The sequence below is a fragment of the Adiantum capillus-veneris genome, chromosome 30 (genome assembly GCF_014529385.1).
Source record: "Adiantum capillus-veneris isolate H3 chromosome 30, ASM1452938v2, whole genome shotgun sequence".
NCBI classification, from domain to species: domain Eukaryota; kingdom Viridiplantae; phylum Streptophyta; class Polypodiopsida; order Polypodiales; family Pteridaceae; genus Adiantum; species Adiantum capillus-veneris.
The window spans coordinates 52368313-52512491 of record NC_140960.1 but is presented as its reverse complement, the minus strand read 5'-3'; the positions used below and the strand labels follow the sequence as shown (position 1 = coordinate 52512491).

Sequence of the window (144179 nt, the reverse complement as noted above, 5' to 3'; positions counted from 1 at the left end):
CTTGTCCTGGAGTAGCTTCTTTGCTTTCTCCTTGATTTCAACCCGTTGTTTTTGTTTTCTCATTACATATATTTTGCTTCTGCTCCTTTTGATTCTTTGAGAAGAAACTTTCGTATTTTCCAAATCATCAGAGGAGTTGTGTTTCTTTTTCTTTGCCTGGGCTCTAGTGATTACCTTGATTGGAACAATCGGTTCACTCTCTAATGAGCTACTAGGCATCACATGGACTACGTTTACTACAGTTTTACCCTTGTTCAAAGGAATTTTAGTCCTCCCTTTTTGCAACATTGTATGCAATAGGCTTCAATTGGTTTGAGGTTTTTGTCAGGCTCTCGGCATTCATTTTTCCAATGATCATCAGCACCATAGTTATGACAGTTTCCTGTTCTTGGCTTCGTCATGGGTCTTCCCATGGGAGGTCTGACACTTTGATTAGCTACATAATAGATTGGTGCTAGCTCTGGTGGAGCATAAGTCACGATTTCTTCCATTGGTGGTGGATGTGGAATATACCAATCTCCCTCTAGCATTACTGTAGATGGACTAGGCTCTTCACAGGGTGTAACATGTACTAATGCTTGTTCATATATGACTCCTTCAGAATGCATGTACTTTACAGGCACTGCATTATGTCCTGGATACGGAGGTTGTTGTCCCAACATAGGTTGGGGTCTTTCCATACCCATTGGTGGTCTTTGAGCTTGGGCCATATTACGCTGATATTTGTACATGGGCTGTCCTTGTGGCCTCATGGGCACGTACTGAACATTCCCATCATACTTTGGTCTGAAGTAGCACTCATGGGTCTCATGGTTGGTCCATTTATCCTCGATTGCACACCATTTTTGTGGCCTAATTGGTTGTCCCTGTGGAGGTATCCCTTGTCCTGGTCCGCTCATAGGTACTTTTTGCATGTTGTTCATCATGTCGTACATCCTTTTTAGCATATCTTCTATGGCTTAGAGTGGTGCCGCAGCAGCCGTTCCCACTTGTGCTAGTTTAGTGGATGATTTTTTCTCGCTTTGGTTATCCTTAGGGACATCTTCTTCGTTGAAAATCTCGCAATTGTCTCCTAGGTCAATAACATCTGATACACATGCTTCTAGGGTTGTATGCTTTTTACTATAGAGTATAGCATGAAGTTCTTTGTTTAGCAGTCCCTCCATAAACAAAGATACAAGTCGTTCTTCTGCAGGTATCTCCATCTCTGGGCATCTGGCAATGTATTGTTTCATTCGAGTTGCACAATCCCTAACAGACTCACCATGTTTCTGTTTAAAGCTATAGATTTGAGCTACCATATTATGTTTGATCCCCGTTTTGGAACAAGCAACTACAAATCCTTGAGCTAACGTGTTCAAGTCCATGATTGACCTTGGTGGAATGTTTTGGAACCATGTCAATGCTTTACCTTCTAATGTCATTCCAAACCCTTCGAATTGAGTATGGAAATCGAATATACGCTCTTCTCTTAGCACTTGCTTAAAGCTTGCTAAGTGGTCGTATGGATCCCCTGATCCACTGTATTTTTTGACCCATTTTTGAAAATTAGATTGTCTGGCGCGTCTGTTTGGTTTAACTCCAGGTCTTCTTGGAGTTGGTCTTGTTCCGAGTCCTTCAAACCAGTCTATTGGAAATAGTGACTCATGTAGCCCTGGACTGGCCTTAGTGTCACCCGATTTTCTACGTGATGAGGTGGTTTTTGGTTTCTTCACATTACTCTCTGATGATCTCTTATGGTGTTCATCTCTTGGAATTGTTTCTGGTCCTTGCCCCAATATCCAATCGCGTATGGAATACCCTTGGTATTTGGTTTGTTCTACCTCATCAAGAGTCATCATAACAAAGTTGTTGTTATAACAATCCCTAAACAGGTAGGTTGGTAGGTCCGCTGATCCTTTATTTTTAATCTTAAAGATATAGATTATCTTCATGGTCGTTAATTGTCCTCGTTTGGCATGAGAAGTCCACATACGATCTTTTATGTTTCTATCTTCCCAACAATAGACTCCAATCCGAGGATTATCCGTACTAAGCCATTTCAAAGGCTTCAAGTCTACTTGATCGTATCCCTCTAATTCTAAAGTTGATGGTCCTTCTTTTGCTGACATATCTAGGATTATGGTGTTTACTTCTAACCCCCATATGTCTATCACGTCAGGGTTTTCCACTTGTAAATACTAAGTTCCGTTTCGATCCATGTACAATTTTCCTTGTTTGTTTGCCCTAACCTCTTCTTCGAACTCAATACCATGGTCATCAATGCGAATAGCATACTCCTCATTAGGGTCTAAGTAAACCTGGGCTCCATAACGGTTAGTCTTGTAAAAGGATAGTATATGCTTATAGCGTACTGTCATTCCGATTTCCGAGTGAGTCGAGTAAGAAGACATTTCAGATGTCGAATCTGAAAAAGTGTCCGAGATTGTGTGCAAGGAATTACCTTGATTCATGCTTTCTTTGGTAGATACTCTACTGGAGGTTTCTATGAGTATGCCCTGATTTCCTAGTACACGACCAAATCTAAGGTTCATATAGACTTATGAAGCCCTGGATAGAGTACTCACCTTTCGATTGACTTGTCATCAATTTCCACCTGATTCAATTGCAACTTTCTGTCGAGCCACTGATTCCTCGTCTGCAACCTGATTCCTGTACAGATTTGATCAAGTTAGCTATTCTTCTATAAAGACAGTAGATTTTTTGCTACTCTCGTGATTGGTCTCTGTGTATCACTTCAAATCAAGCTATGAGAGTCAAATTTTGACTTTCAAATTTGACTTTAGCATAAAATCAAAGGTCTAATCTGCAACCTTTAAACTGAGTGTACATGTATCAATTTTGATCCGATTGAACCCAAAATTTCCCTGTGGCTTTATATTATGATGTTCTATCACTGTATAAGTTCAAAAGTCAAAATTGATGTCTCTGGATAGCAGAAGTAAATAATCGCGATTATTTACTTTTCTTAGTTTTTTGCCTTTTTTTATTAGTTTAGCAATTATACAACTTGTTAAATTCCCTGGACAAGTTTCAACGAGTTTGGACAAAATCTGATCAAGTTTATCAATTGTTTGATGTCCACAGACTCTGATTTTGAGAATCTGGCTTAAGTCTCACTTTTGGGATTCAAATTTCATCAAAATGGATTTGTGAGGTCTACTTGATGTGCTTGACCTTGTGGTATACTCAGTTTTCCAAAATCATCAAGTTTTGAAGCAGATGTGTCTCACAAGGAGGCTTCCTAGGTACTCTCTCTTCTTGGTAGGGAGTTTGAAGAATCCCATGAGCACATAGCTGCCGTTGCACTTCACTTTGGAGAGATGGATTGCCCATGGCTTGTTGAAGCCTAGTAACAAGGTAATTGACAAGCATAGGGGCATCATTAGTAGCCTATTCATTAGCAAAATCAAAGTTATCAACATTAATTTCACTCCCTTTACTATTAATAGTCAGCCATTCTAGCAACTTTTAGGTGTAAAGGTTTTTAAGTGTACTTTGGCACTTCAAGCCCTAGTTGCTACTCCGCTTAACACCTTTAGAAAAGCACTCAAGCTCCTGTACCCGTGGCTCGAATATCATTAATTGCAAGGAATAGAAGAGAGGGTCCTTCACCACCAAAACAATACCAGCTCCTCTCAATCTTCTAATAGCTCAATAATGGTTAAGCCATAGGCAAGCCCCGTAGGACTCCACTATTAAGACCATAGCTCTCGATGGTGATGCCTCATTATCTGCATGAAGCAGGTGCATTGCAAGGCTAAAAAATCCCTATTCTACTTACTCAATTCCAATTAATAATACCAACCATTTATAGTTAGCTTGAGGACCTCTCTTCTTGAGCAAGAAAAGAGAAACCTTGTGCAATGATACCAATGTAACATTTAATGGTCTAGTAACTTGTGTGTAGCAGAAAATAACATAGACATAGTGAGAATTTCATTAAGAATGGATTCCTAATGAGCATAGCAAGAGTTCTTGGGGAAAGGGAGAAGCCGGGAGCACAACGGAAGAGGAATACGCTCGCACACACACCACCATAGCCACACACATAGGTTGGAGGGGGAGACCCAACATGTACTGTGTGCCCCCTTTATTTCTTCTGTATCTTATGCACTAAGGCACAATACACATTGTACTTAGTGTTAGTGGCTCACACAGGTGTATAGCTGTATACTGAGAGCTAGTAGCAGTTAGTGTGTAAAGAAAGAGGATGCAAGAGAGCTACACAAGACAAGCACAAACCACACAGAGATGGAAAGCTTCTTCTTCTTCTCACAGAAAAGAGAGTACAAAATGACTAAGTGCTAAAGCTGAAAAGTAGCACATATGTACATGCGGTCACTAAGTGTGAACACGCTAGAAGCGTACTAGGCTGGCACTATAAGTGTAGTCCAGCTGTAGAATCACTGGCAGAGATACTCCGTGTCGATCACCTAACGCGCCAGTGAGTAAATGCCGTAAGCGGCCAAGACTCGTAGTGGATGCCAACTCAAGATGTAGAGCTCGACATCTCAACATAGTGATGGGTGGTCGGCCACATGGCCATTAAACCTAACGTTCTCCCACTTGATGGCCAAATTTGGGAGACCATAAGAATGGAAGAGAACCACTCTTTACCCAATGCCCATCAACTCACAACAGTCCTAAATGTCATAAAAACTAATATCTAACCAACCCAAATGATTTTCTCATATTAAACTGATCACTTAATGTGGGAGAATAAACGAGAACAAGGGTTAAGATATTGAGATGTTCTTATAGATCACGGGGCCAATAGAAAAGGGGCCCAAATGAGAGATGGTCTATCAAAGAGCAAGGCTAACCAATGGAGCATAAGACCTTAGGGTTAGCTTCATTGAAGACCTAGTACTTTGACCTTGGGTAAGCTAGGGCTGAGGGGAGCCGGCCCAGCTCGAGGTGCTTGTCCTTCTTGTCATGCTTGATGACTAAGGTGCTTGATGATTGAGGTGCTTGACATGCTTGAGGTGCTTGATGATCGAGATGCTTGCAAGAGCTCCATCTCCTTCTCCAAGCTCCTTGAGAAGTTGAGAGCTTACACCAACACTCTTGGCTATGGAATGCAAATCCAACCAAGATCGGCTATGCTTCAATGATTAAGCTTGCCATATTCTCCATCTTCATTACTATGCTATTATGTATGCTAAGAAAAAAGAGTGATGATAAGTGAGGAACTATTTCTTTCTCCTATGGAGTAATTTTTCTTCCTGTTTCCTACCTTCATTCCCTACTAGCTCTCTCCACCTTCAAAGCTTTCCACAAGTTTATGTTATGCTTATTTCAAGAATGCTAATGGTTTATTGCAAGTAGATTAATTACTTCATGCAAGTAGATTAATTGTATTTCAAGGTAGATTAACGGTTGCTTTAAACACAAGTTGATGCATAAAAGTTCACATCTTCACGTACCCAAATGATTTAGGGAACACAAGGATTGATAATGCTCACAAGTTCTTGATTGTTTTCAAGCTATGATTGATTTTTGCTATTAAGCAAAAGCTTGGTGTATGAAGCTTCCATCTTCATACTGCCAAAGAGGTCTCAAGGAACACAAAGATTGTATTGTACCAAGTCTCTCTTAATGAGAGAATCTATAATACAAATGCCTTTTGGAGGGGGGACCGGCTCCACATAAATTTGGTCCTCAACTGTTGTCATATTCCCTAAACTCTCTCTCTCTCTCTCTCTCTCTCTCTCTCTCTCTCTCTCTCTCTCTCTCGCAAAAGTATTGCTCATGCCTAGTTAATTAAGTTCTATGATTAAGTTGCTACTACCAATTAAGTTTACCCTCTATGCTCTCAAATTTGCTCACCCTAATTCTCTTAAACCCGCTATTCTCTAAGTTCATAGGCCATTTCCATTACATTGGTATCAAAGCTTTTCTTGCTTAAGAATAGAGATCCTTAAGTAGCCTATAAATGGTTGATGTTGTTAATTATATTAGGGATAGTGGAACTAAGATCTATTATCGGCTTTGTTGAGCCCACTATGTGGGATATGGTGCACACCTCGGGAGCTTTGGACTTAATAATGGAGTCTTTTTAGACTTGCCTATGGCTTTACCATTATTAAGCCATAAGAAGTCCGAAAGGAGCTAGCCCTCAGCAACTCTGCTATGTTAGACCTAGTCCTCTACTCTCTGTAATTAACCACTGTGATCAGTGGGGTGTATATACTTAAGAGCCGGTTTTCAAAGGCTAAGAGGAGTGGCAACTAAGGTTTTGAATTGCCAAAGCATACACGAAGTACATACATAAATTTTGTTAACATGGCTGACAATAATCAAGAGAGTTGGATGAACATTGATAACTTTGATTTTGCACATGAAGGTGCTAATGATGATGCTCCCATGTTTATCAATTGTCTTGTTTCTAAGTTGCAACAAGCTATGGGAAACCCATCCCTACAACGTGAAGTTTTCCAACAACTTCATAGTTATGGGATTCTCTAAACCTCCCCCAAAAGAGAGAGCACTTGAGAAGTCTCTTCAAGAGATTTCTAAGAGAGGGCTCTCTACAGTGAGAGAAGAGGAGAACCCATACAAAGCACTTAAACGTTTACTAGCGGGCTTACCTCCATCCAAGAAGAGAGGTGAAGTCTCTGCTATAGAGCCTTCACCAAGGGAAGGAGAAATAAGTGTGTCTCCCAATACTTCCAAAGATGTGGCTCCAAGAAGACGGCGGCCTCAACGATATCCAACTCCCCCCAAGAGGGAAAGATCGTCGCAAATTCCTCCTCCTCGTTATCACAAAAAGGAAGAGAGGTACCAAAAGAAGGAAAAGGAGAGAAAGAGGTCACCCTCTTCTCCATCTTCATCACCTTCCTCATATTCCAATGAAGGTAGTGGCTCTTCTCTCAAAGAGCCCAAGAGGAAAGGCCATCGCAAGTCCTATCCAGTATGGAGAAGGTCCAAGAAGTTGAAGAAGTTCAAGGAGGGAGGAAAGAATACCACCCTCCTTACCTATGATGGCACCTTTGGTGCTACGAACAAGATCTTTGCCTCCATCCAATAGTTTGATGTGGCCTTTGGTAATGAGGGCTTCACGAAGCCCTCTAAACTGCGTCAGGTATCTATGCATTTCCAGATCTCCACTCGTCAATGGTGGGCTAGCATACGAGCCCAAAGAAAAGCTCCAAGGACATGGAAGGCTTTCAGAGCCTCCATCATGAAACAATTTTTGGCAAGAAACACTAAAGACAATGTCCTCATGGAATGGCAAATCTTGAAACTCTCTCCCTACGAGTCTATCCAAAAGTATGTAGATAAGTTTTGGGATTTTTTTACTTCTCAAAGCCATTGTCTACAAAAAGGTAGACTTTGGAGAGCAAAAGCAACAATTTTGTGCGGGTCTTTCTAAAGAGATGGCCGAGTATATTAACTTGCAAAGGCCTAGTACCATATCAGCGGTCATACACCATACTATGGTCGCCTCTCAAATCAATTTCCAACAAGGGGTTAAGAGAAACTCTAAGCCCATGGAAGTGAAGGATCAAAATGAGCCTAGAGGGAGGAATAATGCTCAAACCTCCTCCAAAGGCAACTCTAGCAACAATGATAACAAAGCTAAGGAGAAAGGAGTCTACAAAGGTAAGAATAGACTCTCTCCAGCAGAGCTAAAGTGTTATCGTAAGGATAACAAATTCTACAAGTGTGTACAACAAGGGCATGTCTATCGTGCTTGTCGCCAAAGAAATGCACACAACGAGCCGCCTTGAGTTTCTATGTTGGAAACTCCAAAAGAGGATGCTCATAGCAAAAGGCTTTCATTTTTCCTATGCTAGGAGATATGTACATACATGCTTATGAGTCGGGTAGCATCCTATCCCTTGAAAATATGCATGCTTTTCACAAGTTAATGAAAATCTAAATTTTCATATACATGATTTATGTTCAAAAGTCTGTAAATGAATTTAATGTTTCAACCAGTAACAATAAAAAATACGGGAATCAAGAGGAATTAGATTTGTCTAAATTCCTCAATGGATTCCAAAATGTTTTTATTGATGATACCCCCGTGAGCTATCTCCACAATGAGGGGACAATGGCCATGCAGCAATGGAACTTCTACCACAAAGCTCACTGCCTAATAAACCTCCTTATTGAGCTTTATAAGCTCCACAAGAGGAGTTCAAAAGGAAATAGCATGAACCGGTAAGTTTTGAGAGAGATTTGGATTTCTTCTAACCAAAAGAAAAGTGAATTTTTCAAGATATTCAATAATTAGGTCACATTAGCTCTAAAGGTGGTATCTGTATGGATCCACAAATGGTAGAGGTAATAAAAAGATGGCCTAATCCAAGGAGTCTACATGAGTTGCGAAGCTCTAAAGCTAAGAGTGCATACTAGAGATGCTTCATAGGAAAAATCCATGCTTATAGCAGGTCCAATACATGACTTAACAAAAAAGAACGTTAAGTATACATGGACTGCAAAGAGAGAAAAATACTTTTGAAAAGTTCAAAGAGAAACTTTTCTCTCAACTTATGCTTACACTACGGGATCTCTCAAAGCTATTTGAGGTCCAATGTAGTGCCTGGATGATTGCCTTTGAGCAAAGCTTTGCTTCAAGAAGGGAATACCATAGCATAAGAGATTCAAAGACTCAAATCCAATGAGCGAATGTTGGACATATACAAAAGGAGCTACGAGCTGTTTTACATGCCATAGACACATGGAAGTACTTCTTGAGGACTCCATCCATGATACAAACCAATCTATCTGACAAACAAATGAGGTGGGAGAGTTTCTTTTTGCAATATAATTTTTACATTGATCACATTGTGGGCAAGCACAATCATGTATTTGATGCACTTTCACGAGGGCCAAGGGTAGATAGGGTATCAATAGCAACTTATAATGAACTATCTTTATGCTAGTTAAATATGCTTCTAGCCTCGACTTTAGGGATATGATAATAGCCTTTACAAATGGAAGAAAAAAAAACCACTCACGTTAGAGGATGGTTATCTTCCATACCTCAATAGGCTATATCTTCCTCACTTCCCATGATCATCCCATATGCAGGGAAAAGAAGAATTTGAATTTACTCTGCTAGGAGTAAAAGCATACTTGTATTGGCTTACCAAGAAACAAGAGCATACAAGAGTAAGTTTCAAAATGTATGGTATACCAAAAGATGAAGTATGATAGAGGGACCATGGCTTGACAACATCTAATTACGGATGGCCAAAAGTAAAATCACAAAACTAATGATCCTTGATCTACTAAAAGCCTGTGATTCGAAGTAGATCAATGCTCAAAATGGGAGAAGTACTTACCCTAACAACAATATGTCTCTAATAACGTGAACATACTTCTAAGGGGAAAATACCTTTCGAGGCTAAAGATGAAAGATCCAAAATTCCCTTGTAGCTTAAGGTACCTGGGAAGATCTTCATTGCAAAGGAGTATAGCCGAGATCAAAACAAATCTTTTTAGAAGATTAAACAGGCTATATCCATCTATTAGCTAGGCAAAAGAGGCTCCTACCATTAGGCACAAAAGAGCCTTATCCTTTAAAGAAAAAGAAAAAAATTTGGGTCTTACCAAAATTCCCCAAGGCTAATCTAAGGCAAATTACACACAAGAATCCTACGGGCCATTAAAGGTATTATGCTAGCTCAGCACAAAGATACTATGGCCCCTCCTAAATTTTCAAGCCCATCCATAAGATGGCTTATCAATTAAAGTTACCCAACTAATGGCTCAAATATATCATTTTTCATGAGAGCCTATTCAAGGCTTATTAAGGAGATCCACCAATAAAGGCCATAAATGAAGACCCACTAGAGATCGAGGATGAAGAAAACGAGCTCCAACCCAAGTTCATCCTTCGAAAAGAACACAAGGTATTAAGAAATGGTAAGATTAGTGACAATATCTTATTTAAGTTAAGAATTATCCTTTCAAAGATGCTAAATTCATGCAAAGAACCTAGCTTAACACTAGAATGGTAACAGGACACTTTTATGTCCTTGGACACTTTTGTGTCCTGTTCAGTGACCATTTTGCTTGAATTATTTGAAGAGTATGAGAATGGATTTCTAGGTGCTATATATCCACAAATTTGCCTTATGAGCTGAAAAAAACTTAGCTTTTTTTTTGGAGTATCGATCTCACCATTAACCTTACTCTTGCACAACATTTTTGAACCTAAACTGTGTTAAAAAACAGGTCCTGTTTTTGGCTTTTTTTCAATTTTTGGCAACTATACCACTCTAAACTTCATGTTTGTGAGGTTTAGATGGCTAGAGGTTAGGCCTTCATAGTTCTCAACATGTTTTGATGCTTGTAGGGATAGCTAAGTGTTAAAATTGAAAGTTATGACCAATTTACAAGAATTGCATAATCCTGTTTTTTGGCCAAAATTAGCACTTTTATGATTTTTTTGGGGGCTTTCTTGATATCCAAATTCAATTTTGATTGTGTAAGTGTAATATATAACATAAAGATAATCTTTCTTGAGTTTTGGGGGACCTAATATGCTATATAGCATAGTATATGATGATGGTTGAGTTTTTTGATTGCTGAAGAATACGATACATTTTAGAGTAGCAAGTATAACTTTCTCAATATTGCTAGTTTCTTAGGCCAATTGTGTGTATTTTGTAGGTAGTAAGCATATCTAATCATAGACTACAAACTTGGCTAGATATTGAGTAGTTTCTATGGGTTTCTAGAGGTCATAATGTTAAACCCAGTTTTTTCAATATGTTTGCTGTATTTAGCACTTTATCATTGCCCCCAAGGTTCCAATTGTAAGAGATCCATTATCCTTTTGACATGATCCATGGCTCCTTATGAATCCAAAGGCCCAAAGGGAACTAAGAAAACATGTATATAGTATTTGTATTGAGCGTGACTATAGAAACTTTGATGATAGGTCCGCAGAATGGCAAAAAATGCAACTTTTTTGTACCTATTTTTTTTGCCCAAAAAAAAAATAGTGAGGTAAAAGCAACCATATGTTTTGGTCACCAACCCATTGAAGTTAACGGGGCATTTTATCTCATGTCCTACAAAAATCCCCACTCTTATTTATATGCAATCAACCATAAGAAATTGTTGTTTTGGGCAAAATGCACTGGTCCATCAACTTTGGAGGCTTGTAGTGACCAAGGGATGAGAAAAATTACAATTTTCTCATTTTTTCCATATGTAGTAGTTATTGAACTATAAGCTCATGAAAGGATTTTTCAAAATGAGTGGATCTAATATGGTTTTGGAATTTTTTCCCAAAACTCTGAAAGGACACTTTTATGTCCTGTTAGGTTACCATTCTAGTGTTAAGGATAATATGAACCTTGTTAATGATGCTTACAATGACACAAAAGAGTAAGCAAATGTAATAAAAATGAATTTTAAATGATCAATGTTTTTCTTTTATAAGACTCTCTTTTTATGTTTTGTGCAGAAATTTTAAGAAATATGCATACTTAGGATCATGTTTGTGGTGACTACTTCTCCCAAACACCGAGTAGAACTTGTCACTCTACTTTGGAAGTATGATATGGACTAAAGAGCAGACATGCGTGCGGCAGACAATGTCTCTCACGCACCAAGTGGATTAGTCATCCACTCTGGAATGATTTCGTAGGGTAAAAATGGATCCTCTACCCGCTAAGACCAATAGACTAATGGGTGAGACTTTACCATCTCTACCTCATAGTCGAGGATGACTATGATTTCAATAGAGAGGTAATCTCATAAAAAGTAATATCTAACCAATCCACATGATTTTCTTATAATAAACTGATCACTTAATGTGGGAGAATAAACGGGAACAAGGGTTAAGATATTGAGATGTGCTTATAGATCTATCTCACCCCTCCCTTATTTTTAAGCTTGGGATATAAATTATTTGGGGCATGCCCCTAACTTATACTCTTATGTAACTTGTAAAAAATCCCCCCTCCCCTGCACTTACGTGGTGCGGTAAGTTTTCCATGGTGAATCCCTTGGGCGGTAAGCCCGCCGGGCTTTTTCATTTTCCCAACGGGCTCCTCCAGGATATAGGGTTTTCTCAGCAGGCCTGCCGAGAAAATGAAAAATCCCGGTGGACCCGACTGTATATAGTAAACCTCTTCTTACTTTGGCATTTTAACTAGGCAAATCCTAGGGGAGTGTATCCAAGCGTCGGGTATAGTCATCTCCTTGTGAATTGACCTAAGGTTACAGAGTCACAGGTTCTATTTTTTGGGCGGAATGTGATTCTTAATTCGATAACCACTTCTAAAAACATATAAACCCTTCACCGAACATAAAAGTACGAAACCAAAACACTTGATAATTTGGAGAGTCATGCTCATTGTGACAAAGCCATTGGTCCATAAAAGGGTTGTAGTTGGTTTTAGAAGATGAGCATATTTAAATAACGAGTTGATAGTCAAGGGTCGGATGCCCTATACTAGTGTATTGGGTATATAAAGATCCTTGAAGTCTTGTATTTTTCACCATCATAGATTTGAATTGATATACATTTCCACTGCACAATATGAGAGCTATAATCCTTAATTGGGTGAAATTAGCTTTATATATTGAATTGGATGCATAAGGGGGCTACAATCCTTGGTTGGTTACAAGTAGTCCTTAATTGTGTAATTGTATTGAAGATTTCATTGCCTTGTTTTATGCATTGGTTTATATAGGGAGTGAATTATGTATTATAATTAAAAGATTGTTAGTGCATGAGATGGTCAATCATCGACATTATTTCTTTAATGTGTGTTTTGCAAATAATTATCATCATTTCAATGTAAATGTTGATGATTCTTTGTAGCATGTAAAAATAGTTGTGTCTTATTGTTTTTAGATCGCAAAGGATATGTAAATTTATAATTGCATTGGCAATTTCATATTATTTTTGTATCCATAATGCCATGCAGAGAGTGCATTGCAATGTGTATGTTCTCTCAGAACATATGTGGTCAATATGTGGAATTGACTAGAGTGCATTGCAAATCTCATATTGTGTAGATTTGATTGATTTCTTAGTGATTGTTTTTCTAATATATATTGAAAAGTTTTCTTATTTATTTTAACTGAACATCTAGTTCTTATGTCTACAGTATTAAATTGAAAGAAATGCAGAAAAATGTTGGCACAAGTGATACGAAGAAGGCAAAGAATTAAAAAGCCCCTAGAAAACATGGGTTTTGAATCTCAAATCAAAAAAATTATCTACAAGATTTGGCCTGACAAACAGACTTAGTATTGGAGTATAACTTGGCCTAAACAAGTAGAAGGTTTAGCTAGACAATTTCTTCATAATCCTTACAAAGTTGTCATTGGTTCATAAGCTCTAAAAGACAATCATTCAATTCTACAGATTGTAGAAGTTGTTTTTGAAAATGAGAAGTACTCAAAATTGTCATATTTACTGAAGCGAATGATGGATGGAAGTAAAGTGATCATATTTATGGAAACAAAAAGAGGTTGTGATCAAGTTACTAGACAACTTCCAATGGATGAATTTGCAGCTTTATCTATCCATGCTGATAAGAGTCAAGCTGAACGAGATTGGCTTCTTTCTAAATTTAGATCTAGCAATATCCCTATAATGACAACAACAGATGTTGCAACTCGGGGTTTGGATGTGAAGGACATAAAGCACAAGAAAGCAAAACAACAACAAAGACCGCACCGACATTGAAAATGAGGTCATGTCAGGGATGACAAATTCGGAGGGGGGGAGTGTTGACCCATGGGTCAACAACATGACATAAGTCAATTTCCATATCAAAGTCTCATTTTTTGATAGTTATGAAATGACGCGGATTATGGTTAAAAACATCATTTATAATGAGTAGTTATTCTAGTTGTAGAGGCCGGGGTGCAATGGTTGTAAAGACAAAGCCATTTGACCCCTTGAACTCTATTTTGATTTAACCTATGGTAGCCTTAGTATATAAGGTACCTAGGTCATTTTGTAAAGAGAACTTAATCATAATCAAAGTTTTAAGTTGTCATTGACCGTGTGTGAGAGAGAGAAAGAGAGAGAGTGTGAGCTTCATCCTAACTCTACTTCTTGCTTGCTCATTGCATTGGAGATTCAACTACACCATCACGATTGGCTCAGAGAGAGCTACACAACAATGCCAAGCATTCCTTGCAAACTGAAGCACACATGCTAATGCATCTACGAGCTATTTGTGGTTATAAGTGTATCAAATGATGTTTGTTTTTTGCGTGCAAGTAGTCATTATAATTGTGACAACACTAGGTAGCTCCCACAACAAAGATAGTCATTGATCTCTCTCTCTCTCTCTCTCTCTCTCTCTCTCTCTCTCTCTCTCTCTCTCTCTCTCTCTCTGTGTGTGTGTGTGTGTGTGTGTGTGTGGCTCAACAAAAAACACCCAACGTGCTTGATTAGGGTCCTCTATGATATTAAGATGTAGCCCGCCGGGCTTTAGGGTTTTCTCGGCGGGCCCATAGGGAAAATGCAAAAGCCCAACGGGGCTCATAGGGAAAATTAATAAGCTCGACGAGGCCCGACGGGAAAACGCAAAAGCCTGGCGGCGCTTTTTGTGGGTTTCCAGGTTGCTCTGAACCGGCTTGTTTGTGATCATGTTAACTGTGATTATGTAAATATGTCAACAAGACCTTGTGATCACACAAATTTTTTGGTAATTACGTAAATATTAAATCCCTGCATGAGACTACCACAAGCTGAAGCATAAGGAACCTTAACCATTGCAGCTTTTTTCTCATCAAATTTGGGACAGTCGTTCTTGCTAAGTTTCAAATATGCAGGCAATGGAGTGCTCAAAGCAGCTTGCCTTTCAAGTCAGGAATGTCCTTCTTGGAATGACCTGTAATAAGCATGTCATCTACATAAAGGATAAGCATGATAAGTTGTCCATTTGGTTGTCTTTTCATGTAAATACATGGATCTTCATTACTGCGCTTATAGCCTAGGGAACGCATAAATGCATCGAACTTTTGATACATTGTCTGGATGATTTATTCAAGCCATAGAGACTTTTCAGAAGCTTACAGACCAAATTTTCCTTGCCCTTTAGTACAAACCCTTCAAGTTGCTGCATATAAATCTCTTCCTCGACATCACCATGTAAGAAAGTTATAATGACATCCATTGGATCAAGCTCCATATCTTCAGTGGCAACCAAAGCAAGCAACATTCTCAGTGTGGTCATCCTGAACACTGGAGAAAATATTTCTTGGAAATCGACACCATATTCTTGTTTGAAATCTTTGGCCACTAAACGAGCTTTGTAATTGTCAATCTTCTTCTTGTAAACCCATTTACAAGGCAATGTTTCCTACCTTTTCGCAATGGAACAAGTTTCCATGTTTTGTTCTTTGTAATATTAGACATATCCCTCTTCATAGCATGCTCCCACTGAACCTTATCATTGGCTAGCATAGCCTCTTTGTAACAAGAAGGCTCACCATTATCTATCAGCAAAACAAAATCCACACCTGGAACAAAATGTTCTGGCGGATGTGAGACTCTTTGAGATCTCCGGGGCTGATTAGAACTTGTACTAGCCTGTGTAGTAATTGGCTTGGGAGTTGTCTGGACAGGAGGTGATACATCAGAAAACGTCACTTTTGGGAATTCAAACTCTTTCACTGGCTGTCTATGCTTCTTAGTCTCATTAAAGACAACATCACTGCTACAGATGACTGATCGACTTTTCGGATCCCATAAACGATAGCCAAATTGACCATCTACACCATAGCCAATGAAGATGCATTTCCAGAACTTGGGATCTAACTTAGCATGCAACTCCTTGGGTACATGTGTATAAGCTTCACAACCAAATGTGCAGAGTTTTTCATAAGACAATTTATGTCCTGACCATAACTCCAAAGGTACACAAAACTGTAATGAACCATGTGGTGATCTATTGATCAAGTACATGGCTGTGTATAATGCTTCAGCCCAAAACGCTTGCGGTAAATTGGCATGTGATAGCATAGACATAATCCGCTCTTGGATGGTCATATTCATTCGTTCCGCAATACCATTTTGTGCAGGGGTATAAGGAGGCGTTGTAAACTCACGCTTAATTCCCCTACTTCAGCAAAAGTCTGTAAACTCTCTTTGGAGACATATTCTCCACCATTGTCTGAGCGCAAGGCTTTCAACTTATGTTCAGACTGAGTTTCAACACTAGATAAGAACTTCTTGAAGCAATAAAAGGTCTCATCTTTAGACTTCATGGTGTAGACCCAAACATGCCATGTTGCATCGTCAATGAATGTAACATAATCGGACGCACCACCATGGGATTTAGAAGGCATAGGCCCACATAAATCACTGTGCACAAGCTCTAAGAGCTTTCTTTCTTTGTCAAAAGAATCTGCACGATGTGTCCATGTTTGCTTTCCATATTGACAATCCTCAAAAAAGGAAAAATCAAAAAATAACAAAGACTGTAAGTAGCCCAAACGAGAGAGTGTCTCCATTCCCTTCTTTGACATAACCTAACCGACTATGCCACAAAGCAACGGTTGATAGCTCAGTTATATAAAGAACACTGTTTTTATCAGATACATAAAGAGGATAAAGTGAACCAAATTTAGAACCATGGGCTATAATAAGATGACCCTTCGCAACACGCTGGTGCACCCCATTTTTGTCGACACAAGGAGAAGCCAGCAGCAGCAGGTGTACGACATTAGGCTGGATGATGATATCGGACTTTGGCAGGACTTATATGCATATTGGAGCAGGTACGATGGAGATATGTATGTCAAATGCGGCAATTTACAGGTTGATGATGGTTTTTTGGAGCTCTACTAGCCGAAATCTTAACGGTGTGTGTGCTAATTCTGTCGACAAGTTCACCGGAATCAAAAAATTTGATGGTCGTGGCGGTCATCGCTTTAATCAAGGGAAATCTCGGCATCCGAAGTTGTCTATGTGTAGCCGCTTATGCTATTTTGCGGCCATGATGGCCTTGGCATAGGAGCATGAGTTCTTGTGTTAAGGTATGCAGAGCTATGCATGAATGATCGGCCGCGGGTTGGTCTCGTGGGAAGGGGGTTCAAGTAGAGAGGATAATATAAAAAAAGGAATTTTTTAATGAAACTAGAGGCATGGAGTGACGAGAAAAAGTTGCGCCACTGGTTGTGCTCGCATGGAGAGGATGGCCAAGCCTTGCATGGGAAAGGCCAGGTCTGCAAGCCAGGTGGGTGGCCATCTGTCCAGATAGCGCTGCATGAGAGAGCAGGTGACGGGAACCAGGAGTTGCATGGGGAAAGGAAAGGACGGCATGCAGAGCACTGGAGGAAAAAAGCAGAAGCCCAGCCAGTACGGGGGGGCAGAAGTGGTCGTGACCAAGTGGATCCCAGGGCCACCACGAGCAAAAAAACGAGGGCGAGCAGCCTAGGGGGTGACCAGCAAGACAGAGCAGGGCCAAGAGGTTGTCGCAAGGGGAAGGGGAGTGCGCCACAGGAGGGGCAGTAGCCCGTTGGATAGGGGAATAGGTGATGCTATGTTGGGGATGGTCGCCAGGGCTTGAGAAGGTGAGCGCTGCTGAGGAGCAGCCTGTGGTGATCATGGGGGGCTGCCAAAGAGCAAGACGCAAGTCGCTAGGACAATATAGTCAGGCATGGGCGGCCAGTAGAGAGCGTTGCCTGCACAGTAAAAGGGCAGGGAGATGCCGCCAAGTGGGTGCACCATTGGTTGGGGCTGCAGACCAATCCGAGAAGGATCACAAAAAGCAGCCCACGAAGAAGAGAAACTGCCAACGAGGGTGGCCGGTTACGAGGAGGAAAGGAGAGTCGCCATGGTGGCAAATGAAAAGCACGGATTGTAGTGGCCATTAACGCCATCATTGTACCTACATATATGTGTTGATGCATGATTTTTTTATGGTTTATGCGAGTGCTCGACTCGGTTCACTTTTGGTCCTTCGTCTTGTCTTGTGCTAGTCCGTGGTAGTGTCGACTCCGGACCACACGGGTGTGTGCACAGAGAGAGAGAGAGAGAGAGAGAGAGAGAGAGAGAGAGAGAGAGAGAGAGAGAGAGATTGTGGTTGCAGATTGGGTGTGGATTAGTGGTGCTGAGGTGTTTATGTGTGAGTGTGTGCAGCCAGTGGTGTTCAAAGGCAAGTGTGTGCAATTGCAATTTGCAGATTGTGTATCACTGTGTGTGATTCTGTGTGGTTAGGGGTGCGGGTTAATCCCTAGGCTATAGAGAGGCAAGCTTGGAGTGTGCTAGGGTTCTCTCCCCCTTCCCCCTTTCTATCAGTGGTGCCCCCACTAAGGACCTACTGATTGTTCCTCTGTGAAGTTTTAAAGCTTGAAGATGATGCATGATATCGACTTGGTGCTTGCTGGAGATGAAGAGGCTACAGATTGGTTTTCTGATCTAGAGCTATACCTATTACATTTGAGAATTCGTGGACATGAAGCTAAATTGAAGGCACTACCATTGGTTCTGCAAGGACAAGCCAAAGCTTGGTTTGAAGAATTGAAGGTTACAAATTGGCAATCGATGCACGAGATTCGAAAGCAATTTGTTGAAGCTTTTTAGAAGCGGGATTCTCCATCGGACTTGGGTGACCAATTGAGCAAGATGAAGCAAGATGTAAGTGAAGATTTTGCTTTGTTTTTGGAGAAATTTGAGTCTATTTGGGAGAGACTAGCTGTTGTTACATGTGTCGAGAGCAGTTTCTAGCCTGTTTGCATCCGCGAATCAAGGAGAAGGTCGAGTGTGGTGCTGCAAAGGACTATGCGCGAACGGTTTGCTTGGCGAAGGTAAAGAGCAGGAAAGCAAACAGAAAGCTGGAGAGGGCTTGTTGACGCCTGCAGTTTATGGGTATTGTAACATTTAATGGCCTAGTAACTTGTGTGTAGCGGAAAATAGCATGAACATAGTGAGCATTTCATTAGAATAGCTTCCTAATGAGAATAACAAGAGTGCTTGGGTGGAGAGAGCAACAAAAAGCATAACACCTAGTTAGATAGCATGAACAATACTTCAAAAGAGAGAAATTATGCAATTGACAATAATTGACAACCGGATTTTCATGGAGCCGGTCCCCCCTCCAAAAGGCTTTGTATTATGGTTTCTCGCATCAAGAGAGACATTTTACAATACAGTTCTTTGTGTTCCTTCAATACTAGCTAGTGCAATGAAGATGGAAACTTCATGCACTAAGCAAAACACTTATCAAACACAACATCAATTCCCTCACGGTCTCAGACCCAAGACCTCACACACCTTTGAAGATGGTGAGAGCTAGCGGGGTACAAGAGTAGATTGAGAGGAAGGAGTATTCTTACGAGAAAGATGTACATCTCCTCACATAATCACTCATATTAGCATAGCTTAGGTTAGTAATTAGCATGGTAGAGGAGATGAGCATGCATTGAATCTTGGCTCTTGGTTGGATTTGTATCACAAAGCCAAGAGTTGTTGGTATATATCTCCCTTCTCACAAGCTTGGAGTAGGTGGTAAGCTTTCCATTAATGCTTGAGAAGGAGATAGAGTCTTCTTTGCTTCACACATGAGATTTTATGTGTGTGTGTGTGTCTGACAATGTCTTGCAAAAATCAGTCCCCTCTCTCTCTTGGTCGACCCCCCTTGCTAATTACTCATGCTACATCCCTATTGGACCTCCCCAACCTTAGCCAATGGAAATTAAGCAGCATAAGTGATAGCCTTCTGACATGTGTCCCCCTTTCCCCTTTTCTGAGAGATTTAGGTATTTATTTAATCCAACTAAACTCTCATTGGACCCCTTTGCCTCCTGGCCAATAGGAATCAGGCAAGCCATTGGGCTGCTAAATGCTCATTGGTTCCCTTGGGAGACTGTCCAATAGTCTTCTAGAGAGCTTAATTCTTATTGGTTCTTTTACTAAGTGTTTTTAAATTAATTAAACTAGATTTACTCTAGCCTAATTGTCATTGGTCCACCTCCATGTCCATCCAATAGGATTTGAGTACACCTTGTGGGCATCTAGCCTAGGGAGCTGACATGTGTCCCTCTTTCCCCTTGTGTACAAAGGGATCTTGTGTGTGTGTCTAAGAGTTTCTCTCTCATACCCTACTTCTTGGGCTCGCCCCTTCCTTTGTAGGCCTTGATAAAGAATTTTGGGACACACACAAAGCATCCAATTCCCCTAATGTTTGACCTTTGGACACAACCTTTGAATTTTGGAATCTTAGCATTTTGGAAGTCTTAATGGGCTGAACCTTAGGGTCTATTAAGCCCATTGTTGCACATTGCTATTCTGCAGATGGCCCCCCTTTTGAATCCCTATTTTTCCTGCTTTGGATCCGTATTGTGGCCAGTCTGCTAGCTTAACCAATATTCTAGCTTTTTCTCCCCTGGCACTTTCCCATATTAAATGATTAGTTTAACATGAGAAAATAATTTATAAGAATTAGATATTGATTATTATGACATTACCTCTCTCTTGAAATCATAGTCGTCCTCGACTATGGGGTACAGAAGATAAAGCATATTCATTAGTCCTTTTCTTAGTGGGTAGAGGGTCCCTATGTTACCCTACGACATCGTTCCAGAATGGATGACTAGTCCATTTGGCGCTTGAGAGCCTAAGCTAGCGCAAGCATGTCTGAACATTAGTCCTATTAGTCTTCCATAGTAGAGTGACAAGCTCTACTTGGTGTTCGAGAGACGTCGTCTCCACAAACTTGATCTGCATGCATACTACTTCATTTTTGTGCACAATAAAGAAAAAGAGAGTCTTTAAGACAAAAACTTTGTTCATTTTTAACATTTGTACATTTTCTTACTCTTGGAAAGCATTGTACGCATTGACAAAGTTTAGGTTATACTTTAATTGTATGCCTTGTATCCATCTAGCATCTTCAAAAGGATAAGTCTTAAACTTAATAAGATATCGTCGGATAGTCTTACCGCCTCTTAGTACCTTGTCTTCATGTCGGAGAATCGACTCGGGCTACAACACCTCTTCTTGGTCCTCGATCAATAGTTGGTTCTTGAGGTAGCTCTCTTTTGTAAGGCTTTAATAGGCTCACATGGAAAGCATTGTGTATGAGCCAGTGATTGGGTAACTTGAGTTGATAGGCCATCTCATTGAATGGCTTAAGAATCTGGAAGGGACCATAGTACCTTTTTGCTAGCTTGGCATAGTCTTTTGGTGTCCCGTAGGATTCTTGTATGTCGTGTGTCTTAATTGAGCCTTGGGAAATTTGAGTAAGACCCAATTATTTTCTTTAAAGGCTTTGGCTCTTTTGTGCTTATCAACAGTAGCCTTTTGCCTTTGCTGCGAGATAGAGACAGCCTTATCATCCAATTTTCTGCGATGTGTTTGTGGCACCAAAGCATATGCCAAACAGCCAAAAACACGCATGTGCTCAATAGAAGGCTTTCTATCATGCCATGCTTCATATGGAGTAATAGATTGCAAAGCTTTCGTAGGACACCTGTTAAGTACATAAGTGGCACACATGATGGCCTCAAGCCAAAAAGAATGTGGCAAAGCTTGACTTTTGACCATACATTGTGCCATTTCTGTTAGTGACATGTTTTTCCTCTTAGCAACACCATTTTGCTGAGGTGTATAAGGTATTGTACAGTGGTGTTTTATCCCACGACTAGCCAGAAATGCATTAAATTCATGAGACATATACTCCCCCCTCGATCGGAACGGAGGGTGCCCATAGTACATTTCGAGACATTTGCAGCCATAGCCAGAAATTGTTTGAAGCACATAAAAACTTTGGACTTAGCTTTAAGCAAAAATACCCATGCATGCCTGGAGTAATCATCAATGAAAGTCACGAAGTACAGGTAATTGCCTAAGGATGGAGTTTGCATGGGCCCACAAACATCACTATGCACAAGCTGCAACCTGCATGTGGTCCGAACTGAACCATCCTTTGGAAACTTAGAACGTTGCATCTTACCCAAAATATAGCCTTCACAAACATGTTTGACAGGCAGGGATTTCAAAATGACGTGATCACACTATAATTTCCGGTTAATAACAATAGAAATGCAAAATAACAAATATTATGTTGATTGACATTCATCTTTTTCGACCTCCAGGGAGACCTGGAGACCGGCTCGTAGCCCGCCGGGCAAGTTAGTTGGCCCGTCGGGTAAAGCGATTTCCCCGTCGGGCCCGCCGTGGCTATATAAAGGCGACGCCGGTGCTTGTCTTTTTCACAAAAGAGGTACATTGAAAAGTCTTCACCAAACTTTCTGGCAGCTTTCCACATTCTCAAAGCAGTGTAGCAATAGTTTTTTAAACCCTTCCTTATTTTATTGATGTTTTTTTGAGTTTTTTGCGTTAAAACTTAAAGGTATAAAATTTCTTTTATCAAATCATCGTACGTGGATGCACTAGCACATGGTTGCAATTGTGGCTAGGTGTGTCATTGCAAAAGCGTACAATGATTATGTTTTATATTGCTCCCAGTCATTCATGCTTCGGCACATGGTTGCAATTGCGACTAGGTGTGTTGCTGCTAGAATGACAGGAGCATCTGTTTGAAAGAAGTCACTGTGCATGGATGCACTAGCACATGGTTGCAATTGCGGCTAGGTGTGTCATTGAAAAAGCGTAGGGTGACTATGTTTTATGTTGCTCCCAGTCATGCATGCTTCGGCACATGGTTGCAATTGCGACTAGGTGTGTTGCTGCTAGAATGACAGGAGCATCTGTTTGAAAGAAGTCAACGTGCGTGGATGCACTGGCACATGGATGCAATTGCGGCTAGGTGTGTCATTGCAAAAGCGTAGGGTGACTATGTTTTATGTTGCTCCCAGTCATTCATGCTTCGGCACATGGTTGCAATTGCGACTAGGTGTGTTGCTGCTAGAAGGACAGAGCATCTGTTTGTAAGTTGTCGTACGGTGAGGCATTGGCAAATGGTTGCAATTGCGATTAGGTATGTCACTGCAAAAGCGTACGAGATCTATGGTCTATACTGTACTTTTTCTTTCACGTAGAAAAGATCCAAATGTAGTGGCACATAGTTATATTTCACAATGTGTTGTTTGCAATAATACCATTGCAGGAAAAATGGATCCTTCTGCTACTTCAATGATAGAGTTCAAAAATAAAATTAGACAATTGTTGATTATCTCCACCCTCCCCAACCCCTCTCTCTTGCTCTCTCTCTCTCTCTCTCTCTCTCTCTCTCTCTCTCTCTCTCTCTCTCTACATCATGTGTGTGTGTGTGTAGGAAAGAGAGAGAGAGAGAGAGAGAGAGAGAGAGAGAGAGAACGGTGTGTGTGTGTAGGAAAGAGAGAGAGAGAGAGAGAGAGAGAGAGAGAGAGAGAACGGTGTGTGTGTGTAGGAAAGAGAGAGAGAGAGAGAGAGAGAGAGAGAGAGAGAGAGAGAGAGCAGTGTGTGTGTGTGTGTGTGTGTATCTCTACATCATGTGTGTGTGTGTGTGTAGGAGAGAGAGAGAGAGAGAGAGAGAGAGAGAGAGAGAGAACGGTGTGTGTGTGTGTAGGAAAGAGAGAGAGAGAGAGAGAGAGAGAGAGAGAGAGCAGTGTGTGTGTGTGTGTGTGTGTAGGAAAGAGAGAGAGAGAGAGAGAGAGAGAGAGAGAGAGAGCGGTGTGTGTGTGTGTAGGAAAGAGAGAGAGAGAGAGGTGTGTGTGTGTAGGAAAGAGAGAGAGAGAGAGAGAGAGAGAGAGAGAGAGAGAGAGAGAGAGAGAAATGTGTGTGTGTGTGTGTGTGTGTGTGTGTAGGAAAGAGAGAGAGAGAGAGAGAGAGAGAGAGAGAGAGAGAGAGAGAGAGATAAATGTGTGTGTGTGTGTGTGTGTGTGTAGAAAAGAGAGAGAGAGAGAGAGAGAGAGAGAGAGAGAGAGAGAGAAATGTGTGTGTGTGTGTGTGTAGGTAATCAAAATCGTCAGTGTACTAGATCCCGACGATATAGCGTAGATTGTTGCAGATGAGTCTAGATTGCAATCATTATACAGTGAGATTGCCCGCAAAATGTTGTTGTTATATCCAGACAAAACAACCGAATCAATAATCTCATTACTGAGCAGTTGGGTGGGCAATTTGCCCAAGGTGGCCTCTGATTTGAAAGAGGAATGCCCTCAAGAAGTAGACAAGGGTAAGCTAGAGCATTGGAACACTAGATGGAGAGCTGAAAAGGAGAGGTCAAGGAGAGCATCCCACATAGACACACAGTTTGGCCTAAGCAAGAAAATGCGAATGGCTATCACCAGAGTTATGGGGAGCAGCCAAGTTGGAGAACCCTTTATTGAGGAGGCTGCCATTGAGGGAACATCGAGTTCTACTGCTTCTGCCAGTCACCTGGAGAGCAGTATATACAATTCTGAATGTAGTATGACTCTGGGCATTCCAAATAAGTCCATTAAGAAGATCAAGAAACTTGGGTCAGGGGCTTATGGCACAGGGTGGCAAGTTCAAATCAAAGGGATCAGTTTCCTTCCTGCAACGAATACTTATTGTGCCAAGGAGTTCAAAGGACAAGCCAAGCATCAGTGGAAAAGCTTTGCATCAGAAAGTGGGGTAGATCTCAACCATAGAGGGATTGTGAGGAGTATTGCCCACTCTGTAACATTGCCATGGTTTCTGATATTCCCCTAATTCAATGGGGGAACTTTAGGTGATCTTATGGAGACAGTGCCCCTTCCACATGGCTCTTTCACGACGCTTGTAGCGCATCAAGAGGGGAAGGGAAAGATCCCTGAAGACTTTAAATGGGAGCAGCCCTCTGAAGACCAGAAAACACGTATCAAGAGCCTGTGCAATCATGCTCCCTCGTTGATCCATGCCTTGGTGAAGGCATTGCGATTCGCACATGACGAGGGAGTGATCCACAATGATCTCCGTCCATGGAACATCATGTTGGACTTTACCAAGGATCCCACTCCCCGTATTGGAATAATTGATTGGGGATTGGCTCTGCGTGTTGGCTTAGAGACACAAAAGACCAACAATACCGATGAAAACTGGAAAAAGCTTCATCCTTGGCGAGCTCCTGAGTTACTAGATGGCAATCACCCGTGCCCATGGACCAAGGCCACAGATGTGTACGCCATAGGATTGGTGATATGGCAATTTTGTAAGTTTTGTGGAGAGTTCTCTGACTACTACAGCACAGATTGGTTCAAACATAAGGTTTCAGTGGAGGTACAAGCCATATCTAGGATTGTTGTGGAAAGTTGGGTGAGGAAGAAATCCATAGACAGAAAGACCTTGGCACTTTTGGACGAAGAATTAGAAAGATTTGAAGCCCAGCCAGAACGATGCTTACGTCCTCCCTCTGAAATGAGTGTAGCCTTTTTTTGATGGATATATGATGTACTTTATGAAGCATGGTTTTCTGAGACTTTTGACTTATAAAAGCACTTTTAAAAATTGGGTTTTATGCGCCATGGATGATGTTTGAGTAATAAAAACACTTTGTTATATCTCAATAGACAACAAATTTTCTATGAGTTTTGTTTTTTCTCTTAATTTTCAAGCAATAAGCCACGTGGAATCACTGATTGTCATTCATTGATTTAAAAAATGGTGGTTACTCTTATATCAATTGATTGTCGTAAGATGGTGGTTATTATAATATCAATTGATTGTCGTAAAATGGTGGTTAAAATTATAGCAATTGATTGTTGTAAAATGGTGGTTACTCTTATAGAAATTGATTATCATTAAGTTCGTACGCCGTAACTGAAGTATAGTGTTTAATCAGGATATGGATAATGATAATCAAAGGGCTAAGCGCGCTTTTGAGCGTCTCAGATCTATGTGTCAAGGCGGTGGAGTGAACGACACCGCTCGAATTGCAGCTCGTTGCTCCCAGTGGGTACACAATGGAAAGAGGTGAACATTAGGATTGACTGAGAAATGGTCAAATCCATATGGCCAGGCGTTGCAAATGACAACATCCAGAAAGACCGACTCAAGCTATCACAATGCATTAATGCAGACATACGAGACAATGGAGAGAACATATATCTCGATGTTATGGGTCATCCTATGCATCATATGGATTGTCCATTGTGGTTTGCCAAGATGTTATACATGCATTATGTCTTGGGTGAAGCAGTGGACTTCAGCTCAAGGACACCTCACATGACGATTGAGGACATTCGCAGTAGTGCAATCACCGTCACACGGCAAGAGATGTCATTGACACTAGAAGGTGCCAATCGAAGTGCACCAAGGAGGAGCTTCAAACTTAACTCAGGCAAGCATCACAAGCTACACAAGTCTCTCATACAGAAGAAACCCTAAATAGAGACTTGCAAAGGGAGGTGAAGGTGCTATCTCGCCACGTAAAAGAGTTAGAGGCGACTATAAAAAAACAAAATCCTGCCACATTGATTGAGCACCCAACATCTATTGAGGCCCCTCCAGCTTCTGGTGAGCACGGTGGTCCTTGCCCCATTTGTAGATCATTCTTTCATGAGTGGTGTGGTCACTTCAGCTTGCCATGCGGACATATGTACCATATATCATGCTTGATGCAAAGCATGATGAATAACTTTCATTGTGCTATATGTGAGTATGAGATATCCAAAAATCTATATGCAACGTTCAAAATGTCTGAAGACTATAAGCTTAAAGGTCAGCGTGAACAGGAGAATGAAGATATTCTCACAAATATGTCACTATCACTTGGATAGTTTTTGTAACATTTGAAAACATTTACTCGTTGTCTTGCAAGAATTTATTAGTGAATTGTGAATTGTCTTCACTTCAGCTTCAATTATGATATGTGATAATGCAAAGATTTGTTAGGGCTTTGTATATTATGAAGCTTTAATAGTGATTTGTGGCCTTGTAAAGGTTTTTAAGGGCTTCGTTTATTATTAAGCAAATGTCTAAACCTTAAACTAAATATAAAAAAAAGCTTATAAGATAAACAGTTTCTGAACTAAAACAGAAGTCACTCAATGGATTCAATAATCTATTAATTAAACCACCGTCACTTGCTGCGACGGGTCAAAGTTGGTTCAATTTCCAAATTCTCTTCAATCTCTTCTAAAGTACATGTAGTTTCTACTTCATGAGATTCCCCTTGCAGCTCACTGTCTTCGTCCACCTCATCATTGGTTACATCATAAGTCGAGCGCGGCATCTCCTCTTTGTAGTTCTCAGCTTGCACTCTTGCCAATATATAGCCGATGGTTGCAGTACATATACACCAATTTTTCAGCTCTTGAATTTAGAAGGCGGTTTCTGATGGTGGAATGTACATATTTATATGTACTCCAGTTTCTCTCAGAACTTGAATTGGATGCACATTAGGCTAGGATTCTAACAGCTAGGCGTTTAAGGGTGGGTGCACTACCACCATTCATCATCCACCACTTCCACGCTGGTTGCTCCGTGGCAAGTTTTTGCACAAATTCTGTACCAAACTTACCCTCTTTGAGTTTAAACTTTGTAAGATCAATAACAGCTGATGCATGCTCATCAGGATCATCATAAAACCTGCCTATCACATCATAAAATTCTTCTAGCACCTCCTCATCAAGTTTGTCTATTTCCATTGCCCAATACTCTGGATCCAATAAGAAAGCTACGTTGTGTAGTGGACTATGTGCTCCAACCCATCGACCATGCACATACTTTCTCAAAATTTCTCTCCTCTTTTGAGTGAGTGGTGTCTTCCAAGGCTTCACAATTGGCTCCTGGGGCTCCTCTCAATTTGCAAGGCTTTCTTCAACAGTCCACCAAGCCATCCACACCTTACCTATGTTAGGCAAGGCAGAATCCAGTTGGCGTAATGCGAGCATAATTGGCATCATGACATTGTGCACATCCACCACATCATCCCAGAAGTGGCGATCAGCTAGTAGATCTTTGATCACCCCTATTTTGCTTTTTATCCTCTCCCTTTGACCGGCCTCCCATTCTGAAAAAGTGGCACAAACAAATGTCTCCATCACAGCATTCTTATTTTTTATTAGTGATTCTACCGTATAGTAGTTGGTGCAAAATCTAGTTTCGCATGGCAGTTTTAACATAGAAGACATCCTCTGACGGTACATGTCAAGAACCCTCTGCGCTTCAAAACAAACTTGACTATTAAGCGAGCATTGTCTACTATCCATTTGAACCACTCTGTGTCCTCCCTCTTGTACCAATCTTGCAATACCAAGTTCAAGCTGTGTGTACTGCAACCAGCACTATATAGGTGAGAGAAGCGACTTTCAAGTATCCTTCCTGCAGCCTGCAATTTTTGGCATTGTCCATGATTACTTGGACAACATTTTCTTTTCCAAGTTTCTCAACTGCGTCGCCAATGATGTCAGCTATAAAACTACCAGACTTTATTTGACCAGAGCTATCCACAACTTTGATAAAACATTCACCATGAGGACATACAAGCATGATGTTGATCGATGGCCGCCTTTGAACGTTGGACCAACCATCACTAACTATGGTGTATCCAGATTGTTCTGTTGCATTTAATATTACCCTTTGAATATCTTGTTGTGTGCTTGTGTAAATTTATCCAATAGTTGGTTTCTCATATGGTGATATGTTGGAGGGGTAAATCCAGCACCATACTCCCCAATGCGTTTCCAAGCTGACTTCCATGCATCACGGGTGACAATGGCCAATGATCCCCCAGTGAAATAGACGGCTTTAGCTAGTGCAAGTTGTGCTTCTTCTAAAGCAAGCGTTTTGAAGCTCGTCTGTAAGCTAACCTGTCTACTTTTTGACGATCCTACCTGAAAGTCAGGAGATCCATGGTTTGGAGGTGTAGTTCCATCGATATGAAAAGTTGGTTCCCTGCTTTAAGTGCTTCCATTGGTGGGGCGTTACACCCAATGATCCATCATACTGGTTTGATCTTATCGATACCAGGGTGTGATGGTCAAAAGTAGAGAGTTTTGATATTTTGCTCATGGAAATTAGCTTACCAATTAAAGCTTTTAAGCGCATAGCTTCTTCTTCTGCACCTAAGCCCTTGCACTTTCCTCCTTGGATTCTGGTATTGCCACCTAGCAAATGATCCCTTATTCTTGGTGCTCCTCCAGATTTCTCTTTGCCACAAAAGTTACATTTACAATCTTGATACTTATTTAAATTTGTGGCAAAATTCCACTTGGGTCCTGGACTTTTTCCACCTACCTTTCGCTTGCCCTGCGAAGTGGTGCCCTACGAAGCAGGACCTGGCATCGAGGTAGGAGGTCTCCTCAAGGAAGCCAGGCTTGAGACACCAGCATCACCGCTCACATTCCCGGTGGAAGACATACTTATTGGATGCCTGCAATACCAATAAACATAGCTCAGTATGCTACCTCTTCTTTCAAGTATTATTCAAACCAAACATCAGTGTTATAATCAATATCACACACAAGCGTAGTAGTGAAGCCTGAAGGGAATAAACCTCAATCTACTCAAACATGAGCAAGCAAATACAACGGTGAATCAAATAGGTGATCAGTCCATCCCAAAAGTAGAGATATTAACCCAAAGATTCACCTTCCTACCCCTTTCATGAATCAGTCCAGTCCAAAAAAGAACTAATGACCCATGATTGGAGCTCTAATTGAAATAGCAAGAAAATACAGCGGTGAATCAAACATGTGATCAGTCCATCCCAAAAGTAGAGATATCAACCCAAAGATTCACCTTCCTACCTCCTTTCATGAATCAGTCTAGTCCAAAAAAGAACTAATGACCCATGATTGGAGCTCTAATCGGAATAGCAAGCAAATACGGTGGTGAATCAAACATGTGATCAGTCCATCCCAAAAGTAGAGATATCGACCCAAAGATTCACCTTTCTACCTCCTTTCAAGAATCAGTCCAGTCCAAAAAAGAACTAATGACCCATGATTGGAGCTCTAATGGGAATAGCAAGCAAATACAACGGTGAATCAAACATGTGATCAATCCATCCCAAAAGTAAAGATATCGACCCAAAGATTCACCTTTCTATCTCTTTTCAAGAATCAGTTTAGTCCAAAAAAGAACTAATGACCCATGATAGAAGTTCTAATCAATATAGCAATCAATTTAGCAAATATAACGGTGAACCAAACATGAGATTAGTCCATCCCAAATGTAGAGATACCGACCCAAAGATTCACCTTTCTACCTCCTTTCAAGAATCAATTCAGTCCCAAAAAGAACTAATGATCCATGATCAGAGTTACATTAAGTTTTATTTTTTTTTAAAGACTATTCATTTTTTTACCTTTAGTTTTTCTTCTAAATTTTAAAGGATGACCAAATTTAGAGTAAGAGGTGATGTGATGTGATGTCTACTATAGGGTTATATAGAGCCGCCAAATATGGAGGGGGAACATGACGGGTCCGGCGGGATTCTTGCTTGTCCCGCCGGGCCCGCCGGGATTGTTGGTTGTCCTGCCGGTTCTACGTTCTCTACCGGTTTTCGTAGGTCATGACATTAGATATGTTATTAACATGAAAAAAAATAGTGATAATAACAACAATAATTAACATTTAACAAAATGCGTCATCGCGTAATTAAAATCCTTGTTGACAGGTGCTTCAAGAGGCGGCAAAGAAGCAACCATATCAGATTTCTGCAAACGTAGCAAACTGGCAAAATTCAGATGACCAAAACGTGCATGCCAAAGTTTTGCATCTGAAATAGCCCTTGAATCTGCAACAGCATTTGAAAAATTTTGTCCACACTTGTCATACAAAGTGATCTTATACAACCCACGACACAAAAGGCCAGATGTAACAATTTCATCACCAAAACTGAGATCATGAACTGTACATCTGTCATCCACAAATTTGACACAAGTCCAAGTCCAGCAAGTGTGGATACAGACAAGAGATTCTTCTTGATCCCAGGTACATAAAGTGCATCAGCAAGTGTGAATGAACTACCATTAGAAGCAGTAAGTAACAATCTTTCCAACTCCCTGAACTGGATAAGAAGCATTGTTGGCACAAGTGACAAAATTCCCATGAGGGACAGACTTGAGAGAGGTGAACAATTCACGATGTGAGGTAATGTGCTTTGTAGCACCACTGTCAAAATACCACACATGTGAATCTGCAACAACTGACAAGCATGCATCATGGACAGCAAGATTGTAAGTGCACTCTGCGCTAAAAGCCCATTCTGCATCAACATCAACAACACAGTCGCCTTTCACAGAAGACTCAACAATGGTTGCATTTGTAGTGGAACCAACATTTGTAGTGGAACCACCCTCTTTCTTCTTAGCCTCTTTGGCCTTCAATTTAGGACACGACTTGATCAAGGGATCATTAGCTTTACAATAATGGCAACGCTTCTTCTTTTTGCCCTTATCACCAGAATTGCTAGACGAAGTGCTGCCAGCAGAAGCATTGGGAACAGAAGTTTTGCCACTCATATCAGAACCATAAGAAGTGGTTGCATTGCTGTTACCACCCTTTCTTTATGAAGCAATAAAAGCCTGTTCAACTACACGCTGTCTAGTCCTGTTTTTTTTGGAAAGTAACTCTTGCAACAGCAATGTGCATAATGCATCAAACTTGACAACTTCTGGATTTCCTTGGGTCATAAGTCTCCAAGTACTAGCAAAAGTCTGGTAAGAATCTGGTAAGGCATCAAGAACAGTCTGCACAAAAGAACTGTCTGAAATGACTTCACCTACAGAAATAAGCTGCTCATTGATATCCTTGACACTAGCAAGTAAAGTGTCCATATCATCTTCCTCATGCATAATCTTCGACTCCAGCTCTTTACGCAGCAAAGCAATTTTAGCCTCATTGCGGCTTGCATAAAGACCAGCCAAAATATCCCAAGCCTGTTTTGCAGATTTTGTTGAACGGATGTGAGGAACAATGGTGTGCTTCATAGAAAATGCAATCAATGCATGAGCCTGCGCATCCTTTACATCCCAACGAGATTGTTCTGCCGTAGGCAAAACAACTCTAATAGCAGCAAGACCTGCAACATCCTCAACATCGCCTACATCCTCAAAACCAGGACGTACATCAATGCCCTGCACAATGTTCCAAACACCCTTTGACACAAGAACGTGTTGCATCATATAAGCCCACATAGGGTAATTGTCCCCATCCAACCTATCCTTAGCAGCAAACATCTTGAACACATCTGTGTTGTTGTTGTCAGCCATTGTAAATGTTGCACTTGATCTGAAAACTGTCCGAAAATAGGAGAAACGGAGTGGGAACAATACGTGCTATATAGCACAAACCGTGGAAGACTATAAGGCACTTGTTATGCAAAAAATGGCACTGACAGAAACTCTGCACAAAATGACGAAATAGCATGTGCAGTACTGCTTGTAGTGGAAACAGAGGCCGAAATAAGCCCGAATCAAAAATCTGAGCAGACTGGGATCTACGAGCTTACCCCGAATATTTGTCAACCTGCGAACGATCGCCAAACCTCACTGAAATCGGAGAAAGTGAGCAGGTGTCTGCTGGAGCAGTTGGCAACTAAGCCCGGGAGGACGCAACCTGCTCTGATACCAATTGTTGGAATTAGGGTTGCAGAGAAACGCACACAGCTTGGAGAAGACGAAGGAATCTCAAGGCACACAATAGAGAGTGTGCTACTTAGTGTGCAATGGAAAGATAGATAGCCCTAGAGTGATGGGCGTATATACAATGCACGGGGGGAAAAACCTCCTAAAGAGGGAAAAAATGCCCCGGCGGTCCTAGTGTGTTCACACACATCACTACCACATGTATATGGTAAGAGTTTTGCATGCGTGCAGTTATCAATCTCAATCTCATTCACATTCACATTCTCATTCTCATTTGCAATCTCATTCACAATCTCAACACCATACAGGATGTCAAATTGATGATCTCAATCATGGCACGAATAAAGTATGTAAAGCTTCCATCTTGATCTTGGAGAAGAGGCATCCATAGAAGCATCACATAACAATCAAGAGGCTTAGTCTTCATGGCAAGAAGAAATTGGAAGAAGCATCCATGGTGATCTTGAAAATGAGGAATCCACAACAACAACACATAATCTCCACAGCTTTAGTAATCTGGCCATAACTCACTCTTCCGGAATCCAAATTGTGAACTTTTATATACAAAAGTTACTCAAATGATAGTTTTCTGTGCGGTAGCGTGGGTGCTTTTCCTGAAATTGCAATCGTTTAGGAGTTATTTTAAAAACTTGACGTACAACTTTGTTTTTCTTCAATTTCTCTAAAATTAGAGAGTTTTGACTTGCTTTAATCAAAAGCATGCATACTAAAAATACACCATAAATAAATATAGGCTACCAATAGATTCTATCAAAATGATTATCTCCAAATAAGATTAAAATGGTCTGTTACATTCTCTCCAACTTTTAAAAACTTTGTCCTCAAAGTTGGAAAGTAAAAAATTTGGACTATAAAATATCAAGATCAATCCAAGTGGCATCTTTGCAGAATAATTTTCCCACTTAACCGAAACTTCTACAATGATTGTAGACCTAAGATACTTAACTCGCCTATCCAAAATGAGATCGGGTTCAACTCTCAAAGTTCCATCATTCTTCAACTTAGATTTATGTTGTAAAACATGAAAAACATTAGGAATATATCTTTTCAATAAGCTTCCATAAAAAATAGGATGAACCTTGACATGTGAAGGCAACTCAAGTCTATATGCCAATGAATCTATTATCTGAAGAATCTTAAATGGTCTAGCAAAATGGGGAGATAGTCTCTTATCCTTTCCAAGGTTTAAATTGGACTTTTCTGGATTCACCCTCAAAAAAACCATATCCCCCTCTTTCAATGTTATGGGTCTTTTGGACTTATCATAATAGCACCATATTAGAGAATTTGAGACTTTGGAGCTAATTAGGAAATCACCAATGTTTTAAATATCTGGCCATATGGACAAATCTCAACCTGTTTTTGAAAATCAAAGCCTTCCACAAGGTAGTAATTGAAATGGTCTTTCGAGACATGCTCTCAAAACATTGGCTAAGATTTGGCCATGTGGTCAAATCTTAAGCTTATTTTGAAAGTGGGAATTGAGAAATTCACTAATATGGTGTTTAATACTTCTTTTGTCTCTTTTGGGCTTCCCGAATGTGTTCTCGTATCCTAGACAATTCTTCTTGCCTTTTATCAAGCATTTGACGTGAAACTTCAACATTGTTATTAGCATTACTGAAGTTAATAGGACACGCACAGTTATAACCATACATTGCGTCAAATGGAGTCATACAAATCGATGCATGATAAGAACTATTGTATGCAAATTCAACCAAAGGTAAGTATTCATTCCAATTACTTTGGTTAGTATTCACATACATACAAAGAAGCATGTCCTCTAAAACCATGTTCACCCTTTCAGTTTCCCCAGCTGTTTGTGGATGAAATGTAATAGACATTCTTAATTCTGTGCCAATAGCAAAAAATGTTTCTCTCGAAACGTGTGAAGTGAATTTGGTATCCCTATCAGACACAATGCTTTTAGGCATACCATGTAAACGAAAGATCTTTTTCACAAAAAAACGTGAAACAATCAAAGCAGTGTCGATTATCTTCATGGGAAAGAAATGTGCAAGATTAGTTAATCTATCAACCACCACATAGAGTGTATCATATCCTCCCCGTGTAGTAGGAAGTTTACTGATAAAATCCATGGATATAGACTCCCATTTCTGAAGAGGAATATCAAGTGGTTGTAAATCACCATGCATATGCTTATGTTCTACTTTCACTTGCCGCCGACATTGCAAACATTCACGCACGTACAATTTGACATCTTCTTTCATTTTAGGCCAAAAGAATGAATTTTTCACCTTTTCATATGTCTTATTTAAACCAAGATGTCCTCATAAAGGAGTATTATGACATTCCCACAAAATTTAAGACTTCAACAAAGAATTTGAGAGACACATAAACGATTGAAAGCATACAAGTGACCCTTATACAAATGAAATCTATTCTCATAGATCTCTACCGGATTTTCATGCAGAAAAGACAAAATAAAAGCATAATATGGACCTTTCTCAACTTCAGCATGAATGTCATCAATCAAATGATAATGTACAATAGTCACAAGATTACACAATGGTCTCCTACTTAATGCATCAGCAACCTTATTTTCTTTTCCGGCAAGATACTTAAATTCAAAATCATATTCAGCCAAAGTTTCAATCCATCTTCTTTGTCTATTATTAAGTTGTGGTTGAGTGAAAATGTACTTTAGACTTTGATGATCCGTATGCAATTCAAATTTCACACCAAGCAAAAGATGTCTCCAATGCTTCAATGCATGCACAACAGCCAAAAGTTCTAAGTCGTGGGTTGCATAATTCATTTCATGTCGTCTTAACTTCCTAGATTCATATGCAACTACTCTTCCCTCTTGTGTAAGAACACAACCCAATTGATCACCACTAGCATCACAGGAAACAACAAAGGGTTTACCCATCTCAGGCACTTTCAAAATACAATTCTCAGTAGCTTTAGTTTTTTTAGTATCAAAGGCATTTTGACAATCTAGAGACCAAACAAAACCTGTATCCTTTTTTGTCAATTCAGTCAATGGACTTGCAATTTTGGAGAAACCTCTGATATGAGCTCTCTTATACTATGCTAACCTCATGAAACTCCTATCCCTCACAACTTAGGTGTAGGTCACTCAATTATAGCTTTAACCTTATCAGGGTCAATGTGTATCCCATCCTTAGAAATCACTCTCCCCAAATAAACAATCTTATCTTTTGCAAAGAAACATTTTCTCATCTTGGTATACAACTTATGTTCACGAAGAATCTCAAGAGTTTTCCTTAAATTTGCAGCATGTTCTTGCTCATGCTTAGAATAAACAAATATATCATCCAAGAAGACAAGAATTAAGACATCAAGGTATGGATAAAATATAATGTTCATCAAACACATAAACGTTGCAGGAGCATTAGTAAGACCAAAAGCAAGTACAATAAACTCATAATGCCCATATCAAGTACGAAATGCAGTCTTGGGGATGTCTTCAGGTTTTATTTTGATTTGTTCATAGCTTGAACGATGGTCAATTTTGGAAAAGACTTTAGCACCACTCAATTGACTCAACAACTCATCAATGTGAGGAAGAGGATACTTGTTCTTTGTGATCGCTTTGTTCAACCCCCTATATTCAATACACAGTCTGTACTTGTACCATCTTTCTTTTTTTGAAACAAGACAGGACTACCCCAAGGAGAAACACTAGGTTTAATGAATCCCTTTTTCAAGAGATCATCTAATTGCACTTTCAGTTCCTACAATTCGTCTATATTGAACCTATATGGTGCTCTTGAATAAGATTCGGTTCCCGGATAAATATCTATGGCATGATCAACCACTCGTGATGGAGGCATCCCAAGTAAATCCTCCAAAAACACATCCTTAAATTCATCAAGAAGCTTTTCCACATACTTCGGACTGGACTCTCGTTCTTTCTTCCTCACTTGATCACTAATCTCATTGGCAAATACAAGAAAGTATCACACCCTTGTCTAATACCCCTCATAAGTTTCATAGCTGAGATCAAAAGAGATTTAAAATTTCGCTCTTCAGCTTTAATTTTCTGGCTTTTACCCTCTTGATCCTTAAAAATTAATTTCCCTTGCTCATAATCAATCAAAGCATGATGAGAAGACAACCAATCCATTCCCAAAATAATATCACGTTTCCCCATGTCAATGACATAAAAATTTCCAGAGTGTTGTTGTGTATTCAAATAAAGAGAAAGGTTCTCTAAATGACCTTCAGTGTAGTTTTTCTTCCCATTAGCTAATTCAATAGGTCTTTTATAATGAGAATGAAGTTTCAAGTTCAACTTGTGTGCAAGCTTGGGTGAGAGAAAACAATGTGTACTACCCGAATCAATCAAAAAATTAACCTTTTCAGTGCCTATCTTTCCCAATATTCTTATGATATATGCTTTCAAATGTTGAGTAGATGATGTCATGCATTCAAAGGAGGATACCTTTCTTGCTAGCCTGTTCAATTGTTGTATTCAATCGATTAATCTTTGCTTGCACCGATTCTGCAATGTGCTTGTTGGGACACTCAAAAGTACGATACCCTTGATCTCCACATTGGAAGCATAATCCAAGTCTCCTCGCTCTTGCAATAAACGTAGCATCTTGTTGCCATCTTACAGGTTGTTGTCTTCTACCACCATTATTTTGATTTGTGTTTTGGTTCCCAATTCTATTGATATTTTGATTTTCAATCAAGAGGAGGCTTAGTCTTCATGGCAAGAAGAAATTGGAAGAAGCATCCATGGCACTAATAAAGTAGGTAAAGCTTCCATCTTGATCTTGGAGAAGAGACATCCATAGAAGCATCACATAACAATCAAGAGGCTTAGTCTTCATGGCAAGAAGAAATTGGAAGAAGCATCCACAGCACTAATAAAGTAGGTGAAGCTTCCATCTTGATCTTGGAGAAGAGACATCCATAGAAGCATCACATAACAATCAAGAGGCTTAGTCTTCATGGAAAGAAGAAATTGGAAGAAGCATCCATGGAGGAATGCATAGCAACAACACGTCAAGGTCGGGCGTCAGGGGGCACCGTATCTTGCCCCTTTGTTTACTGTCAATTCCATGGCAGAATATACGTCTGCAGCCGTTGGATGGGCAACACGTCAGCATGAAGAATGGTAAGCCATGCGAGCGTATATTTTTCACCAACTCAGCACACGGAACCTACGCCACATCAGCACACGGAATCTGTGTTTCTTTCTTGTTGCAATGCTACAGTCCACACGCAGATTGCTACCCTACTGCATTGTTGCAGTCCCTACTGTACTGCCTGCTCTGTAGAGCTCCTCAAACCCACTGTAACTATGTTGGCCCCCCTCCGCCCAAATCTTGATGGTTGGGAATGGTCCTTCAGTGCCCATTCCGACGAAATAATTGCTCCCACCATGGCTCTCAGCCTCCCCGCCACTCGCCATGCGGTCACAATTATATTGGGGAATGGTCACTGAAGGACCATTCCCTACACCATAATCTCCAAAGCTTTAGTAATCCGGCCATAACTCGCTCTTCCGAAATCCAAATTGTGAACTTTTATATACAAAAGTTGCTCAGATGAAAATTTTCTATGTGGCTACGTGAGTGTTTTTCCTGAAATCGCGATCGTTTAGGAGTTATTTTTAAAACTTGACGTAAAACTTTGCTTTTCTTCAATTTCTCTAAAATTAGAGAGTTTTGGCTTGCTTTAATCAAAAGCATGCATACTAAAAATACACCATAAATAAAATAGGATACCAATAGCTTCTATCAAAATGATTATCTCCAAATAAGATTTAAATGGTCTACTACATGTTCTTTTATTACCTTGTGTACTGCTAGCATGTCATAGTGATAATAAATAGGTAATATTTCTTGAGATATGGGGCCTATTCTTGGGATATACTTGGGTGAGGGCATACCTAGAGATAAGTTGGATCAGATAGTAGTCGATGCATGCCTTGCCCCACTCAATATGAAGATGTGGAAGTAAACATGAGGTAGAATAGATATTCTAGATATACCCTATACAGGTAACTCTATCTTGTGCTCATTACCTTATGTATGCATAGCCCATAGATAATGATAGCATATATATAATGGTAGACATGGGCAGTAGATTACATGCTCTAAAGGATAAGATCTCTAGGTTAATAACATAGAATTGAGGTCCACAACTCATATCACCACAAGACTATCAAAAAGCGCAATATAATATGAGGGCATGCCATGATTATTCTAGACATATGCCTCATGCAAGTATTCTATCATGTGCTTTTACTACCTTGTGCACTGCTAGCATGTTATATAATAATAACTAGATAATTTTTCTTGAGGTATGGAGCCTATTCTTGGGCTATACTTGGGTGAGGACGTACCTAGAGATAAGTTGGATTAGATAGTGGTGGATGCATGCCTTGGTCCACTCAATATGAAGATGTGAAAGTAAAGATGAGGTAGAATAGATATTCTGCATATACCTTATACAAGTAACTCTATCTTGCAATGATTACCTTATGCATACATAGCCCACCTGTGATGATAGCATGTATATGATGGTAGACAGGGGGACCAGATTATAGGCTCTTAAGGAAAAGAGTTCCGGGTTAAGGACTTGGAACTATGGTCCACAACTCATATCACCACAAGACTATCAAAAAGCGCAAGATAATATGAGGGCATGTCGTGATTAGTCTAGGTATGCCTCATGCAAGTTATGTATCTACCATGTGCTTATTACCTTTTGAATTGCTAGTATGGCATAGTGATAATAACTAGATTATATTTCTTGAGATGTGGATACTAGTTTTGGGATATACTACCATGAGGGGCCACCATAGTGATAAGCTGTCTTAGATCGTATTAGATACATGTCTCATCCCACTCAGTATCAATATGTGGAATAAAATATGAGGGTATGATAGATATCCTAGATATACCTCATACAACTCAAGGTGAATGACGTGGAACTAAGTTCCACAACACATATAAACACAAGACTATCAAGACTATCAAAAAGCGCAAGATAATATGAGGGCATGCCATGATTAGTCTAGGTATGCCTCATGCAAGTATATCTATCATGTCCTTATTACCGTATGTACTGCTAGCATGCCATAGTGATAATAACTAGATAATATTGCTTGGGATATGGAGTCTATTCTTGGGATATACTTGCATGAGGGAATACATAGAGATAAGTTGAATTAGATCATAGTCGATGCATGCCTTGCTCCACTCAATATGAAGATGTGAAAGTAAGCATGAGGTATAATATATATTCTGCATATACCCTATACAAGTAACCCTATCTTGTGTTAATTACCTTTCGTACGCATAGCCCATTGGTGATAATAGCATATATATCATGGTAGACATGGGTAGCGGATAACAGTCTCTCAAGGATAAGATCTCTAGTTGAATGATGTGGAACTAAGTTCCGCAACTCATCACCACAAGACTATCAAAAATTGCATGGTAATATGAGGGAATTCCATGATTTCTCTCTATATATGCCTCATGCAAGTATATTTATCATGTGCTTATTACGTTGTATACTGCTAGCATGCCATAGTGATAATAACTAGATAATATATATTGCTTGAGATATGAAGCCTATTCTTAGGATATACTTGAATGAGGGCATACCTAAAGATAAGTTGGATTAGATAGTAGTCGATGCATACCTTGGTTCACTCAATATGAAGAGGTGAAATTAAACATGACGTAGAATAGATATTCTACATATACCCTATACAAGTAACTCTATCTTGCACTCATTACCTTATGTATGCATAGCCCATAGGTGATGATAGCATATATATGATGGTATACATGGGGACCGGCGGATTACACGCTCTTTAGGATACGAGTTCTAGGTTAATGACATGGAACTCACGTTTGCAGCATATATCACCAAAAGACTATCAACAAGTGCAAGATAATACGAGGGCATGCCATGATTAGTCTAGGTATGCCTCATGCAAGTATATCTATCATGTTCTTATTACCTTATGTAATGCTAGCATGCCATAGTCATTTTCATTAGTAGTTGCCATGTGATATGCTTCACTACATCCACAAGGGAGACATGCATTTTCAAAGAGACTAGCCTGCTTTGAGGTGATTTCAAAAGAGGCGAACCACTTTTACCAAGTGACAAAGGAAGTTGCAGACTCCTTCAAGAAGCAAAAAATTGGGCAATCTTTCTTTTCCAACATTTCCACTCTCTTCTTCCTTGTCAATGAGGAGCCCTCCTTGGAGAAGACGGAGATCACGTATCTGGCAGTGGGTGGGGTGCTGCCGGATCGTAAAGATCCCAAGCCCGTCCCTATAGATGTCGTTCAGAGTGAGAGAAGACTGCAACCCGACGAATATTTCCACGGCTTAGAAGGGATAGTTGTAGTGAAAGAGTAGATTGTTGGCACCTCAGAGGTGGCCAACCGTGACAATTGTCACCCTGTTGCAATTTGTGAAGTGAAGATTAAGATTAGTCATCTCAGCAACATAATTATAGAAGATGAAGAGTATTTATTCTTGCACGATCTGGAAAAGGATTTTGATGTCCAGTTAGATGAGTGTCTTAGCCTCATATGCACCAAGATGGAGTTCCCCCTTGATCCTACACCAAAAGCTACAAATGACAAGCTGCTTCCATTGGGGGACTTTGTTGCTGACACAATTGCACTATTGTCAACAAATATTCTTGTTGCATTGTAGAGTCGAGTCACAGACGAGGAGTTGGTGCAACATAGGCCAAGGTTGTTGCCAACAAAAATCCTATCTGCCTTGACTCGCCGGGTTTGCAGAGCCACCACAAAGTTGATAAGAGCAAATCCTCTATCAACCTTAAAGCCACCCCAACTATGGATGATGAGGATAAGCAACAAGACGTAATACTAAGCATCTTGTACGTTGATAATTCTACCTTTCTTCTTTGCTTTTGGTTAATTCCATTTTTGCAAGATGTTTTGGACATGGATCTGTGGGCTAGCCGGGGGGGGAGGGGGGCATGGTGTTTGGGCCTCAAGCATCCCTTGCACACTACATTAGAAAACTACCAATGTAGGATGTGTGCATCATACACAAGGATTTCTCCCCCACCAACCATTTTGTTTTCTGGGTGCTTAAGGCAGCAAGTATACTCCTATGCTTAGCCACCATCCCTCAAATAGTCCATGTAATCATTCTGGTGAAAAAATCACTTTCAATTGCCACTTTTGGCATTGGTTTTTGCGGCAAGGTCATGATACACATAGCACTTAGTCAAGCTCTAGGGGTTGACAGTGCCCAAGCTATAGCTACCTCTATGCTTACATCCATCCTACCTAATGCTACAGAACATCGTAGAGAGATCGGAAAGTGCCTCCTATCAAAAGATAGCTAAGCCGGATGTACAAGCTTTTTAAATGAAAATTATCTCTCTTGTCCATGATCTTTTGGAAATTTCAATTTACTGATTTGATCATGTTCACTGACCATGCAATTTGTGAAAACTTTATCATTTGTGATCTGTATTAACTATTTGAATGTTAAATTTGACAAGATCAATACTTGTGTGTGCACACTTAAAAATTTGTAAAAAAAAGTCTATTATTAGTGTGTGTGTGTGTGTGTGTGTGTGTGTGTGTGTGTGTGTGTGTGTGTGTGTGTGTGTGTGTGTGTGTGTGTGTGTGTGTGTGTGTGTGCGCGCGCGCGCGCGTGCGTGTGTGTGTGTGTGTGTGTGTGTTCATAAAAGTTGAGCAATGTGCTTGCATAATTAGATATGTGAGTGCAAATTTGATGAGTGTAATGATTCATTGATGTGTTTTTCGCTCAAAACACGGATTACACACTCTAATCGCATTATTTCTTTACCTAATTTTGACAATTTTAATTGTCTAGTTTTGATTTTCATTGGTAAAATTAATTGGCAATTAAATCAAGGTTCTAATTGAGATTTGATTTGATTGCACATTTCATTTATGTTTTCGGACTTGCAAACAAATTTCCGATATTTTTTGGATACTTTTGACAAAATTTTGCCTAATTTTTTGTTGATTTTTGCACTAATAATTTATAAATACTTCTGTAAAATTTTGATAATTTATGATCTTGATGAGATCTTTTAAGTGTGTAATAGGCATGATTTGGAACGCATTTATGCCCTCATTGGTTGACTTTTGTTTGTTTTGCTATTGGGGATTGATTTGGTGATTTTATCATGATTGGTATTTTAGGTAAAATTTGCTACTTTTGGCTTACTTGTGCATGTGGAAGTATTTGAATGCAAATTACAATGATTTTATAATGTATATGGAATTTCCAAGATTATTTTAGATTTTTTTGGGTAATTTTTTGGAATTTTTGAATGATTTTTTATTTTTCTCAAGCGCATGAAACGCCAAGAGTACACGTGTTGAACAATGGCCACTGTGCCATTGACTCTATGGTTCTTGAAACCAAGAAGTCTCCCCTTCTTCGTCGAGGTTGTCATCACGGTTTCGAACTCGATGAGGCGTGATAGCTGCAAGTTGCATGAAGACCCAAAATCCTTTAGAAAACACATGCGGCACGCATTCCCCATCATAATCCCTAGTGTCTTGAAACCAAGAAGTCTCCCCTTCTTCGTCGAGGTTGTCATCACGGTTTCGAACTCGATGAGGCGTGATAGCTGCAAGTTGCATGAAGACCCAAAATCCTTTAGAAAACACATGCGGCACGCATTCCCCATCATAATCCCTAGTGTCATGCAAGCAAACCGCCTCTATCTCATCATTTGGCTTCCTTGAAGTGGAGGGGGTTGACATGGTAGCACCAAAAGAAGAAGAGTTGTGGTGTTAGAGAGAGAGGCATGTTGCTTCAGGAATGAAGTGAGGAGGAGAAGTGATTGAATGAGGAACAAGGGGAGAAGAAGTAGTTTAAATGGATGGGGTGGATGAAAGGGGGAGACAGGTGGTGCAGTTATGAAAAGCTTCCATTTGTGTTGCAGCAATGGAAAGCTTCGAGGGAGGGAAAGAAGTGGTTCAATGGGGAGCACGGGGAGAAAAAGTAGTTCAAAGGGATGGTGTGGATGAAAGAGGGAGACAGGTGGTGCAACTATGGAAAGATTCTATATGTGTTGCAGTTATGGAAAGCTTGGAGGGAGGGGAAGAAGGGGAGAGAGAAGAGGGAAGAGGTAGAATAGAGGGTATTGTTGATAAATGTTCATTTTGGTCAAAGAAAATGGTTTTTTGACCATGTATTTGGTTAGGAGAGCTTTTGGGGAGTGAAAAGTGAGATTTAGAGATTTTTTTTATATAAAAAGAATCGGGTTATTTTATTGACGCCCAGCCTCCTCCTCCCCCTTCCCCCTTTCTTTTCCCCCTTCTCTCTCTTTCTAGGGGACAAAGCTATAATGAGGGCAACAAATAGGCCCCCTACTACCCTATCTTTTAGAGGGTATAGTTGTGGCCACCACCCTCTTCCTATTGGTCCATGCTTAATCACCCCTTAAGCTAAAGGGCCATTTTGGGGTTCATTAATGGATTGTTACACTTTGGCTATGTCTAGAATCTATGATAAGGAAAAGCCTTTATCATTTTATGAAACACAAAATTCAAAAAAATGGTTGGTTGCAATGCAATTTGATTATGATGCTATCATGAAGAAGGGCACATGATCATTATGTGATTTGCATCCTAGTAGAAAATCCATTCTTGGTAAGTGGGTTTTCAAGTTGAAAATTAAGCTTGGTGGTAGTGTTGATTGTTACAAGGCTAGACCTGTGGAAAAACGGTATGCTCAAAAGAAGGGAATTGGTCCCACTTGCCGTACGACTTACATTCATAATATTTGTTCATTGGTAGCTCAAAATGTTTGGTATGTACATCAATTGGACATAAAGACTGCATTTTTTGTTATTTTCATGAGGAAGTGTATGTATTGCCATCATGGTTTTGTTCAAAAAGGGTAGAAAAACAAGGTGTGCACACTTTTGAAGGTGTTTTATGGTTTGAAACAAGCCCCACATGCTTGGTATGGAAAGATTCATGTTTACTTGCATGAACATGGTTTTCAAAATAGTCCAACTAAGAGAAAATTGTCTGTCAAGATGATGTATTTTGAATCATTGTCCTTAATGAAGATTATATTTTCTCACTACACCAAATGAGGACATATTGCTAATTTTAAGGCTTATTTGAATGCCTCTTTTTTTATGCTAGATTTGGGGTTTTTGCATCATTATTTGGGCATACAATTTAAGCAGGTTGATGGAGGTATTTCTTTATGCCAAGCATAGTATATTGAGACATTGTTACGTAGATTTACCCTTGGATGATCGAATCATTATGGCAGGCAACCCTTGATGGGATCAAAGGTGGGAAATGTTGCTCCTTTACATCTCGTGATCTCAAGCTTTGATCTCTAGATATGTAAATAGGTGAAATCAAATTGTGTGTAAACATGAGCCCTTCACCCTACGGTCCTATTGGATACAAAGTATGAAACGTGAGGCCCCAACTTCAAAGGCATGTGCTCTACCACTATATGCAAATGAACTCTTAACATGATCATCGATCTTATCGGCAAAAAGGAATCTTGAGCTATAAGTTTAAACTCAAATTGACAAGATCTATGGTGCCCAATTCACTTCAAGACCGAGATCCCAAATGAACCCCTAGCATGGGAGGCCTATCTCACTCATAATGGTTTTCAATGTACAATTTGAGAAATCATCTTCCCTTTCACATGCTTTCTAATCACAATGTCTTTGATTCGGTTGTGTCATGCATGTAAGTAGGCTAGCAATCAATTAAAATGATGGAAAATAGTTTATGGAATACCATGTGGGTTAGGTCTCACAATTGTTAAGTACTCAAATGGATATGAGCTCATAAACTCTAATGGAGCTAGGTACATTGATATCTACCCAACATGTGCTCAAAATAAGCTATTTATGTGAGCTCAACAAGTGGGAAGGTAAAGCTGCTAAGAATTGGCTTTGAAGGAGAAAGGTGTTTCCCTAAACAATTTTGAATGGCTTGTATCAAGCCATCACACACACACACACACACACACACACACACCAGATAAAATTGCAATGGAAAGAATCGGCCACTAATTAAGTCAACATATTAGAAGCCTTTTGGCTCATTTTCTCATGTGAAATTATAAGGTTGGGATGGCCCAATAAGCCATTGTACTTAAAATGAATCATGCATTTTGGTCATACCTAAGAAATCTGTGGATGAAGCTTTCAATTATTGGAGGCTTGTTACTTTGGATCCATTCATATACAAATTGTTTGCTAGCTTGATAATTACATAAAAGGCCATGGATCACATATTTCTAAGTATGGGTAATGTCAAGAAGGAAACTCACGAAGGTAATTGCAAATGCAACATATACATCTCAAAATCTTCTATGCATACAATACAACATTGAGAAAACTTTTGATATTGTTCAATGGGACTAAATAATGCTCTATATGGAACATGTTGCCTTTGGTCCTCACATTATGTGAAAAAGGTCAAACTTCAAATTATTAGTGAGGCCTTAGTCAGTATAAAAGGTCAGTTAGGAAAGAATGCCCGTTAGGTGCTATATGTGATGCCACACGTTCCTTTCTTACATACATGGATCAATTGCTAAACAAGAGATGCTTCATTTTCTTGTTCTCCCTTATTGTGAACAATTTGCTGTAAAACGTTATGCATACAACTCTATGTTCTTGGAGAGAAGAAGAAGAAGAAGAAGAAGAGAGTTTTAACGTCGTAGAAAACTATCCCAAGAGACCTTAAAGATCTAGCCGACAAGGAGAGTTGAACTCAAGACCTATTATTCAAGTGGGAAATGGCATAACCAATCTACCACACTTGGGTGATAGAAAGGTTATACCATTTTCCTCTTTTTTATTAGCGCACACACACACACACACACACACACACACACACACACACACACACACGAGAAGAAGAGAGTTTTAATGTCATAGGAAACTATCCCAAGAGACCTTAAAGATCTAGCCGAAGAGAGAGAGAGAGAGAGAGAGAGAGAGAGAGAGAGAGAGAGAGAGTGTGATTGTAATCATTGGGGGATTGCATACATATGCTTTGGCTACATGAACTCACACATGATCATGTAAACTTTCATATATTCTAGTTGACATCCCTTGTGGGTGTTGCATTCTTAGGATAGTCACTAATGCTATTATACAACAGTTAGCATTTGGAAAATCTCTTGCTTGGTCAAAATCTAGATTTTGATTCATGTTGATTGGGCAATGAATAATATCCGCTAGAAATCACATTATGGAAGCTTTTTACCTAGATGTTACATACACCCTAGAATTCCAAAAGTGATAAAATTGGAATATGAGCAATTCATCTTGTCTTTACTTTAGTGGTAATGTTTTCATGTGAAGCTATAGAGGTATTTTCGAAGACCTCGCATAAATACGGCTCTACAGAGTTGTTGCATGTGCACCTTAGAATAGTACAAGCAATAGTGATGGCTTGTGTGTACAAACCAAATGTTTTCACGTTGGAGGCTCTTTTCCCCTTGTTGGCTTGCCAGCTTTAGGCCTAAAAAGTAAAAGATTATTTTTTGTTGAAAGCTATTGGGTCCTAAAATCAGCTATTGGACTAATTTTAGGAACGTGCACGTCCGCCGCAAACTCATGATATGCATAAGCATGCAAATGCTTCTCCTCTGTGTCATCAAACACTTTCTCATTTATTGGATTGTTTCTCCAAAAATATTAGAATATGGCCCACAACTCCTCTTGAAATGTGAAAACTTCATTCCTCAACTTCAACTTTTGAATAGAGAGCCCTCGAATTCTCTCCACTTAGGAAGCATTGGAGCCTATTTTCTCTCACATCCTGTAGAGCTCAATTATGATGTCATGGATGGTCATGTTCACATACAATGTTCGCAAAAAGTATGCCGCATCTCAATCAGAAATTCAAGACATCCACTACAAATACGTGTAAATACAACTAAAAATATAGTTAAATTTGCAAATGCTCCACCTGAGGATTACCATAAAGGGATTTGTGTATGCTTGGCATACTCGTTTTTTTGGCGCCACAACATGGTTCCCAAGCGCAAGGAATATCATACTAGCAAGCACTTAGAGAGTACACAATTCAGGGTGTTGTGCTGATTGGAGATCTTTCTAACACTCCTCTACATCATTTGCATACAACTAATTAACGAGCATTTATATGAATTTCGGAAATGCTACTTCTCCAACACATACAAGCCATTGATGCTAAATGAATAAATTGTGTAAGCCCTCAATTTTTGCTTCACATTCCAGGTCAAGTCATTGGTTCACTTCTTATGGTGCTATCCTTGGTCAAGGGATATTCCTTGGTATCACCTCCCTAGACACCCTTGGTCAAGGGATATTCCTTGGTTCATCTCCCTAGACACCATGTCTTGAATCACTTTCACCATTCTGGCATACTACCTTTTCACCTTTTTTGGTTCCAAGCCGTCATCATCTAACTTATACACTGGTGGTTTCTCTGTAATAAACAGCAATCTCGCATTGCTACTCTGTGTGGCAATAAAATCTATGGCAACCTTTATGACAAAAGAACTCTTTGAGAGAGAGAGAGAGAGAGAGAGAGAGAGAGAGAGCCTTTTATAACTCTTTTAAGGACATGATTTGTCTTACACACCTGATTGGCACAGGCATATCAACTAACAGCCCACTCAAAAAATCCACAACGGCTACCTTCACTTGGCGTCCATTTTCCGCAAGCAAGAAAATGCTTCCCATGCATTGGTCCTTGTTTCTTTATGGAGTGTCGCTTGCAAATGACACCACAATAGCACAAAACAGTGCTCATACCAACATTTAGAGACCCGACAGAGCTTTTAACATCTACATTACCAGGTTGCTTCAACATTCCGCGTTTATTGGCAGATTCAAGCGAGCTCTGAACATTATTGGCAGGCCCAACAGTGTTTGGAGCATTGTCCGCACTACTACTCACTTGCGGAGACATCCCAGGCCACACTGGACGCCTAATTTTGGTTGCTGAGGCTTCTGTCACAGTTACTGAGGGGGCCTCGGTAATTGTATCCAATGAACCTGTGAATGTCAAGATTGTTCCTCTCCTCATAAGCTCTACTGCAAGTCTTGCTGTGTTCATGGCATCATCAAGCCCGCAATGTGCACGCCCTGACCATTTCAACCCACATACCTCAACGGCTTTTCTCAAATTGCATTTCCGCCCATTAAAAGCTCCTTGGAAGAGAACTTTCAAGTTGATCCACCTACAAGTACCTTAAAACAATTCAAAACAGGCCCTTGACAAAGGCACAAATGGCCAAAGGCTCGACCACACGCATGCGTACCCGTGAAAAACAGTTGCATCCAAGAACCTTCACATTCAAAATCCATTCACAATGTTGTCTCTCATACAAATCCTGTTAAGTACCTCCATGTAAAGGACATTCCTGCCTGCCGGACATTGCTCAAATCTACCTAAATTCAACCTCTTGGCCTTAGCCATACATTCAAGGACAAAAAGATTGCAAGAAAAACAGTTTATAATATCCCTTCACTTGCCAAGAAGGAAACTTCTCTCTGCTTTCTTCCTCAGCTTCACAACATTACTCCTTCCCTTCCTCACTCTAGAACTTAACAGAGACAAAATAATGCATGCTTTGCAGCAGCATTTCCAAAATATCTACCTTGGAAGTACCTACTCCACAAAAAGTGCACAAACCCCACTACTGAGCTTGCCTTTCATCTTATTAATGCTGAGAAAAGAACATACACGGATACATATTGCATGCTTCAACAGCACAGCCTTCATGAAATGATACCATACTTATTATAGCTTCTAAACAACTTATGAAACAACAAAAGCAGAGTTTTTATTTGAAAAATCTAAAGAAAATGCATACACTGATTAGGCTATACAAGGGAGTAAACAGGCCTGAAGAAAAACAAGGAAGAAATACAAGATCCAGCAAGCTCCACCAAAGCTTGATGTTGAAAATAAGAGAGGTCTTCCAGCTGTAGAACTACCGACAAAAAGAGAGGAACACAGAAGAGTTGTTTAGTCAAAACATTACCTGTTAAAATAATGCGGCTTGTCCAAGCCCTTCAATTTGCATTCAGAATCCAACATAACTTTACAGTCCCAGTCCGACCATATTAAGACAGCAAAGTTTTTGTCCTTTATCCCATTGTCCTCTAGCCACTTATCATGCCAAAAAATAGCTTCAGCCAAGAGCATGCCCTTCTCTACCTTCAAGAGCAAATAAAAAATTAGGAGAAAAAACAAGATATGACCTTTGTTGCTAATCGACTGACATTCTATTTTTCAAAGAAAGAAAGTTGACATCAACACAAGGCAGACTGCTCTAACAGAAAATGTGTGTGTGCGCGCGCGTGCAGCCCGCGATCCTGAACCCCCAACTTAGGCACTGATAATGGTCAAAATAATATTTACAAGAGGGGCGGAACCCTAGGGTGCTGCTATATATAGGACCAGGTTTGATCAGGATGAGAGCCTCCACTCCATCCTTAGAACCGGTGTTCTTCTTCACATTATTTCCGCTCTTCCTTCAGTCACCCTCCTCATCCACTCTTTGCTTGCTGGTGTTTGCACTGCTGGCTTGTGACACCGACTTTGCTGGCTCCCTCTTTCAGTGGTGCTTTTTAGCGGCTGTCTTGTGGTTGAACCTCGGTCTCCTCGATTTCCTTCATGACAATTCCCTGGTGGTTTTTCTTCTTCCTCAGGAATGGTTAATTTACCATGGCAGTAGTTTCGCCCATACCTTCTTAGGTGTTCTCCTCTTCACAGCAGTGGAGGTGCCTATTCTTCAGAAGCTTCGGTGGATACCCTTCCCCTTCCTCTCCTCCCTCCTCCAATGGTTGCCAAGGCATTATTTACCCTCACTAGGAGGGGTTTTTTCTCCTGGTGTACTTTCCGTATTTTATGATTTGGCCATTGGCCTTGTAATTGCCTACGAGTGCCTCACTGAGTACATTACGATGCTTCTTGATGTGTACATCTACGTTATTAAAATAAGCATCTCAAGGGCACAACCTACACGGTACAGACCACCAGGTACACTACAACACTTGATGTTGTGTCAATCTACGTGGAAAATAGCCTCAAGAATAATGCACGCAGCCGATCACCACAGATGGATGATCCCAATAATATCCTTAACATATATACAAAATTAATCGAGACAATAGACTATTTCTTGATTTTTAGATCTTCCCCGCACATATACACCTTCCTATGCCCAAGAGGGGGAAAATTTCCTCGTACTATGTCATGAGCACAGCAAGAATACCCCTTAGAACCACAGAGATAAGATTTTTGAAGCAGATCGATATGTAGAAAATATGGATGAAATGTAAAAGAAAATTAAGCTCGTCTTGGAGAAGACTCAAGCAAGTCCGAAAAGGGCTGGTGACCGTCACCAATGTGAACTTTCATTTTCACCTGGTGATTGGGTTCTATTGCAATTTGAAAAGCAAGATTAAAGAAGATGAAGGGCAAGGAGAGGTTGTTTCCAAAGCTCAATATGCGCTACTATGGGCCTTTTCAAGTAATTGACAAGATCAGCGATATTGCATACAAGCTGAAGTTGCAAGACAATTGGAAGATTCGTAATGCATTTCATTTGAGTCTTCTAAGACCTTTTGTGGAAGATGTGCCGGAAGATATGCCAGATGAAGATCAACCTGAAGTTGAGAAACTTGATGAGATCTTGGTACCTCAGAAAATTTTGGCACACAAAGACATAAAAGTTAACGGAAAAGTTGCAAGATGTTATTTGGTGAGGTTCAAGAACTATCTACCTATGGATGGGAAGTGGATGGAAGAAATTGAATAGATAGGGTCACCAAATGTATTGCAGCTTTACCTTAAAGCCTTTGCTTTACAACCCACGTATTCTATAACTAAGATCACTTCACTAGAGCAAAGGTCAAAGGTTTTGACACATGCTCAAAAGGGGGTGATGTTGGAGCTAGCACTTCTCATAAGCATATGCAATAGAAGTGTATATTGCTTGACAAATGTATGTACAAGGCAGAGGTGAAGCGGCTTTCCTTCTGCCCTTGTTGGGGGTAAGAGGTAAAGCTGAAGCAGGTAATGATGCCGATGCCAATGCCGATGCCGATGTAAGAATAGATGCAGATGTAGATGAAATAAGTACAAATGGAATGTGTATAGCTCTACGCGCAGACCTAATTTGCTCTATATACCAAAGCAACAGTCGTGTGGAATAGCATCGAAAGCACTAATGATTGTTTGTCTGCTGCCTATAGCATTTTGCATGTTCGCACAAGTGATGGAGAATAAACTTGGAAAATGGAAATGGGGTGCACATGATCTCGCATCAGAATGAATCACAGATCGTGTGAGCCCGTTGAGGCTTGGGCGTGCTATCAAGCTCTGATTGTGCTTTAAATAAAAAGTAATATGAGAGAATATTAAAGATTTTTACATTTTCTGTAAATATGGAATGAGAAGGAGATAGCGGATCATGTGTAGTGGACACGACATCCTCAACTAACAAATATTGGTGTTGGCCGTGATATGCTCTACTACTATTGGAAAAGGAGACGGGTAGTATGCAAACCTATAATGTTGGCAAGCATCTCTAAGGTGGGACTGCTACGAGCCAAAGATGTGAAAAATGCTCCTCAATTTATCTCTCTCCATACAATAAATGGAGGGGACGTTGAGTAACGAATGTTCTAATTTGGCGTTTGAGACATTGTTTTGTCTGCGGTAGAGCAAGACCTATGCCAGTTCGATGCACATGGAAAGTAGAGCATCCAAAGTATAGACGGCAGACGCATAGGAGAGGCAGGTTCAAGCTTCGACAAGGAGGTTGGATGCAAAGAGAGCAAAAAGAAAGGAAGCAAAGAAGAGGAGAAGATAGCACAAAGGCAGTCAAACTTCAAAGGCTCTTTAGGTTATACACGTTTACAAATGCAGGGATCCTCCTCCACAGGAACCACCTATTCAAGCTTCATCTTCTTCTGAAGCCAATCCATTTTCTTCTCTAGAGTGTGGGGATGTTGCTCTACCCACATGTGGTGTTGATAGAGAGAACATTTCTCTTGCTATGCTCATGACAGAGTATGCGAAGAATTCCTTTGACTGAATAAAAATGTATCTGTAAGAGATTTAAGAGATTGAGAACCAAGAAAGAGTCTTGGTATTTGGTTTGTACATTTGTTGATTTTGGAATCAAAGTATGTAGTATAATTTACCCTGAGGACTCTGCCCATGAGACATTATTTTCATAGAAGATTTCTAGCTTTTTTTTTTAAATGTGTGTGTAGTGTGCATTTGTAAACGCAATAAATGTGATAACGACAAAAAGCATTGTATGTATGCAAATCAAAATGAATTGCGCAACTTGTAACCCACAACAAACGCTCACACCACATACCACACACCACACGAAGTGTATGTATATGTATACATATAGGTATAGGTATATGTTTAAGCATATGTATAAAAATATGTAGGTGTATTTGTATGCATGTGAGTATGTAGTATATGTATATCTCTATGTATATGTATGAAATGTTGTATGTGTAGATGTACGTGTACGTGTATGTGTATGTATGTATGTATCTCTGTGTAGATGTATGCGTAAGTATGTGTAGATCTATGTATATGTGTATGTGTACTTAGCATACGCAGATGCATGCATGCCTTCATACATCTGTCTGTGGGCACGAGTGCAGAAAGAGAGGAGAAATTGTAGGTACAGATATTGCAATATGCAAAACTGAGGAAAAGAAAGAAAACTACAGAATCATAGGTCTTGGATCAAAAAAAGATGATGAGATGAAGCCTAACCTGCTCTTGCTGTATGCCAGTAAGATGAGTACAAAAGTCTGTCAAAATAGGATGATGCTCTGGTCTCACATATGTCTGAAAACAGTCACCTAGAGTTAATCGTCGGCAGTCCACCAGAACAGACGGAAACTCAATAATCTCCTGCGGCTTAAGTTTCTCCATATTTTTGTCACATGTTGCTTCAAAGTCGATCACCACAACATAGTCAAACTCTTGTGCTGCTTTTGATGACACTGATGCAAGCACCTCACTCTTTTCTGTGGTAATAGTGGGCTCATTCACAACTACTTCAAGCCCTTGAAAATTGGTGCAATTCTGGGGCACTCCATTGAAGGAAGCATTTAAACCATATTGATCCTGCACAAGCCCGATATCTTGCTGACTACTTATTGCTGTAGGTCCACCATATGCAAGATCAATTACACCAGCTAAGCTTGAATGCTGGGCTCCTCCAGAAAAAACATGCAACCGACATGTATTACGTATTGTTCTATTTATGAGATTTTGCTTATTGTATCGTCGAAAAAGGGCTTGTTCTCGGTTCCGAGCAATACGTGCTGTCAAAAACGTTTCAAACTTGAGCACACTAAACAATGCAAGAATGAATCTTTAAGTAAGAATGACAAGCACGCTTCTCAGAAAGTAAACTTTAATTTTTCAGATACACAAGTAGACCATAAAATTGACCTTGAGTTGTGTGGTAAAATAACAGAAAAACTTTTGATCAGTTCTATCATCTCCAAACCTAGACACTCGTAGTGTAAGAGCCAAAATTACCAAATCAAACAAACATATAAGCCAGCATCCATGGTCTCATATGGAAGAAAGTTCCACGAGCACATTCAGTGGTCTTTGAGGTCTAAATGCCCAAATCGTCTGGCATCATAATCAAGGACAACAGAAAATGCAAAACGTGGATGTTTTAGTCTATGCATTGGTTAACTTCTGATTACTACATGGTTCTCTCAAAGCATTCACCTTGTGCACTGTGTGCACTTAAATAACTAGATGATTCCACCTATAAAGCAAAGTTCACAGTTAAAGACTTATGGTAGTCATCCACAAGACACAACAATCGATTAGCTCGATCATGAAGTATTCACTAAATATAACAAAACTTAAATTTTATGGGAATGTCCTCTGTCCAATAGTGGCTGCAGAACTAGGCATCAATACACTCTTCCACAACGGATGCAACATACATTCAGACACAAGCATACATTACACAATGATCTGCATACTGAATGCTGTCATGGCTCTTGGATACAACTCAGATCAGCATGTGCAGAGTCTTTTGTCACCCAAAATTTTCAAATAAGGACTAAGAAAATCAACTGTTGAGGATCTATTACTAGAAAAAGAAGGGAAGGGCTGCCTATACAGTGAAACCTGTCAAAGTAGCAATGGATGATGCACAAGAGTGACACAAAATCACAGTACAATGCTGCTCTCTCTCTCCCACAGAACTCATTTGGGGGATCATGGCATTGTACCGATCAGTAGTAGGGCATGTACGCACCCCGGAGGGACTTTCTACACCAGTTCACTCCACTATTGGGGTGAAGCAGAGCTGCCCGCTCTCTCCCACTCTTTTCGGTATGTATGTGGATGAGATTTCTGACTACATTGACAGCGATGGGGATAAAGGTGCTCAGTTGGCAGGGACATGGATTCCACTTTTGTTATATGCTGATGACATAGTGTTGATCTCCGAATCCCCACAGGGAATGCATTGTCAATTGGATGCTCTGCATACGTTTGCCCACGAAAGTGGTTTGTCTGTCAACCTGGGTAAAACCAAGGTTACGGTGTTTAATACCTCCCCACAGTGGATCAGAGGTCAGCACCTACACTCACATACGGCCAGGAGACTGTGGAGTACACAGACGCTTACACTTACCTTGGAGTGGTTTTTAGTGGACCTACATTCTCACTCAGAAGAGCAGTAGAAACCAGACTTACTAGAGCCCACGCAGCATTGGGTAGATTGGAGAGGATGTGTTCACAGGTTCAGTTTCAAGAGCCCCGGACGAAGCTCTGGCTCTTTGACACCTTGGTGGCTTCAGCATTGCTCTATGGAACCGAGATATGGGGACCTTCACTGGATCACCACGGGAGGCCGGGTCGCTCAGACGGATGGGGGAACATGGAGAAACCTCTCGTCTCTATGATCTCGCGGCTCATTAGAGCCAAGGCATCAGTACCACGGGCCAGTATCCGAGCAGAGCTAGCGGCCCCCCCACTTGTGGTGGAGGCGCTCACCATATCAGTCTCCTTCATAAACCGCACATGGGCACTTCCTAGAGCGAGCACTTGAAGCCTCTCGACAGTTAGCCATACAAGGAGATACAACATGCTGGTATGGGGAGATGACATCATGGTTTCAGGCACATGGGTTCAGCATAGACCGGCTGCCACCATTCCATTACTCATTGGATGCACCATCTCTCACCCTTACACAGTCAGAGATCACCAAGCTCATACGCCAAGACCTGACCCAGCTAGACACCAGAAGGACATGGATACAACCAGCACAGGAATTGGGTACGAAGATGGCTTTTTACAGAGACCACCTTCTCCAGCTTACGGAAGATGGTTTTGTGGCGAGACCCAAATACATGGATACCCACTTGTCTCATGGGATACGATGTGCTATTGGCCAGTTACGCATATCTTCTCACCAGTTGCGGATTGAGACGGGGAGATACAGCGGAGTACCAGCAGAGGACAGGACATGCCCCTTGTGTAACATGGAACCTAAGACAGAGCTACACTATACATGTCGCTGCCCCGTCTACTACGAGATACGAGGCCGCTTCCATTGCTTGTTCAGAGAAGGTTTTGGACCACTCTCAAGAGTCATGGGATACGAAGATCAGAGATGTCTGGGTTTGTTCTTGCTCGAGCTGCGCAGACACAGAGATAGCCTGATGAATAGCGAGGCTAGCCAGTCTCAAAGACGGATCACAGACTTCTTCAGAGCAGACACGGGACAGCAGCAAGAGCCACTCCCACAGCAGAGCTCCCCCTCGTCTCATACCAGAGGCACACTGATTGACCGAGTGATTGAACTGGGGAAATCCAGGCGCCCGCGACTGCGAAGAACTACACAGCATCGACGGAGGCTACGACAGAAAATTTAGAGCACGCTGGCCAGGCATGCACGACGCCCGGTCAGACTACTAACCATGGAGGAAATTGATGAGATTCGCCAACGACCGATGCTAGATCTCTTGTGATTCAGCTATCCCAACAAGCCGCCCATTTTTTGCTTGGTCTTTTGCTTGGTTCACATCGATCAACTTAGGACCCCATAGTATATATCTTTGTTTTGTACTGTTGTTAGGTTATTTTTGTTAGGGAATAAAGGCCTAAGTGCCTTGTACTTATTAACTTATAAGTTAAAAGACTTATAAGTGAGGGGGTCCGACTGTGAATGGCCCCCTAGTCACTTACTCATATACTCAAAGGTCAAGCTCAAATAAAAAAAATCGTGACCTCTCCCAGATTTTGACGTGCGTTCTCTCTCTCTCTCACGTTCTTCTCTGCGTGGGCTTCTTCTGCGCCACTCTCCTCTTCTCCTTCACTCTCATTGCATAGGATAGCAAGTGGGCTCTCTCTCCTGCTCCCCCACACATGGTATCAGAGCTATAGGGTTTCCAAGAGAGCCATTTTCGCAACACAGATCAGAATTCTGTTCTTGCTCGCTGCGGGAAGGATATTCAACCGTTTTCGATCAACTCTGTCGCGAAGGGATCCTCTCACCGTGTAGAATCGACCTCCGGTGACAGTTTCCCCAAAATTAGGGTTTCAAAAACTGGCGAACAGCAGCCTATTTCTGCTGAAATTGACCAATTTCGGGGTCAATTTGATGCAATTTCATTAGGGCAAGTCTCACAGGTCAATCTTACAGGTGTTTCCACCAACGAGGTTCTGAAAATTCAGCAAAACAGGTGTTTACAGGTCTGATTTTTGCCCTAAAACAGGGAATTTCAGCAAGCAAATGATGTATACACCTTGTGGAAACCTTTGGTAAGGGTTTGGCAGTGAATGTACGCCGTTTTGGGGTGATTTCGCGTGAAATTTGCTCGCTGTTTTTCTGTAACAGCAAGCTGTTTTTTGTCCGATTGCGAACATTTGGGCGTGTTTAGGTCGGCAAACCAGGGTTTCAGTGTTTGCAATCACTCAGAATGGCTTCTAGCAGTGAAAGTGGCAATTTGTTGCACATTCGCAAGCTTGAAGGTGCCCATAACTTTGCTATGTGGAAGAAGCAATGTTATAATGTGATGTTGCAGAAGAAACAGGCGAAACCTATTAAGTTACAGGGTGTGAAACCGGTTGATATGGAGGTTGAAGAATGGGAAGAAGTGGACGAGTTGGCTCGCTCCACGATCATGCTTTCGGTGTCTGACAATTTACTCTTCAATGTAGAGAATGAGCAGACAGCATGGGGCATGTGGAAGCGTTTAGACGAGTTGTATGCATAGCAGAGTGCTGCCAGTAAGTGTATTGGCTTAAGAAGCTTATGGATCTCCGCATGAAGGAGGGCAGGCACATGTCAGTGCACCTCAATGAATTCAATTCTATTTTCAGCCAACTGACAGAGCTGAAATTCACGATTGATGAGGAGTTCAAAGCTACTTTTCTGCTATGCACATTGCCCGAGAGTTGGGATGTATTCCGGACAGCTCTTAGTAACTCAAGTGCGTCACTTAAGTATGCAGATGTAGAGAGTTCTCTCTTGATGGAAGAGATGAACAGGAAGAACACCACAGGTGGGTCTTCTAATGCATTGCACTTGAGAGGCAGGTCTCAACAGAGGGAGAAATCTGACAGTAAGGACAGGGCACGCAGCAAATCTCGTAGGAAAGATGTTGTGTGTCATCATTGTGGAAAGAAAGGGCATTATAAACGGGAATGCTATGAGTGGAAGAAAGAGAAGAACAAGGGTGCTGAAACTGATGCAAAGGACAAGGGAAATGCCAAGAAGAGCACTGTGTTGATTGAGGAAATCAATGTTGCTAGTAGTTGTGACAGTGACAGCAGCACTGATATACTCAATGCCTCTTCTGTGGATGCACATACCCTTGCTATGGGTTCTGATGTGGACATGCATACTTGGATTCTTGATTTAGGTGCCTCCTTTCATGTAACACCTCATAGGGATTGGTTTACACAGTACTCAGGTGAGGTGCAGGGCACTGTTTATTTGGGAGATAACTATGCATGTGACATTGCAGGTATTGGCAGTGTCCAGTTTTCCTTTGCTGATGATATGACTTTTGTTTTGCACAAAGTGCGCCATGTGCCACAACTCAAGAAGAGTTTGATTAGTACAGGGCAGCTAGATGATGCAGGCTATCACACCACTTTTGGTGATAGCAAGTGGAAAATTTGTAAAGGGGCCCGGATTGTAGCCAAGGGTTGTAAATCGGACACTTTGTATCCTTTGCATGTATCTAGTGTGCGTGACCATGTTGTCGCCGTAACCGAGCAGCCAAGTGTTTCTTTGTGGCATGGCCGGTTGGGACACATGAGTAAAAGAGGAATGGAAACTCTGTCTCGTTGTGGTTATTTGCCGTGTTTGAGGTATGCTGATTTTTCTCATTGTGAGCACTGTATTTATGGTAAGCACAGTCAAACACCGCACAAAAGGTCTTTTTCTTTGAAGTCTGACAGGTTAGACTTAGTGCATTCCGATGTATGTGAAATGCCACAATTGTCCTTAGGAGGAAAGAAATATTTTGTCTCGTTTATCGATGATGCTACACGTAAGGTGTGGGTGTATCCAATACGTGCTAAAAGCGATGTTTTGGATACTTTCAAGAAGTTTCTTGCGTTTGTTGAGAATCAAACAGACAAGAAGCTTAGGTCTTTGCGCTCAGACAATGGGGGGGAGTATGTATCAAAAGCATTTATTGACTTTTGTGCTACTAAAGGTATTAAAAGAGAGCTCACGGCTTCTTTTAATCCCTCTCAGAATGGAGTTGCAGAGAGGTTGAACCGGACTATCCAAGAGAAAGTTCGGAGTATGCTGTCACATGCTGCATTACCTCATGGTTTTTGGACAGAAGCTGTGCAAACAGCTATTCACTTGATTAATCGCTCACCTAGCAAGGCTTTGGGTGGAAAGGTGCCTGAGGAGGTGTGGTCTGGCAAGCCACCCTCATATGCACATTTAAGAGTGTTTGGTTGTGAGGCCTATGTTCACATCCGGAGTGAACTGCGCACCAAACTAGAACCAAAGTCTCATAAATGCATTTTCCTAGGATATGGTGAGGATGGTGAAATGGGGTATAGATTATGGGATCCCGCATTACGGAAAATCATACGCAGCAATGATGTCATCTTCAATGAGAATTGCATGCACAACAAGCCCACAAAGGTCGAGGAAGTGCGCCGGGTTGTTTTTCGTGAAGATGTTACATATGGACAGCCAAAAAGGCCCAATGTTCAGCAGCCTTTACATGCTGAAAATGGTGCTGAAAATCAGCCATTAGCTGCTGAAAATCAGCCCCAACAAGTTGCCATTGATGCACCACAGGTAGGGGAACAGGTTGATCGTCCTATACCGCCCGTTGTTGCGATGCAACCGGCTGAACAGCCTGCTGTTTTTGATGGTTTACAGGCTGAAAATCCACCTGTTATGGATCATTGGGTGCGTAGGTCTACTCGGGTGACAAGGCCCCCCGATAGATATAAACCGTCTTTGGACTATGTCATGCTTACTGATTGTGGTGAGCCGTCTTGCTACAAAGAGGCTATGCAACGGGAAGACAGTAAGAAATGGTTCAAAGCAATGGTTTCGGAAATGCAGTCTTTGGAGAAAAACCATACATGGGACTTGGTTGATTTGCCTAAAGGGCATAAGGCTCTGCCATGTAAATGGGTTTACAAGACCAAGGTCACATCTGATGCTTCTTCTAAGTACAAGGCACGTTTGGTTGCTAAAGGGTACAAGCAAAAGCATGGTGTTGATTTTGATGAGATTTTTTCTCCTGTTGTAAAGCTTGCCACATTACGTCTTGTTTTAGGCCTGGTTGCTTCTGAAGATATGGAGTTAAAGCAAATGGATGTCAAAACAGCGTTTTTGCATGGCGATTTGCTTGAGATGATCTATATGATGCAGCCAGAAGGTTTTGTGTCAAAGGGGCAAGAGAAGAAAGTATGTAGACTCTTGAAGAGCTTGTATGGTTTGAAACAGTCTCCCCGTGCATGGTATCACAAGTTTGATACATTCATGAGGTCTCAAGGATACAAAAGAAGTAATTCTGATCACTGTTTGTATATCAAAATGGCAAGTGATGGATCTCGTCTATTGCTGATTTTGTATGTTGATGACATGCTTATTGCGGGTAAAAATGTCACGGAGTTGGATGCATTACAGCAAAGCTTAAAGAATCGCTTTGACATGAAGGATCTTGGTGATGCGAATCATATTTTGGGCATGCGTATCTCTCGAGATAGACCTAACAGGCATCTGTATCTATCTCAACGAGATTATGTTAATAAGGTGCTACATCGTTTTCATATGGATGGGGGGAAGGCACTTGGTACTCCGCTGCCTCCATATGTAAAACTGACTGCACATGACTGCCCAAACACAGATGATATGCGGGCTGAAATGGCCAAGATTCCTTATGCATCAGCCGTTGGCAGTTTGATGTATGCTATGGTTGCTACACGTCCGGACATTGCATTTGCGGTGGGAGTGTTAAGCAGGTACATGAGCAATCCTGGCAAAAAGCATTGGGAAGCAGTGAAGTGTATCTTGAGATACTTGAAAGGCACTAAAGACTTGTGCATTTGTTTTGGGAAGAGTGAGACATCTGTGCATGGTTTTACAGATGCAGATTTTGCTGGACATCCAGATTGCAGGAAGTCTACATCTGGATATGTGTTTACATTCACAGGAGGTGCAGTTTCTTGGATTTCTAGACTGCAAAAATGTGTTGCTTTGTCTACCACTGAGGCTGAGTATGTGGCTGCCACTGAGGCATGTAAAGAAGCTTTGTGGCTCATGCGTTTGGTAGAAGAGCTTGGCATTAAGTCACCGGTTCCTGTGCTACACTGTGATAGTCAGAGTGCTATTATGCTTGCAAGGAATCCTGTTTTTCATGCCAAGACAAAGCACATAGAGGTGAAGTATCATTTTATCAGAAGTGTGCTTGATGACAAGAGCATTACACTTGTCAAGGTGCACACAGATGACAATCCTGCAGATCTTTTGACCAAGAGTCTTCCAGCAGAGCGGTTTGCATATTGCCGACAGATGATGGGTGTTGAATGAGTAAGTGCATGATCAGCTGATGTATCATAGTTAGCTGATTCTTTGATCTCCCAAGGTACATTGCCTTTAGGTGGGAGGTTGTTAGGGAATAAAGGCCTAAGTGCCTTGTACTTATTAACTTATAAGTTAAAAGACTTATAAGTGAGGGGGCCCAAGTGTGAATGGCCCCCTAGTCACTTACTCATATACTCAAAGGTCAAGCCCAAATAAAAAAAATCGTGACCTCTCCCAGATTTTGACGTGCATTCTCTCTCTCTCTCACGTTCTTCTCTGCGTGGGCTTCTTCTGCGCCACTCTCCTCTTCTCCTTCACTCTCATTGCATAGGATAGCAAGTGGGCTCTCTCTCCTGCTCCCCCACAATTTTGTTACTCTGACTTTGTATCAGATCCACCACTTTGTAACTTTCGGGTCTCATAGGTCATTATGGCCTTTTGAAGACGTTAATATAGCATTTCATTTCATTTCATTTTCATTTCTCTCTCTCTCTCTCTCTCTCTCTCTCTCTCTCTCTCTCTCTCTCTCTCTCTCTCTCTCTCTCTCTCTCTCTCTCTCTCTCTCTCTCTCTCTCTCTCTCTCTCTCTCTCTCTCTCTCTCTCTCTCTCTGTGACAGAAGCACATCACCGATTCTCTATTACTTTGGCCCCTTGTAGGCACCCAATAGGTGCCTACCTGCGAAGAAGTAAATTTGATACAACCGCCCGCAAGGCAAAGTACAAGGCTGCCCAAAGGCACAGGACCTGAAAGGAGCTGAGGCTCAACAAGAACTTGCCACGTGCACATGGTTGTGTGCCATGTGGACATGCTTCATCGACTTCAAAAGCCAATTTCCAGATAGGAGTGTCTAGGATCCTAGGAGGATTAGTACCTGTTCGCAGGACTCGCATGTCTGAATGAGTCCAATAGATTAGATTTCCAGTTTTGGAACCCTCTTGCATAAATGGATTATTCAAGCGTTTTGACAGATGTTATTACACTTCAATGGGAATCACGCATGACGAGCATGTAGGTCTAGGCTAGAGAAACGTGTCGGTCCAGTCCATTCGTCAAATGAGAACAATGCGTTATCACCTGCGCACATTTGCACATTTTCCCGACTTGACACAATTTCCCGACTTGGCACCTAAAAATCCCCTATAAAGGAAACATCAACCTAGCGTTTTTCAGTCACAGGAGCTAGCGCTAGCAGATCATATCAGCGTTTTTGCATCAGCCTTTGCCCAACGATTTGCTCCACATTTGCAGATCAGCCTAGCGTTTTCAGTTTTCAGCCCTCTCCCTCGCTGGAGATCACATAGATCTGCAAGCACTGTCTTCCTGTTGGGTTAAAGGCCCACATGATGAGCGTGGAGCGGTGTGTGCAAGTGAAAGAGCACGCGGAAATGTGCAGGGTGTGCACCTTGGAGAGGGGCGAGTGCAGACAAGGAGGGCGCTAGCAGAACGAAGGGAGAGAGAGAGGGCACTCTACTCGTTTTGTTGAGGGGAATAATGAAGTGAGTAAAATTGGCTCACTTGTTCCCTTTATTAAAAGTATAGGACCAGTTTAATGTTAGTGGCCAAGTTCAATGTGAACTTGGCCAAAGGTTAGTAACCTTTATAACTATACACAAAGGGCGCCATTTGGGCCTTTAACCCAACAACCTCCCACTTAAAGGCATAAATGGCGGCTTTAAGCTACGTGACTCCCACCATCTCTATGCATAGATGATGTTGTGCTTTGGATAAGCACTTAGTGAGAGCATCTGCTGGATTTTGTGATGTATGGACCTTAACCAATGTAATAAGGCCATCCTCAAGCACTTCGCGTATGAAGTGATACCGCACATCAATATGCTTTGTGCGTGCATGAAACATGGCATTCTTTGCCACGCATATGGCACTTTGGCTATCACAACCAAGCATAGCTGCTTTGGCAGGCAAACCAAACTCACTGCATAGGCGTGCTAACCAAATAGCTTCTTTAGAAGCCTCAGTCGCTGAAATATATTCAACCTCTGTAGTAGACAATGCAACGATCTTTTGCAATCTAGAACACCATGAAACAGCACCTCCCGCAAGAGTAAATACATAGCCACTTGTGGATTTCCGTGTATCCACATCACCAGCCATGTCAGAGTCACAAAATCCCTTTAACTCCAATGGTCCTTTACCATAGCAGAGGCATTTATTTTTAGTCCCTTTCAAGTACCTCATAATGGACTTTCCTGCATCCCAATGCAACCTGCATGGATTAGCCATAAATCGGTTCACAACTCCCACTACATGGGCTATGTCACGCCTAGTAGCAACCATAGCATACATAAGTGAACCACAAGCTAAAGCATAAGGCACACTTTGCATGTCATTGGCTTCTTCCTTTGACTTAGGACAATCATCTTTGGAGATTTTGACATATGGTTGTAATGGCACACCAAGAGGCTTTGCTTCAGCCATGTTAAATCTGTCCAGCACCTTTTCAATGTATTTTTCTTGCGACAAATACAATAGGCGCTTGTCTCTTTGTCTTGTAACACGCACTCCAAGTATATGTTCAGCTGCCCCAAGGTCTTTCATTAAAAATGCAGATTGAGTTGCCCTTTAAGAGCATCAACAGTGCTTCTTTTCTTTGCAGCTATCAACATATCATCAACATAGAGCACAAGAATGATAGGATTGCCATCCTCATCACGTTTGGTATACAAACAATGGTCTGCATGGCTTCTTTTGTAACCATGTTTAAGCATGAAGCGATCAAACTTCTTGTACCACTGTCTACATGATTGTTTCAGCCCATACAAGCTTCTATTGAGCATACATACCATATGTTCCTTGCCAGGAATAACAAAACCCTCGGGTTGCTTCCTGTAAAGCTCTTCTTCCACATCACCATGCAAGAAAGCGGTATGTACATCCATTTGGTCCATTTCCAAATCAAGAGCAGCCACTATGGCAAACAATACACGTAAAGTGGTCATCTTCACAACAGGAGAAAACACTTCCTGAAAGTCTATGCCCTTGGTTTGAACATATCCCTTTGCAACTAGCCTTGCCTTATACTTGGGTTTTGCATCAACAGTCTTGATTTTATACATCCATTTGTTAGGAATAGCCTTCATTCATTTGGGCAATTCAACCAAATCCCAAGTATGATTAGCATGCAAAGCTTTAATCTCTTCTTGCATAGCAAGTTCCCACTTGTCGCTGTGCTCACATGTCTTTGCCTCTTTATATGTAAAAGGCTCTCCCTTATCTATCAACATAATGTAATGCAAAGAGGGATCATATCTGCTCATAGGCGGTCTTTGACGAGTAGACTGCCTCACCCAATGATCCACATTATCCGGAAATGGGTTTACATCAGGTGGCATGATAAAATCATCAACAATGGGCTACTGTACATCATTTTTAACACCATTTTCAGCATTGTTTCTTGGCTGAAAATGCCCTTCAAGAGCCTCAATTTGCTGTCCAACATCATCTAGCTCAAACACCACTGGATCATCTACATTTTCAGCCATATGTGGTGCATCCTGAGGGTCAAAAATAGGCCTAACAGGTGGCTGGTCCTGCTGAAATTTGACCCTTTTATGGTCATTTTTTGAGACACAATTGTTTTGAAGCAGCCTTGCCTCATCAAAAACAAAATCCCGACTGTGTACAACCCTTTTGAGCTAAGGTAACCAAATCCTGTAACCCATTTCGCCTTCTTCACCATATCCCATGAAAAGGCCTTTAATGGATTTGGCATCTAGTCTGCTCCTCAATTCAGGTCTAACATGCACAAAAGCCTCGCAACCAAAAATGCGTAAGTGATCATATGAAGCAGGCTTGCCAGACCAAACCTCTTCAAGGATGTCACCTTTCAAAGACATGTGAGGGGATCGATTGCATATATACACTACAGTTTTCAAAGCTTCTCCCCAAAATCCATTAGAGAGATTCGCTATGGACAGCATCCATGTCACCCTCTCACAGTGTCCTATTGAATCTTTCAGCCACACCATTAGAGGAGGGACTGTATGGCACAGTAAGCTCCCTCTTAACGTCCAAATTTTCACAAAATTTGTTAAATTCAGCACTTGTGAACTCCCCCCCATTGTCCGTACGCAAGCATTTTAGCTTTCTACCTATTTGGGTGGTCACAAAGGCATGAAATTTCTTAAACGCAGCAAAGGCGTCATCCTTAGATTTAAGCAAATAAACCCAAATTTTCCTAGAATGATCATCAACAAAGGAGACAAAATAGCATACACCTCCCATAGACTTAGTAGGCATGCTACATACATCAGAATGTACAAGATCAAGCACACAAGATTTACGAGTGACCCCGGAGTATTAAGAACGCTTTACTTGCTTTCCATATTGACATTCATTACAAAAGTCAAGCTTTGTGCCTTTAGTATCAAGCTTGTTCGAAGTACAAAGCTTAGAAAGACCCTTTTGGCTCATATGGCCAAGCCTCTTGTGCCATAAATCCATGTAAGAGTTAATTTCAGCCAACGCAATAAACTTGCCCAACGTGGCCTTTCCATGCATGCAGTAAAGTGTCCCTTTCTTTGTGCCCTTTACAATCAGCCTTGAGCCTTTAGTCTTTTTCCACGATCCTCTCTGAAACAAGATGCTATAACCATGCATATCCATCTGACCAACAGAAAGCAGACTCTTCTTGATTCCCGACACATATCTAACATCATGCAAGACAAGCTCATTTGTGCCATCTATGGAGAAATGCACAGTGCCAATACCCTCAATGGAACATGCATGATTGTTTCCAAGGTATACATGGCCATGCTTGCCTGAATCAAAAGTAGAGAAACACTCCTTGATAGGAGTCACATGAAATGAAGCACCGGAATCAACAATCCAAGTTTGGGATAATGCATCATTGACAGTCAACAAAGCATCAATAAGATCACTCTTGGTGATCTGCATGTCCTGTGAATGAACATTAAGAGAGGCATCAAAGTCATAAGCATCATCATCTGACAAAGTGGCACACAAGATGTCCTCTAAATCTAACAGCTTCTCAATCACAACACTAGAAGCCACATTGGCCTTCTCTTTGTCCTTTGAGCTATCCTCTGCATCTGTCTTGACTTCCTTCTTCTCTTTCTTTTTTTCTCCGCCATTCTTTTTCCGTTCTAACTCGGCTTTGTAGTACCTGCAATCGGGTTTCTTGTGACCTTTCCTGCCACACTGATAGCAAGTCGCAAAGGCATTTCCCCTCATTCTTCTTTTCTGTCCTGTCTCTAACCATGTTGGCAGAGCTGCCTCCCTCTCCACTTGCTTTCCTCCTGATTTCCTCATTCAAGATAGAATCCCTAACACCATCAAAGGTCAAATTGGGGTTATTTGACAATGAAACCATCAATGTTTCCCATGAATCAGATAAGGTCATAAGCAAGAAGATAGCTTTTAGCTTATCATCAAAGGAGGCAAACCTAAATCCTGTAATAACTGTGACAAAGTACCTGTAAACAACGACAAGTGCTCTGCAGTGCTCTTGGACTCATCTAGCTGCATGCCAACAAGTTTTCGCATCAAATGCACTTGGTTGACAGGCGTTGAATTCTCATACATCGCCTTTAACTTCTCCCACACATCAAAAGCAGTTGTGAGACCTTTCACATCAATGACTGTTTCATCGGTCATGGCCATTTTAATGTATGTAACAACCTTCCTGTTCAGGCTAACCCATGCTTCATCTGTCATATTTTGTGGCTTTACCTGTTCAAGTATCCCTTTACAATCCTTAAGAAATAGGATTCCCTGAATCTTATCTTTCCAAAGGTCGAAGTCTGTTCCATCGAACCTCCTTCTCGAAGAGATTCTTCACATCCGAAGAAGATGAGGCCATAGTTGCACAAATAAGAGGGTTAATACGCTGAATTTTTGGGCAAAATGCACAAACACCGGAGTATAGACTCACAGAGGTGTGCACTACAGCTCCAAATGGTCACAGGAGCAATTTGGGGCAAAATAGGTCGATTTAAGCACAAAAAACAATTTCTGAAATTTATGCGCAGGAAATTTCAGCGAGCGAATTTGTGCTCAAAAACAACAAATTTAGTTGTTTTGGGGCTCGCACAACATACATAAGGCTAGTGCACAGCCTTTAGAAGCATGTAAGAGCAAAAGCCCCAATTTGTAGCATCAAATTACACAAAATTGAGCCACAAATGGTCATATATAGCCAAAATTTATCAAACGTGCGTAGATTGCATCGATTTGCACTTTCCCCAATGTAATCGCATCATAAAAACACTTGCAAAAACCTGCATAAATCTGAAATTTGCTGAAAACACCTGTTTTGGGACCTGTTTTTCTGCAATTTGAGTGTTTTCGGGTAGCGGGGACATAGCAAAAGTGTTCCCACACCTTAATACATCATTTGCAAAACCTGTATTTTTCTGTCATAACCTGTAATTTGCTGATTTTGACCTAATTTCAGCCTTTTTTAGGTCAATTTGACTTGCTGGGAGCTCTCTAGTGTCCGGAGACGAGTCCTTTGGCGATGAAATTGCAAAATCTCGCGTGAAAGTTGATTTCCTTGGCTGAAAATCAGTGTTTGCAAGTTTGAGAGAAAACCCTAATTGGGCTCTGATACCAGTTGATGAGCGCGGAGGGGTATGTGCAAGTGAAAGAGCACGCAGAAATGTGCAGGGTGTACACCTTGGAGAGCGGCGAGTGCAAACAAGAAGAAGGGCGCTAGCAGAACGAAGGGAGAGAGAGAGGACACGCTACTCGTTTTGTTGAGGGGAATAATGAAGTGAGTAAAATTGGCTCACTAGTTCCCTTTATTAAAAGTATAGGACCAATTTAATGTTAGTGGCCATGTTCAATGTGAACTTGGCCACAGGTTAATAACCTTTATAACTATACACAAAGGGGGCCATTTGGGCCTTTAACCCAACACCAAATGGCCGGCCCAAATGACCTCATTTGTGTATATTTTAAAGGTTACTAACCTTTGTGAACTTGGCCACTAACTTATAATTGGTCCTATACTTTTAATAAAGGGTATTGTTAGGGAATAAGGGCCTAAGTGCCTTGTACTTATTAACTTATAAGTTAAAAGACTTATAAGTGAGGGGGCCCAAGTGTGAATGGCCCCCTAGTCACTTACTCATATACTCAAAGGTGAAGCCCAAATCATATAGCGTGGCTTTTCCCAAATTCCAACGAGCTCTCTCTCTCTCTCTCACGCCTTTCTCTACGTGAGCTTCTTCTGCGCCACTCTCCTCTTCTCCTTCACTCTCATTGCATAGAGTAGCAGGTGGGCTCTCTCTCCTGCTCCCCCACACATGGTATCAGAGCTTTAGGGTTTCCAAGAGAGCCATTTTCGCAACACAGATCCGAATTCTGTTCTTGCTCGCTGCGGGAAGGATATTCAACCGTTTTCGATCAACTCTGTCGCGAAGGGATCCTCTCACCGTGTAGAATCGACCTCCGGTGACAGTTTCCCCAAAATTAGGGTTTCAAAAACTGGCGAACAGCAGCCTATTTCTGCTGAAATTGACCAATTTCGGGGTCAATTTGATGCAATTTCATTAGGGCAAGTCTCACAGGTCAATCTTACAGGTGTTTCCACCAACGAGGTTCTGAAAATTCAGCAAAACAGGTGTTTACAGGTCTGATTTTTGCCCTAAAACAGGGAATTTCAGCAAGCAAATGATGTATACACCTTGTGGAAACCTTTGGTAAGGGTTTGGCAGTGAATGTACGCCGTTTTGGGGTGATTTCGCGTGAAATTTGCTCGCTGTTTTTCTGTAACAGCAAGCTGTTTTTGTCCGATTGCGAACATTTGGGCGTGTTTAGGTCGGCAAACCAGGGTTTCAGTGTTTGCAATCACTCAGAATGGCTTCTAGCAGTGAAAGTGGCAATTTGTTGCACATTCGCAAGCTTGAAGGTGCCCATAACTTTGCTATGTGGAAGAAGCAATGTTATAATGTGATGTTGCAGAAGAAACAGGCGAAACCTATTAAGTTACAGGGTGTGAAACCGGTTGATATGGAGGTTGAAGAATGGGAAGAAGTGGACGAGTTGGCTCGCTCCACGATCATGCTTTCGGTGTCTGACAATTTACTCTTCAATGTAGAGAATGAGCAGACAGCATGGGGCATGTGGAAGCGTTTAGACGAGTTGTATGCATAGCAGAGTGCTGCCAGTAAAGTGTATTGGCTTAAGAAGCTTATGGATCTCCGCATGAAGGAGGGCAGGCACATGTCAGTGCACCTCAATGAATTCAATTCTATTTTCAGCCAACTGACAGAGCTGAAATTCACGATTGATGAGGAGTTCAAAGCTACTTTTCTGCTATGCACATTGCCCGAGAGTTGGGATGTATTCCGGACAGCTCTTAGTAACTCAAGTGCGTCACTTAAGTATGCAGATGTAGAGAGTTCTCTCTTGATGGAAGAGATGAACAGGAAGAACACCACAGGTGGGTCTTCTAATGCATTGCACTTGAGAGGCAGGTCTCAACAGAGGGAGAAATCTGACAGTAAGGACAGGGCACGCAGCAAATCTCGTAGGAAAGATGTTGTGTGTCATCATTGTGGAAAGAAAGGGCATTATAAACGGGAATGCTATGAGTGGAAGAAAGAGAAGAACAAGGGTGCTGAAACTGATGCAAAGGACAAGGGAAATGCCAAGAAGAGCACTGTGTTGATTGAGGAAATCAATGTTGCTAGTAGTTGTGACAGTGACAGCAGCACTGATATACTCAATGCCTCTTCTGTGGATGCACATACCCTTGCTATGGGTTCTGATGTGGACATGCATACTTGGATTCTTGATTCAGGTGCCTCCTTTCATGTAACACCTCATAGGGATTGGTTTACACAGTACTCAGGTGAGGTGCAGGGCACTGTTTATTTGGGAGATAACTATGCATGTGACATTGCAGGTATTGGCAGTGTCCAGTTTTCCTTTGCTGATGGTATGACTTTTGTTTTGCACAAAGTGCGCCATGTGCCACAACTCAAGAAGAGTTTGATTAGTACAGGGCAGCTAGATGATGCAGGCTATCACACCACTTTTGGTGATAGCAAGTGGAAAATTTGTAAAGGGGCCCGGATTGTAGCCAAGGGTTGTAAATCGGACACTTTGTATCCTTTGCATGTATCTAGTGTGCGTGACCATGTTGTCGCCGTAACCGAGCAGCCAAGTGTTTCTTTGTGGCATGGCCGGTTGAGACACATGAGTAAAAGAGGAATGGAAACTCTGTCTCGTTGTGGTTATTTGCCGTGTTTGAGGTATGCTGATTTTTCTCATTGTGAGCACTGTATTTATGGTAAGCACAGTCAAACACCGCACAAAAGGTCTTTTTCTTTGAAGTCTGACAGGTTAGACTTAGTGCATTCCGATGTATGTGAAATGCCACAATTGTCCTTAGGAGGAAAGAAATATTTTGTCTCGTTTATCGATGATGCTACACGTAAGGTGTGGGTGTATCCAATACGTGCTAAAAGCGATGTTTTGGATACTTTCAAGAAGTTTCTTGCGTTTGTTGAGAATCAAACAGACAAGAAGCTTAGGTCTTTGCGCTCAGACAATGGGGGGGAGTATGTATCAAAAGCATTTATTGACTTTTGTGCTACTAAAGGTATTAAAAGAGAGCTCACGGCTTCTTTTAATCCCTCTCAGAATGGAGTTGCAGAGAGGTTGAACCGGACTATCCAAGAGAAAGTTCGGAGTATGCTGTCACATGCTGCATTACCTCATGGTTTTTGGACAGAAGCTGTGCAAACAGCTATTCACTTGATTAATCGCTCACCTAGCAAGGCTTTGGGTGGAAAGGTGCCTGAGGAGGTGTGGTCTGGCAAGCCACCCTCATATGCACATTTAAGAGTGTTCGGTTGTGAGGCCTATGTTCACATCCGGAGTGAACTGCGCACCAAACTAGAACCAAAGTCTCATAAATGCATTTTCCTAGGATATGGTGAGGATGGTGAAATGGGGTATAGATTATGGGATCCCGCATTACGGAAAATCATACGCAGCAATGATGTCATCTTCAATGAGAATTGCATGCACAAACAGCCCACAAAGGTCGAGGAAGTGCGCCGGGTTGTTTTTCGTGAAGATGTTACATATGGACAGCCAAAAAGGCCCAATGTTCAGCAGCCTTTACATGCTGAAAATGGTGCTGAAAATCAGCCATTAGCTGCTGAAAATCAGCCCCAACAAGTTGCCATTGATGCACCACAGGTAGGGGAACAGGTTGATCGTCCTATACCGCCCGTTGTTGCGATGCAACCGGCTGAACAGCCTGCTGTTTTTGATGGTTTACAGGCTGAAAATCCACCTGTTATGGATCATTGGGTGCGTAGGTCTACTCGGGTGACAAGGCCCCCCGATAGATATAAACCGTCTTTGGACTATGTCATGCTTACTGATTGTGGTGAGCCGTCTTGCTACAAAGAGGCTATGCAACGGGAAGACAGTAAGAAATGGTTCAAAGCAATGGTTTCGGAAATGCAGTCTTTGGAGAAAAACCATACATGGGACTTGGTTGATTTGCCTAAAGGGCATAAGGCTCTGCCATGTAAATGGGTTTACAAGACCAAGGTCACATCTGATGCTTCTTCTAAGTACAAGGCACGTTTGGTTGCTAAAGGGTACAAGCAAAAGCATGGTGTTGATTTTGATGAGATTTTTTCTCCTGTTGTAAAGCTTGCCACATTACGTCTTGTTTTAGGCCTGGTTGCTTCTGAAGATATGGAGTTAAAGCAAATGGATGTCAAAACAGCGTTTTTGCATGGCGATTTGCTTGAGATGATCTATATGATGCAGCCAAAAGGTTTTGTGTCAAAGGGGCAAGAGAAGAAAGTATGTAGACTCTTGAAGAGCTTGTATGGTTTGAAACAGTCTCCCCGTGCATGGTATCACAAGTTTGATACATTCATGAGGTCTCAAGGATACAAAAGAAGTAATTCTGATCACTGTTTGTATATCAAAATGGCAAGTGATGGATCTCGTCTATTGCTGATTTTGTATGTTGATGACATGCTTATTGCGGGTAAAAATGTCACGGAGTTGGATGCATTACAGCAAAGCTTAAAGAATCGCTTTGACATGAAGGATCTTGGTGATGCGAATCATATTTTGGGCATGCGTATCTCTCGAGATAGACCTAACAGGCATCTGTATCTATCTCAACGAGATTATGTTAATAAGGTGCTACATCGTTTTCATATGGATGGGGGGAAGGCACTTGGTACTCCGCTGCCTCCATATGTAAAACTGACTGCACATGACTGCCCAAACACAGATGATATGCGGACTGAAATGGCCAAGATTCCTTATGCATCAGCCGTTGGCAGTTTGATGTATGCTATGGTTGCTACACGTCCGGACATTGCATTTGCGGTGGGAGTGTTAAGCAGGTACATGAGCAATCCTGGCAAAAAGCATTGGGAAGCAGTGAAGTGTATCTTGAGATACTTGAAAGGCACTAAAGACTTGTGCATTTGTTTTGGGAAGAGTGAGACATCTGTGCATGGTTTTACAGATGCAGATTTTGCTGGACATCCAGATTGCAGGAAGTCTACATCTGGATATGTGTTTACATTCACAGGAGGTGCAGTTTCTTGGATTTCTAGACTGCAAAAATGTGTTGCTTTGTCTACCACTGAGGCTGAGTATGTGGCTGCCACTGAGGCATGTAAAGAAGCTTTGTGGCTCATGCGTTTGGTAGAAGAGCTTGGCATTAAGTCACCGGTTCCTGTGCTACACTGTGATAGTCAGAGTGCTATTATGCTTGCAAGGAATCCTGTTTTTCATGCCAAGACAAAGCACATAGAGGTGAAGTATCATTTTATCAGAAGTGTGCTTGATGACAAGAGCATTACACTTGTCAAGGTGCACACAGATGACAATCCTGCAGATCTTTTGACCAAGAGTCTTCCAACAGAGCGGTTTGCATATTGCCGACAGATGATGGGTGTTGAATGAGTAAGTGCATGATCAGCTGAAGTATCATAGTTAGCTGGTTAGCTGATTCTTTGATCTCCCAAGGTACATTGCCTTTAGGTGGAAGGTTGTTAGGGAATAAAGGCCTAAGTGCCTTGTACTTATTAACTTATAAGTTAAAAGACTTATAAGTGAGGGGGCCCAAGTGTGAATGGCCCCCTAGTCACTTACTCATATACTCAAAGGTGAAGCCCAAATGATATAGCGTGGCTTTTCCCAAATTCCAACAAGCTCTCTCTCTCTCTCTCACGCCTTTCTCTGCGTGAGCTTCTTCTGCGCCACTCTCCTCTTCTCCTTCACTCTCATTGCATAGAGTAGCAAGTGGGCTCTCTCTCCTGCTGCCCCACAGGTATGAGAGCCCAAACTTACACACTCTCAACAATTCCCCTTACGATATCGTGCAGTCTCTCTCTCTCTCTCCTTCTTCGATTCCTAGCGTCCCATCTCTGCAGAAGAGCGCCTTCTCTCCAAGCCTCAAGCCTTGCACATCTTCTCGTGCTCTATCACTTGCACACACTGCTTCGCACTCATTAACTGGTATCAGAGCTAATTTAGGGTTTGCTTCCAAACCTGGAAACGCCGATTTTCAGCCAAGGAGGTCAACTTTCATGCGAGATTTTACAATTTTATCGCCAAAGGACTTGTCCCCGGACACTAGAGGACTCCCGGCTAGTCAAATTGACCTAAAACAGGTTGAAATTAGGTCAAAATCAACAAATTACAGGTTATGACAGCAAAATACAGGTTTTGCAAATCATGTAATAAGGTGTGGGAACATCTTTACCAGGTCCCCGCTACCCCAAAACAAAGAAATTGCCAAAAAACAGGTCCAAAAACAGGTGTTTTCAACAAATTTCATATTTACGCAGGTTTTTGCATGCGTATCTTTGATGTATCTACATTGAGAAAAGTGCAAATTGATGCAATTATGCACATTGGACAAGTTTTGGCTATGTATAACCATTTGTGGCTCAATTTTCTGCAATTTGATGCTACAAATTGGGGCTTTTGCTCATACATGCTTCTAAAGGCTATGCATTAGCCTTATGTATGTTCTGTGAGGCTAAAAACAACTAAATTTGTTGTTTTTGAGCACAAATTCACTCGCTGAAATTTCCTGAGTAGAAATTTCATAAATTTCTTTTTGTGCCTAAATTGACCCATTTTGCCCCAAATTGCTCCTGTGACCATTTAGAGCTGTAGTGCACACTTCTGTGAGGTTATACTCCAGTTTTGGTGCATTTTGCCGAAAAATTCAGCGTATTAGCCCTCTTATTCGTGTTACTATGGCCTCATCTTCTTCGGATGTGAAGAATCTCTTCGAGATTAAGAGATTCGATGGAACAAATTTCGACCTTTGAAAAGGCAGGATCCAAGGAATCCTATTTCTTAAAGATTGTGAAAGGCTACTTGAACAGGTAAAGCCACAGAATATGTCGGATATGTCGGATGAAGCATGGGTTAGCCTGAACAGGAAGGCAGTTACATACATTAAAATGGCCATGACCGATGAGACAATCATTGATTTGAAAGGTCTCACAAATGCTTTTGATGTGTGGAAGAAGTTAAAGGCGATGTATGAGAATTCAACGCCTGTCAACCAAGTGCATTTGATGCGAAAACTTGTTGGCATGCAGCTAGATGAGTCCAAGAGCACTGCAGAGCACTTGTCATTGTTTACAGGTACTTTGTCACAGTTATTACAGGATTTAGGTTTGCCTCCTTTGATGATAAGCTAAAAGCTATCTTCTTGCTTATGACCTTACCTGATTCATGGGAAACATTGATGGTTTCATTGTTAAACAACCACAATTTGACCTTTGATGGTGTTAGGGGTTCTATCTTGCATGAGGAAATCAGGAGGAAAGCAGGGAGAGAGGGAGGCAGCTCTGCCAACATGGTTAGAGGCAGGACAGAGAAGAAGGTCTATGCACAAACGAGTAAGAGTAAGAGTAAGGAAAGGGGAAATGCCAGCAAAGGCAAGGGTGATGTGACTTGCTATCAGTGTGGTAGGAAAGGTCACAAGAAACCCGATTGCAAGTACTACAAAGCCGAGTTAGAACAGAAAAAGAATGGCGGAGACAAAAAGAAAGAGAAAAAGGAAGTCAAGACAGATGCACAGGATAGCTCAAAGGACAAAGAGATGGCCAATGTGGCTTCTAGTGTGGTGATTGAGGAGTTGTCAGATGTAGAGGAAATCTTGTGTGTCACTTTGTCAGATGATGATGCTTATGACCTTGATGCCTCTCTTAATGTTCATTCACAGGACATGCAGATCACCAAAAGTGATCTTATTGATGCTTTGTTGACTGTCAATGATGCATTATCCCAAACTTGGATTGTTGATTCCGGTGCTTCATTTCATGTGACTCCTATCAAGGAGTGTGTCTCTACTTTTCATGCATGCAAGCATGGCCATGTATACCTTGGAAACAATCATGCATGTTCCATTGAGGGTATTGGCACTGTGCATTTCTCCATAGATGGCACAAATGAGCTTGTCTTGCATGATGTTAGATATGCGTCGGGAATCAAGAAGAGTCTGCTTTCTGTTGATCAGATGGATATGCATGGTTTTAGCATCTTGTTTCAGAGAGGATCGTGGAAAATGACTAAAGGCTCAAGGCTGATTGTAAAGGGCACAAAGAAAGGGACACTTTACTGCATGCATGGAAAGGCCACGTTGGGCAAGTTTATTGCGTTGGCTGAAATTAACTCTAACATGGAGTTATGGCATAAGAGGCTTGGCCATATGAGCCAAAAGGGTCTTTCTAAGCTTTGTATTTTGAAGAAGCTTGATACTAAAGGCACAAAGCTTGACTTTTGTAATGAATGTCAATATGGCAAGCAAGTAAAGCGTTCTTAATACTCCAGTGTCACTCGTAAATCTTGTGTGTTTGATCTCGTACATTCTGATGTATGTAGCATGCCTACTAAGTCTATGGGAGGTGCATGCTATTTTGTCTCCTTTGTTGATGATCATTCTAGGAAAATTTTGGTTTATTTGCTTAAATCTAAGGATGACGCCTTTGCTGCGTTTAAGAAATTTCATGCATTTGTGACCACCCAAACAGGTAGAAAGCTGAAATGCTTGCGTACGGACAATGGGGGGGGGGGGTTCACAAGTGCTGAATTTAACAAATTTTGTGAAAATTTGGACATTAAGAGGGAGCTTACTATGCCATACAACCCCTTTTCTAATGGTGTGGCTGAAAGATTCAATAGGACACTTTGTGAGAGGGTGAGATGCATGCTGTCCACAGCTAATCTCTCTCATGGATTTTGGGGAGAAGCTTTGAAAACTGCAGTGCATATATGCAATCGATCCCCTCACATGTCTTTGAAAGGTGACATCCCTGAAGAGGTTTGGTCTAGCAAGCCTGCTTCATATGATCACTTAGGCATTTTTGGTTGCGAAGACTTTGTGCATATTAGACCTGAGTTGAGAGACAAACTAGATGCCAAGTCCGTTAAACGCCTTTTCATGGGATATGGTGAAGAAGACGAAATGGGTTACAGGATTTGGTTATCTCAGCTCAAAAGGGTTGTACGTAACCTGGATGTTGTTTTTAATGAGGCAAAGCTGCTTCAAAACAATTGTGCCTCAAAGCATGACCATAAAAGGGTCAAATTTCAGTTTGACCAGCCACCTGTTAGGCCTATTCTTGACCCTCAGGATGCACCACATATGGCTGAAAATGTAGACGATCCAATGGTGTTTGAGCCAGAAGATGTTGGGCAACAAATTGAGGCTCCTGAAGGGCATTTGCAGCCACGAAACAATGCTGAAAATGGTGCAGAAAATGATGTACAACAGCCCATTGTTGATGATTTTATCATGCCACCTGATGTAGACCCATTACTTAATAATGTGGATCATTGGGTGAGGTGGTCTACTCGTCCAAGACGGACTATGAGCAGATATGATCCCTCTTTGCATTACATTATGTTGATAGATGAGGGAGAGCCTCTTACGTATAAAGAGGCAAAGACATGTGAGCACAGCGACAAGTGGGAGCATGCTATGCAGGAAGAGATTAAAGCTTTGCATGCTAATCATACTTGGGATTTGGTGGAATTGCCCAAAGGAAGGAAGGCTATTCCTAACAAATGGGTGTATAAAATCAAGACAGTTGATGCAAAACCCAAGTATAAGGCAAGGCTGGTTACAAAAACCAAGGACATAGACTTTCAGGAAGTGTTCTCTCCTATTGTGAAGATGACCACTTTGCGTGTATTGTTTGCCATAGTGGCTTCTCTTGATTTGGAAATGGACCAAATTGATGTACATATCGCTTTCTTGCGTGGTGATGTGGAGGAAGAGCTTTACATGAAGCAACCCGAGGGTTTTGTTATTCTTGGTAAGGAACATTTGGTATGTATGCTCAATAGAAGCTTGTATGGACTGAAACAATCATGTAGACAATGGTACAAGAATTTTGACCGCTTCATGCTCAAGCATGGTTACAAAAGAAGCCATGCAGACCATTGTTTGTATACCAAACGTGATGAGGATGGCAACCCTATCATTCTTGTGCTCTATGTGGATGATATGTTGATAGCTGCAAAGAAAAGAAGCACTGTTGATGCTCTTAAAGGGCAACTGAAATCTGCATTTTCAATGAAAGACCTTGGGGCAGCTGAACATATACTTGGAGTGAGGGTTAGAAGGCAAAGGGACCAGCGCATATTATATTTGTCGCAAGAAAAGTACATTGAAAAGGTGTTGGACAGATTTAACATGGCTGAAGCAAAGCCCCTTGCGTGCCATTACAGCCATATGTCAAAATCTCCAAGGATGATTGCCCCAAGTCAAAGGAAGAAGCCAATGACATGCAAAGTGTGCCTTACGCTTTAGCTTGTGGTTCACTTATATATGCTATGGTTGCTACTAGGCCTGACATAGCTCATGCAGTGGGAGTTGTGAACCGCGTTAAGGCTAATCCAGGCAGGTTGCATTGGGATGCAATGAAGACCATTATGAGGTACTTGAAAGGGACTAAAAACAAATGCCTCTGCTATGGTAAAGGACCATTGGAGTTGAAGGGATTTTGTGACTCTGACATGGCTGGTGATGTGGATACACGGAAATCCACAAGTGGCTATGTGTTTACTCTTGCAGGAGGTGCTGTTTCATCGTGTTCTAGATTGCAAAAGATCGTTGCATTGTCTACTACAGAGGCTGAATATATTTCAGTCACTGAGGCTTCCAAAGAAGCCATTTGGTTAGCACGTCTATGCACTGATTTTGGTTTACCTAACAAGGCACCTATGCTTGGTTGTGATAGCCAGAGTGCCGTATGTCTAGCAAAGAATGCCATGTTTCATGCACGCACAGAGCATATTGATGTGCGGTATCACTTCATTCGAGAAGTGCTTGAGGATGGCCTTATTACATTGGTTAAGGTCCATACATCACAAAATCCTGCAGATGCTCTCACTAAGTGCTTACCCAAAGCACAACATGAGCTATGCATACATATGGTGGGAGTCACGTAGCTTAAAGGTGCCATTTATTCCTTTAAGTGGGAGGTTGTTGGGTTAAGGCCCAAATGGCCGGCCCAAATGACCTCTTTTGTGTACATTTTAAAGGTTACTAACCTTTGGCCAAGTTCACATTGAACTTGGCCACTAACTTAAAATTGGTCCTATACTTTTAATAAAGGGTATGAGAGCCAAAACTTACACACTCTCAACAATTCCCCTTACGATATCATGCAGTCTCTCTCTCTCTCTCTCTCTCTCTCTCTCTCTCTCTCTCTCTCTCTCTCTCTCTCTCTCTCTCTCTCTCTCTTCGATTCCTAGCACCCCATATCTGCAAAAGAGCGCCTTCTCTCCAAGCCTCAAGCCCTGCACATCTTCTCGTGCTCTATCACTTGCACACACTGCTTCGCACTCATCACTTCCTTGATGCGGTCCGGTCCTGCGACCATAGTTACCCGGAACGCGGAACGGGAACGATGACGGGATCCCTGCGGAACGGGGGAACGGCTAGGGGTCCAGAACGGGAACGGCGCGGAACGGGAGGTATAAAAAACACCCAAATAGTGCATTTTTTAGCTCCTTGTGTTTAAATACAAGGAGTATTAGAGTGCTTTGATTGTAATACTCACAAAAAACTCGTTTTGAAGACCATTCAACCTTGCTATGACTAGATGATGATGATGAGAGAGAGAGAGAGAGAGAGAGAGAGAGGAAGAGACTCGAGAGAGTGAGAGGGAGAGGGAGAGATTTGAGAGAGTGGGAGGGAGAGGAAGAGAGCTTGAAGGCGTGAAGCCTTGAGCCTTGAGAGAGTGAGTCTTGAGAGGGAGAGATCTTGAGAGTGAGAGGGAGAGAGCTTGAGCCTTGAGGATTAGCTTGTGGAGAGAAAGGGGGAGGGGGGTGCATTTTATGAGTCCTTGAGGCCTTGCACACTTCAAAAAGAAGCCCAAACATTTACTTCAATTTTTTTAATTTTTGCCAAATTTGTTTGTAGCCGTTGGCCGTTCTTGGGGCATTCCGGAACGTTCCGGGGGCGTTCCGAAACGGCTGTTCCGATTTGCACTGGCCACCCGGAACGTCAAACGTTTCGGGACGTTTCGGGAAGGGAATTGCCCACCGGAACGCCGGAACGGGGGCTAGGGGGCGTTCCCCGGTAACTCTGCCTGCGACAGCCCATTGAGCCTCTTCTCGACCATTCACTCGCCGCATCAAGTGCTCCCATTGTTGTCCATCATCATCATCTGCATTTTCAGCCCTGCTTTGCACGTCAGATCTGCTGCGTTTTTGCAGCCAGTTTTCACTCCTTGTTTCCTCTCACATCGAGAGCGCAAATCACCCACAGATCGACCCCTTGGTGTGTCAAAGGTGGCAACGGAAGATGCAATGAGGACAAGACCTGGCTCGTGATCCGGTGGGTACCTCGACTCCGATCTAGAACACCTGCAATGCCAAACACATGAACAAGGCGCACCTGTCTAGAAGAGACCCAGTTGCGACGGAAGTCAGTCGAAGGGAAGGGAACAATCCGAGGCTATTATGGAACTATATGTCTGATGATGAGGAACCAAAGAACTGCACCAACCACCATATAGAATGATGATTTGCAAACTATATCTGAAGAAACTTCATTGGAACTGAGAGTGAAATTGTAACTGATCTGTTTGGAACACCACCCGTGAGAATATCACCCCACTCTCAGAGTGCATCGAGAACAAACATCCAACAGAAAGGAAACACGCATCAATATTGAGACTCTAGCTAACACGGCAAGATCCAAGGAAGATCCTGCTCCCAAGCTTTGCAAGAGAAGGACGGGGTGCTATAGAAAGCAACTAAATAGAGTGTCAATCCTGTCTGTTGCACATGGAACCACAAGAGCTGTATGGAACTGCTGCACAATCCTGTGGAACTTGAAACCAAATCTGGGAGAAGCAAGAAGATTGTCTCCCCTCTTTCAAGAATGCCATGGCTTACTGTAACTGGTTCCTAGTCCATGAAGGACCACTATCCACCTGTACAAAAGAGAACATGCTGGTCTAAGGATAGTATAGTCTCCAGAGGTCAATCTGGAAGACGAGTCATAGGAACTACTGCTAGGGCGCACTGTGAAGAGCAACCGTCTCACCAGAAATCCGAAAGATGGGATAACCACCAAATTGGTTAAGGGAAAATGTCTCCCAAGATAATAACTGCACTGTGGGCTCAAGCACACCATCCAAAACTGCAAGAAATGGGCAAGGGAAACCTAGGACTGAAAGACACCACAAGCGTGGTACTTGGCTGAATGGAGCACCGGTAGTCGACTGAAGATAATAACTTGGAAGCCCCCTTTGAAAGAGAAGTATCCTCAAAAGTACGCTTTGAGGTAGCAAGTGACTCAACCCACATCGGAATAGAGCAAACACTGACACTGAAAGCTCAAAAGCTAAAGCTGAGAACTCTCCCAGAGATAGGAAGTCCCCCTACCGCTCAATCCTGGGAAAAGAGAATAAGTACCACCAGAAAGAAATCTGAGACAACGTGGAGTAAAACTGCTTCCTTTGAAAATGAATAGCAAAGCCCGAATCTCATGAAACTCGAGACTCAAAGAGAATCACACCATTGGTAAACTCGGACTGCGAAGAACAAGAAGACCTGAAAGGTCGTCACCTGAGGATCACGTTTGCCAAAGAAGCCGTCAGGGTCCAAAAAGACCTTGGCAACTCAAGCAAACTCCTTGAGATCAAACCAAATGTCCGCCATATCTCTGTATCTGCCAAGATCAAACCAGTCGGTAACATACCCACAACTAAATTGTGCAATCAACATCCAATACACGACATAACTCCAATACTCAAACAGAGAGTGAAGGAACCGGCTCGGGGAACTAGCCCGTGAAGGACGCTGGGCTCATTTGTAACATGCCAAAGAAGCTAGACATAAAACCGCAAGGGAAGAACCTGCTATACTAGCCAGCCGTGGCCAAATCTGCACACCTGAAGAAGGGATGCCCCCAAGGTTAGGGCTCTCCAAAGAGATGTATTGAAAGAGGCATCCAAATGTTGCTGATTGCGGGAGTAGGAACTAGATGTCACCACTAATTGCTGAAACTACGTGCAAACCTGTCATCCAAAGGATCTTGACAAATCTGTTGTCGATCATCAAGTAAAAACTGCCATAAAGGGTTGTAAACCTGTCCCAAAACTGGTGTAGACTAGCTGACAAGGATCGTATATTGTCCCACAATTGATACTGACAAGCTCACAAGAGGGCAAGGAAGTGACCAAATTTGTAGGGCCACACTACTACTAGGGAAAAGGAGAAAACATGGAGAAAGGAAGGGTCCATACTCCAACATGACCTCCTCATATTGTTGTCATTGTTGGCTAAGGGTCTGGCACCACATGCTCCACCTCTAAGCTTCATCCAAGGAAGTCAGATGATCAAACAAGAAGTGGTTCTGGAGGTAGAAGTATCCCCCTCTACCTGTCAAAGCCAACTCCAACACATGTACTCGAACATGTACCTGAACTGCTGCATATCGGATAAACAATGTGAAGCCGGAACTGGAACTTCCATCATGAGATGGAAAATGAAAAATCATGGAACATCCTCTGTTTCAAGTTGGGAAGAAATTCACCTCTGTCATCCATAATCCACAATCTGGAACAAGAGTGCAACTGAATTATCAACCTGCTACACTGGCTAGAAAGCTCCGTCGACAATTCCAAGAAAAACGTGCATTTGCAAAAGGCAAAGCAAATCTGCCAATCCATCTTCTCGAAGAAAACACAGCCATAGAAAGCTTCTCCAAAAGGGATGAAGAAGATCCTACTGCCGTCCAAACACTTCTCTTTGAAGAAGAAGCCGGAAATGAGTAGCTCCCCCTCTGGATCCAAGTTCCAACAACCGCATGCTTGCTCTTCCTGCGGGAAAGCATGGAAACATGACTCCATCTGGGATAACTAAAGCAATCCAGCACTCCTACACATCCTGGAGTCTCCATCGGGTTCCCCTCAGTGTGAAGAAAGGTCGAGGTAATCAAGGGTAAAGGCGGGGAATTCGTAGACGAAGATCCAAGGCCTCCACATACCCAAAGCTGCCCCAAACTTGGAGAAAACCAGAAAAAAACAGCAAGATTCTTCTCTCTCAATCGTGTCCAAGACCGCACCGGATCAGCCATATCCAAGCACTCAGGTGGTCGTAACACCATAGAGCTCTGATACCATGTCAAAGGTGGCAACAGAAGATGCAATGAGGACAAGACATGGCTCGTGATCCCGTGGGTACCTCGACTCCGATCTAGAACACCTGCAATGCCAAACACATGAACAAGGCACACCTGTGTAGAAGAGAGATCACATAGGTAGAATGAGACAGGACATCTGAGAATGAGAGAGAGAGAGAGAGAGAGAGAGAGAGATCTGGGAAATGCTCTCCATGCTGATAAATACCTGCTCATACAAGTGACCAAGGGTGGTCGGCGTAGAACTAACATGCCAATGGATAGACCCGAGGACACACACAACTGTGATTGCATCTTCCGCTGCCACCTTTGACAAGGTGGTCATCAGCAACCCGTCATCGAGACCGATCCAAAGGTGCATCAAATCAGCGCTTCATCTTGAAGAGTTACCGCGGCGACTATCCCCATTCCAGTCACTAGAGTCTGCACTTGAGGTATTTCATGTGTGTACGTTCCATTTACGCAATCAAAAGCAAACACCACATCGACAACAGTGTGGAAGGCCCTTGAGAGGGTTGGTTGGGACACCATCGGGTGTCATTCTCTCTCTCTCTCTCTCTCTCTCTCTCTCTCTCTCTCTCTCTCTCTCTCTCCACACATCTCTACCTCTCTTTCTCATTCCCTCTCTTCAAGGAAATAAAAGGAACCATCTCTCGTGCTAAGTAGCACCATTAACGCAAGGAAAGAAGTAAAAATTTGTGGAAGTGTAGAGTCTAGATCTTGTCATCATTTCAATTCTGTTGCACCTAATATTGGTATCAAAGATTTGAAGATTTTGCACTAATCCGCTAATCCCCCCAAAAAAAAACCTCTCGTGTTTTCGGTTGTGTTTTGCAACACTTTGGTGATACTCCTCCCACTCTTGGAACAACAGGCCTACCATAGCGCGTGGGACCATGCGTCTTGAGCAAGGAAAATAGCAACCAATTGTATACCGGGTGTTGCATACGGGGTGCTAACCAAGAGCAAAAACCCTTGCATGCTCAAGACACGTAGTAGTATGGAGACCTCCCCCAATTCAAAGGGCTAGAAAGTTCCCCCTTCGGATACTCCCATGAGTCGTCCCCCTACCCCTCCATCCTTGCCACCCAATCCCATGGATACCATGATGCGATATCATGGAGATGATGCGGCGGCAAGAAGCACGTCGACAACAACGTGTGGAAGTGGCGGAGCGAGAGGAACGTTGATTGAAGGCCGAAGTCAAGGCTCGTATGCTACGCGTGATCTCATCACATCTCTGGCAGTCCGATCAAATACCCCACCCTCGGAGCCAAATTATGAACAGCTTGCCAAGATCGTCGCGGAGGTAACCAATGCTACATGGACGACCAGCGATCCAATTCCCAAGAAGATTACCTTCAGTAAGTATGACGGTAAGTTGGATGCTATTGTTATTTATTCTTGGTTGCATCAATTTACAACTTATTTTGCGGTTGTTACGAAGTCTGCTAATAACAAAGTTCTCTTGGCTTCCATGCATCTCATGGGTGATGCCATCACTTGGAAGGATGAGTGGATAGAGGAGGAGGAAGCCCACAAGGCGGCCCATTCAAAGTCTCTCCTCCTTTCACCTCTCGAGCTTAGTTGGGAGGATTTCAAGGATCTAAACTTTAAAGACTCGCTTCTTGCCTCCACAGTACCTGAAGTGATTGCAAGAGGATTTTCGGGCTTTGTCTCAACAAGGTTAACATGTGAGGTCGTATGCTAACCGTGTGTCCCAGTTAGGTGAACAATTGAGGAAATCGGATGAGGAAAGCTTAGAGGCCTTTCCCCCTGGATTGGACCACTCAATCAAGTTTGATGTGGAAGCCGGTGATCCAAAGACATTGCAAGAGGCCGTACGCTTGGCTCAACTCCAAGAGATGAAGCACAACAAGGGTAAGCTCAAGACAGCCTACAATAATGATAACTCTTCCTCTCATGAATCCTCTAAAAACAAGGACAAAAGATCTAATGGGAATGGTAACAATAAAAAGAACTCTCCAAATTCTCCATCTACATCTCAATCTAAGAGTGACAAAGATAAGCGGTAAAGGAAAATCCTCAACTCACACCTGATGAGAAAGTTGATCAAGGAATGTAGGTGGTCATGGTCAATTAAGTAAAGAACAGGCATTGTATGCAAAAGAATGTAGGTGTTTTCATTGTCATACAGTAAGTCACATGAAAAAGCATTGTCCTTAGAATGAATCTAAAAATGAACCTACTATTGCGTCAACTTTTGATTCTATCCCTCAAGTGAATGCTATGAGTGCAGTAGAGCAAGAAGTTAAGCAGGAGGGGACTTTTGATGATGAGGAACTTAAAATGTTATGGACAGATTAAAGGCCAAAAACGGGATTTTGTTATTTGACTCTAGTAGCACACACGACATCATTAATGAGGCCATCATGACACATGTCCATCTCCCGTCTACTCCTATTCCCGCCTACCCGGTGGTGGGATTCTTGAAGGACGTGAGTTCTTTTGAATCTCTTGAATGTGTCAGTTTGTGGTTGCTAATTAAGTGGATGTGATGTTATTTTGGGTATTAAGTGCTAGCAGTTTCAAGCCACGCATTGATTGGGATACTTGCTCACTTCACATCACGCAGAACGTTTCCCAGTCCGTTACCATCAGAATGGATCCAGGCATCTTATCTGGTCCTCTCATCTATCATGTCCACACTAGCAAGAAACTACGCAATGGAATACCAAACTCGGTCATTCAGGTCAATTCAACATCGACCAATTTGGGCATTCTTGATAGGTATATTGAACAATTTCTCAGGGTCAATTCCGTGCTTACCCAGGATCATCATTTCTCAAGGTCAATTCCGTGTTTACCCAAGATCACCATTTCCCTACACGCCATCCCCATCGACCTATATACATTGTCTCCGACCAATTCCATGACATGGAACACGTAAGTAAAACTTCTCTCATTTCCATAAACCGGATAAAGATAAGCCAAAAATAGGTGAATTCTTGTGTAGGAGGCTCTACCCTCCCAATGTAAGGTCTTTTTGGTTACCAGCTCACTTTGTTCATAAGAAACCAAACTCAATTCAGTTTTGTGAAGGACAAGGAGAGTCAAATTCCGGAAGTTGATACCTCGCATTGCCATTTCGTCGAACGTCTACAAGAGGCACAAAGAGTTTCCAAAGTGGGCTCGAGAGATGCCACCACAAGGATGGACTTCCAAAGAGCAATCCAAAAGAAGAACCACCGAAGATCAATGTTCCAATCAAAGTTAAGAAGCCGAAGCGTATTTCAATTGCTTCAATTCCAGTTTGGCAATAAGAAGAACGCAAAGCAATATTTTCTCAAATTCAAGGATCGAGGGACACATAAAATTGCTTGGGTGGACGAGGAATTTTTCATTGACTATCCAGATTTGCTAGCCTCATACAAGGAGGCCCTGCAGCTCGGTACTCATACCTCACCTTAAGTACGAGGGGATATCACATGCACTAGGCTATGTGTGCCACGTGGACATGCTTCACCGACTTCCGGAGCCAATTTTCCACCTCTCACCAGATAGGAGTGTCTAGAATCCTAGGAGAATTAGTACCGGTAATTTTGTAAGCCTGTTTGTAGGACCTGCATGTCCGGAGGAGCCCAATAGATTAGATTTTCCAGTTTTGGAAACCTCTTGCATAAATGGATTGTACAAATGTTTTGACAAGATGTTATTACACTTCAGTGGGCATCTCGCATAACGAGCATGTAGGTCTAGGTTAGAGGAACGTGTGCAAGGTGCAGCAGACGCGATGAAGAAGATCTAGGTTTTATATTTCCACCAATCTTTACTTCTTTCTTTGCCTTAATGATTGCTTTTAGCATGAGTGATGGTTCCTTTTATTTTCCCTGAAGAGAGAGAATGAGAGAGCGGTATAGATATGTAGAGAGAGAGAGAGAGGAGAATACACCCGATGGGGTCCCAACCCACATCATTGCCGATGTGGTATTTTCTTTTGATTGCGTAAATGGAATGTACACACATGCAATAGACTCTACTGACTCGAATGGGGAACGTCGCCGCAGTAACTCCTCGAGAGGAAGCACCCCCAAGCCTGATTTGATGCGCCTTTGGATCCTTCTCAATGTGGGATTGCAGATGGCCACCAAGAGGTAGATTTGGGGCTCATTCTCCCGATGTGAGAGGAATGAAGAGCTTAAAACGCAGATATCGACGGTGTCACCAGCGTGTGACTACTATCTATCCTTTTTGTTGATTTCTTTCTTATTATCTATTTACTTTCACTTTTTGGAAACACCCCTCGGGAAATCTAACTGCCCTGCATTGCATAGCTAGTGTGGAACTGTCCAGAGGGAGTCCAGGCCTGAGGGCAAGAGAGCACTAAGGTTGGACAAGGACTATGGTTAGCCAAGTGGGGTCATTGACTAGCCAAAGTGGAATCCTTTGCTACAGAGGCTACATTTCAGTTCTGAATGTGGCCACAGTGTACAAAGAGGGTCGGATGACCTAGAAAGATACAATGGCAGCATCTCCTAAAATTTAGGGAACTGCTATTTTGGGACCTGAAAATGTGTTGACGTCATTACCTCCGGAATGACAAAGGGAACATTTTCTTACTCTGCCGTGAAGTCAACTGGGCAGCCGGTTGGGAGATTTTTAGGCGGCAACCCCGAAACGGGAAAATGCTTATAAATGTGCCAAGTGGCACCTTCAGGTGCACTTGCCTCATGCAACAAGAAGTGGCGCTGAATTTGAAGAAGGGAGAGCCTCATTTTCAGTTTTGTCACAGGTTAAGAGCTATGGAGTGCTTGCTTTCCCTCCTATGCACAGTGCGGTGCCAGGAGTGATGCCCTGCACGCTACACACTGCCCTCTCTCTCCCCTTTGGCAGTATGTTATGCCCCTCTAGTGGGCTCTTCATTTGACCAATGTACAGTTGTGTGGGTTCATGCGCGATTGCCGAGGCAAGAGCCTCTTGCACAGGTACTGGATTAGCTAGCGGCTAATCCCCCCCGCAAGTACAGGTGAATTCGGAGAGGTTTCACGCCAGAAATCTCGTCCGATTCAAAGGGCAAGTAGCCCTACAGGTGCGGGAGCTCGAGGACTTGCTACGGATGTGACCGGCATGCGAAACGGAGCCCGAAACAGTGAATTACAGCCTGCTGTGTATTTTTGCAGGTTTAGGGTTTTGGCCCTAAACGGACCCTAATACCCCCAGGAGGTTCGGGGACGCAAGGGGACCGCTGTACAGGTGATTCTAGCGCATTTTCAGGGCTGAAAACAGAGAATTCAGCGTGCTGCAGATTCTCGCCAGGTTTTGCAAAGTGCCCGTATGCGTCGGGAAAGTCGGCCAATGCGTGGGAATACTGACTGTGAAGGGTCCTAGTACAGTTATGCTGCCGAAATCAGGCTGGAACAGTGGAAATTCAGCCGAGTTTGTGCGGGGCAGCTTGTAGGGAACCACAGCGTTTATTCCCTCTTTTGAACAATAAAGAAATACCGAAAGGGGCGCCTAAGTTAGGGGCCAATCTGGTGTCGGTATTCTCATACAGGTGCATTCTAGCATCTGTATCCCATTCCCCTCTCTTGTGTCACTATAGCGCAGGTATAATAGACGACTAATAATGGGTGAAAGCTAAATCAAGGTTTGAAGTAAAGTCTACCGCCCTTTTTGGATTGAACAGGCCGGTTTTAGACGGTGCTGATGATGGACAGCAATGGTAGCAGTCAATGCCGGTGAGGGAATGGCCGAGGAGAAGCTCAATGGGCTACCAAAATACCGGATTGCTGGCGATCGCAAATCTCACACACCTCCGGCGAGGGAAGGGCTGAAAACTGAAAACGCTGGCTGATCTGCAAGGGGACGGCTAGCGTTAGGGCTGAAAACTGCAATCGCTGGCTGATTTGCTGCCGAAAACACCAAGGCTTTGAAAAACGCTGGGGCTGGTCTGCTACTGCAAAAACGTTGAGGCTCTCCTCCAGCTAATGATTCCTTATCTGATGAGAAAACGTTGCCTAGCTGCTCCTTTTATATGACTTTTGACCAGGTCAAGAACTTTAGGTTAGGTCAGTAAAAATGTGCAAATGAGCGCACACGGGCGACAACTCACTGTTTGGTGAACCATTTGACGAACCGATTGGACCGACACGTTCCTCTAACCTGAGCCTACATGCTCGTTGTGCCAAATACCCACCGTAGTGTAACATCTCTCAAAACACGTGTACAAACCATTTATGCAAGAGGGTTCCAAAGCTGGAAAATTGGCTCTAGAAGTCGATGAAGCATGTCCACATGGCACATAGAGCCAAGTGCGCCGTGCACGTGACATCCCCTTTTGCTTTAAGGTGAGGTACTAGTACCGAGCTCCATGCACGCCATAAGATGGTCTCGGATGAAGTTTTTTCTAGATGATGTCCTCCATGGCAACTTTTGGGAGAGGCTCCCCTGCGTGATGTGGAAATGTCCAAAACAAAAGGATGGTGATGATGCATCTACATGAACTGTCTCTTGATTCAACGATACCCTTGTTGGTTATTGGCCAACAATAAACTTTGCTGCCCCAACTCAGATGGTGTGCACCAAACTGCAAACCAGATGGACACTCATCAAGCGAATGGCAGAATATGCAAACACCGTCCTCGAAGGTTACCGGCCAACCTATGTTGCCCCTATGCGGGAAGATTGGCGAGAGCAACGCCGAATGGGACATGAAGATGGATTCGTCCTTTGGAATGCGAACGAACCATGGCAAGTCCTCTATATGATGCCTCATGAAAACGCCATTTCAGTGTGCTCGTACGCTCCCGGCAGGGTCCGGAGCGGTGTGCAGAGGGTATAGGGAGGGTTTATCTCTGTGGGCACAGCCGTCGGAGGGCTGAAAACAGAGAAAAAACAGCAGTGGGGAATGGCTGAAAAACTGTAGTAGAATCAGAGGAATCTCGCCGGATGCCGAGCCGTGTAGGAGGCAAGATCGAGATGTACGAAGCCCAGCGCTCCCCCTCTGTGCAGCAAACACTGCCTTGCTGTAAAAACGCAAATCTGGATGAAAATGCAGCTAGAGCAGAGGGGTTTTCCAGCAACGAAAAGTCCCAAAATAAGTAGCGCTGGCACTGGGCAGCCAGAAGCAAACATGCCAGGTGTGGAGACAAAAAAAACAGGTGGAGAAGGTCCTCCGCGATGATAACTCTCCAAGTTCCATAGCTTGCCTGGCTTTTGCAAAACGCTGGCAGATCGCAGAAAAATGCTCGCTGATCTGATCTTCTTCTTGGGAGGAAAGACCTCATGCAGGTGTGGTGCGCCAGGTCCCTAACCATGAAGAGCAAGCTCTGATACCATTTGAGAGTGCGCGTGTGCGGAAGCGTGAGAAAAGGGGGGGGGGGGGGGGGGGGGGGGTTGGGAAAACACAAAACGCCAGAGATGGGGAAAGGGGGCGATGAGCACCCCACTGACTACCACAACAACAGACCAGGGTCCCCCCGGCCCCATATATAGGTGCCTAAGGGGAGGTAGAGCAATGCCTAATAAAAGCCCCCACGACCCAACAAGAAAAATAGAAATATAAGGGCGCCCGGACAAGGTGGGCAACCGGCGACAGAACCCCAAAAGCTAGAAATCAAAAGCTCAAAAGCTTTGTTAAAAAAAATAAAGCAAAGAGGGTTTCTCTCTCTCTCCCATTGCGTGGGAAAAAGCAATGCCAAAAGGCTAGGCCCAAAACTGCTGCAAAAGCTGCCGTACAGGATTTCGCAAATTGCGCCGCAAAACGAGGGGATCCGTATAGCTACCACGTGTCAGCCCTCCACATCAGCAAATCAGGGTTAGGGTTTCCTAGCAAATTAGGGTTTTTGATTTTTTGCAGTTAGGGTTAGGGTTTCAGCAAATTAGGGTTTCTGATTTTCTGCAATTAGGGTTAGGGTTTCCTGCAGAGCGGGCAGCCACGTCATCACTTTGTGACATACCCCCCTCTTGAAAGCATTGTAATCGCCCTTGATTACGCCTGCAAAACAGACAGAGGCCATAAACTGTCTTAGCAGACACTGACTCTTAGTACCAACGCACTAGGAACACACATCTAGCACATGTACCAATCGACAGTCACATCACACATCACAGGACATTCGACATTCATTCAAATCTTAGACCATGATTTATCGGCAATGTAGCTAGCAATCGCATCTAGATCCACTCAGGACCTGATCGATGCCTGATTGACTAACCCCTATTGCAACCATGTCTATTCGAGATCAATTAGACCAAAATGCTGCAGTCATTTCGTCTATCAATTCCTGCACTTAAAAGCAAGTCAAGAACAAATCAGTTTCATATTCAGGAATTCTATTTCATAAAGTCATACAGCAGAATATTGTCAGCTCTCAGTATCCCTGAAACTCAAAGAGACATCAATGACTCTAGTATTCTAAAAATCAAGGCATCTGTTGATAAAGGAGCAGAGTAACTCCCCTCTTGTGCATCCCACTGCACCAAATCCGTGGCCAAGCTCAATTCTGAGTTCCATTTGGAGTAGACTATGCTAAACCAAAAGCTTCGAGGTAAAGTTTCACAATCCGAGGAATATCTGCTAGGCCCTCCTCCTCCATCCACTTCGCATCCAATGCAGGATAGTTCTTGAATTTAACCAAGAACCGCCTTCGTAAGTTACCCTTATTCTTTGTGTCCTTATATGCCAGAATCTGTTCAGGAACAAGGATCTCCTCATTTTCCTCCACTTCGGGTTGCTCATCGGGCTCCCCATCATCAGGCCCATCACCTTTAAAAGGTTTCAAGAGACTCACATGAAATGCATTGGGTGAATCCTCCAAGTGTCAGGCACTTTCAGTCGGAAGGAGACATCATTGATCTTTTTTCAGAGATCTCGAAAGGTCTGTAGTATCTCATACTAAGCTTTGGAAAAAGCCTCTCCTTTCCCTTCTTCTTTCTCAGGCGTGCCTTCTCAAAACGTAAGAGCACCCAATCATCCTCCTTCAATTTCAAATCGCGACGATGGCGATCCGCTGCCTTTTTCTATCGTTCTTGAGAGTTTTGCAAAGCCTCACGGACCTTGGCAAAAGCCGTGTCTAAGTCGCGCGTATACTCATCAACTTCAAAAATGTTATCTTTTGTGCTTAGGAAGGGTGGAACCTTCGCAGCACCTTCAACAATCTCAAATGGCACCTTCCCCGTCGAAGAGTGTATCGTGTTATTGTAGGCAAATTCCACCAAAGGTAGATACTTTTCCCATTGAGTCTTCTGATCCGAGATATAAGACTTCAATAAATCTAAAACCACTAAATTGGCAATCTCAGATTGCCCGTCAGTCTACGGGTGGAAAGATGACGAGAACTGCAACTGCGTACCAATGTTCTCCCAAATTGCCTTCCAAAACAAACTCGTAAATCTGGGGTCCCTGTCGAAGACAATCGTCTCAGGCATGCCATGTAATCTGAAAATCTGGGCCACAAACAGTCTCACTAAGTGATCCGGCTTGACTATTTTCTTCACTGGAATGAAATCAACCTGCTTGCTAAATCTGTCAATAACAGTCCAGATACCATCGTGACCACTCTGTGTTCTCGGGAGATCAAAAATTAAATCCATAGCAATACTTTCCCAGGGGCGGGTGGGTATGGGTAAAGGTTGTAACAATCCGTGTGCTTTATGCCTGTCAAACTTGACCTTCTCGCATACCAAGCAACTGCACACAAATTTGTCCACATCCTTCCTGAGCCTCGGTCAAAAGAAGTATTTCTCAACCCCTTTCAAGGTGGTATCAATGCCACAATGACCCGTAAAAGGTGGAAAGTGGCATTCAGTCATAACCTTTTACCTCAACGGCTGTGTAACGCACAACATGGTTTTCCTCATCAAGCAGCCATCCTGAATGAAATATCCCGCTACTGTCTCCCCATCCCGTATCCGTGTGAAAACGTCTGCAAAATCCGGATCTGTGGCATACTCGTCGACCATATCCTCGAAGCTCCTATGATGTATCGCGGAAATAGCTAGAATCAACGGCTTCCAAGACAAAGCATCTGCCACCAAATTCTTATGTCCCTGAACATGGACAATCCGGAAGTGAAACTGTGACAAGATGTTCGCCCACCGCATCTGCTTTTCCGAAAGCTGCTTCTATGACAAGAAGTAGCTTAAACTCTGACAGTCTGTAAAGACAATAAAATCCGCTCCGAGTAGATAGTGTCGCCACTGAGTAAGAGCATGAATAACCGCCAAAAGTTCTTTCTCATAAATCTATGTTGTCAATTTCGGCCTTGAGAACAATCGGCTCTCGTAAGCAATGACATGGCCTTCTTGCATTAAGATCGCACCCAAACTACGACCACAAGCATCACAATATACTTCAAATGACTTCTGCAAGTCCGGCAAAGTCAAAACTAGTCTCGTAGTCAATTTCTCTTTCAAAGTCTGAAAGGCCCTCAGTGGGTCTCCACGAGAAAGGGACTCCTTTCTGTGTCAAGATATGCAAAGGGGATGAATCGTATGTAGTACGAACACAGTCCCAAGAAGCTTCTAACTTCATGGACATTCAAATTGGGCCAATCACGGATAGTCTCTATCTTGGCCGGATCCGTCTGCACTCCTGCTGCTGAGACAATGTGTCCCAAAAAGTGTATCTCTGGTAGGAAAAATTCACTTTTCTTTGCATTAATCACTAGCTTGTGATCTCGTAATGCCTGAAAGACCTAAAGCAGATGATCTCTATGTTCTACCTCATTCTTAGAGAAAACAATGATATCATCAAAGAAAGTGCCAACAAATAGCCCGTACTCTCAAAAATCATGTCCATCATCCGGTTAAATGTCGCAAAAGCATTGGTTAGGTCAAAAGGCATCACCAAAAACTCAAATAACCCAAAAGTCGTCCGAAAGGCTGTCTTGTAGACGTCTCCCGACGTGATTCGGATCTGATGATATCCACTCTTCAAATCAATCCTACTAAAGCACGAGGATCCCTGTAATCTGTCGAGTATATCATCGATCCTAGGAATCGGAAATCTGTTCTTGATGGTGATTTTGTAGAGCTCTATAATCGATGCACATTCTCCAAGATCCGTCTTTCTTCAAAACCAACAACATTGGAGAGCGATACGGTGAAGTCCTAGGCTAGACAAGACCCTTTTCCAAGAGGTCTTTCACTTGGTACATAATCTCTTCATTCTGTGCACGGCTCACACGATAAGGTGGCCGGTTCAGTAGTGTGCTTCCAGGTATCAGATCAATGGTATGATCTTTAGGACGAGCAAGTGGTAACTCGTCTGGCAGGCCCTCTGAGAAGCAATCGGCATGAGAGTGGAGAAAATCTTGGCGTTCTTTATCAAGTTTAGACATATTTGTCCTATCCTCATCACTCAACTCTTTCATAAAAATCGAGTAAACAAACAGACTGGATTTCATTAATTTAGAAATGGCCGAAGCCGATACAATAGGGAAAGACTCGCCCTTCAGTTCAATGTCAAGTACAATGGTTATGCCCTTCTCAGTAGTCAATGTCGCTTTCCTCGCCCAATAGTCGACCACGGCGTTGTTCTTGTGGTACCAGGGAATTCCCAAGAGAACATCACAACCTTCCAAAGGCATTATGTAAAAGTCCTCATGCCCCAAATACCCCTGACAATGCATCCGAAGATTGCCAATGACATGTGTAATGGCTACGTCCCTGCCGGGTGCCGCTAGAACTGCCTCTGCAAGTAGTCCCATCCAATCGAGAGTGATCTCGAGCCGCACCGCCAATTCCAGTGAAATGAAGTTGCCTTGGCTCCTCCATCAAAGAAGATCAGGGCTTCTTGATCTTTCACTTTCCCCCAACTTCCCATCTGCAACAGTTCCGTACTCTCGTCCACCGTGCTGGGATCGGTACCCATGCAATCTGGAACCAGTCCTGTTTTCATCTTGCCTTTTCTTCCACATTCCTCAGCTGCTCTCGAACTCTCAAGCCTTTCGTAGTCCTTGTCGTTCTGTTCTTTTTGTGCCTTTTTAGGGCACTTCGCGGAGATATGTCCAGTTTCCCTGCATCCAAAGCACTTCCCCTCCCTAATGAAGCGAGCCCGCTCCTAAGGAGTAAGCTTGGGTCGTGCATGTTTCTTTTCTGAGTTTCTCTTTCTCTTTCTACTTTAATTTGTCGAAGTCTATATAGCTCTTTGTGTCATGATCTCATCGGTGGGGTAAGTCAGACTGCCAGAGTGGATGGCAAAACCCCGTTTCGTATGACTCATCAACTCCTAAATAAAATCCGACTTCGGTTCCAAGTAGTGATCTCGGATCTCTGTAGGTAGACCCAAGATAAACCGCTCAATCTGTTCCTTGAACGAGATCTTCTTAAATGAAGAGGCGGGTAAAAAAAGAGCTCCAGAATCTCTCGCAATAAGCGTCCACTGTATCTTTCTTGGTCATCCGAAGATGGTTCCAAGCAGTTCGTATATCACGTTCATACTCTCGAGTCACCCAAGAAGAAATAAAAAGCCTCTTGAATTTCAGTCATTTAACTGACGAAGTCTTGCTTAATAGAATCGTGGACCACCAAGTTCGAGCATTCCCCTTAAAGTAAGAGGCAGCTCTCCGAATCTTAGAGTACTCTGAGTAACGTCCTTGTAAGGATTCTAGGCGCTAATCCTTAATTAAGTACTTAAACTCATGATTAAGACTTAAGAAACTGAAACTGAACTCAGAACAAGACTTAGAAGACTCTGTGTTTGATTGATTGAAAGTGTGATACAAGGGTTCCTTTTATAGGAATTGAATAGTCATCAGTGAAGAGGCATGTCTCTTTGTGAAGAGACATGACTTTAGGCGAAAAGACACATCCTTTCGGCGAAGAGCTGTAACCATTGGGTAAAGAGTCGCATCCGTAAGGTGAAGGGGTGTGACCAGTCGTCGAAGGAGTGTGGCTTTTGGCGAAGAGGTATGTCTTTTGGGCGAAGGGGTGTGACACTGTGACCATTCGAGAACAGGAGTCCTCCCTCATGGGTTAGTCACACTTCGCATCTGCATCTGTAATGAATCAAGAAGAGTGTAACTAGTCACAATCGTGACATTCCCTCCCATTTACATTAAAACCCCGTGTTCAGGTGAAAGTCTTCCGCTTTTCAAAGAATTCTTGAAGGAGGTTTGGGTACTGCTGCATATCTTCATCCGTCTACCAAGTTGAGTCTGACTCATCAAGATCCATCCACTTGACAAGAAATTCTGTTGTGATCTTTCGTCTTGTTTCTTTTTGTCTTACATCAAGAATCTTTTCTGGAACAAGAATTATGTGTTCATCTTCAATTTCTGGCACATAAGAAGATAAGTCTGGAATTGGCGAATCTCCTTGTATGTATTGTTTGAGCCAAGAAATGTGGAAAGTTGGATGAAGTTTTCCCCATGAGAGTGGAAGTTCCAACTTGTAACTGACAACTGAGTACTTCTTGATTATTTTGAAAGGTCCATAGAAGCGAGGACGCAACTTTGGAAAGACCGATTTCACCGTTTTGTAGCGATGAGGTGCTACATATAATAAAACCAAATCTCCCTCTTGGAAATCTGCATGTCGTCGATGCTTATTGGCTTGTTTTTGGTACTTTTGTTGGACATGAACCAACTTGTCACGTACTTGAATAAGTACATCTTGCATTTCTTGAACCAACTGATCTGCTAGAGCTACTTTGTGTTGAAGAACAAAGTTTGTCGATATAAGAGGAGTATGCCCATAAGCTGCTTGGAATGGAGTCATGCCAGTTACTGAATGGATAGAGTTATTGTATGCGAACTCTACAAGTGGCAAATACTCTTCCCATGATCCCAATCGAATTTGTATGTAATGCCGAAGCATTTCTTCCAAAATTTGATTCACTCTTTCTGTCTGCCCATCAGTTTGAGGATGGTATGCTGAGCTGAATAACAAATTTGTACCAAGGGATTTGAAAAGGGATGTCCAAAAATGTCCTGTGAATTTTGGATCTCTGTCTGAAACAATAGACTTTGGTAATCCATGTAATCTGAAAATGTGTTGCACAAGTAATTGCGCAACGTCCGGTGCCGAGGCAACTTTCTTGCAAGGAATAAAGTGTGTCATCTTTGAAAACCGATCCACCACTACGAGAATCTGTGCATTGCCTTTTTGAGAACGAGGCAATGTAGTGATAAAATCCATGCTGACACTTTCCCATCTTTCTTGAGGTACGGGCAAAGGATGAAGTAACCCTTGAGGAAGTTGTCGAGAGGCCTTCATTGTTTGACAGGAATGACAAGCTTTGACAAACTTAATAACATCTTGCTGCATTTGTGGCCAAAAATATCTTGCAGATAACAATCTGTATGTCTTGTTGATGCCTTGATGAGCAGCAAAAGGGACTTCATGATGTTCTTGGATCAAAATTTTCCGCAATGGTGTATTGTGTGGAACACAAATGCGATCAATGTAATACAGCAAGTCATTGACAATGGTGTAAGCTGCGAACATATTCATCTCTGCAGGAGTCGGAGTAGAGGATTTAAGGGCTTGAAATGCATCCCCAAAATCTCGATCTGTCAAATACTCATGCTTGAAACAAGCAGATATTTCTATCTGCACACCGGAAACGGCAAAGTTGATGGCTCGAGGAAGACGGCTTAAGGCATCTGCAACTGCATTTGCGAGGCCTGGCACGTATTGAATAATCATATGAAAATTTTCCAAGAACTCAACCCATCGTCCTTGACGAGGATTCATCACCCGTTGAGTAAAAATGTATGTCAATGATTGATGATCTGTCTGCACCACGAAATCTGTGCCAAGAAGATAATGTTTCCAAGTGCGGTAAGCATGAACAATGGCTTAAAATTCCTTGTCATAAACTGGGTATCTCATTTGTATGGCTGAAAATTTGCGGCTGTCAAAAGCAATGACACGCTCATTCTGCATAAGAACACCTCCAGAAGCACGATCTGACGCATCGGTCATGACCTGAAAAGGTTGAGTAGGATCTGCAATAGCCAAAACTGGAGTTGTCGTCAAGGCATGTTTAAGGGCTTTGAATGACTGTTCTGCTTCTTCGGTCCATTGAAGTTTATCCTGCTTGGTAAGCTCAGTCAAAGGAGCTGCAATGTCAGAGAATTTGTGGACCTTGGTATGATAAAAGTTTGCAAGTCCCAAAAAGGAGCGCACATCTGAGATGGTGAGCGGTAAAGGCCAATCCACTATGGCCTGTATTTTATTGGGATCGACTGCAACGCCACTGGCAGAAATAATGTGACCAAGGTATTCCACCTGATTCTTGAAGAAATCACTTTTCTTCTTATTGATGTATAGCACATTGGTTCGCAAAACTTGGAAAACAAGCTTCAAATGTTCCTTGTGATCAGCCATCGTTCAACTGAAAACTAAAATGTCATCCAAATACACGATCACGAACTTGTCCAAGTATGGTCCGAATATTTCGTTCATCAGCGTCATGAAAGAGGCCGGGGCATTGGTTAACCCGAATGGTAATACCAAAAATTCATAGTGACCATACTTTGTGCGAAAAGCTGTTTTGTACTCATCACCAATGCGAATGCGAATTTGGTGATACCCTGATTTTAGATCAATTTTGGAGTAGATTTTTGCTCCCAATAACTGATCAAATAACTCGTCAATGCGAGGCAGGGGAAACTTGTTTTTAATCGTCAACTTATTCAAAGCATGATAGTCGATGCAAAGACGCATAGATCCATCCTTCTTTTTGACCAACAGAACAAGAGCTCCACAGGGACTTTTGCTTGGGCGAATATGACCTTTATCCAACAAATCTTCTAGCTGCCGTTGTATCTCTTGAGACTCTGAGTATGAAACTCGATAAGGGGCTCGAATTGGTGGAGGTTGGCCGGGGATCAAATCAATGGGATGATCCACGGGACGCCGAGGAGGCAAAGTTGTTGCTAGCTCGTCAGGAAACAAGTCCAAATGTGGTTGAAAGAAGGGTTGTTGCAAATAGGCAATTTTTGAGGAGGATTTAACTTCTGCTTCTTCTGCACCGGGTTTAACATCTCTTAACATGATTAAGGCAGTAGCACAATCACGTTTTCGAACCAGCCGTTTGACTTGTAAAGCAGAAACCAATATAATGGGTTTGGCACTGAAAAGACCACGAAGCTCTATTTCCTGTTGCTTGTGAAAGAGCCGAATTGAGTGATCTCTGAAGCTGATTATTGGATCATACTGAAATAACCAAGATTGACCAAGGATCAAGTCGTAATGTGACAAGGGCATAACTGAAAAACCAAGCTGATCTTGGTAATCCTGTATCTGAAAATCTAGCTTTTCAATTCTTTTGTTGCACTCGAGGAAGGAACCATCAACAAGTTCTACTTGGTGAGCTGCCTCACTAGGTTGAGTTTGAAGGCGCAATTTAGTAATCAAAGATGTGCTGACGAAATTAGTAGAACACCCACTGTCCACAAGAACGTTGATTGGCTGCTTGCCAACAAAGCCAAGGAGGCTGAGAACCTGATTCGAAAGATCCACTGGAGCAGTAACGTGATTCCGAGCATTCATCATTAAGGCACTTACAACCTTGGAAACTCGAACACACAGTACTGCCTGTTTGCCTTTGTCTGGGACAAGAGGTTGGTTGTGGATAGGTTCTGCAATTGTGGTCTCCATGTGAGAATTCTGGCGAGGATTTGAAGGATTTGGCTTCTTGGGGCATTCATACCATCTGTGATCTCCATGACAAAATGTACATAATCCTGTACGGTTGGAGTTGGAGGTTGAAGGAGCTGAGGAAGAGGATTGCTGTCCAGAGGACGTATTCGGCCGAAAATCGCGACGACCATTCCTTCTCTGATTGGGACGATTGTTTCGTCGATTCTGATTATTTGCCGAAGAGGAGGCTCTGGAAATGGCTGCTTGTCCAGAAGATTGGGGTCGGAAAGAAGTTTGTCCAGCAGAGTATTGTCTCGAAGAGTGAGCTCCTGAGAAAGAACGCTGATTCTGACCACCTTGTCCTTGGGAATTACGTTGTGAAGAGCTTGCAGAATTGGAAACTCGATCACCAGGAAGGAAACTTCTGAGTGGGCGCCGATTGTCACCAAGACGCTCAACATAAGCGATTGCAGCATCCAGTGTGAAAGGGTTAAATTTATGGACATCATCTCGCAGGGAAGGCTCAAGTCCGTCAACAAAACTGTGGAGTTTGTCGGAAGGACTAAGTGTCTCTATCTCCAGAGTTAATTTCTGAAACTCTGAGATGTACGCGGCCAAGGAGCCAGTTTGGCTCAGGCGGCGGAGAGAAGACCGGGCGTGGAAATCGGCATTTGCAGGCTCAAAAGCCTTGCAAAGAACGCGCCGGAATTTGTCCCAAGTAGCGGTGATTTTGCCATCTTTGATGCGGCGACGCCACCAAAGGAATGCAGTATCCTTCAGTAGAGAACTAGCCAAAGCAACTTTCTTGCTTTCAATGAGATCAGTATTTGAAAAGTAAACCTCCATTTTGAAAAGCCAATGGTCCAGCACGCGCTTATCGCGGCGACCGTTGTATGGCTCCGGCAACTTTGCATCTATCTTCTTTTTTGTGGTGTGTTTATTATCTTAAAAAGATATTTCAATTCAGGATTGTCTACCTCTGGTTCCGGAGCGTCGACTTGTTCAGGAATTGACTCTGCTACCGAAGAAACTGAATGGGTAGCTGGCTGCGTCCTCGAAGAAGAAAAGGCCTGCAGGACATCCAAACGTGCGGTCATCGATGCAAGACCGGTGGAGAGGGCCTCCTGGAGGATGGACATCTGTTCTCTGAGTATGGCTATCGGATCGTCTGGTGCAGCACTGCCCGTCTCTGACATTCTGACGGCTAAGAGGGAATATCTCGGAGAAGCTGGAGGGTGTGGTTGCCGTAAAAAGGTGAAGCTGCTGTTGATGCTGCGTCCCACTCCTCTAAGAAATCTGGTCCAAGATCCGACTCCTCGATATCTTCCACCTCGTCGATAGGAGGTGTGTCGTCTGGCGTCAAAGGCATGTAGTCCGGAAGCTGTAACTCGCTGTGAACCCGAACTAAAGGCTGCTTGGAAATGATGTCGTTTACTGAATCCACGCGACACTCCGTCAGAGAATAAGCCAAGTGGGCGTACCGGCTCAGTATGTGCTCATAGTGTAGCAAATGAAGAGGCTCGCATGTAACGATGATATGCCACACCACCCAGCCCTGTGAGCGCGAGGCATGCCGATGAGTGACATAAACCAGGTAATTTTGGGGTAACACTGCTGGCTGTAATGCAGGTACAGGAGCAGGCTCGGGTGCCGGAATGAAGTCGGGAACCTGTCTTTCCTCTGGAACTGGAACTGGAGACGGGGAATCCGAAATGAGAATGACTTTCGGTTCGAATGCGGGTTCCGGTTCGGGTACGGGTTCTGCTTCGGGGGTATCTGGTATAATTATCACTTCGGGAGCCGGAGGAGGATTTTCTGGCAATATTTCTTCGGGTACATCGTCTATGTACGAGAGAAAATTGACGGGAACATTGAAGGCATCGTCGTCCATGACTCTGAACAAGCCCGCCTGCACGTCTATTGATGGCCAGAATTGGTGGCGCGGGAAGTTAGCAGAAGAGGTTTCTCCTCATGGCGAAGTCTTGCCATTTGCGTTGGCTGCCGCTGGCCTCCTGGCATTTTTTTTTTACTTTTTTTTTCCACAAAGGGGTGCCCACTTACAATTAAGTTGGGCAGTCGGCCTAAATTTTATAAAGTGAACTTGTGGCCTTGGTTAATAAACTTCAGTGCTGGTTTTTTTAAAATGAAACGCTGCGCTGCAGGTTTTAAAAAACGTAAGCTGATGCCTCTTCGTAAACAGCCAGCGCTTCCTTGTGTAGGCTGCCGTGAGCAAGTTGCCGAGTGAAGGGTCGGCCTGGAGGCTTGGGCTCGTGGCTGATGCGCAAGGGAGAACCACGCGAAGCGTCACCTACTGTTGAAGATTCTCACTCCAGAAGTGCAACTGGTATGCCGCAACACTCACGCTTTCTGCCATCTTCTGCTAAGCTTTGTGTATGTGTTTGAGAAAAAAGTTACCTCATGCTAACATGGGTCCTGACCATCTTTCTTCTGCTTCCATACAACTCCGGGAAGGGGGAGAGTAGTGGTGAGGGTGAGAGGCTCACAACCTTCGGGTCCCGGGAAAAATTTGCTTTGATACCACTGTAAGGATTCTAGTCGCTAATCCTTAATTAAGTACTTAAACTCATGATTAAGACTTAAGAAACTGAAACTGAACTCAGAACAAGACTTAGAAGACTCTGTGTTTGATTGATTGAAAGTGTGATACAAGGGTTCCTTTTATAGGAATTGAATAGTCATCAGTGAAGAGGCATGTCTCTTTGTGAAGAGACATGACTTTAGGCGAAAAGACACATCCTTTCGGCGAAGAGCTGTAACCATTGGGTGAAGAGTCGCATCCGTAAGGTGAAGGGGTGTGACCAGTCGTCGAAGGAGTGTGGCTTTTGGCGAAGAGGTATGTCTTTTGGGCGAAGGGGTGTGACACTGTGACCATTCGAGAACAGGAGTCCTCCCTCCTGGGTTAGTCACACTTCGCATCTGCATCTGTAATGAATCAAGAAGAGTGTAACTAGTCACAATCGGGACAGTCCTCTCGCGAAAGCGATGTCAAACTGTTGTACAAAAGACAAAGCCTTCGAAGCATCTCTATATCCCAAAAACGTGTCAAATTTAATTGATTGTCTACCTTCTTTAAACTCTCGGACTTTCTTGCTTTTGTCTTCTAGAAAGTCATACTGGTTGGCTTTGTATACATTGCATAAAAGTTGTTGTCATCAGAGTCTGAACTGTCTGTAGACGAGTCCTCTGTAGAACTGTCACTCACAGGGCGAGATTTAGACTTCTTTGCCTTTTTCTTGCCCTTTCTGAAGTGTTGCTTTTTGCTTCACTTTTTGCCTTTTCGGTCTTCTTCGCTCGAGTCAGATGAGCTAGAAGAATTGCCAGAAGAAGAAGAAGAAGTAGAACTGGGTCCTCCTTCAAATTGAACACGCTTCTTCTGTTTCTTTGCCTTTTGAAATGTCGACTGACGACTCAAATAACCCGGGAAGTCAGTGCCTTTCTTCTACTTTTTGTCGTGCTTTTTAGCTTTGTTTTGCGCGTCAAAAAGCTAAGCAATCCGTGTATCAACCACCTCTTCTAATTCCTTCTCTGAATACTTCTGTTGAGCAGAAGGTTTCTTGAGAGCGGGTTTTGGGGGTGGTGTTGTGGTTTTCTGCCACTACTCGTGCACCTCCTGGAAAGAAGTCTCGCTCATATATTTTGCAAATTTTGGGTCCTTCGCAAATTGAGCATCATCTTTGTTGCATCGCCGATCAATTGACGATGCTCCATCTCTCGACGCTCCGCCTGAGTAGGCCGAGGCGGGCCATACTCCTTGCCGGAATCTTCGTTGTGATCCCTTCCCGCATCTCCGGATGCAAAGGGAATTGACTGATCTTTGCCTGAAGCCATAGCTGCCGCGGAAAAAAAATTGGGATCGGATTTCCCGTAGAAGAGAAATCGGTCGTGCTCTGATACCACTATAACAGACTTGGACACTCCAAGTCAATTTTTGCAAGGCGCATTTCAATGCTACATGCATAGACTCTAGCATGGTTGGAAGAAATTTCCCCCAACAAATTTTGAATCATCAGAGATAGAACATGCATGCCTCAGAATGGTTATACAACACATGCCAAAAATTTTGCATGGATTGGTGGACGAAATTGCAACCGCTCAATCAACTGGCATTGTTCATTGGAATCTACATCCATAAAACATAATGTTGAATTTCACACGAGAAAATCAACCTTGCATCAAAATTTTCAATTGGGGTATGATGTTTGAAACACCGACCAAGCAATCTATCGCGACAGCACCAAATAACCACTTCAAAACAATTTACAATTCACAACTGATTCAACACTGGCCCGGCGGAGTTCCGTGCCTAGAGATATTGGCCCCAAAGACCGGCGCCCCTTTCGGTATTTCTTTTTGTATTAATCTGAGTTCAAAGTACAAGAGTGCGGGTAGGCGCTCACACTCAGACTCTGCGTCCGGATGCTCTGAGTTGTGAGAGACCTGCTCATATATTTAAAGTTACAAGGTATGCCAAAAGTAGAGCCCCAAAAGCTGGAAATCAAAAGCTCAAAAGCTTTGTAAAAAAAATAAAGCAAAAGGTTTTATCTCTCTCTCTCTCTCTCTCTCTCTCTCTCTCTCTCTCTCTCTCTCTCTCTTATAAAATAAAGCAACGAGGCTTTCTCTCTCCCTCCCATTGCGTGGGAAAAAGCAATGCCAAAAAGCTAGGCCCAAAACTGCCGCAAAAGTTGTTGTACAGAATCCGCAAACTGCGCCGCAAAATGCAAGGGATCCGTACAGCTGCCACATGTCAACCCGCACGTCAACAAATCAGGGTTAGGGTCTCCCAGCAAATTAGGGTTTTTGATTTTCTGCAGTTAGGGTTAGGGTTTGAGTAAATTAGGGTTTTTTATTTTCTGCAATTAGGGCTAGGATTTCTTGCAAAGCGGGCAACCATGTCATCACTTTGTGACAATGACACCATAAAAAGTTGTCAAACCCTCCTCCAAGGGCCCCACTCTCTATGGCGAGAGAGGTCTATGCTATTGATTGCACAATCCTCGTACAATGGTCTAAATGCAATGGACTTGCTGATGATGTTGACGACGATGATGACGACGACGAGACGGGCTGAAAACTGAGAACACTAAGGGCTAAAATCTGCAAATCTTCTATCTGCTAAATTCTGACTATGTCGGTGACGACGGCGATGATGACGACGCGACGACGATGCGCTGAACATAGATGCTGAAATCTGTGAATAGCTGGCTGAATCTGCATAATCTGGCTGATCTGACCGTGCGGCAAGGATCTGCTACGGGAAGGTGAGATCTGCAAGGTTTAGGATTTGTTTTGCAGTGTCTATATGCTGAAACTGAAAACGCTACTGCTATGGAGGTACTTATCGCCGGGAATCTACAAAACACTAGGTTGATCTGCATGTGCAAAAACGCTAGGCCTGATGTATCATGTGCTGGAATCTGCAAACGCCAGGGCTGATCTGCAAAATGCAAAACGCCACGGCGGATCCTGTGAAAAACGCTAGGCTAGTCCTGTTGCCAAACGCTGGTCTTGATCTGTTGTTGGCTGGAAACGCTAGACCTCCTGCCATTCTTGCTGAGAAGGTGCCTGTGAGTTGAACTCTTGCTGCCTCTCCTACAGAAAGTGCTAGCGCTAGCTTTCTTATATATTAACTTGCCAAAGTTGGCCTACCCAGTTTCCCAACAAAGTCACTTAATAATAATAAGTGAAAAATGGCTAAAATAGGGCAAATGGGCAAGTCCATTACATTTAGACCATTGTACGAGATCTGTGCAATCAATAGCATAGACCTCTCTCGCCATAGAGAGTGGGCCCTTGGAGGAGGGTTTGACAACATTCTGGTGTCGTATTCTTCTCTCTCTCTCTCTCTCTCTCTCTCTCTCTCTCTCTCTCTCTCTCTCTCTCTCTCTCCACCTTCATTCACAGTGTCTTTTCACTTTGTTTGTGATCATTTGCACTCTCTCACTAAAGGAACGGAAGGCTCTCCCTTCCGTAAGTAAAAGGAACCCTTGAGCACAGTTCGGAGCACTCACCTCGAGCAAAGTTCAACATTCACTTCCGGTACACCTTACATTGGTATTAGAGCTTTGGCAATGTTCTGTATCACTCAAGAAAAGAACCACAAGAATTTTTTTTTGCTTGTTGTGGTCGCACGTAACCCAAGTCCACTTGGGCGTGTCAATTCTTAATCATGTTTTTGAAGAGTGACAGGAAACCCAAGAAAGAAGGGTTGTCCGGCCTCCCCTTGTTCCTCTTTTCACTCATTGAGAGCGGACCATGCACTTAGCGGCCGGCCAATCAACGTGAGGTGGGAAAAAGCAACCTTGGTGTGAGTACAAGACCGCCAAGGGGTGCACTCGCAGGGAAGAGTAGAGCTCGGGTAAGAGAAGATCCTTCTCTAACACAGATTGCAAGCAAAAGAACGAACCTCAAGACCCTCAAGAACCCAAGAACCACAAGAACCCAAGTTCCTTGTGAACTTAATAACCCAAAATCTCCGTGTATGGTCATCACCCGAAGCGGAATGGATACTTTGCATGAAGGTGATGAGCATGGAGGTGGCGATGAATAATTTTCCCCACCAAGAGGTTTTTCCGACCCTCCCCCTTCCCCATCTACACCACGGTTTGCACCAAATCCAATGGAGGCTTTGGTCAAGTCGATGATAGACATGATGCAGCAACAAGAGGTGCAACGCGCTACCTTGAAGCGCGAGCGTGAAGCAGGACGGTTAGCCTTGGAGCGTGCGCGTGTGGCAACCGAAGAAAGATGGTTAGCTTTGGAGCGTGAGCGCGATGTCGGGGGAAATGTGTTCGAAACGTGAGCTGGTCAAGCGTCGGCCCTCTGACTGTGGGAGGTGTGAAAGAGAGAGAACAAGAACAACTGATGCAACTGACTCTGGCAATCACCGTAACCATCAATTAATCGATTAATATGTTTGAGTACAACTTAATCTTTAGCCAAGGCGGGCTGCTAGCAGCACCGTCACTTGGATCATCTGCTAACTAGGAGTTTAAGCTCTCGCTTTACAGAACCGGGCCATTAACGACACCCGGCTTAACAGAATGATTAATCAAACATTAGCTGATGATGGTGATGGAAGCTCCCTCATGTCGCTTCACCTGCTTCGATTGCCCCATGGATTCTGCAGGGTTCAATTCAGTTCACTACCTCGATCATCAATGCTTTAGACCGGCTTAATTGCCATTCTCTATTTGTAACTTCCTCCTGCTTCTTACCTTGCTTTCTTTACCGTGCATGCCTTCTCCTGCTTTGGTTCAAGACCAAGAGTGCTTCTCCTGTTTCGACCCAGCTCGTCTTCTCAAGCTTGCTTGTCTTCACAAACTTATCCTTCTCAAGTTCCGCTTGCTTGCCTCGACAAGCCTCTTCTCGAACCTGTCTTGCTCTAACCAAGCTCTGCTTTTACTTGTAATCCTCTTCTTGCCTTGGCTTACTCAAGCCTCAACAAGCTTACCCTCAAGCTTCGACCTTGGTTCGCCCAAGCTCTTCTCAAGCTTGCTTGCTTCAACCAAGCTCCTCGCCTTGCTTTCTTCTTGTTCAAGCGAGAGAGAGAGAGAGAGAGAGAGAGAGAGAGAGAGAGAGAGAGAGAGAGAGAATATCTTTGGTCCTTTCCTTCGTTCGAGCTCAAGAGAGAGAGATCTCTTTGCCCTTATTCACCGTCGAGGGAGAGAAATACCAGAGAGCTTTGCCTCCTTTGTCTTGCTGAGCATGAGAGTGAGAGAGAGAGAGCACGAGCCTTCCTTGCCTCTTCTTTACCTCGAGAACGAGAGAGAGAAAGAACACCTCGTTATCAAGCTTCGTATGCTCTGAGGATGAGAGAGAGAGAGAGAGAGCACAAGCATTCCTTGCCCAAGCTTCACTCCTGCACTCGTTCCTGCTCCTCGTTTACTCTTCCCCTTTGTTGATAGCCTCCTCTTGTTCTCAAAATTTTCGCTATTTTTGTCTTGCCCATCAGTCATGGCGTCGTGACTGATGTGGTGCGTGAATGTTAGTGATGACGTGGCAGCCGTCACATGTCGGCGCGTGAAATTCAACGGGAGCAAGCCCGGAAATGCGCGCGTTGGCGAGATGTACTGTTTCTCCTCTTGGTCTACATCACCTGATGCTCGTTGCTGCCGACGCAAGTTTCCCTCTCTCCCTGCGCTCTACCCCCCGTCATCTGCCCGCCATGAAGGCTTCTTGTTTGTGTTTCTTTCCCCATCCACGCACTAAGCCCTTAATTCTTCTTTTGGGCCGCCAAGGTTGTGGCCCTTGGGCGGCCATTTGAATTGTGAGTATGGGCGGGCATAGCCTTTGTAAGGGTATCACATTTGGCATACATATTGGCACTGCCTTGTTGGGTATATCCCGCAATCAATGCATTCCAAGAGATCACATTCCGAACATGAAGCTCTCAAGCACTTTTTATACTTTATGAAAAGTACACCAAGTTTGGCGTACATGTAAACTGTCGTAGTGATGCTCGTAGCAATATACCCTGCTTAGCAATGCACTGCAGAAGATAACATTTTGGACAGATTCTCCTTGAGCACTTACTCTTTTGCATTCCAAAACCCTGGCTACAGCTCATTGACCGAGCGGACCGGAGTGGTACGGAACCGGCCCCCGATAAATCTTTATCGGCCAATATCTTGGTAATCGGAACTCTGATCACTGATCTAAAAAGACCGACGCGCTCCACAAAGTGAGCACTTCAACCCGATGCATTGATTTCAATTCTGTCACCTCAGCTGCAGTTGCCCAATCAACTGCCATAACCTCCTCACCGTAGCTCCAATCGACGAGCCGTAAAGACAGACCGGTAGAGCACTTCAAGCACTGCAGTTCTAGATCATAATCTTCCATCTGTGCTCACTTCAAGCATACTCATTTTTTACATCATTAAGGCATCTGTTGGCCCTTTTAAGCCTCATTTGGCATACATTAATCACTAAGCTTTGCCTGTTAACAAGCCCTGATCACTGCTCACTAAATGTGTAGGCTTTAAAGAAGCTTATCTTGCATTTCTATACTCTTTTTCTCTTCATGACAGCGGAGCTGCACGACATCCACCCCCTCTGAACATGCACAGCCTCCGGTCTGTGCCAACAGCACTTCAATCTGCATCTGCTACAGGTATCTTAAGCTCTTTTCCATCATCAGACTCACGTGACTGGTAAACATATGATAAGAAATGAAAGAAGGCTTATACCCTAACATCAATTGTCTAGCTTAATCGTTAGGTAGCTACCCATCAAAAATCTTTGAATCACATCTGTCGTATCTTCAAAGCATTCAATTATGGATAACATGTTTAGTGAACCCCGCCAGACTCAAGTGCTCCAGTTAATAATGCACACGGCTTGACCATTAAGCTCTCTTTAAGGAACCCTGTCAAGCTCAAATATGCCTTACTCTATCTGCACACGGAATGGCCGTCAAGTCCTTTACCTCAAGTTCTGGTAGCAGAACCAACTCAAAAGATGTAAAGATACTTCAGCAATTGTTCAAAGAAGTCAGCTGGAAGCCAGCCATGTAATCTTATTGAATGCATAACCAAAACTATTCTGACTTAGCATAATCTAGAAACCAAAACCTTGTACCATGCAACCTGCTACATCGGATAGCTAGTACTCTTCAAATCAGCAACTAGCACTTTAGTAGCCCCCGGGATCAAACGGGAAACTAGTCATCTGTCCCACTGTGAGCATTCCTTTAAAAAATTTGCACCATCCTCCAGGATCATAGAGAAAATACAAGAATTTCCAATCATTACCGCATAAACATATATTAGCCCACAAATCTTCATGCAAACCGCTTGGATCATATGGCATATAAGTCAATTGCCCAGGACCATGCATATATCTGTCACCTCCTGGGTCAAACGCTAGCTCAAAATTTCCTACATCATAGGGTAACATCAGATCCCATATAGCATCAGGTAGCATCAAATACTACCATATTCCCTGTGCAGCTGGCTCATCCCATTGTTGTTCATCAATCACAGAATAAAATCATTGGCAGTGCACCTTCACTCTCATTAGTATTGGAATCCCAATCATGCATATCTGAATACATCAAGCTCTGGTAAAATCCTCTTCATTAGGCTCAAAAGATTGATCAAAAAACAATTCTCTATCTCGTAGAGGCTCAAAATCAAGTAGTGCATCATCTAACAACTGCATCAGATCATCATCGACTGCATCTGAACAAACTTTCTCATGCATGAATATAGATTGATCGGTATCCTTAGCATCTATGTTTGAGAACCCTTCTAAAGCTTCATCCAGTAAGCACATAAGATCTAGGTCCACCGCTAGAGAAGGTTTCTCAATCCTGTACATCTCAGGTTACTACAATAAACAAGGATTTTCACATATGACATGCATACTAAACGCATCTGCAGTAAATTGCTCTTTAAGTCTTTCACCCTCATCTAGATATCTTTGCACTTTTGTAGCACAAAGTTCAGCATGCACATTGAAAATTTTATCTACTGCCCTTTCTGTATCATCGGCACAATGAAACCAATCATATTCAACATCAAGAGACTGCACTTCACTATGCACTTCTGAAATCAGCATCATCAAGTTCATGATAATCTTGCCATAGTGTCAGCCATGTGTCACAAATTCTTGATAAAGAAGAAGTTTGCTGCTCCTCTAAATCACCAGTAAATTCAGGATCGGTCTGCCAGATCGATAGCTCTAGGTCACAGAAGCATGTCAAAGGAGTCTGCAGCCCCTCTAAATAAAGCACATACTCTTGCTTAACCAAGTCCTCAAAATCTGGTACATCCAAATTCGATAAATTTGGTATACCAAAACCCATGGTCCTGCTACTCTCAACAGCAGCCCTGCTTTGACCTATGACATCTGTATCATTAATCAACTCTTTGATAAAACCTATACCAATATCATCAATCACCTCTATGGTAGAATCTGTACCAGAAACATTTTGCTCTGATTTTGAGTCAATAGCAAACGTATCAGTTGTAACCTAATCTTCATGAATGTCTACTTGAATATAGTTGCACTCATTTACCTGCAAAATTTCTTCTTGAGCTTTAGCCACTGCACTGTTTTGATCCCCTGATTTCTTTTCTTCATGTACTGCATGCATAGGTTCTTTGCAAAATTCATTCTATGTATCCCGAACTGCATGTGTAGATTCTTTAAAAAATTCACCCTGCGTATCCTGAAGCTGTAAAGCCTCACCCTCAAAGACTTCTACTTCATGCACAACATCTGCAAAACCCAACTTTGCATACACAGCTTCAATTATGTCTTCATCATTAGCCTGTAAAAAAGTAGCATCCTGCACAATAAACTCATCAATCACAACTTCTAACTTTGATCGTACTTTTCCTCGGATATCTGCATAGTTTGGTAGACTTATACTCTGTTCCTGATAGCTTTCATACTGCTCATAACTTGCTTGCACAATAGCTTCTTTGAAATACTCCCAGTTTCCACTGCAGGCTCTGGTAACCTCTTGAATCTGCTCCTTCACATCTGAACTCACTAACTGCTCAAAAGATTTGACCATCAACTCTTCTGGTATCCCTCTTACCTTGGTCTCCAGCTCATAGCACTCTAGGTAGCCCTCTAGATCGTATCCATCAAAGAGTCATCTCTCGTCGTATACTGCATCTAAAGCTGCATCCAAAGCTTCATCAATTTGATGTTTCTTCTTTACGGTCTCCACTTCAAGCAGAGATCCTTTAACCAATTGAAGCATCTTCAAAAAATCTGGACTTGTTGACTTATCATCAAAACCGTTTGCACTTAATTTTGCAATCAACTTCATCATCTGCTCTAAGTTCTCCATCTTTACCCCCCACCCCGGCTCGTTTCACGTCGGGTTTACGAAGAATGTCGAGGGAAATGTGTTCGAAACGTGAGCCAAGCAGGCGCCGGGCCTCTGACCGTGGGAGGTGTGAAAGAGAGAGAACAAGAACAACTGATGCAACTAACTCTGGCAATCACCGTAACCATCAATTAATCGATTAATATGTTTGAGTACAACTTAATCTTTAGCCAAGGCGGGCTGCTAGCAGCACCGTCACTTGGATCATCTGCTAACTAGGAGTTTAAGCTCTCGCTTTACAGAACCGGGCCATTAACGACACCAGGCTTAACAGAATGATTAATCAAACATTAGCTCATGATGGTGATGGAAACTCCCTCATGTTGCTTCACCTGCTTCGATTGCCCCATGGATTCTGCAGGGTTCAATTCAGTTCACTACCTCGATCATCAATGCTTTAGACCGGCTTAATTGCCATTCTCTATTTGTAACTTCCTCCTGCTTCTTACCTTGCTTTGTTTACCGTGCATGCCTTCTCCTGCTTTGGTTCAAGACCAAGAGTGCTTCTCCTGTTTCGACCCAGCTCGCCTTCTCAAGCTTGCTTGTCTTCACAAACTTATCCTTCTCAAGCTCCGCTTACTTGCCTCGACAAGCCTCTTCTCGAACCTGGCTTGCTCTAACCAAGCTCTGCTTTTACTTGTAATCCTCTTCTTGCCTTGGCTTACTCAAGCCTCAACAAGCTTACCCTCAAGCTTCGACCTTGGTTCGCCCAAGCTCTTCTCAAGCTTGCTTGCTTCAACCAAGCTCCTCGCCTTGCTTTCTTCTTGTTCAAGCTCGAGAGAGAGAGAGAGAGAGAGAGAGAGAGAGAGAGAGAAAATATCTTTGGTCCTTTCCTTCGTTCGAGCTCAAGAGAGAGAGATCTCTTTGCCCTTCCTTATTTACCGTCGAGGGAGAGAAATACCAGAGAGCTTTGCCTCCTTTGTCTTGCCGAGCATGAGAGCGAGAGAGAGAGAGCACGAGCCTTCGTTGCCTCTTCTTTACCTCGAGAACGAGAGAAAGAAAGAACACCTCCTTATCAAGCTTCGCATGCTCCGAGGATGAGAGCGAGAGAGAGAGCACAAGCCTTCCTTGCCCAAGCTTCACCTCCTTGCAATCCCCTTTTCATGCCCTCGTTCCGGCTCCTCGTTTACTCTTCCCCTTTGTTGATAGCCTCCTCTTGTTCTCAAAATTTTCGCTATTTTTGTCTTGCCCATCAGTCACGGCGCCGTGATTAATGTGGCGCGTGAATGTTAGTGATGACATGGCAACCGTCAGATGTCGGCGCGTGAAATTCAACAGGAGCAAGCAAGGAAATGCACGCGCTGGCGAGATGTACTGTTTCCCCTCTTGGTCGACATCACCTGATGCTCGCTGTTGCCGGCACGAGTTTCCCTCTCTCCTTGCGCTCTGCCCCCCTGTCATCTGCCCGCCATGAAGGCTTCTTGTTTGTTTTTCTTTCCCCATCCACGCACTAAGCCCATAATTCTTCTTTTGGGTGGCCAAGGTTGTGGCCCTTGGGCAACCACTTGAATTGTGAGTATGGGCGGCCATAGCCTTTGTAAGGGCATCACATTTGGCATACATATTGGCACTGCCTTGTTGGGTATATCCCGCAATCAATGCATTCCAAGAGATCACATTCCAAACATGAAGCTCTCAAGCACTTTTTATACTTTATGAGAAGTACACCAAGTTTGGCATACATGTAAACTCGCGCCGTGACTGATGTGGCGCGTGAATGTTAGTGATGACGTGGCAGCCGTCAGATGGCGGTGCGTGAAATTCAACGTGAGCAGGCCCGGAAATGGGCGCGCTGGTGAGATATATTGTTCCTCCTCTTGGTCGACATCACTTGATGCTCGCTGTTGCCGGCGCGAGTTTCCCTCTCTCCCTACGCTCTGCCCCCTCGGCATCTGCCCGCCATGAAGGCTTTTTGTTTGTTTTTCTTTCCCCATCCACACACTAAGCCCTTAATTCTTCTTTTGGGTGGCCAAGGTTGTGGCCCTTGGGCGGCCATTTGAATTGTGAGTATGGGCGGCCATAGCCTTTGTAAGGGCATCACATTTGGCATACATATTGGCACTGCCTTGTTGGGTATATCCCACAGTCAATGCATTCCAAGAGATCACATTCCGAACATGAAGCTCTCAAGCACTTTTTATACTTTATGAGAAGTACACCAAGTTTGGCGTACATGTAAACTATCGTAGTGACGCTCGTAGCAATATACCCTGCTTAGCAATGCACTGCAGGAGATAACATTTTGGACAGATTCTCCTTGAGCACTTACTCTTTTGCATTCCAAAACCCTGGCTACAGCTCATTGACCGAGCGGACAGGAGTGGTACGGAACCGGCCCCCGATAAATCTTTATCGGCCAATATCTTGGTAACCGGAACTCGGATCACTGATCTGAAAAGACCGACGCGCTCCACAAAGTGAGCACTTCAGCCCGATGAATTCATTTCAATTCTGTCACCTCAGGTGCAGTTGCCCAATCCAGTACGGATCTGCAATCAACTTGAACTTCAAACTGCCATAACCTCCTCACCGTAGCTCCGATCGACGAGCCGTAAAGACAGGCCAGTAGAGCACTTCAAGCACTGCAGTTCTAGATCATAATCTTCCATTTGTGCTCACTTCAAGCATACTCATTTTTTACATCATTAAGGCATTTGTTGGCCCTTTTAAGCCTCATCTGGCATACATTAATCATTAAGCTTGGCCTGTTAACAAGCCCTGATCACTGCTCACTAAATGTGTAGGCTTTAAAGAAGCTTATCTTGCATTTCTCTACTCTTTTTCTCTTCATGCCAGCGGAGCTGCACGACAGCGAGCAAGCGCCCTTGGCGACCGAAGAAAGACGAGCGACGTTCGAGTTAGAGCGTGAGGCGCAGAGAGACCAACGCATGCAAGAGTTGGTCCTACAGGTACTTACCTCGAAGCCCGAGCCGCTCAAAGATGTCGATAGTTCAACAAGTAGCACAAGCAGAGATTCGGACTCCAAGAACCCTGTCACTGAGAAGTTGACGTTCAGTAAGTATGATGGTAAGATGGATGCTGCTATTATTCATTCTTGGTTGCATCAAGAAGACAAGAAATAGTAAGGTTTTGACGGCAGCCATGTACCTTGCCGTTGATACCATTTAATTGGTACCACGCATGGCAAGAGGCATAGTTGACCGCGCACCTAGAGGAAGCCGAAGAAGGCACGCCTCTTTCCTTCAATTGAGCCGACTTCCAAGACAAGCTCAAGGTGCGGTTTATGCCACCCCAATACCTAGCACGGTTGAAAGACGATTGGCGCGGTCTCGAGCAAAATGGTATGCCAGTTATGCCTTTCTCTAATCGTGTTTTGCAGCTCGGCACCCAATTACGCAAATCGAATGATGTGCGCAAAGAGGCATTCCTTTATGGATTGGACGAGTATATCAAGTATGACGTCGAAGTACTTGATCCCATAGATCTCAACAAGGCGGTAGCGATTGCTCTCGCACAAGAGATGAAGCACAATAAGGGAAAGCCTAAGGAGAACAAGTCTTCTCAAAGTACCTCTCAGACTCCTCAGAACCCTCAGAACGGTAAGAACGGTAACTCTTTTAGCCAATCTTCCTCTAATCCTTCGGAAAAGAACTCACAAAATAAATCTAAGGGTAAAGTTAAAACACCTGCTAAACCTAAGGTAATCCCTGAAGTAAAAGCTGCAAAAGGAATTATAGGAGGATACATAACAACAAAAGAAGAAGTCATTTATGCTAAGGAAGGTCATTGTTTTCAATGTCACGTCAAGGGTCACATTAAAGCGGCTTGTCCTAAGACAACCCCACCTAAAGAACCCAAAGCACCAACAGCTACCACTTTAATGAACCAATCTGTTTCTGACACACACATTGATGAGTCTCTCTTTAAGTGTTATGGTGATTGGAAGGGTCAGCCTTTTGTCATATTGTTTGATTTAGGCAATATGCATGATGTGATTAGTGCCTCTTGTAGAGAGAGCCCGCCTAGAGGTTAGTCAAACATCTCCTCTCAAGGTGTCGGGCTTCGCTCCCAGTATGGACTCTCTCATTACCCAAGAGTGCCTTGATGTGTTATTCACTGTTCAACAAAGCGTCCTTCCCCAAAAAATTTGTAGTTTTCCTCTTTCAAGATGTGATATGATTCCATGCATTCGATGGTTTCGTGAGTATAACCCTCTCATTGATTGAGCGGACAATACTCTCACTTTCAATGCCAAAAGTGACTCTCCCATTCTCATTTGTGGAGAGGAAGTTGTTCATTCTTTACCTCTCAATTCTAATGTGCAGGCGAAGTTTGAAAAGAAACAAGAGAAGGAGGCTCTCTCAGTCTTTTCTTCTCCAAAGCACGACACACATGTTTTGCATGATACAAATGTGATTATTCACAAGGATGATAATTTGCATGATAAAGATCGGATTGTTCACAAGGATGATGGTTTAGTTGATGCTTTTTCTAGTGAAGCTAACCTCATTGCAAATATGATCAATCACGAAGAACCGATCTTGGCTCTCGAGTCGAGGTCCAAAGAACCACTCAGGAAGTATTATGTGTTCGCATGATTAGTCAACACGCATTGTTCAAGTGTTTCATTCGTGACAGTTTCTTGTATTTTCATCACCGTCTTTATGTGTTCCCTTTCCACAGGCATGCCGTATTGTACGATTCACATGACTCACTCACAGATGAGCACAGATGTATGCGGATCACAATCGAAAAGAAGTGTCACATGCACATCTAACCCTATGTGCAGGTGGACAAGCTACTTCATGTCTAGGGTTCAGGTCCGCTTAGGAAATGTTCTGGCACCTTTGTGAGTCTATTCGCAGGCCGTGCATGTGCAGGCACTTAGAGTAGTTGCATGTCCTCTGGTTGCACACAGCGTGATCATCAGATTACAGTCAATAGCCATCATTACCATTTTACAGTGCACAAAACCCATTTTCCCTATTTTAGCCATTTTTCACTTATTATGAATAAGTGACTTTTGTTGGGAAACTGGGTAGGGCAATTTTGCAAGGAACTATTTAAAAAACCTAGCGCTAGCACTTTCTGGCAGAAGAGGCAACAAGAGTCCACCAACTCACAGGCACCATCTGAGCAAGACCGGTAGGAGGCCTAGCGTTTCCAGCCAACAGCAGATCAAGACCAGCGTTTTGGCTCAAGACCAGCCTATCGTTTTTTAGCAGATCAGCCCTAGCGTTTTGCAATTTGCAGATCAGCCTGGTGTTAGCAGATCACAGAACCAGCCTGGCGTTTTTGCAACAGATCAGGCCTAGCGTTTTTGCATCTTGCAAATACCTAGCGTCTTGCAGTTTCTTGGTGACAGCACCGTCATTTGCATCAGCGTTTTCAGATTTCAACAGACTGACTCCGCACCGCAGCCCCCAAACCTTGCAGACCTCACCTTCCTGCAACAGATCCTCGCCGCACGGTCAGATCAGCCAGCGTTTTCAATTTCAGCCCGCAGTTCGCAAATTTCAGCATCTACGTTTTCAGCACATCGTCGTCGCGTCGTCGCCATCACCATCCTCACCGACATGGAGTCAGAATTCAGCAGATACAAGATTTGCAGATTTCAACCCCTAGCGTTTTCAGATTTCAGCCCGTTTCGTCATCGTCGACATCGTCGGCAAGTGCATTGTATTTAGACCATTGTACGAGATTTGTGCAATCAATAGCATCGACCTCTCACCATAGAGAGTGGGGCCCTTGGAGGAGGGTTTGACAACAATCTAGTGTCGTATTCTTCTATCTCTATCTCTCAACACCACCTTCATTCACAGTATTTTTTCACTTCGTTTGTGATCATTTGCACTCTCTCACTAGAGGAACAGAAGGCTCTCCCTTCCGTAAGTAAAAGGAACCCTTGAGCACAGTTCGGAGCACTCATCTTAAGCAAAGTTCAACATTCACTTCCGCTGCACGTTACAAGAAGAAATGTTTGCAGTCAAGGAATTCACATTCCATGTCTCTTCCTTGGGTATGACACAGTCTCAGAACGAGCACAAGAAAGATTGACCATCAAACATCGGCATTTCCATTGTGATTTGCCACAGTTGATAGATTTAGATCAAAAAGTCAAGTTTTGACCCCATTTTTTGCGTATGTTTGGTGAACGGCTTGGCACTCCATCACTTTGTTCATCTACGCTGCATGCGCAGTCTTTTCGCAACAATCGTATTTTTCTAGTCACTCTACATGGAATGGGTATGTTCATGATTCTGTGTTGGAAGTGGTTTCAAAAATTTTCCTCCTCGAAGATTCTTCTTGAAGGTGGACCAACGTCCATAGACGCAGTTGGAGCATTGAAGCAGCCACAGATGACTTTGTACCGCTTTCGACGCGGCCCAAAGAAGCAAGCATTGCAGACCTTCATGAAGTTCAAGTATCGCACGACCCACGCATCAGAGTGGGTTGTCACAAGGCAGGCACCACATGCCAATAGAAAAGAACAGACTGAACAACTTTAAGCACTTCAAATAACAACTAACTGAAATGGAGAGAGAGATGACACGCGACACGGAGTGGCGGAATTCCACCCTAGAGAGTATTGGCCCCACACCTTGGCGCCCCTTTCGGTATTTCTTTATATTGCATCAACATAGTACAAGCCGGTACTCCAGACACTGCACCTTCTCCAAGAAGCATGCTAGAGAATGAGCCCTAGCCTCATATTTAAAGGCCCTTGGCCTGAAAAGCAGTTATAGTAAAAAGCCTTTAAAACTCAAAAGCTTCTGGTTCCAAAGCAAAGCCAAAAAGCTGCCAGCGTAAATCACGGAAATCCGTATAGCTTGCCACGTCATCAGCCAACACAAATTTCGAAAATCAGCCTGCTGCCCTTAGGGTTAGGGTTAGGGTTTCTGCAGTTTTAGGTTTAGGGTTTAGGGTTTACAGGTTTTAGGGTTAGGGTTTCCAAAATTAGGGTTTCAGCAATTAGGGTTTTCAGAATTAGGGTTTCAACAATTAGGGTTCCAAAATTAGGGTTTCTGCAATTAGGGTTTCTGGCAGAAATTAGGGTTAGGGTTTTGAGCTCTCAGACAACCACGTCATCACTTTGTGACACTTCTTCTGTTGCTTGTTCTTCTTAGGGTTTAGGCTCCTCGGTCGGTAGCTCCATTCTTCAATAGGTCGACACGTCAACAGTTTGTTACATCTCCCCTTCTTGACAGAGAGTAATCGTCCGCGATTACAGCATATCTGCAAAACAACTCAAGTTAGTTCAAAAATTTCCGAGGGTCATTCCAAGGGACAATTAGTTTGCTTTTTTTATTAAGGGTTAGCTTCTCCTTCCTGCTCTTTTGATCAAGGAGTTAGCTTCTCCTTTCGGTTGTTTTGATCAAGGAGTTAGCTTCTCCTTTCTCCATATCGGAACTCTTGATATTCCGGCGTAGTAAAATTAGCCATCACACCCAGACCGTACTGATCTTCCACGGGTGTCTTGATGCACTAAAATTACATACCAAGGCAATCTCATCCAATTAGGAATTTTCACATCACAATGCAACACAAATGCTCACATATGCATGTTACAAGACATAGAAACATAAAGCCGCCGATGAGCACTCCTCCCGCATAACCTAACAAGGTTCGGGCCGCGAGATATTCGACGACTCCCTCATCACTCCTCCCGCATAACCTAAAAAGGTACGGGCCGGGAGATATAGAGGCCTCTTACAACCAAACGCCCCCCAGACCGCAGCCTGCGTCGTTTGGAGGTGCTGAGAGTAACCACTGCTCAGACTTCTTAATACTCCTCCCGCATAACCATCCAGGTCCGGGCCGGGAGTCACAACAATTATTTTACAAGCATACAACCAAACGCTCCCCAGGCATCGGCCTGCGTCGTTCCGAGGTTCAAACAATACTAAAACAGTATTTCTCACTTCTCCACCCGGGAGTAAAATCACCAATCATTGAAACCAGTATCAAACCAGAGTCAAACAATTCAAATCGGCAACAAAACAGGTTCAAAACAGATACCATCCATTTCAAACAAAGTTTCAAACAATACTTTCTTAAACAAAGTTCAAAAGTATCTAACTATAAAACAACTAGAGAGTTCATTCAGGATTTTGTTCCGACAATCGAACTTTGACGACGACTTGCTTGCCCTTCTACATCATGGTGATGGTTCGGTTCCGAACTTGGAGAGTCACATCATTCTTGTCATGCCAAGGCATGCCTGATAGAACGTCAAAATTGCGCAACTTCATGATGTGGAAATCAACTTTTCCATGATAACCTTGAATAGTCACTAGAAGAGCACCAATGAGCGGTACTACTTTCTGAGTTTGCCCTGTGGCTAGCTCAGCTTCAATTTCTCCACCCTCTGCATCATAATCAAAGCGCATCTACTTTAAGAATTCTGTATGGATAAAGTTCTCTGTAGCTCCGGGGTCAAAGAAAATAAGGGCTTTGAAACCATTGACTTTGCCATATGCTCGACACAATTCGTTTGTACTCTCAAGGTGTATGCCATAAAGATCAGGAACTAGTCCAATAGCGGGTCTAGCTCTCTTAGCAGGAGGTGGCGCTGGGGTTCTGTCGACCGTTTGGTACGAGCGTCGGCTCCTCTGGTCTATCACTGCGTTTGGGACAATTAGAATGATTATGCCCTGTTTGAAAGCATCCAAAGCATCGGCCTTCTTGTAGTAAGGTGTCTCGTTGTTGAGGCGTCAAACGAGGCCTTTGCGGTTGATTTTCACGAGACTCTTGAGAATTTGTTCGTTGTTGCCGAGAGTTTTGGTTAGTGGCCGGAGATTCTTAAACTCTAGCTTTCCCTTCATCGGTTTGTAGCCGACATCGGCATGGTCCATAAGTTCTTGCATGGTAGAGACTTGCTTGGAAAGACAATATTCCTGCAATGGTGATGATAGTCCAATGGTGTATCGCTCGCATTGGGCCTCCAAGGGAACACATCTAAAGAAGGACACTGAAAGGTACACTTCGAGAAACCTTTGGTTATATTCGTCCATGCTTTCAGTAGCAAGCATTTTCAAGTTGCCCCATTCTGCCAAAATCCGCACTTCAAACATAAAAGTCGTGTAACTACGTGCAAAAACTGTCTTGAAAGCTTGCTAGGTCCTTGAAGCATGCGGTTGTGTCGCGATTGAACTCCACCATTGCATAGCATTATCTTTAAGAAATCCCGCTGCTCGAGAAATCTAGGATTCTTCTGTATAGTTCCCTAAAGCATAGATGTTGTCGAATTGCTGTAGGAACTGCAATGCTTTCTTGCGATCTTTCACCCCGGAAAAAGTGAAAAATTTGACTGTCGTGCCACCATCTTTGAAATCTTTGGGTTGGTTTGGCGCATATCCCGGGTATGGATAATAAGGGTATCCATATGGGCTCCAACGATTGTAGCCTGATGGCGGTTGTGGAGGTGGTGGTGGTGGTGGTGGGGGCAATGGATGTGACTAAGGCGGTTGCACTGGATCAGGGTCAGATGGCTGCACCATATTCCTGAAGACTCCCCTGATCGAGACAGACGGCTAAGAAGGTTGCCGGTTGGAAGCTCTCGTACTTTCTGGTGCTGCAGGAGGAGGTACCACCTGGGGCATCAAAGGGGGTAACATGTAGTTCAAAAATTGTTCAAAAATTGTTGAAAACCTTGCAACATTGGAAGATTCTGTTGAGGATGCCGCGTGAAGCTCGTTGAGCAGAAACTGCAAATATTCTGTTGAATCCATGAATTCCAAGTATTGGGTTCTTAATTGGCTTATGCCCTGTAAGACACTGCGGTGAAGACGGGAGCGCACCTGATGCGCGATGAAGTAAGGGTGGGAGTGGCTAATAAGTCCGGGTTGGAGGACGAAGATACCTCAAATAAAATCTCTGGCTTGCTCTGTCTGCTCTTATGTGGGACCGGTATGCTTTCAGAAAAGCACACGCCCGATGCTATGATATCACTGTCACAAGGCGGGCACCACGTGCCAATAGAAAAGAACAGATTGAACAACTTTAAGCACTTCAAATAACAACTAACTGAAATGGAGAGAGAGACGGCACGCGACACGGAGTGGAGAAATTCCACCCTAGACAGTATTGGCCCCAAACCTTGGCGCCCCTTTCGGTATTTCTTTATATTGCATCAACACAGTACAAGCCAGTACTCCAGACTCTGCACCTTCTCCCGAAAGCATGCCAAAGAATGAGCCCTAGCCTCATCTTTAAAGGCCCTTGGCTTGAAAAGCAATTAAAGTAAAAAGCCTTTAAAACTCAAAAGCTTCTGGTTCCAAAGCAAAGCCAAAAAGCTACCAGCGTAAATCACGGAAATCCGTACAGCTTGCCATGTCATCAGCCAGCGCAAATTTCGAAAATCAGCCTGCTGCCCTTAGGGTTAGGCTTATTTCTGATGAGATTTTGTGAAGAGATTGTGTGTATTTTTCATGTTTTTCTCTCTTTTCCACTAATTATTCACTAAGTAACTAATAATTAAAGTGCCACACATGTTTATATGCCTAATTAGAGGCATGAACATTACACTTTTGTAAGAAATTTGCAAAAATTTGAGTGGTTTCAGTGTGTACTTAAGGAGTTTTCCACAAATTATCCTATTTAGTTACTCACTAATTGCTTATAATTTTAATGTCTGCAGTTTTAGGGTTAGGGTTTCCAAAATTAGGGTTTGCAGGTTTTAGGGTTAGGGTTTCAGCAATTAGGGTTCCACAATTAGGGTTTTTGGTAGAAATTAGGGTTAGGGTTTTCTGCTCTCGGACAACCACATCATCACTTTGTGACACTTCTTCTGTTGCTTGTTCTTCTTAGGTTTAGGCTCCTCGGCCGGTAGCTCCGTTCTTCAATAGGTCGACACGTCTGCAGTTTGTTACATGGGCCGGCAAAGCGTTCTTCGCAGGAATTGTTGGCGCTCTCCCTCGACGCCATACAGTTCAGTACCAGTACCTCACTTTGAAAAGGAGAGGATGTCACATGCACATCTAACCCTATGTGCATGTGGACAAGCTACTTCACGTCCAAGGTTCAGGTCAACTTAGGAAGTGTTCTGGCGCCTTTGTCAGCCTGGCACAGACCGTGCATGTCCAGGTACTTACAGTAGTTGCATATCCTCTGGTTGCACACAGCATGATCATCAACATTACAGTCAGTAGCCATCGTGAGCATTTTACAGTGCATAGAACCCATTTTTCCTATTTTAGCCATTTTTCACTTATTATTAATAAGTGACTTTGTTGGGAAACTGGGTAGGGCATTTTTTATAAGTTAATATATCAAAAAGCTAGAGCTAGCACTTCTTGGTAGAAGAGGCAACAAAGACCAAGCATCTAGCCGTGCACCTTCTCAGGAAGACCGACACGATTACCTGGCATTTTTCAGCCATCAAGACATCTGGCGTTTTCATCACCAGTTTCAGCCCAACGCTTTTTGCAACAAATCAGCCTTGGCGTTTTTGCAACAGAGTGCCTAGCGTTTTTGCAAATACAAGATCAGCCTAGCGTTTTTGCAACTTCCAGATCAACATCAGCGTTTTACAGATTCCCGGCGACAGAATCAGCCCTAGCATCTGTGTTTTCTATTTTTTAGCACTTAGACTCCGCCATAGCAGCCCCAAATCTCACAGATCTGACCTTCTCGCAGCAAATCCTCGCCGCACGGTCAGATCAGCCAGCGTTTTCAGTTTCAGCCCGCTATTCAGAATTTGCGTTTTCAGCGCATCGTCGTCGTCGTCGCCGTCCTCGCCGACATAGAGTCAAAATTCAGCAGTTAGCAGATTTGCAGATTTCAACCCCTAGCATTTTCAATTTTCAACCCGTCTTGTCGCCGTCATCATTGTCGTCAACATCATCGGCAAGTCCATTGCATCTAGACCATTATACCCGATTTGTGCAATCAATAGCATAGACCTCTCTCGCCATAGAGAGTGGGGCCCTTGGAGGAGGGTTTGACAACATTCTGGTGTCGTATTCTTTTCTCTCTAAGGCTTATTTTGAGCATGTCCGCCCATTCTTCTCTTGGATGCCCCCCTATGCAAGATGTGCTTCTCACCTTCAAAGCCATCTTTGTAGGTTGTGTGGAACATCAAGACATTGAAACACGATCTTGGGGGCAAGAGGCACATAGCTATGGCTAAAGGAAAATCAGCCAAGTCAAGTGAGATGTTGGCTGATGGCAAACCTAACCCTGCTGTGAATCAACATGCGGACAGGAAGCATGCAAGTGATGCAAAACAAGAAACTTTGCAAAATGCCAAGCGCCAGAAGACCTTGACAATGGCTGTAGCAAATGGTGCTCCTACAAACACACCTGATAAGAAGGAGAAGGCCAATAAGGTGCCAGTGGTTAAAGAAGGAAAGCAAAAGGGCAAATCCAAAATCAAAAGGGTAGAAAGACAGCCAGTAATGACTTTTTCAACAGTTTACTTTGAGCACTCGATATATCAACAACACAAAGTACCAAAACTATTTTTTTCCTGTCAAGTATCGTGAAGGCTCTCCCTTCCGTAAGTAAAAGAACCCTTGAGCGCAGTTTGGAGCACTCATCTTGAGCAAAGTTCAACATTCACTTCCGCTGCACCTTAAGAGAAGGGGCGCCAATCTTTGGGGCCATTACCTCTGGGCACGGAACTACATTGTGCCATGTTGTCTCTTTTTCTCATTTTTGTTCAATTCTTTCAGTTTCTCTCACGTATGTTACATTAGATCTTTGGCTGTCCAAGTCCTTTCCATTTCAACCTTGCTTTGCGCACCAGATCTGCTACGTTTTTGCAACCAACTTTCAGCCCTTGTTTCCTCTCACATCAAGAGTGCAAATCAGCCTCAAATCTACCCCTTGGTGACCATCAGCAACTCCTCATCGAGACCGATCCAAAGGTGCATCAAATTAGCCCGAGGTGCTTAATCTTGAAGAGTTACCGCGGCGACATTCCCCATTTGAGTCAATAGAGTCTACACTTGAGGTATTGCATGTGTGTTGAAACCGGCCCGTGGGGCGGTAGGCTTTGGCTTTCACCCGAAATTCTTTACTTTAGACACACACACAGAACATGGAAAGGAAACCTGCGACGGGAATTAACACTTAAGCGCACACACGGCTCCGAAGCTAGAATGCTCCGAGCAGACGCCGACAACCTGTAGGCCCCAAAATTGGCGCCCCTTTCAGTATTTCTTTATTCTTCAGGAGGGTAAATTACAAAGTAGAGTCCTGGGAATTCTTTACCTGTATCCAGCTAGATACCGCATGTTTTGGCCAAATTTCGGCAACATAACAACCCCAAAACTTGCGCGAAACCAATTCCCCTGTTGGAACTCACTTCCACTCGCATAAACCCTTTGATTCCTGCCCAAAAACAATAAATTCAGGTCACTGTATTTACTGGTTTTTTCCCTGTTTTCAGCCCTAAACAGTCCCCTAACTGTCCTCTACCACTGGGGCACTATACCCAAAGGTTTTGGCGTCCATATGGCTGAAAAAGAATCAAATTAAAGCACATACATAGCGCTGAAAATGCACCTGTACGGTGAGGTTATGACCCTCACCGGTGCCTGCTTTGGAGTAGCAATTAGCTACCCCTGTTCCTGCTCAAGGAGGCTCTTGCCTCAGCACAAAAGTATGAAACCACACAGCTATACATCAATCAAATGAAGAGCCCTCTTGTGGGGTGTTAGGAGCCGCGGAATGAATGTTTGCGCTTTGCTCAAGATGAGTGCTCTGAACTGTGCTCAAGGTTCCTTTTGTTCTTATGGAAGGTAGAGCCTTCCGTTCTTAGTGAGAGAATGCTATGATCACAAACAAAGTGAATGGACACTATGCGTGCAAGCATATGAGACTGAGAGATAGAGAGAGAAGAGAATACGACACACAGAGACTGTTGTAAAACCCTCCTCCGAAGACCCCACTCTCGTCGACGAGAGTGGTCTACTATTGATTGCACAAACTGGTACAATGGGGATGCATGTGACTGATGCAAGTCTATGCTATGTCAACGGCGACAACGACGGAGATAACGAGGCCAACTCTAGGGCTGAAAACTGAAGGTCTTTATCTGCTGTCCAAAAACGCTATGGGCTGAAATCTGCTGCAAATCCAAAACGCTGGTTTTGGGGCTGATTTCTGCTGATCTTTGTCGCTGAAAATCTGCAGGTTTTAGGGCTGAAAACTGATGTCCTTAAGGGCTGAAACTGGTGGTCTTTTCGGGCTGAATCTGCTGTTGCTTCATTGCTGAAAAACGCCAGCCAGAAGAAAGGGCGATCTGGGCTTTTTACTAACGCTAGGGCTGAGGGGTCCTTGCGGTGAAAATCTGTTGAAAAACGCCAAGTACTGAGAGGCTAGGCAATGATGTCCAAAAATGCTAGGCTTGCTTGTTGGAGAAAACGCTAGGTTGATGGGATCTTGCTTGAGGGAATCGCCCCAAAGGGGTTCTTGCTTGAGAAGTTGCCTGTTGAGCGGTGGAGCTCCTGCTGCCTCTTCTGCCAATTAGTGTGTTAGGTGCAATGGAATGATTGTTTGCACTTTGCTCAAGATGAGTGCTCCGAACTGTGCTCAAGGTTCCTTTTAGTTCTTAGGGAAGGGAGAGCCTTCCGTTCTTAATGGAAGGTGCTATGATCACAAACAAAGTGAATGGTTACTGTGCGTGCAAGTGTATGAGACTGAGAGAAAGAGAGAGAAAGAGAGATACGACACCAGAGACGTTGTAAAACCCTCCTCCGAAGGCCCCACTCTCGTCGGCGAGAGTGGTCTACTTATTGATTGCACAAAGTGGTACAATGCGGATGCAATGGACTGATGCAACTTGGGACTATGACGATGACGACGACGACTCTAGGGCTGAAATCTGTGGTCTTCTATCTGCTGAATTTCGGGGCTGTTTCAGTGGCTGAAAATGACTGTTTTGGCTGCATTTTCGAGGGCTGAAAATGGGGGTCTTCTGCAACCAACTAGGGTTGAATCTGTTGTTGTGTTTGATTGCTGAAAACGCTGCCTCTTCTGCTGCGGAATGGGCTGAAAACCAAAATGCTGGGCTGCCTGCTAGCGCTAGCAAAAACACTAGGGCTCTGAGGGAGGGCTGGCGATGATGGGGAGGCTGAAAACGCCAGGCTGTGGAAGTGCTAGCAATTGTGAAAACGCTAGGGCTGAGTGTATCTGTGGGGACAAAGGAAATCTGCAAATGCTAGACTGAGTGAGGTCTTGGCGATGAAGAAGACCAAAAACGTTGGGGGTACTGATGGGGGTTCCTGCTGAGAAGGTGCATGTTGAGCGGGGAGCTCCTGTTGCCTCTTCTGCCAGAAAGTGCTAACTTGGGTTTGCTTATATACAAACTTAGCAAAATTGCTCTACCTACTTTTGTTGGAAAGTCACTTGAAAATAATAAGTGAAAAATACCAAAAATAGGAAAAATAGGCTAAATGCACTGGAAAATTCCCCTAACTGAATCTAATGGATTCTGATGGGAATTCTAATGATCATGTTGTGTGCAACCAAAGGATATGCATCTACACTAAGTGACTGTGTATGCACGGTCTACAAATAGACTCACAAAAGTGCCAGATTACTGCTAATCTAGACTGACTGGACTGACTGAACCCTGATCATGCTGTAGCTTGTCCAGGGACACATAGGGTTGGATGTGTCACGTGACATAGTGCTAGTCTAGGTTTGCTTATATACAAACTTACTCAATTTGCCCTACCTACTTTCCAACAAAAGTCACTTAAATTAATAAGTGAAAAATGTCAAAAATAGGTAAAATAGGCTAAATGCACTGGAAAATTCCCCCGAAGGATTCTGATGGATTCTGATGGGAATGCTTATGATCATGCTGTGTGCAACAAGAGAATATGCATCTACACTAAGTGACTGGGCATGCACGGTCTACGAATAGACTCACAAAAGTGCCAGATCACTTCTAAATCTAAACTGACTGGACTGATTGAACCCTTGTCGTGCTGTAGCTTATCCACGGACACATAGGGTTGGATGTTGTCATTCAATTCATCGTGCTTCTTATAATCATGCAAATCCTGTGTGTCATGCTTTGGAGAAGAAGAGACTGAGAGAGTCTCCGTTCCCCAAATCTCTTGTATCTGTGCCTGAACTTGAGAAAAGAGTCGCCAGAAGTCTTTGTTGTGTCGTGTCGGTCGCTCTGTTCTTGGAATGCTTTGGCTTCCTTTCTCTCTGCTTCTCTTTCTGCTCTTCTTTCTGCGTGTCTGCGTTCCATTTCTGCCATTCTTTCTGCGTGTCTGCGATCCATTTCTGCATTTCTTGCTTCGCGTTCCAACTTCCTTTCCATAAACATTTGATCCAAAGCCTCCATAGGAGTTAGTGCAATCCTTGACGTAGATGGGGAAGGGGGAGGGTCAGAAAAACCTCCTGGTGGGGAAAATTCTTCTTCGCCTCTCTCATGCTCATCGCCTCCAAGCGAAGTATCCATTCCGCTTCAAGTGATGACCATACACTGAAGTCGTGGGTTCTTGTGGGTTCTTGTGGTCTTGGGTTCTTAAGTTCATGAGGAACTTGGGTTCTTGAGGGTCTTGGTTCTTGGGGTTCTTGAGTTCTTGAGGTTCTTGCGGGTCTTGAGGTTCTTGAGGTTCTTCTTTCGCTTGCAATCTGGGTTAAAGAAGGATCTTCTCTTCACCCGAGTTCAGCTCTTTTCTGCGGGCGCACCCCTTGGCGGCCTTGCGCTCACACCAAGGTTGCTTTTTCCCACCTCACGTCGATTGGCCGGCCGCTAAGTGCACAGTCCGCTCTCAATGAGTAAAAGAGGCACAAGGGGAGGCTGGACAAGCCCTTCTTTCTTGGGATTCCTGTCACTCTTCAAAAACACGATTAGGAATCGACACGCCCAAGCGAACTTGGGTTTGTGCGACCGCAACAAGCAAAAAAGATTCTTGTGATTCTTGTGGTTCTTTCCTTGAGTGATACAAAAGACTACCAAAGCTCTGATACCAATGTTAGGTGCAGCGGAATGAATGTTTGCACTTTGCTTAAGATGAGTGCTCCGAACTGTGCTCAAGGTTCCTTTTGTTCTTATGAAAGGTAGAGCCTTCAGTTCTTAGTGAGAGAATGCTATGATCACAAACAAAGGGAATGGACAGTGTGCGTGCAAGTGTATGAGACTGAGAGATAGAGAGAGAAGAGAATACGACACCAGAGACTGTTGTAAAACCCTCCTTTGAAGGCCCCACTCTCGTCGGCGAGAGTGGTCTACTATTGATTGCACAAACTGGTACAATGGGGATGCATGTGACTGATGCAAGTCTAGGCTATGTCGACGACGACGACGACGGAGATAACGAGGCCAACTCTAGGGCTGAAAACTGAAGGTCTTTATCTGCTGTCCAAAAACGCTATGGGCTGAAATCTGTTGCAAATCCAAAACGCTGGTTTTGGGGCTGATTTCTGCTGATCTTTGTCGCTGAAAATCTGCAGGTTTTAGGGCTGAAAACTGATGTCCTTAAGGGCTGAATCTGTTGTTGCTTCATTGCTGAAAAATGCGAGCCAGAAGGGAGGGCGATCTGGGCTTTTTACTAACGCTAGGGCTGAGGGGTCCTTGCGGTGAAGATCTGTTGAAAAACGCAAAGTACTGAGAGGCTAGGCAATGATGTCCAAAAACGCTAGGCTTGCTTGTTGGAGAAAACGCTAGGTTGATGGCCCATGGGATCTTGCTTGAGGGAATCGCCCAAAGGGGTTCTTGCTTGAGAAGTTGCCTATTGAGCGGTGGAGCTCCTATTGCCTCTTCTGCCAATTAGTGCTAGTTTAGGTCTGCTTATATACAAACTTACTTAATTTGCCCTACCTACTTTCTAACAAAAGTCACTTAAATTAATAAGTGAAAAATGTCAAAAATAGGTAAAATAGGCTAAATGCACTGGAAAATTCCCCTGATGGATTCTGATGGGAATGCTTATGATCATGCTGTGTGCAACCAGAGGATATGCATCTACACTAAGTGACTGGGTATGCACGGTCTACGAATAGACTCACAAAAGTGCCAGATCACTTCTAAATCTAGACTGACTAGACTGATTGAACCCTTGTCGTGTTGTAGCTTGTCCACGGACACATAGGGTTGGATGTGTCACGTGACATGGGGTATCACATAACTGCACGTAGGGGGGAGAGAGAGCAGTGTGTAGTGTGCAGGGCATCACTCCTAGCACCACACTGTACATGAGAGGGAAAGAAATCACTCCATAGCTCTTAACCTGTGACAAGTTCTCAATGAAGCATCCCCAGAGCATAAATCCAGCGCCCCCGCTTCTGCGCGTGACCTATAATGCATCTGTGAACAAATAGATGCAAAAGGGAAAGATTTCCATGGCTGCCAAAACCTGCGTATCACTGAAAACACAGTAAAACAGCCCTATAAACATGCATCCGATGCCTTCCAATGCTGAAAATGAACTCCTTAGTCCTAGGTAAAGTCATGGGAAGCTCAAAAATGGAGAGAAATGACTGAAAATCAAATTAGCCTCCAAAACTGCTCCAAAAAGTCAGTTACGAGTTCTGTTCTCCCAAACTTGGTAAATTGGCCAAAAAGTGCCACTTGACACTCATGCATGCAATTTTCCCGCATTGGGCTTCCCGCTCAAGAATCTCTCAACTAGTTGCTCAATTGACTTCGCGGCAGAGTTGTTAAGTATTCCCCTGGTCATACCGAAGGTACTGACGCAAACACATTTCACGGCCCAAAATGGCAGTTCCCTAATTTTTAGGAGATGCTTCCGTTGGGCTCCCACTAGTCATCTGACCATCTATCCTCATTGGGACCGCATCCAAAAGTGCAATGTGGCCCAACTATCGAACACTTTCTGTTGGTGATCCCACCTTGACTTTATGCCTTTATTGAGTTCACTTCCTAGTATCCACCAACTTGCTAAGTGCGACGGGGGGACCTATTACTATACGAATTCCAGTGCCCACCAACTTCCCGTCTGCGGGTGAAATTACCGTTCACATTGGCCATACAATGTCCGACCATTTGCAAAATTACTGTTCACATTGGCGCCCTTGAGAGGCTTCGTTGAGACCCCATAGGGTCTCTCTCTCTCTCTCTCTCTCTCTCTCTCTCTCTCTCTCTCTCTCTCTCTCTCTCTTTCTTCAAGGAAATCAAAGGAAACATCTCTCGTGCTAAGTAGCACCATTTACGCAAGGAAAGAAGTAAAGATTTATGAAAGTGTAAAGTCTAGACCTTGTCGCCATTTCAATTCCACTGCACCTGTTAAAACTCAACAAACTGAAATGTAACACCTATAGTGTCACAAACTGGTGACATGGCTGCCCAGTACATACACAAGCAATGGACCCCCGGGGAAAATGCGGTTAAAGGTTGACATAGCTGGCTGACTGCAAAGAAGAAAATTGCCGTACTGCTGACATGGCAATTCCGTACAATTGCTGACGTGGCAGTCTGCAAATCGCGGCAGATTTTATGGCAACAGGGAAAAGCAGTTTTGCGGCAACTTTTGGACATTGCTTTTGCTGTTTTTCTACGCAATTGCAAGAGAGAGAGAGAGAGAGCCCTTTTGCTTTATTCCACGCAAGTGGTTCAGAGAGAGAGAGAAGCCTCTCTTACTTTATTATTGAAGAGCTTTCGCTTTGTTTTTTAAAAGCTTTGTTTTTTAAAAGCTTTGATTTTCAGCTTTTGGGGCTCTACTTTTAGCATCCCTTGTAGCCTTTAAATTTGTGGGCACAGCCTCATAACTCAGAGCATCTGGACGCAGAGTCTGAGTGTGAGCGCCTGCCCACATTCTTGTACTTTGAACACAGATTAATACATAAAGAACGAAAGGGGCGCCAATCTTTGGGGCCAATATCTCTAGGCATGGGACTCCGCGGGCCAGTGTCGAATCAATTGTGAACTGTGAACTGTTTTGAAGTGGTTATTTGTGCTGTCGCGGTAGAATTCTTGACTTGGGAGTGTCCAAGTCCGTTACGGTGGTATCAGAGCACGGCCGATTTCTCTTCAACGAAAAATCCGATCCCTAATTTTTTCCGCGGCACCTATGGCTTCAGGCAAAGATCAGTCGACTCCCTCTGCATCCGGAGATGCGGGAAGGGATCACAACGAACATTCACGCAAGGAGTATGGCCCGCCTCGGCCTACTCGGGCAGAGCTCGAATAGATGGAGCGTCAACGATTGATCGACGACACAACAAAGATGATGCTCAATTTTGCGAAGGACCCAAAATTTGCAAAATATATGAACGAGACCTCTTTCGAGGAGGTGCACGCGTAGTGGCAGCAGACCACAGAACCACCCAAGAAACCTCCTACTCCCAGGATGTACACAGAGCAAGTATTAGAAGAGGTGGTTGATGCACGAATTGCTCAGCTTTTTGACGCGCAAAATAAAGGTAAAAGCAAAAGAAAGGCACTAACTTCCCGAATTATTTGGGCCGTCAGTCGACATTTGAAAAAGGCAAAGAAACAGAAGAAGCGTGTTCGATTTAAAGGAGTACCCAGTTCTTCTTCTTCTTCTTCTTCTTCTTCTGATAGTTCTTCTAGCTCATCTGACTCGAGCGAAGAAGGCAAAAAGGTAAAAAGCGAAGCAAAAAGCAACGCTTCGGAAAGGGCAAGAAAAAGGCAAAGAAATCTAAATCTCGACCCGTGAGTGACAATTTTACAGAGGACTCGTCTTCAGAAAGTTCCGACTCTGATGGCAGCAACTTTTATGCAAAGAAGAAGAATTTTTATAAAGCCAACCAGTATGACTTTCTGGAAGACAAAAGCAAGAAAGTTCGAGAGTTTAAGGAAGGTGGACAGTCAATTAAACTTGACACTTTTTCTGGTTATAGAGATGCTTCGAAGGCTTTGTCTTTTGTACAGCAGTTTGACATCACTTTCGCGGGAGGGCGTTACTCAAGAGCACTCCAAGATACGGAGAGCTGCCTCTTACTTTAAGGGGAATGCTCGAACTTGGTGGTCCACGCTTCTATTAAACCAAACTGTGCCAATTAAATGGCTGAAATTCAAGAGGCTTTTTATTTCTTCTTGGCTGACTCGAGAGTATGAACGCGACATACGAACTGCTTGGAACCATCTTCGAATGACCAAGAAAGATACAGTGGACGCTTATTGCGAGAGATTCTGGAGCTCTTTTCTACCCGCCTCTTCATTCAAGAAGATCTCGTTCAGGAAACAAATTGAGCGGTTTACCTTGGGTCTACCTACAAAGATCCGAGATTACTGCTTAGAACAAAAGTCAGCTTCCATTCAGGAGTTGATGAGTCATGTGAAACGGGGTTTTGCCATTCACTGTAACAGACTTGGACACTCCAAGTCAAGAATCAACCGCGACAGCACCAAATAACCACTTCAAAACAATTCACAGATCACAATAGATTTGCACTCGCCCGGCGGAGTTCCGTGCCTAGAGATATTGGCCCCAAAGACTGGCGCCCCTTTCGGAATTTCTTTTTATATTAATCAATCATCAAAGTACAAGAGAGCGGTTAGGGTTTCACTCTCAGACTCTGTGTCCAGATGCTCTGAGAAGTGAGGCCCTCACCGCTAATTTAAAGGTTACAAGGGATGCCCAAAAGCAGAGCCCCAAAAGCTTCAAATCAAAAGCAATTGCTCTCTCTCTCTCACACAGAGTCAACATAAAAGCAAAAGCATTCTCTCTCTCTTTCTCATTTAAGTAGAGAAAAAAGCGAAATTTGCGTCGATCATCATTTTCCAAAAAAAAAATAATAATAATAATAATAATCCGCCTCCGCGATTTCCGGAAATTAGGGTTTCTGGCAGAAATTAGGGTTTGCAAGAATTTTAGGGTTTCTGGCAAAAATTAGGGTTTCTGTTGTCCACCACGTCATCACTTTGTGACATACCCCCCTCTTGAAAGCATTGTAATCGACCGCGATTACGCCTACAAAACCGACAAAAGCCATAAACCGTCTTAGCAGACACTGACTGTTAGTACCTACGTACTAGGAACGCACATCTAGCACATGTACAAAATCGACAGTCACATCACACGACATCACAGGATATCATCAGACATCACATGACATTCAACATTCATTCGGATCTTAGACCATGATTTATCGGCAATGTAGCTAGCAATCACATCTAGGTCCAATCGGGACCTCAACGATGTCCGATTGACTAACCCCTATTGCAACCATGTCTATTCGAGATCAATCAGACCAAAATGCTGCAGTCATTTCGGCTATCAGTTCCTGCACTCACAAGAAGTCAAGAACAAATCAGTATCATAATCAAGAATTCCATTTCATAAAGTCATCCAACAGAATACTGTCAGCTCTCAGTATCCCTGAAGCTCAAAGAGACATCAGTGACTTTAGTATCAAAATCGAGGCATCTGTTGACAAAGGAGTGGAGTGACTCCCCTCTTGTGCATCCCACTGCACCAGATCTCCGGCCAAGCTGAATTCTGGGTTCCGTTTGGAGTAGACTATACTAAACCAAAACATCGAGGTAAAGTTTCACAATCCGAGGAGTATCTGCTAGGTCCTCCTCCTCCATCCACTTCGCATCAAATGCAGGAAAGTTCTTGAACTTAACCAAGAACCGCCTTCGAACTTTACCTTTCTTCGTATCATTATGTGCCAAAATCTGTTCAGGAACAAGGATCTCCTCGTTTTCTTCCACTTTGGGTTGCTCATCAGGCTCCCCATCATCAGCCACATCACCCTTAACAGGTTTCAAGAGACTCACATGCAATGCATTGTGAATCCTCCAAGTATCTGGCAGTTTCAATCGAAAGGAGACATCATTTATCTTGTCAGTAATTTGGAAAGGTCCGTAGTATCACATACTAAGCTTTGGAAAAAGCCTCTCCTTTCCCTTTTTCTTTCTTACGCGTGCCTTCTCAAAAGTAAGAGCACCCAATCATCCTCCTTCAGTTTCCAGTCGCGACGATGGCGATCCGCTGGCTTTTTCTGTCGTTCTTGAGACTCCTGCAAAGTCTCGAGAACCTTGGCAAAAGCCGTATCCAAATCTCGCGAATATTCATCCGCTTCAAATTTCTAATCTTTCGTGCTCAGGAAGGATGGAACCTTCGCAGCACTTTCAACAATCTCATATGGCGTCTTCCCCGTCGAAGAGTGTATCGTGTTATTGTAGGCAAATTCCACCAAAGGTAAGTTCTTTTCCCATTGAGTCTTCTGATGCGAGATACAAGACTTCAATAAATCTAAAATCACTGAATTGGCAATCTCAGATTGCCCGTCAGTCTGCAAGTGGAACGATGACGAGAACTGCAACCGCGTGCCAATGTTCTCCCAAATTGCCTTCCAAAACAAACTCATAAATCTAGGGTCTCTGTCGGAGACAATCGTCTCAGGCGTGCCATGTAATCGGAAAATCATCGTGATCATTCTGTATTCTCGGGAGATAAAAAAAAATGAAATCCATTTCAATATTTTCCCAGGGGCGGGTGGGTATGGGTAAAGGCTGTAACAATCCCTGTGCCTTATGCCTGTCAAACTTGACCTTCTGGCATACCAAGCAAATGTGCACAAACTCTTCCACATCCTTCTTCAGTCTCCGCCAAAAGAAATCTCTCTCTACCCCTTTCATGGTGGTAGCAATGCCGCGGTGACCCGTAAAAGGTGGACAGTGGCAATCATTCATAACCTATTCCCTCAACGGCTATGTAACGCACAACATAGTCTTTTTCATCAAGTAGCCTTCCCGAAGGGAGTATCCAGCTACTGTCTCCCCATCCCGTATCCGTGTGAAATTATCTGCAAAATCTGTATCTGTGGCATATTGATCGACCATATCCTCGAAGCTCCTATGATGTATAACGGAAATAGCCAAAACCAACGGTTTTCGAGACAAAGCATCTGCCACCACATTCTTCTGTCCCTGCACATGGACAATCTAGAAGTGGAACTGTGACAAGATGTTCACCTACCGCATCTGCTTTTCCGAAAGCTGCTTCTCTGACAAGAAGTAGCGCAAACTCTGATGGTCTGTAAAGACAGTAAAATCCACTCCGAGTAGGTAATGCCGCCACTGAGTAAGAGCGTGGATAACCGCCAAAAGCTCTTTCCCATAGATCTGTGTTGTCATCTCCGGCCTAGAGAACAAACGGCTCTCGTAAGCTATGACATGGCCTTCTTGCATCAAGACCGTACCCAGACTACGACCACAAGCATCACAAAATACTTCAAATGACTTCTGCAAGTCCGGCAAAGTCAAATCTGGTCCTGTAGTGAATTTCTCTTTCAATGTCCGAAAGGCAGTCACCTCTGTGGGTCCCCACGAAAAAGGTACTCCTTTCTGTGTCAAGGTATGCAAAGGGGAAGCAACCTCTGCAAACTTTCATCTGAACCGCCTGTAGTACGAACACAGTCCCAAGAAGCTTCTAACTTCATGGACATTCCTCAAATCGGGCCAATCACGGATAGTCTCTATCTTGGCCTAGTTCATTTGCACTCCTGCTGTTGACACAATGTGTCCCAAAAAATGTATCTCTGGTAGGAAAAATTCACTTTTCGTAGCATTAATCACTAATGTGTGATCTCGTAATGCCTAAAAGACTTGAAGCAGATGATCTCTGTGTTCTGCCTCATTCTTGGAGAAAACAATGATGTCGTCAAAGAAAGTGCCAACAAATAGCATGTACTCTCGAAAAATCCTATCCATCATCCGGTTAAATGTCGCAGGAGCATTGGTTAAGCCAAAAGGCATCACCAAAAACTCAAATAACCCAAAAGTCGTCCGAAAAGCTGTCTTGTAGACATCTCCTGGCGCTATCCTGATCTGATAATATCCACTCTTCAAGTCAATCCTGCTAAAGCACGAGGATCCCTGTAACCTGTCGAGTATATCATCGATCCTCTCAAAAGCAATCGGCATGAGCCTGGAGAAAAAAAATCTTGGCGTTCTTTTCTTCAGGTCAACACATTTTCAACTTTTATCCATCGTTCAGTTCTCCCAAAAGAATGAGTAAGAAAACTGAAGTTCATCAAGTACAATCTCTAAGCCCTTCATTTATCAAAGTCGCTTTCTCGGCCCGATAGTCAACCACGGCGTAGTTCTTGTGGTACCAAGGGATCCCGAGTAGAACGTCACTCGCGTGCCCTAAACACCCCTGTCATTGCAAACGAAGTTTGCCAATGCTCGGTGTAATGGCAACATCCCATCCGGGTGCCAGTCGAACTACCTCCGCCTGTGGCATCAGTCTGTCGGGCGTAGTTCCAAATCGAGCCGCCAATTCCAAGTGAAAAGAAGTTGGCCTTGGCTCCTTCAAAAGAGCTTCCTGATCCTTCACTTTGCCCCAAAAAAAAGCGGCAAAGTTTGTACTTTCATTCATTTGATTCGGTGCAAGTCCCACGCCATGTAGTACCAGTTCTACTTTTCTATCTGCCTTTTTTGCCACATTCCTCAACTGCTCTCAAACTCTTAGGCCTGTCGTCGTCTTTATCATTCTGTACTTTCTGTGCCTTATCAGGGCACTCTGCGGAGATATGTCCATGTTCCCCGCATCCAAAGCACTTCCCCTCTCTGATGAAGCGAGCTCTCTCCTCAGGAGTAAGCTTGGGTCGTGTATCGTTTTTTTTCTCTAGGTTGCTCTTTTTCATTCTACTTTCATTCCCATAAGTCTGTTCGGCTCGTTGTGTCATGGCCTTATCTGTGGGGTAGGTCAAACTGCCAGAGTGAATGGCAAAGCCCCGCTTCGCATGACTCATCAACTCCTGAATAGAAGCTGACTTCTGTTCCAAGCAGTGATCTCGGATCTCTGTAGGTAGACCCAAGGTAAACCGCTCAATCTGTTCTCTGAACGAGATCTTCTTGAATGAAGAGGCGGGTAGAAAAGAGCTCCAGAATCTTTCACAATAAGCATTGATTGTATCTTTCTTGGTCATCCGAAGATGGTTCCAAGCAGCTCGTACATCTCGTTCATATTCTTGCGTCAACCAAGAAGAAATAAAAAGCTTCTTAAATTTCAGCCATTTAACTGGCGCACTCTTGTTAAAAGAAGCGTGGACCACTAAGTACGAGCATTCCCCTTAAGGTAAGAGGTAGCTCTTTGAATCTTGGAGTGCTCTGAATAGCGTCCTCCCGCGAAAGCGATGTCAAACTGCTGAATAAAAGACAGCCTTCGAAGCATCTGAGTATCCTGAAAAGTATCAAACTTGATCGAGTGGCCACCTTCCTTAAACTCTAGAACTTTCTTGCTTTTATCTTCGAGAAAGTCATACTGGTTGGCTTTGTAAAAATTCTTCTTGTTCGCATAAAACTTTCCGTCGTCGGAATCTGAGCTGTCGGTAGACGAGTCCTCAGTAGAACTGTGAGTCTTTGGGCGAGATTTAGCCTTCTTTGCCTTTCTCTTGCCCTTTCCAAAGCGTTGCTTCTTGCTTCGCTTTTTACCTTTTCTGTCTTCTTCGCTCGAATCCGAGGAGCTAGAAGAACTGTCAAAAGAAGAAGAAGAAGAAATGGGTAGGTCTTCAAACTTGACGCGCTTCTTCAATTTCTTTGCCTTGTCAAATGTCAACCGACGACCTAAATATCCTGGGAAGTCAGTGCCTTTCTTCTGCTTTTTGCCGTGCTTTTTGGCTTTCTTTTGCGTGTCAAAAAGCTGAGAAATCCGTGCATCAACCACGTTCTCCATTTCCTTCTCCGTATATTTCTTGGAGGCAGAAGGTTTCTTGAGAGCGGGTTTCGAGAGTGGTGTTGTGGTTCTCTGCACTCCATCTGTACCTCTTTCAAAGAGGTCTGGTTCATATATTTTGCCATCTTTGGATCCTTGGCAAAATTGAGCATCATCTTTGTTGCATCCCAATCAATTGACGACGCTCCATCTCTTTTTGCTCCGCCTGAGTAGGCTAAGGCGGGCCATACTCTCTGTCTGAATCTTCGTTGTGATCCCAGCCTGCATCTCCAGATGCAGAGGGAGTCGACTGATCATTGCTTGAAGCCATAGGTGCCGCGGAAAAAAAAATATCGGGGATCGGATTTCCCGTAGAAGAGAAATCGGCCGTGCTCTGATACCACTGTAACAGACTTGGACACTCCAAGTCAAGAATCAACCGCGACAGCACCAAATAACCACTTCAAAACAATTCACAGATCACAATAGATTTGCACTGGCCCGGCGGAGTTCCGTGCCTAGAGATATTGGCCCCAAAGACTGGCGCCCCTTTCGGTATTTCTTTTTATATTAATCAATCATCAAAGTACAAGAGAGCGGTTAGGGTTTCACTCTCAGACTCTGCGTTCAGATGCTCTGAGAAGTGAGGCCCTCACCACTAATTTAAAGGTTACAAGGGATGCCCAAAAGCAGAGCCCCAAAAGCTTCAAATCAAAAGCAATTGCTCTCTCTCTCTCACACAGAGTCAAAACATGAAAGCAAAAGCATTCTCTCTCTCTTTCTCATTTAAGTAGAGAAAAAAGCGAAATTTGCGTCGCTCATCATTTTCCCAAAAAAAATAATAATAATAATAATAATCCGCCTCTGCGATTTCCGAAAATTAGGGTTTCTGGCAGAAATTAGGGTTTGCAGGAATTTTAGGGTTTCTGGCAAAAATTAGGGTTTTTGTTGTCCGCCACGTCATCACTTTGTGACATCACTCTAGCAGTCTGACCTACCCCACATATGAGATCATGACGCAAAGAGCCGAACAGACTTCGAAAACTGAAAGTAGAAAAAGAAAGAGCAACCCAGAACAGAAAAAAAAGGATGCACGACCCAAGCTTACTCCTCAAGAGAGGGCTCTCTACATAAAAGAGGGGAAGTGCTTTGAATGCGGGAAAAATGGACATATCTCCGCGAAATGCCCTAAAAAGGCACCGAATGAACAGGATGAAGAAAGGCCAAAAAGTTCTAAAGCTGTTGAGGGATGTGGCAGAAAAGGCAAATAAAAAGAAAAACTGGTACCACATTGCATGGGGCCTGAACCGAATCAAATGAATGAAAATCAAATGAATGAAAGTACAAACTTTGTCGGGCAAAGGAAAAGATCAAGAAGCTCTTTTGAAGGAGCCAAGGCCAACTTCTTGAATTGGCGGCTCGATTTGGAATTACGTTCGATAGGCTGAGGCCACAGGCGGAGGTAGTTCGAGTGAAACCCGGACGGGATGTTGCCATTACACCGAGCATTGGCAAACTTCATTTGCAATGACAGGGGTGTTTAGGACACGCGGAGGTTTACGTAATTGCCTTGGAAGGTTGTGACGTTCTACTCAAAATCCCTTGGTACCATAAGAACAACGCCATGGTTGACTACCAAGCCGAGAATGCGACTTTGACAAATGAAGGGCTCAGATATTGTACTTGATGAACTTCAGTTTCTTTACTCACTTTTTTGGGAGAGAATTGAACGATGGATGAAGGTCGAATATGTTTTGACCTGAACAAAAGAACGCCAAGATTTTTCCCACACTCATGCCGATTGCTTTTCGGAGGGCCTGCCAGGCGAGTTACCACCCGCTCGTCCTGAAGATCATACTATTGATCTGATAACTAGAAGCACACCACCAAACCGGCCACCTTACCGTGTGAGCCGAGCCCAGAACAACGAGGTTATAAACCAAGTGAAAGACCTCTGGGAAAAGGATCTTGTCCAGCCTAGTATTTCACCATATTTCTCTCCATTGTTGTTGGTATTGAAGGAGTGAAGTGGTTGCCCACGGGGAAAATGCGGTTAAAGGCTGACGTGGTTGGCTGACTACAGAGAAGAAAACTGTCGTACTGCTGACGTGGCAATTCCGTACGATTGCTAACGTGGCAGCTCGCAAACCGCGGTGGATTTTACGACAGCAAGGAAAAGTAGTTTTGCGGCAGCTTTTGGACATTGCTTTTGTTGTTTTTCTACGCAATTGCAAGAGAGAGAGAGAGAGAGAGAGAGAGCCCTTTTGCTTTATTCGAGGCAAGTGGTTGAGAGAGAGAGAGAGAGAGAAGCCTCTCTTGCTTGATTATTGAAGAGCTTTTGCTTTGTTTTTAAAAAGCTTTGATTTTCAGCTTTTGGGGCTCTGCTTTTAACATCCCTTGTAACCTTTGAATTTGTGGGCAGAGCCTCATAAATCAGAGCATCTGGGCGCAGAGTCTAAGTGTAAGCGCCTGCCCGCATTCTTGTACTTTGAACACAGATTAATACATTAAAAAAATACCGAAAGGGGCGCCAGTCTTGGGGGCCAATATCTCTAGGCACGGAACTCCGTTGGGCCAGTGTCGAATCAATTGTGAACTATGGACTATTTTGAAGTGGTTATTTGTGTTGTCGCGGTAGAATTCTTGTCTTGGAGTGTCCAAGTCCGTTACATATAGCGTAGACGACTATAAAACTGGAAAACTCGGGCAAAACCCCCTCCTAGTCAGAGTAAGTGTTTCTTGGGAGCTAGATGAAGAGCCAAAAGGAGAGGACATCCACCAATGCTTCTAGAAAATAGGCACCTCAATGCTATCAAAAGAAGAGACCTCCAAGTAAGTGGTAAGGAGGCAACTATGCTACCCAAGACCAAGGCGACAAGGAAGAAATTGAACCGGCATAAAGGAAAGAAGCACCGAAAGACACCTGGGAGAGTCAATGCCGAGGCAAGGGAGCTTCACAAAAGCGCACCTCGAAGCAATGCAGACAAGCACACACAAAACAGAAAAACACGTACACGCCCACACACAACATGCCAACACACGTTCAAAAAACACTCGAACAATAAACACATACACAATCTGTCACACTTGCGAAAATCACCAGCCAAAAACATACGATGCAGAGGGCAACAAACCGACCCAATGAGGGAAGCTGGGAGGAGCGAGGAGAGCTTGAAGACAAGGTTGAAGGATGGACAAAGGAGAATGGATAGAGGAAGGGGAGCCGCCGTAGGATAGGGATGCAGGCGTGTGCAAAAAATCACCATGTGGGAGGGCTGCAACACACATAAGGCTGCCAAGAGAGGCCATATGCGGCACGGGCAAGGGCACAGTCATCAAGAGCAGCAAGAGCAAAATCTGAGAGCACCTCGCATAGGGTATAAGTCCTTCGGCAAGGAGATCCAAGGAAAAGCAACGGGCAGCGACAATTGAGGGAGCTAAAGGCAAGGGTAGGTACACAGGGGACGAGTCTTGCAAGAGGGGTACTCAACGCCCCTCCTCACTATATGGCATGTGGGTGTGGCTCAGAGGGGATCTAGGGCCTAAATTTGGGGGAGCTTTAATATGGGCCGTCAGATCATTCAGTGAACTAGGGTGGACTAGGGCCGGATGAACTAGGGGTGAACTAAGACGGGGTGAACTAGGGTGTGATTGTGTGCCATGCCCACATGGACAACGACACGCGATCGGATGGTTGAGATCAAGCCGCTCAACGTCTCCAAATTTGGTCCCTAAATCCCCTTGGCTGACCTCGGATGTGCAGCTGGACAAGGTGAAGCTAAAGCTATATAAGTTAAAACAAAGCTTGGAAGGGGATTTTCAAGCATTTATAAGGGAGTTTGAAGCCCTTTGGGAAAGGTTGATCAAGGTAACTGCTGTAGAGAATATTGGGTTTTTTAAATTGAGCAAGTTCATGGATTGCCTACATGAAGAAGTGCTAGACAAGGTGGAGATAGATGTCGAACAAAGAGGTAGTGGCTCTAGCGAAAGGGCAAACCGAGAAGATTATGAAAAGGCGTGAAGCTAATCAAGGATTACCAGGTGTTGCGGTGCCAAAATGAGTTGAAGCAGCGGTAGCCAAGCCAAGATTGGTGTAGAGGGATGTGCTTGTGTCAGAAGAAACAGACGGGCCGTGTGAGATAGTGACGAGGCTCAACGCCCTCGTCTAAATTGCGGCAAGAGGAGGAGAAGGCCACAGAGAGCCCCTGCCTCAGATGGTCTCCTTGCTCTTCATACCTCTCTCCCTCTCTCTCTCTCTCTCTCTCTCTCTCTAGTTAATGAACTAAACGCTTACCTCTTTGGGCTTCATCAAGCATGGCAAGGGTTCGAGGGGTGAGCCCAGAAATCCTGATTCCGTGCAGTTCTGAAGCTGGCTCTGGATGCAAGTGGAGGCTGCAGCTACAGAAATGGTGGTGATGAGAGCTAGTGGGCGAGCAAATCATTGCTGCCCTTCTGAACCAAACCTCTCTCGGGATGATGAGTCGCATCTACCATGTTGTTAAGGGAGATGCATACCGCAGAACAGGAGCGAGAGCTTCTTTGAGCTCTGCACTCATGGTTAGTGTCGTTTCGGCGCACGAATATCCACCCATAAAAAATCCTGTAAATGAGATTGTCTGTGTATGTGTGTGCGCGCGTGAGAGAGCGAGAGAGAGAGAGATTGTTCAACTATTCTTCATAATGGCTTCATACTGGTTATACAATGAGACTAAACAACCATTCAAATTTGGATTCGAACTTGCACCGCCGCGTGCAGAGTAAAGGTCATTACTATGACCAGATTGAAAACTAGATTCGAACTCGCATCGCCGCGTGCAGAGGAAGGGTTATTACTATAACCAGTTTGGACTTGGCCTGATGGTGCTTGAGTGGTATGTATATCTTATCATTGTTTGGTATGTAGAAGATTTGCTAACTGTTGGTTCGCATGAGACATACATTGTTGAATTCAAGATTGAATTGAATGCTACTTTCGAGATGAAAATATTGGGGCTTTTGCATCATTACTTGGGCATACAGTTTAAGCAGGGTGATGAAGGTACCGCTTTGTGTCAAGCAAGATACATAGAGACAGTACTATGTAAGTTTGGACTTGTGAACTACAAACCTATTGCTACTCCAATGAAAATAGGTTTGAAATTGAGTCTTCTTATGATGCTAGAGATCTTGAGGATGTGGGCCTTGTATTGCATACATAAATTATTGTTGGATGCTTTATTTATGTATGCAATACAAGGCCCACATATTCAGCTTGCAGTCTCACAGATTGGCACATTTATGCATAGGCCATGGTCTAAGCATTGGCATGTTGTTAAAAGGATCTTTTGCTACTTGAGTGGCACTTTATGTCTTGGCTTGTTTTATCCCAATGGGGTAGATTTGCATGCTACTTTGGATTCAGATTGGGATTGTTGTTATGGCACATGAGTGTCCACAAGTGATTTCCGTTCCATCCTCGACATTTCATGCATATCATGGTTGAGCAAGAAGCAATCTATTGTGGCCACTTCTAGTTGTGAGGCTGAGTACATGGCAGTCTTCACAACTATGGTTGAGAGTGTATGGCTCATACATCTTATGGTTGATTGGGATGTTGGACATGACACATACTGCCAACATCATCTATACTGCCTTGGCAATTGTGGAGAACTAAGTTTTTCATGCTTACACAAAGCACATTGAGATGCACTATCACTATGTCAGGGAGAGAGGAGATAAGCTTTGACTTATCTCTCAACACGAGAGATAAGCTTTGGCTTATGTGCCAACACAAGACAACCTTGCAAATATGTTCATAAAGGCATTGCCTTGTGAAAAGTTCCAAGATTTCTAAAAAGCTTTGGGCTTGCCTTCCTTTATGGATTGAGCATGTCCTTAGGACATGGAATTTCCCATATACTATGTGCTAGCTCTCGTTCACCAGATCACTCCCAAGAGGGATTTGTTACTATATATGTGATGATCATGTCCTTAGGGCATGGAATTTCCCATATATTATGTGCTAGCTCTCGTTCACCGAATCACTCCCAAGAGGGATTTGT

General features: G+C 43.1%; 2 protein-coding genes and 1 pseudogene across 2 annotated transcripts; 2 read left to right on the top strand and 1 right to left on the bottom strand.

Moving 5' to 3' along the window:
* The first annotated feature begins 17074 nt into the window (after window positions 1-17074).
* On the top strand, window positions 17075-17618 carry LOC147417954 (uncharacterized; annotated as a pseudogene).
* Window positions 17619-48010: 30392 nt separating this feature from the next.
* Window positions 48011-142787, bottom strand: LOC147417952 (uncharacterized). Its single transcript, XM_086506990.1, has 4 exons — window positions 142433-142787; window positions 53246-53802; window positions 49476-49651; window positions 48011-48668 (listed from the first exon to the last, which is right to left on the bottom strand). The coding sequence occupies exons 1-4, from the start codon at window positions 142623-142625 to the stop codon at window positions 48086-48088; spliced, it is 1509 nt and encodes a 502-aa protein (XP_086363116.1). The 5' UTR covers window positions 142626-142787; the 3' UTR covers window positions 48011-48085.
* LOC147417953 (uncharacterized) lies at window positions 77133-78987 on the top strand. Its single transcript, XM_086506434.1, has 3 exons — window positions 77133-77584; window positions 77639-77867; window positions 78707-78987. The coding sequence occupies exons 1-3, from the start codon at window positions 77177-77179 to the stop codon at window positions 78985-78987; spliced, it is 918 nt and encodes a 305-aa protein (XP_086362560.1). The 5' UTR covers window positions 77133-77176.
* Window positions 142788-144179: the final 1392 nt, after the last annotated feature.

Coding starts and splice junctions, on each gene's coding strand:
- LOC147417953 (XM_086506434.1), top strand. CDS start 77,177: ATGGCTGAAAATGTAGACGATCCAATGGTGTTTGAGCCAGAAGATGTT. Junction 77,585..77,638: donor AATTGCCCAAAGGAAGGAAG/GCTATTCCTAAC, acceptor GCAAAACCCAAG/TATAAGGCAAGGCTGGTTAC. Junction 77,868..78,706: donor TGGTAAGGAACATTTGGTAT/GTATGCTCAATA, acceptor CTTCCAAAGAAG/CCATTTGGTTAGCACGTCTA.
- LOC147417952 (XM_086506990.1), bottom strand. CDS start 142,625: ATGCGACTCATCATCCCGAGAGAGGTTTGGTTCAGAAGGGCAGCAATG. Junction 53,803..142,432: donor GCTTGATGAAGCCCAAAGAG/GTAAGCGTTTAG, acceptor CGTTTTTGACAG/CACGTATTGCTCGGAACCGA. Junction 49,652..53,245: donor CTGGCATACAGCAAGAGCAG/GTTAGGCTTCAT, acceptor TTGCTCTTGAAG/GTAGAGAAGGGCATGCTCTT.